The 117239-nt window shown below is 40.6% G+C and overlaps 4 protein-coding genes across 4 annotated transcripts; 2 read left to right on the top strand and 2 right to left on the bottom strand.

Annotated features, from left to right (window-relative positions):
• The first annotated feature begins 18521 nt into the window (after positions 1-18521).
• si:dkey-44g17.6 (guanine nucleotide-binding protein G(I)/G(S)/G(O) subunit gamma-12) lies at positions 18522-50408 on the top strand. Its single transcript, XM_034140712.1, has 4 exons — positions 18522-18597; positions 48069-48126; positions 48527-48647; positions 49269-50408. Exons 1-4 carry the CDS (start codon positions 18570-18572, stop codon positions 49392-49394), a joined length of 333 nt encoding a protein of 110 aa, XP_033996603.1. The 5' UTR covers positions 18522-18569; the 3' UTR covers positions 49395-50408.
• A 5845-nt stretch (positions 50409-56253) lies between these two features.
• gadd45ab (growth arrest and DNA-damage-inducible, alpha, b) lies at positions 56254-58571 on the bottom strand. Its single transcript, XM_034140807.1, has 4 exons — positions 58415-58571; positions 57534-57635; positions 57214-57421; positions 56254-57027 (listed from the first exon to the last, which is right to left on the bottom strand). Exons 1-4 carry the CDS (start codon positions 58543-58545, stop codon positions 56914-56916), a joined length of 555 nt encoding a protein of 184 aa, XP_033996698.1. The 5' UTR covers positions 58546-58571; the 3' UTR covers positions 56254-56913.
• A 1168-nt stretch (positions 58572-59739) lies between these two features.
• Positions 59740-90996, top strand: sec16b (SEC16 homolog B, endoplasmic reticulum export factor). Its single transcript, XM_034140806.1, has 25 exons — positions 59740-60002; positions 60839-61140; positions 66351-66445; positions 66527-66629; positions 69939-70159; positions 75128-75279; positions 75367-75428; positions 75744-75882; positions 75971-76204; positions 79221-79318; positions 81479-81560; positions 82490-82607; positions 82690-82801; positions 83627-83732; positions 84021-84158; positions 84238-84351; positions 85781-85847; positions 85940-86111; positions 86228-86388; positions 86468-86496; positions 87793-87894; positions 87984-88067; positions 88152-88205; positions 88532-88580; positions 89274-90996. The coding sequence occupies exons 2-24, from the start codon at positions 60872-60874 to the stop codon at positions 88571-88573; spliced, it is 2754 nt and encodes a 917-aa protein (XP_033996697.1). The 5' UTR covers positions 59740-60002; positions 60839-60871; the 3' UTR covers positions 88574-88580; positions 89274-90996.
• Positions 90997-92273: 1277 nt separating this feature from the next.
• On the bottom strand, positions 92274-93554 carry znf648 (zinc finger protein 648). The gene has a single exon (XM_034140732.1). It carries the CDS (start codon positions 93552-93554, stop codon positions 92274-92276), a length of 1281 nt encoding a protein of 426 aa, XP_033996623.1.
• Between the last annotated feature and the right edge of the window lie 23685 nt (positions 93555-117239).

Genomic DNA, 117239 nt, shown 5'->3' with positions numbered 1-117239 from the left:
AAAAACACTCATTTAAAAGCAACGATATAAAATGACATTTAAAAACACTAATTTAAAAGAAAAGATAAAAAGCAAAGATAATAAAAGTTACAGTGCAGTTTAAGATATGAATATATCAATTAAAAGCAGCGGCAAAAAGAAAAGTCTTCAGCCTGGATTTAAAAGTAGTAAGAGTTGCAGCGGACCTGCAGGTTTCTGGGAGTTTGTTCCAGATATTTGGAGCATAATAACTGAACGCTGCTTCTCCATGTTTAGTTCTGACTCCGGGGACAGAAAGCTGACCAGTCCCTGAAGACCTGAAAGTTCTGGATGGTTCATAATTTAGCAGGAGGTCAGACATGTATTTTGGGCCTAAACCATTCAAAGCTTTATAAACCAGCAACAATATTTTGAAATCAATTCTTTGACACACAGGAAGCCAGTGTAAAGACTTCAGAACAGGAGTGATGTGATCCACTTTCTTAGTGTCAGTGAGGAATGTTGGAGTAGAATACCTCTGCTACGCGCCGTTCGTTGGATGAGGCTGGATCTCTATTAAATTAAGAAAGGAATTGAAAACACCGGAATCAAAGTTATAACAAATTATCTGAGTTTACTTCTAGTAGGAAACCAAACACATATACAAGTTATACAGAGTACCCCGGGTACTCCGGGCTTTTAGATTTGTGATGCGATTCGGATAAATGCATCGGGATCAAACCAACTCATCAAACCAAAAAGAAATTGGACTTCAGGTCTGTGATGCGATTCGGACACAGATATCGGGATCAAACCAACTCACCAAACCCAAAAGCAATTTTACACACACAAACGTCAGTATTTCTATCTGTCTTTGGGGCGGAGATTTGTCGATTCTTCCTTCCCACTTTTCTCCCAAGCGAATCAGAGAAGCCCTGGGGAGGAGCTGTTTAAACTGACCACCTCCTCCAAGCGTCCTGACTGGCTGGATTCGCTTCTGGCCGGGTTCAATAGTTCTCTCCAGGACTTGAAATTCCAAAGTCCCCTAAGGTCAAAAGTCAATTCTTATCTCCGTCCCGATCTCCCCTCCCTACCTTTTCCAGGGGATCTTTTCCTATTTTACGATGTCTTTAACGACTTAGAAACAGCATCTGGCTCTTAGTGGTGATAAGGATCAATGTTGGTGTGTGAAACACAGAATCTCTAAGTCAGTGAATTTAAAAGTGAGAATAACATTCTTTTTCTAAGTGATTATCAAAACCCGTTCAAACAATATATGTTTACTTCAATACAGTGTAGAATCATATCTTCTTACTTCAATCCCTCTTTTGATCTCACCTCACGAGATCAACATATAGCATTTGAAACATTACCACTGTCAATTTTCTTCTTACTGTGTCTGTCCCAACATTTATATAAACCCATCAGAAGTTGGGATATAGAGCACTTTAAACCTTTAGGAACAGTCCACAACAACAACTTCTTATGACAGTGGAGGGAGAATAAAATATGTCTAAAAAGCAAAGTCCTTGTCAGCTGAGTCATCTTTACTCTTCCCTCAATGGTGGAACTGATGAGTCTAACACACAGTGAGCAGATACAAGGCACACAACAACAACCACATGTCACCAAAATGGCAATAAAAGTAGCCACAGAAATCAGAAAAGACATTATCATACTTTTCCCTCTTTTGGTAACACATAGTTCTGTAGAATAAAAAATACAAATCCCTTACATTATGGGATATAAAAATAAAGTTGAAAGTTCCTCAAAAAAAATGGATTGTTCAGACAAAGTTCCACACCGGCTATATCAACCTGTTTCAGCGGGAAATGGAGTTCCCTGTGCCGTCTTGGTTTGCCATGTCTTCGTCCCCCCAGCCCGCTGACGGCGGCTTCTGGGGTGCCTGCTAGAGAGATGTGGCCTGATTGTCCTCCCCCGGCCCGCTGATGGCGGCTTCCGGGTCGATGCTGGAGAGATGTCCTCCCGATCCTCCTCCTCCGGTCTGCTGATGGCGCCTCCTGGGTCGACTGTTGGAGAGATGTCCTGATCCTCCTCCTCCGGCCCGCTGATGGCGCCTCCTGGGTCGACTGCCTTGACGAGAGCCAGATCTGTTCTGATGTCGTCCAGGGTCCTCGCGACGAGGGCCAACTCTGTCCTGATGTCGTCCAGGGTCCTCGCGACGAGGGCCAACTCTGTCCTGATGTCGTCCAGGGTCCTCGCAGGTGTTTTTCCCGACCGCAGACTGGCTCCAGTGGTACCAGTTGTCTCCCTTTCCATCTAGGCGAACGGCATGAGAGGTCCCCTCCAACCAGACGTAATCTGCTGTGTTGGCCTTGTGTTTCTCGGGTCCCCCTTTTGACGTCAGCAGCCTGTGTGGAGAAGTCTCATACCAAGCCCTTAAGTTGCTGGAAATATGGTTTTGAAATCATCTCAAAAAATAAAAATCAAAAATCAAAATCAAAAATCAAAATAAAAATCAAAAATAGAACAAAAATAAAAATAAAACAAAAAAAGGAACAAACTAACAAAACAAAAAATAACCAAAGCTAGATTATTTTAAATGTATCAATTTCTCTTAAAAGCAACAAATAAAACAAAACAAAAAATACCATAACTAGTATTTTAAATTGATAAATTTCTCCTCAAAACGTAATAATCTCACATACATATTGTCTGATGTATATCCCATCCTTTTCCCCCTTTTACTGAAATAGAACGCCGTTAACGGTGTTCCTATTTTCAGAAATATCGAGCCTTATACATCAGTTATTTAATATCAGCTATATATTTATTATTACTATTACTTATATATCAGGCATTAAATGTCAGCCTTCTTCCATGATTGACCTCGTCTACATTATCTGACTTATATTGATACGTGTCTGTTTGTATTTATTTAATATACTGGGCAATTATTGATAACTTTTTGAATCTCCCTCTTTTCTTAACAACTTGAGGTATGGCTATTTTGAAATCTGACTTGGTTAAGAGATGATTTGTTTATTGGTGAAAGGAACACTCTTCCCCTCAATGGTGTGGGGGTGGATATTCAGGGAGAGTTCCTTACAATCTCCAGATCTTCCTCTCAGTGTAGAGGCCATAAAACCTTTTAATGGGCTCTGTGGTCTGTTCAGATTTAGATTTTCTTCCTCTCCAGAGGTCACGCCTGTCTTTGACCCTGTATGCTGCTTTGAGTCAGCAGCACCTCACGACAGAGAAAGGGAGATCTCTTCCCAAAAGTGTAAGTTCCCTTTTGAGCAACATAGCTCCACATTTAACACTCCCTGACTTGTTTGTAAAGCATTCTTTAAGGCCTGAATTGAGTCTTCCGTTATGTAACGGAAAATCCCATTTCCAAAAAGGGTCAGTTCAATAGCCCTTATCATATTACCGCTCTGTGCTTGCATGCTAGGACCTATTGTCTTTGCCAGAGCTGCTGCTAGTCTTTCTACATGTATTAGCTCCATATTAGCAGGGTTCACTAACATGGTTGGTTGATCCAGTTTAAGATTTTCAATATCTTCCATTACTATTTCCAACATTCCTTATCCCTGAATATCAGGTCTAACAATGTGTTTTCCTTTAGGAGTATTAGATGGGATACTCATAAGTGGCATTTGTGAGCCCTTATCTCCTTAGGGTGGAGGTAGGGTCTCAGACATTATACCACCTTCTCGTTGCTCTCTGTCTCTCAAGTATTACACAGATTTGACTTTAAAAAAATCACACAGAGCTTCTCATACCTTATCATATCACATTCAGGCAAATTTTTATTGTGCGATGTTTATTTCAACAGATAGCGTGACTTCCAGAAGTAGGCTTCTACAATCTCCTCACGGTGATTGCGACTTCAGGTCAAGAGTTAAAAACTCAGTCAACAAAATCTCTTTATCGTCACGTTTAATGAGCCTGATTATCCCCACAACAGTTTTGTGATGAGATACGGTCGTTCCAAATAATTAGTTGGAGGTCGCGTCTCTCTCCTCCTCTATCACCCACCATATAACAATTACAGACATTTTATACATTTAAAGCACCACGAAAGGTAACCGCATTAATCAATCTTATCATGATCTGCGGGGAATGCAACCCTTTTTTACACCTTTTGCAGTCTTTAATTGACGCACTGCAAGCTAACCGCATTAATCAATGTTATTTTGACTTGCGGGGAATTTACCCCATACATCTTTTACAGCGTTACAGCGTTCGTTGTTAGTGGGTCATAGGACGGGACTGAATACCCGCCTCTTATGAGCACTTTTGTGCCTTAGGTAAGGACTGAACTACCCGACTCTAAGCACTAATAATCTAATTTAACTAGAATATGTATTGTATTTCCCACCGTGACTAAAAACACTGAGAACGCTGCTGACAACTCTAAATGTTTTAGTATAATCAATCACAGATTTTTGATAATCAAAACAGGTGTCTGCTCACCTTTTGTATATGGCGCCTTGGTGTAGTTGTCAACAGTATCTCTGTGTCCTCCCCCCTGGACTGGATTCTGTCCCCTGGCTATCGGTGTTCCTTTCTAGAGATCAGCTCACAAACGTCGGGAGTCACCACTTGTTGGAGTAGAATACCTCTGCTACGCGCCGTTCGTTGGATGAGGCTGGATCTCTATTAAATTAAGAAAGGAATTGAAAACACCGGAATCAAAGTTATAACAAATTATCTGAGTTTACTTCTAGTAGGAAACCAAACACATATACAAGTTATACAGAGTACCCCGGGTACTCCGGGCTTTTAGATTTGTGATGCGATTCGGATAAATGCATCGGGATCAAACCAACTCATCAAACCAAAAAGAAATTGGACTTCAGGTCTGTGATGCGATTCGGACACAGATATCGGGATCAAACCAACTCACCAAACCCAAAAGCAATTTTACACACACAAACGTCAGTATTTCTATCTGTCTTTGGGGCGGAGATTTGTCGATTCTTCCTTCCCACTTTTCTCCCAAGCGAATCAGAGAAGCCCTGGGGAGGAGCTGTTTAAACTGACCACCTCCTCCAAGCGTCCTGACTGGCTGGATTCGCTTCTGGCCGGGTTCAATAGTTCTCTCCAGGACTTGAAATTCCAAAGTCCCCTAAGGTCAAAAGTCAATTCTTATCTCCGTCCCGATCTCCCCTCCCTACCTTTTCCAGGGGATCTTTTCCTATTTTACGATGTCTTTAACGACTTAGAAACAGCATCTGGCTCTTAGTGGTGATAAGGATCAATGTTGGTGTGTGAAACACAGAATCTCTAAGTCAGTGAATTTAAAAGTGAGAATAACATTCTTTTTCTAAGTGATTATCAAAACCCGTTCAAACAATATATGTTTACTTCAATACAGTGTAGAATCATATCTTCTTACTTCAGGAACCAGTGTAAAGACTTCAGAACAGGAGTGATGTGATCCACTTTCTTATACCCCTTTCACACCAACGGTGTTTCAGGGCCGGTTCGGTGCTGGTGCTTGAAAAGCACCGGGTTTTCCTGTTCACACCGCAGCGGAGCAGCGTCATAGCTCCGGAATCCGGTTCGTTTCGAGCACCAAAAAGTTGTCCGTCTAGAAGCAAGAACCGCATACGTCACGCTTACGTCGGAGGGGGGCGAGATTAACCTGAGCTAACACTTAAGGCGAGTACGGCAAATAAAAGTTGTAACAAGCAGTAGTGCTGAGCAAAGTGACTTGAACGCAACCACACACTTGTTAAAAAAAACACACTTTATAAAGTCAGGCAACACTAACCAGGCTTCGTGTGATTCTGTTTATTTGTACCTTACTTTGACCATCCGTTCGCTGTTATTGATCATTGTGGAGAGCAGGCAGACGTTTTGTTTGTTATTATAGCAGCTATCGGATGGAATCAATACATGGGCTGCACAGGTTGTCATGTCCGACTATCACGAGTAGAATCATAATGAAAAATACGTCGGTAAAAAGTGCCTGTAGAAAACTGCTTAGCAAGTAGTCAGTTTAGCTTCGGTTGCTATGCTAACATCACCCATGTTATACCAGAGAAACTTTCATAACAGCGTTGTGATGCCAAACAGCGTCAATTCAGACTGACACCCATTCACTTAAGGGGAACTGGGGATATGTATCAGCTGCTTGTGTGACAGTCAGACAGTGAATACTTTAGAGCCGTGTGAGCTAACCCGGAGCTAACGGGAGAATACACTCGTGGAAGAGCAGCCAGCACTGCAGCGGTCGGTAAATGCCGCTGAAACACATTAATAAACAATGAACCACGGCACTCTGGAGAAAAGTATAAGGTTGGAGAAGTCGTTATTTAATTTAATCTGGCTTCGTATGATTAAAAGCAACGCAGTCCCCGGCCCGTTGTTGTTGTGAGGTGAGCTCCGGCGTTGGGGAGAAACTCAGCGACGTAAACTGTAACGTCATGACGCAGCAGCGGCAGCACCAGTCGGGCTCTGAGCGGTGTGAAAAGAGCCGGCGCTAAACCGAAGAACCGGTTCTGAACCAGAAAAGCTCTAGCACGGAGCTTGAACAGGAGTTGCGTTGGTGTGAAAGGGGCATTAGTGTCAGTGAGGAACCAGTGTAAAGACTTCAGAACAGGAGTGATGTGATCCACTTTCTTAGTGTCAGTGAGGACTCGAGCAGCAGCGTTCTGAATCAGCTGCAGCTTTCTAATAGATTTTTTAGTGAGACCTGTAAAGACACCATTACAGTAGTCGAGTCTACTGAAGATAAAAGCATGGACAAGTTTTTCCAAATCCTGCTGTGACATTAGTCTTTTAATCCTAGATATGTTCTTTAGGTGATAGTAGGCTGCAGTGGCGGCCGGTGGTCTTTTTTTTTGGTGGGGCTCTTGACGTACCGTAAGTGACCTACCCGGGGGGTTTCCCCCCGGAATTTTTTTTCGAGAAATGACCCCTTAAATGATGACTTCTGGTGATGTTAGAGGGGGGGGGAAAGGAGAAATCGAGGCTTAAAAATATGAGAAGACTGATCAATACCTCCATAATCTTCAGTGTGGAAAATATTATTTATCAACCTGAACATCTACTACTTTACCAGGAATTTGTGTTCTCAGAACTGGTCTGTTTTTTTCTTTCTTAAAACTGTTCATGTTTTATGAACCAACACCTTCACCAAGTAGCTTTACAGTGAACTGCATGTGAGATATAAAATTAATAGCATCTTTTCAGTAGCATTAATTATAAATATTTAAGTGGTTCAATACAAGTCACTACAGCATTTCAAACTGAACTGTGAATAAATGCAATTTAAAAAAAATAACCACAGCACAAAATGTCATAAATTGTGTTTTTTCTTTGTTTCTCTGAGGATTATTTACAAACAGGCTTATTTACATATAGCAATAACTCAGAAATGAAAAAGCTACATCGTCTAACACGAACAACCAGTTAGCATAATGATAATATATGTGTTATGTACAATGTAACTGGCAAGGCTAGAGCAAGAAAGAACATAAAGTTTCAAAAGGTTTAAATAACTTCAAGTATCTGTCTTCAGATTACGTGGAGGTTTTAGTCCGATGGGAAGCAGATTTTAAGCGACACCGAAGATAAACCAAAAATGTGGTGGAGCTGCAAACCGTGTAGTGTTGCTGGGACAGAACAGGAGCTATAACCGTTGGAAAATACATCACAGACAATGCAACAAACGTGGAGACAGAACAATCACTTCTGTGATAAATGCCCACTTATTAATAAACTTCTAACAACCATGGGAAACCTCCTCTCTACATATAAAGTGATATCCAAGCATGGGAAACAAAAGACAGCATTTACCTGTTTGCATCCAGCTAGCCAAGCCTTTCTTGTGTACCAGCTACTTGTGAAGCCTCGTGTATAAATTTTGTCTTTTTCACGAGATTGCTGCGATATATTCAAATCGGGTTGGTCCGGTGCAAGGTCTTTAAGCAACAATTTATCTGCCAAACTTCTCCTTTCGAAAGGATTGGAGATTAGCTCTTGAACAGAATTAGGCCGGGACCGAGGTCCGGAGACTCCACCTGCACACGAAGCCATCCTCATCAACTACTGCGTCAACCGGATACGAGTCACTGTCCAAACTACTCACAGACTGCACTGGGCGCTGACATTGGCGCCCGGTGACCGTCATCTTTGACGACGCTGATTGGCTGAAATTATATTTTCGCGGCATAGTTTACACGTTACAGATAGCAACAGTCAGCTGCTGGTGGCTGCTGCTGCACTGGTTGAAGGCTCCTCTCTTAGCGCCCAGACGAGAGAAGGTGCATGGGCAAGGCCAGGCAGGAAACATGTGACTTATCAGTAACTTTAGACATCGTAACACAATTTTAAACGAGATTTTATTGTAGATTATACATTTTACTGATACCAATTATATAATATTTACCTTGTTCATTAAAAATAAAAATAAAAACATATATATTTTTTTAAACATATATTTTTTTTTTAATTTTAATTTTAATTATTATTTATTTTTTTTTTTTTCAATATGGGAAGAGGTGGGGCGGCGCCCCTAGCGCCCCTATGGACCGGCCGCCACTGGTAGGCTGATTTAGTAACTGTTTTAATGTGACTGTTGAAACTCAGGTCAGAGTCCATGACTACACCTAGATTTCTGGCTTTATCTGTTGTTTTGAACATTGCAGACTGAAGCTCAGCGCTAACTTTTATACGTTCTGCCTTGGCTCCAAAAACCATTACCTCAGGTTTATCTTTGTTTAATTGGAGAAAGTTCTGACACATCCAGTCATTGATTTGTTCAATGCACTTACTCAGTGTTTGAATTGGAGCATAGTCGTGTGGTGCAGTGGGTTGTGCGTTGACGTTCGGATCAGCGGGTCATAGATTCAAACCCCACTGCAGTCAGTAGGGATGGGTACCGAGCCCCGGTATTAAACGGGCCCCGGGGCTGAATTATTAAAGACCGTGGTACCGTTAAGCTCCGACGTTATCGGTCTTTTTATCGGTACTGGAGACATCTAAAAAATATGTCATGTGTATTATTGCTACACAAACATTATATTGCAGTTTTAGTGTCGCCAACTCCGTTTCTAATACGCAAAAAGACTGCAAAATGCGTCATTTTTTGTATTTTCGATCTCTCCAATCCAGATGAGAGATCTCTCTCCCCCGCCTGTGTGCGAGGGGGCGGGGCAGTTTACACACACGCAGCTGCTACATGCAGCAACACACACACACGGAGGAGATGGCGGAGAGAACGCGCTCCGAGGTGTGGTTAAACTTTACCCGTCTCGCTCGTTGCCTAAAGTGCAATAAGAGTTTAGCATGTCAGGGCGGTAACACGAGCAGTTTGTCTAAACATTTAGCAAAAGTGCACCACGTTCAGACGGAGAAATGCACCGGGTTCGACTGTCTCTCTAGTAGCTCTGTAGCCCCATCCACGAGTAACGTTTCCACGTCAGGTATATTATGTATGCTAGCAGCAACACACGGAGCTAACTCAATGATTCAAACATGGGTTAATGATTAGAGGTAACTGAGTTATTTAGTTTGTTAAAGTTTCAGCCATTCTGTTCACAGTTCTGTCATCAGATTATTTAATATGATTTGTTAAAACGTTGTTGTTTCTGTTGATGTGAAATATTATGTATTTCATTTAAATAAAAAGCAATGTTAGTTTTGTTCAGAATTTGTTAATTTTCATTTAATTGTTTATTTGAATAGGGACAATGCACATTAATGAACACTTTAGACAAATAATGCTTCAAGTGTAAATATGCCGGATTTTAGCTTTGAGCTAATTTCCATCCGTAGTCCCTGACATACAACATATAGTTAGTTTACCTAATTTTTCTCTCCAAAAGAACCGATAAGAGTACCGTTAAAAGACCGGACCGATAAGCGGTATCGATAAAAGTAGTAGTACCGTTAAAACCTTAACGATACCCATCCCTAGCAGTCAGCATGTCGTTGTGTCCCTGAGACACTTCACCCCAAATTGCTCCTGTGGGGATTGCCCACAGTATTGAGTATGTAAGTCGCTTTGGATAAAAGCGTCTAACAAGTAACATGTAATGTAATGTAGTCTCCTGGTGAAATGGTTATGCAAAAGAGGAATACCAAGAGTTGGCTTCTATCTATTTTCATGGTAGTGTATTTCTAAGAACTGAGAGAATATCAGGGAGGTTTACAAATATGTTGCTAGATAAATGAGGACATTAATTAAAACATTTAACCTAAGTTATAGGAAATTAAAGAATACAGTTTCACTTCAGGGCCACATTGGTTGGTCGGTCGACTTGGAACAATGGGAATGATTGACCTAGCCATGACCTCAGCTCAGGTTATAAGTTTGCACCAATTGTGTTGGATTGGGAAACATATGAAGCTGAATAAGTTAATTGATTTTCAGTTAATTGATTGCAACTGTTTATGATTACATTTTCTTTGTTTATGATTTCCTAAGCGCAAGGAATTATGGCTGAACCTACCAATGATTTAATTATCATTCAAAACATTCATCTTCTACTTAGTATTATATATCTACTATCTAATATATATCATTCCAATAACTTGTATATAGACTCGTACTGCACTATTCCACATACTCACTTTATTTTAGAACTATTTTTCTTTTTGTATTACTTTTAATATCTGTATTATTATGTTGCATTGTTGGAGAAGCCTGTGACATAAGATTTTCAACGACATAATTACTCTGTAGCTATGTTAGTTTGACAATAAAGAACCTTGAACCTTGAATTATCGATTCATGTCCTGATTGTATCTTTTTTTGTTCTTTAAAATGTCAGAAATGGTGAAAAGCATCCATGGTAGTTTTTCAAAATTGAAGGTGATGTCTTGTTTTGTCTGTCCAAATTCCAAATATATTTACTTCAACAGGATGAGCAGAAAAGAAGGGAACATTTGCCAGGATAAGATTTAAATAAATCATTATTTATTCGTTTTTCTCTAGATTAATAGAATATTTATTTAAACTGAAATCCATACTTTCTCACGTCCAAGGTGAGGTATTATAATTGATTATTTAGCTAATAACTTTAAAGGTCCCATGTCGTGGCCATTTCTACTGATCATAATTCCATTGTTGAGGTATACTAGAATAGATTTATATTGTGCAATTTTCCAAACTCACATTGGTTTCTCATACAGCATCTCTGTAAAGTATGTGTATTCACTCTCTGTCCTAAACGGCTTGTTGGAGCTCCAGCCCCCCCTCCCTGTGAGCCCAGTGTGCTCTGATTGGTCGGGACATTGCGAGGCTCGCTGCTCAGTGAGCTGGCTTACTGGTGTGGTTTCCGGGTCGGCGATACAGCGAGACAGCGCGAAACTCATCCTGAGCACACACAAACACTCACAGCCGAAGTAAAAACAATAAATGTGGCTTGATAATGAGTAAGAAAAAGGTTTATAAACGCTGTGAGAATGGGTCTGCGGAGAGCATTTCTCCGCGATCCCAACTCGTCTATTACCAGCGTTCAGGGAGCTCTATGCAAGTCAATGGGACTCCCTGTTAGTTGAAAATGTACGCTAAAGGTCCTGGTGTGTGAGGAACTCCGCGGATTGGTCCATTTTGGACTAATGGAAAAAGAGAAATCTCCAACGAGGCATTCTGGGGCAGCATAGACAGGTCTTTTCTGTGTTAGAGTTTTACTCGCTACAGGGTGTACTTTGAGGGTTTGTGACTTTGCAGTAGAGATGGGTGAATCCTGATTCATCCGGATCATTAACCCGGATCCTAGTAATGAGCTGGTCGTGACGAGTCTCCCCTCTCGATTAACCCGAGTCCTTTGAGTCCTACACCTGTTAACGTACAAATTAAAACTATAAATTGCGTCACTCGCTACTCTCCTTATAACATGTAAAATCACATTACAACGTACCCCAGTCCATCTGCCTAGCCTTTAGCAAGTAGGATAGCTGCCAGAAGTTATCGTTTGGCTCAGGGGACGCGGATCAGTGAAACTTCCTGCAGACTCGTGCGGACTCAGAGCCGTAACCGTATAGCAGATCCAGAGATCCAGACTCGTCATGCACGAGCATAGCCGCGGGAACTGGGAAGTCATTTTACTTAAGGGGTGCGGACAAAAGTGGGGAGAGATTTCAACGGTAACATGAAGTTTTTCAAATGTACACCATTCGCAGCCCCGCCTCCAGCACCCCTACTTCCCGCGGCTATTGTGCACAAGTCAACAGCAGACTCAGAGATTTGCAAATCCTGACTCACTGTGCAAAACATAGCAGACTTGTGCGGACTCAGAGCCGTATAGCAGCAGATCCAGAGATCCAGCAGACTCGTCGTCATGCAGGAGTCAACAGCAGACTCAGATTCGCCAAATCGCAAAATAACCCTTTTTTTTCGTGATCAACATTTTTTATTAAAGCAAAATACACTGTGTAGCGGAGGTTAATGTAACGTCAGTTTAATATGCTCGTGAAATGCAACAACTATTCGGTTTCACCGGTAGGATTTCTACGCTCTTGGTGATGCTGACTCATATGACTCAAAGGACTCGTATGATCCGGATCTCTTCAATGACTGACTCAGAAGACTCCGAGTCCGTAAAAGGATCCGGATTTGCCATCTCTACTTTGCAGACCGTTTACATGCAGAAAAACCTTCATAACACACAAGGGGACTGGTAATAACCAGAAAAGCATGACATGGGACCTTTAATATGATATTTCTGAGCCTGGAAAGAGTATTTTCTGACATATTTGCATGAAAATTAGTCAAACGTTTGGTAGATTATCAAATAGTCTTCTGACAGTAGTCGAATCATTGTAGCTCTATTGGATATTGTATCATATTCCTATTCAACACAATTAGTTAGTTACATATATATAATGTTACATAAATGAACTAATTATGATTTGACAAATGTATTCCTGGGCTCTATAGTAAGGAGCCCCCTGAATTTAAAAGCCTAACTGAAAACAACGACTGCTGATACTATACAACCAGACCTGCTTACATCTGATGCTGTTGTTGATGAAACCAAACAGGAAGTCTTCCTTTTTTGGCAATTACAGAAAGGAGTACAATATTTCTCTGACTAATCTTTAGTTTTGTTTGGGAGGTTTATCTTTTCAGTAATATGCCTTCTAGAGGTGAGACTCTACCTGAGCGTGTTTTGGTGCTGACGTGGGTTTGGCAGGGTTGCCTGGTTACGCCACATTCACTGGTGCAGACCTTAGTGTGGTATAATCTCGTATGAGAGTGCCCCCCTCCTTTTATCCCCGACTCAAATTCCACGCTCGGCCTCCGGAGAGCTGGTGTGCGTCACTGCTCAGTTCACAGCTTCAGAGAAGGATTCCAGCCTCCGTTAGTCTTCAGCTGGATGTGAAACATGTTCTTTCTCCTCACTGGAGCGTGGCACAGGGATGAAGGTGTAATGCAGTCCCAGAGAATACTAACCTGTGCATCAACAGTCGATGAAGACTTTCACTGTGGGACAGATGAGCTTTCTATCACAGATCCATTTGAATGCAGTTCGTTTGTTCACATGCACACTGGATGGATCAACAGGCTACATTGTTTTAGTTATACGATTCCACATCACAAACAATGTGTTGGAGCGCTATCAAATAGAAGAGCTAGTGTTACATAGTGATGCAGTGTGTGGGAGAGAAACTCCCTCTGGAGGGAACACAGGGATTTTATCCTTTGCAGACCATTTACATGCACACAAACCTATAGAACACACTACAGGAAAGGGAAAACCTCATCAATCATTGTAATCCTCCACTTATATTTAACTAAAGAAGGATTTTTAAATGTAACTAATTTATTGTGCAGAGCTACTGACAACAATTGGATTACAGCCTTTACAAATCAGGAATAGTTGTATATTTATATTAGAACAAGTATGGGATTTAGACTGATGGTCAAACTAAATTCACTATTGAATTCACTTTGGGCTGACAATTTTATGATTGCAAATCATTTGCATTTGAGTTTGTCCTCAGTTTAAGATTATATATTTCGTTTTTCACAGAGACGCTGATTCGATAATCATTGCTGTCTGAATAAGAGAGTGATGCAGGATTTGTTTTGGTTGTTAATAATTCTAACTATAGTAATTCTCAATTTGATGAATATATTTCATAGACCCTCTGGGGCAGTTTAAACATTTTGCTTCTATCCAATAGCGTGCGGAAAGTGCACAGCAGCAGCTGCTTCATCTCCAGGTCAAAGGTCACTGAGTGTCCTCCTGTGTATGATCCCATACTACTGCAGTGGGACATTTAAAGACATTCTCCTAAGCTCGACAGACACAATTAAATAAAGCAACTGCAGGTCTCTGTGGTGCATCTGTGCAGCATCAGGGGAATGAGTCTGCTAATGAAGACCCCCCCCCCCCAACTCAATTGCTTCCTGATCGGAGCTAGGCACTTAATGTAATTGGCTGGTTTCAGGTTTCACTATGTGTATGTCTCAGTGTCTTTTAATTAGCATAGACCTATTAAACATACAGGTAGATAAAAACTGTTCAACTTTAAACTGAACACAGAATATATAGGATACACACATTATTGTGATGCACTGTTGGAGAAGCCTGTGACATAAGATTTTCAACGACATAATTACTCTGTAGCTATGTTAGTTTGACAATAAAGAACCTTGAACCTTGAACCTTGAACCTTGTCCGTAAAAACGATTTTCATCAGATAGATTTAGTTTGTTGTTGATTTGTTGTTTTGCAATGATCAATAAAAACAACAACTCCAAAGATCCCACACTTCTTCATGAAGTCATCAACATCAGCCTTTATTCTTTTTTCTTCCAACTCCTTTTGGCTAACATTAAATCCTATGCCTGTAACTAGTTGACTGCATGTATGACATTAGGTAAGATGCTTACTGTAACTGGGTTTCAGTACTGATACTTGTTTTTCCCCTGATCTTGTATATTATGTCAAATTAAGTAATTAAATGCATGCATGAATAAACAATGACTATAGTGCTGTAATTAATAAGCTATTGAAGAAGTAGAACACTAATCGTGTGTGTTACCTAGGGGAGAGGTGTTATGGCCTTGGTGACATCACATGTTGTGACTTTAGAGAAGTATATTGTGTTATAAGTACCACCCTGCACTGGACAGTAATTATAAACTGACAAGGAAGTAAGAGGTTGCTTAGCAACTGAACACACAGGTAGGTAATAAAACATATTTGATTTTATTGTACAATAACAGACCTCTGAGTGTTGTTTTAACCGATAATCAGATACACTTTCTGTTCTAGTTATATTAGTGTATGTTAAATACCCCCAATATAACTGAGGTGGAAAAATAATATAATTTGAAAAACAAAAGGTCGATTGACTTCCCCTCCCGTTCTGTTCATATTCCCAGCTTTGCTTTAGATGGAAATCATTTAAAAGTGGCATATTTTTAGTTTAGAGTAATAATATAACTAGACTAGAGAATGCAATTCCTGAAGAAATTGCTAGTGGGAATGCTTTATGCTGAAAAGCTGACGCTGAATTGCTATGCTGAAATATAATGTGTAAGAAGAAAGTGAAGAATTTAGATTGAAATGATACATGAACACTGGGGGCTTGAATGTGTGATAAGAGAAGAAAAGAAAGTAAAAAGGCTTGGAAAAGCAGCAGAATATTTGAACTGCAAACTATTGAACTAACTTGATGGCGAATGATCTGTCGCCATGGCAACGGTATTTGATGACACCCCATAATACGCTTAGATATGTTGATGGCTGCATCGTTACCAAACCTGTTTAGTTTTGGGCTGAACACCATGTTTCATGGCGAGCATTGTGTTGCCATGGCAACGGCATTTGAAGAAATCTCAAAACTGTCCCGTAGATGTCTTCACGGCTGGACTGTTAGCACACATGTGAAGTTTTAGCACTTTTTGAAAATGTTCATAGGAATTATAGCAATATCATGTTTTATTGCAAGGGATGCGTTGCCATGGCAACAGCTTTTGAGGAAAACTCACTAATGGCACATAGACATGTTGAGGGCTGGAGCATTAAATGTCATCTGAAGTCTGGTGCTGTTTTAGACCATTTGCATATAGGTATCATGACAACATCGTGTTTTATGGCAAGGGATGTGTTTCCATGGCAACAGCCTATGGTGAGATCTCAGATTTGGCGTAGAGCTGTTGAGGCATGGACCGGTGATATACAAGCGAAGTTTGGGGGACGATCGGACCGTGTCCATTGGAGTTACAGCGACATCGTGTTTTATGGCGAGGGATGCGTTTCCATGGAAACGGTATATGATGACACCCCATAATTGACGTAGAGCTGTTGAGGGCAGGACCATTAACCATTATCTGAAGTCTGCTGCTCTGAGCATGTCATTTGGAGTTATGACATCATCGTGTTCCATGACACAGGTGTTTATATTTGAGCTAAGACGTGTCCAGAGATCAAAGGTTTCCATGGTGATGTGCAGTAATCAGTGAGAGGAGAGCATTTTCATTGTTCTGAATGAGAGATAAACCTCTTACATGTGAACGTTTTGTTGAAGAACCGTAACAGATATCGGTGAAATTTCAAAGCATCTGAAGTGTACTTTTTGTGTACTTTCGGGTTAATAATGTGGCCTTTTTGGCAGATTAACTAAAGGTGTGCGGCTGCTGTGGTGGGGAAAGATGAGGCTGAACTTACAATGGGGTTTTATGGAGACATGTTGAACGTTTTTGTCACTTCATGCCCTCAAGAGGCATTTTGTATAATTATTTTGCTTAATATTTTTTTTAATTTTTCAAGCTACGAGATGTTTTCCTACGTTTCTCATGAAAAATGATGTCTCAGGAATGTAGGGTTCGGGAATTATGGCAGGTTTAAAAGAAAATATGAAGGCAAAATTAAATCTGTCCTCCACTCTAGCTGTGACATCACACACTCTAAATCTGAAGAAGGCCTCTTTACCAAGGTCTGAACAATGTTTAATATCTCTAAAAGTAAGAATCAGATTTAAAGGTTGTGTTACACGAATAATGTCAGAAAGATGTGTAACATTTTAAAGTTGGAATGAGGTTTCTGAGTGAAAGTATGAAGGAGCAGTTAGCAGTTGAAGTTGCATGAAGATTGTTCAAGTCTGAAGAGTTTCTCCATTGACTTCCATGTTAAAAATGGGATGTGTTATGGGATGTATCTCTGGAATTATGAAAGTTATGAATGATAAAAGTAATAGCCATTGAGTTTCTGCGATGTTGAATGTGGGAGAAGAAGAGGTGCAAAAAATAACCCGGCGGAATAATAAAGAATTTCGTGCGTAGCATAACAGATAGTTGGAATGCTGTATCAGCATTCCCACTAAATAAGCTCTTCTCTGTCCCTGTCCAGTACATTTTTCTTCATAAATCACAAATCAGTTTGACATTATATGTTTTATCAGGTCATTCCCACGCTGTATGGTTCATATCTTAATTCAAATGTAAATAATGTAACCTGTTTTTCCATCATGCAAGAAAAATTAAGGTCGAAATGTAAAAGCAATTTAAATAAAGTTTGTAAATGAAAACAGCATTTTACATTTAATTGAATTCCTTACTCTATATACTATAGTATATTTAGCCTCTCAAAGCTCATTGTTTTGGTTTTACAGCCCATAACTGTCTCAACAATCTCATCATCTTAATTTCCATCCATAGACAGATATTCTTTAGTTAAAATTCTCATATAAACCTACTTTACTCTCACAACCAAGTGACCGTCTATCTAGGGGTGTAGCGTTTAGCTGCTTAAAGCACCCGTCTGCAACACATTTTGTTACTGCTATTGTAATAGAGCGGTGCAGTGATGATGTATTGTTGAAGTACTGAAAGTTAGCATCGCTAGGGCTCCCTCGACAAAAAGCCAATAGGATTTTTCGATTGGATTTTGGAATATTGCTGAAATCAGATCTTTGGCAAACACAACTTTAAGATACTTACACATTTTGTTCAGCAGGATAATTCCCACATAATAACCCCTAATTTCAGGCATCTAACAAAAAACACGTCAAAAAAAATCGGACTTCAAGGCGAGGGAACCGGACGTGGTAAAATGCTAACTAATTTCTGGGTTTCAAAGTTCATTGCTGCACCACTATTTAAATGTGAACATGTTCATTTATTTGACTGCATGTTGAATCAGGGCTTTAAATGATAGTATGCTGAAGGCAGGAACACCGTTGTTTGGCCTGTCTGCTCTCCAGTTCTCACCAAACCCGGCCTCCACTTGTTGTAACAGAAAGTGTATGGAGACAGAGAGTTCTCAGACCAAAGGGCTGCCCATGAACTGCTTCACTGGAATGTGGTAATGAATGTAAATGGAGCAGAGGCTGTAGTATCTTCAGCCACAGCAGATTTGGCATGCCAGTGCTCACCATTTCCACTGAATGACAAGGAAGCTGCTGTCAGGGGACTGTATTCATCTCACTGAGGGGCTCCTGCTCTCACGACTGGGTTTGCCCTCTGCTGAGAGGACTAAGAAATGATTAATATATTCACACAAATCTGTCAGTGTCTCTGATGAGGTTAATCACACACTTGCTGCATTTCGAAATCTGACTGCAAACTCAACACATTTGGCTGTTTGGTTTCTCTCATCAAAACATTTTCTTTGCTTCCCTCTCCAGGTTCATGCTGGCCAGTGGCCAGTGGCCACACAGCGGGGTCCTGATTCATGCTCCCGGAGATCTCTTCCCACACAGGTCAGTAGACTTGCTTCCATTTGAGTCAACAGTTGTCACCAGCCTCCTCATCCTTTTCTGTAATCGAGGGAAGGATCAGGTGACAAACATTGCTTCACAAGGCGATCCATTATTTACCAGCCCCAGTCCCCAACAAGTGTTTCATATCTCCTGACAGTCTAATAACTTCCAGTGAGGTGCTGCTGCCCTCTGGTGACAAACACAGGGTTTACAGTGCTGTTGCAAAGGACCACCAGCAGGCTTTAAATGTTGATATCACTGCTCAGAGCTCAGCTGCTCAACCAACACAGTCTCACTCCCTGATAGTCCAATAGCGACGCTTGGTCAGGGTCCTTTGGCGTGCAGTTGTGACGCACCGAGTCTCCTTCAGCTTCATAGACGGACGCAAAGAGCTTTCAACTGATTGCAATGTATTCCCATCGGCGGCGGTATTTGGCGCTCAGGGAAGCACCGCATCGGTCCATGTCAGCGGCAGTTAAAGGTAATGTGAGCGTCCATTCCCATTGGATAACAGAGGATTTTACACCCGGAAGTAAGTATTCTCCTTACTGTCGATTGATATTACAGTGATATCTGCATTACTCATCAACTCAAAAACACCAGATTATCCTTGTTAATTACACAACATTGATTGGTTTAAATTGTGTGCAATGCTTTTGTGTTTTTCCCCTTGGATTCGGAGAAACAAATATTTTTTCTGAGTTTAGGATGGCAGAATACACTACACTACCCATAATAAACAAGGCAAGGCAAGGCAAGGCAAGGCAAGGCAAGGCAAGGCAAGGCAAGGCAAGGCAAGGCAAGGCAAGGCAAGGCAAGGCAAGGCAAGGCAAGGCAAGGCAAGGCAAGGCAAGGCAAGGCAAGGCAAGGCAAGGCAAGGCAAGGCAAGGCAAGGCAAGGCAAGGCAAGGCAAGGCAATTCAAAGTGCTTTACAAAGCATACATCGTATAAGAGTATAATAAATATGTATAATATCGGTTAAAATAAGTGCTTCAACATAGTTAACATTGCAGGAAAGTTGATTGTCAAGTCCCAAAACAAACCATGCAATATATTAAACGTTAAGTACTTTGTCAGGCTTAATATAGACATGTATTTAAAAGAAGACCTTAACCTAAAATATTATTTAATGTTTAAATAAAGCCTAATTAGTTTGTCTGTTTTGCACATCCTCCTATTAATATCTTTGTACATCCGGCACTAAACTGTTTTATTCTAGATACCATTTACAGTATCTTCTTGATATTTTCTATTCTATATTTCTATCATTGACCTTCTACTTTCCTCCTATTTTGTATATACTCTTAATATTTAAATGTTTTCATAAAATATAACACATTCAAAAGTGCTTTACAAAAATGAAAGACATTAAGAAAAAGGCATTTTAAACAGTCATTAAAAGAGAAGGGTCTAGCTGCGGCCGCGGCCAGTACACGACACTACACGACACGCCCACTACAAGACACGCCCACCTGACACGACACTACGGTGGCTGAGAGACATTACCATACATGGCAGATTAAAAGCGAATTGACGACACTGACGCTGATGCAAGGATATTTAAAGAGACATGAGGTTCAGAGAACAGACAAACAATATGGCGCACCGAGTACAGGTAATTAACGTATTGTGGTTTTAGATATAATTACATACTATTTAGGTTCTCGTTTGTTTGTCGATGTGGCTGTTTAGCGCAGTGTAATTGTGTTTATTTAGCTAATTTGTATTTTAAATATTAAATGTAAAGGAATGGAATACATATAAATATATATATATCTTAGCTCTTAGCTTGACATGCTCGACGTTCAGTTAGCATATATGCTAACTGAACATGCTCGTTCAGTTAGCATGTCAAGCTAAGAGCTAAGATATATGTATATATTTTAGCTTGACAGATGGAACAATGCATGTACTCGCATTTTTACAAGAATCTGATTTTAAATATTCATTGAAGGTGTCTTTCACATTTGAATGTTTTAAAAAAAAAACATGTATTAGCTGCTATACTGACATGCACATATGTATAATTATATTATTATTTTAAGTGTGGTTTAAAGTTAAATGATATATAGTTATTGGGTAGAGCCAAGTAACCCAGGTGGATGCAATCAGGCCTCTGTTTTTAGATGGGGTTTGTGGCCATGCTGTAGGCCTGACATTTAAACCATAGACCGTATATATAAAGATTTAAACTAGCTGAAGGGCTTTCTGTTCGAACCACAGTGACATCTAGAGGTTGTTTTGTGCATAACATGTCAACCAAAAAGGTAGAGCTGGCTGAATCAGATGGAGTTAAACTTTTTTTTTTTTTCAACAAGATATCAAGACACAAAATGTGCTCTACCAAATGGTGGCGCTGGCAGTTAAAGGGTTACCTTCTGAAAGTGAGGAAGTATGACCAGCTTTGTCCCATAGGATTATACAGGCCAGTCCATTGCTGCTTATTTAAGGAGTTAACTATTTCCAATATTAAAGTCACTGAAATTGTATTCTATTTTATTCACCTATAGACAAACAACACAACACTCCGTGATGGAGCACGCCCAGAGCTCAACAAATTGGACTCGGACACCTTCCAGTGTCCATTTTGTGAAAGGACCGGGTCATACCCTGGTCTGATGGCTCATTTGCAGAGCCACCAGAGGGCACTTGTGAAATATGGAGGTAAGTACATCTATAATTCTATATGATCATTGTATACTTCATCACATTACATTACATGTTACTTGTTAGATGTGTTTAATGCCTCACACATTATGGATACATGTGTTATTTCTGTGCCCCAGGACATCCTTGGTGTAAATTCATTTTGAATTATAAATTGAACATTAAAAATTAGATTTATATTCAGGTTATGAAGTGTTAATAATGCTGGAAAAATATCCTTATTTGGGGTAGGCACAATATGAGCATAATCACACATTCAATCTGCAAAAAATCAGTTTATAGGCAAAAATATTATTGTTGGTGACATGATTATTTATTGCTCTCGCACAAACACCTTGTTTCAAATTGCATATTTACAAGAAATTCATGTTGGTTTGTTTCTAGAATCCTCTAAACCACTTTCTGTCTCTTTTTTTTAGGTTATAATGTTTATAAATGCCATCTCAAATGTGTGGCCAGCAGCCATTATCACTGTGGCTTTTGCCCAAGAATCATTGGGAGAAAGGAGATGTTTATTAGTCACTTTAAAAACTGCTGCACTGAACATCCAACTACGTTGGCGGCGGCCCCAGCAACCACAACGACTCCTCCAGTGATGGCCCCGACGGCCGCTCCAGTGATGGCCCCGACGGCCGCTCCAGTGATGGCCCCGACGGCCGCTCCAGTGATGGCCCAGACGGCCGCTCCAGTGATGGCTCCGACGGCCGCTCCAGTGATGGCTCCGGCTGCTGCAGCAACATGGCACAATATTTCCACAGCCCCCAACATTTTGATGTCAAAGCGCAAAACCACAACATGTTGTTTTTGTAGCCTACAACTAAAAAGGAACATTTTTCACATGATGTTCTGTTCAATAAATGTTCATTGAGGAAAACGGTATCAGTGTCTTATTGTATATTCATCACAGTGAATGCAGTGCATGCTGAACTTGCCGGACCATATACTGTAGTTGAAAGTACACAATGAAACACTGGCTTGCTTGTATCAAATCAATACAATTCCCACATGCCCTACCCCGGAACCTGCGGTCTTCAGACTCTGGCCCCCCGCACCAACCTGCGATCCTTCGGGGACAGAGCCTTCAGTATGGCAGCCCCCACTCTCTGGAACGCTCTCCCTGCGGAGATCTGCAACATCCCCACGCTTGACGCCTTCAAAAGGGCCCTCAAGTCTGCCAAGGTCTTTGGCCCCAAATCTATTTGTGTTGTCTGTCTAACTGTTCGTCTAACTGCCTTTTGTTATGTTTGTTTCTACTCCTGTTCTTTTTAAAGCGACCTTGGGTCTCATGAAAGGCGCTATATAAATCCAAGTTATTATTAATACATCATTGGAACGGTAAGAATCTCAGCTACAACACTGACTAAAGCCTTCCCATCTCCAGTATGCCTACATGACAAGCATTTTTATAATATACAGTAAACATATCTTTGACTTATTAGAGAAGAGACAATCATCAAGCCAGATACCAAGGTATTTACAACAGGCAACCACTTCAATTACTTTTCCTTTATGTTATTGTTATTTGGTTTTTATTAGTGCTTTTGTCGTTTTGAAGGAAATTAAAATACTGTATTGAGTTGGTTTCTTCTGTTTTGGAAGCCTTGTATATCTTTTTGGTCTTGTTAGAAATACCCTATGGTAAAACAGTGTTCTAGCAGCAGTTAAAGAAGCTTAGTTTGCTGTCTTAGACTGCCAGATGTATTAAGATGGTTTGTTCACAATTTACACATAAAACCTAAATGTTCATCTGTTTATTGTTCTTCTTCCTTTATATTCAAAGCATGTTGATTGTCTATTGGCTATATCTTGACATTATGTTAATTTGATCATACTTGCCATACATTTATTTTAATTGATGCGATTCCTTCAAAGGTTTTGTAATAGACCCCTAGTACTTTTAATTTATAAAGTAATAATAATACATGTGAATGATTGAGCTCATTAGTGGCCTGACTGGCCCTCCTAATTTGTTCCTTAATGACCCCATGATGTGATAATGTATATCTTAAAACCTTTAACAACTATATTTAGATGTTCACAAATATCTACATTTATGTATAAAATACATGTGTAGCAGTTAGACAAACATAATCAATAGATCATCTCATTAATACCTATTTTATATATTAAAAAAAAGTTGACTAAACCACCGTTTGTTGACAAAATGATTTGGGTTGAAAGTTATACTGTTGTGTCTCAAACGGATAGACTAGGTTATTAATTGATTTGCCTAATAGTTGCTTAAAATGCTACAATAACATTTGCAATTCGTTTTTAATCTGCCATGTACGATCTCAATAATAATAAGTGTCGTCAATTCGCTTTTAATCTGCCATGTACGGTAATGTCTCTCAGCCACCGTAGTGTCGTGTCAGGTGGGCGTGTCGTGTAGTGTCGTGTACTGTCCGTGGCCGCAGCTAGACCATATTGCATTAAAAAGCAACACAATCTACCTGCATTGCAATTACTCTAAACGTGTAATAACGTGCTTTAACCAGTAGGAGGTGCGGGTTAAAAAGCTGTCAAGTTTACAGTGTTAACAAAATAAAATATACTGCTGTTTTTGGTTTAGTTTACGACGGATATATTCTGTTATTGTTTTGATATTTGTAACACAAAAGCGATGTAAAAAACCCACAGCAACACAGAAAAGATGGTCTTAACATGACCCAGCGGTCTAGTAGTTAATAAAAAACAATTATATCAAAACAAAATATTACTACTAACTTTATTGTGAAATTAAAACAGAACGGTAAAAGAATAGTTTCCGGTCTATTCTGAGGCCCGATCTCTGTAGATAAATAAAGAACTACGACAGATGTGTAATGTTTAATGCAGCCAAACCATTCATTACAATGCATTCATGTGATGACTTTCAAAGAGTAAAGCAAGCACTGCTGAATAAAGTATGATTTGATCTTTTACGAAACGTTTTTTTTTTATATGGAATGCAGTTGGAGGTCAACCAATCACAGAGCTTGAGAACTAATCACGGGGTTTGTCAAACAAAGCACATGGTGTAGTCCTAAACGATAGCTAAAAATATTTGTTTCTCCGAATCGAAGGGGAAAAATACAAAAGCATTGCACTCAATTTAAACCAATCAATGTTGTGTAATTAACAAGGATAATCTGGTGTTTTTGAGTTGATGAGTAGTGCAGATGTATAGCCTAACTGGATGGTCCACACTTACTATGCGTAGGATGCAGCACTGGTTTTTATTAATGTATAAAGCCATTTTAGGTAAGCTTCCACTCTACATATGTGTCAGATTTGCCCCAGTTTGTGACTCTTACAACCTCAGATCCAGTGCCTGGATACGGTTCCAGGTACCTGCTGTGCGGACTGAGGCTGGAAAAAGGAGTCTTTCTTATTATGGTCATTGGTCTTGGAATGACCTTCAATCACGCCTTAAACTGAGGGCACTTGTCTCTATATCATGTTTTAAATTGAAGTTGTCTGAAGTCCTCACCACCAGCTGCTCTTGCAGTAACAGGTAGTGTACCTTTCTTACTGTCCTAATGTGCACAATGTAGTGACTGCTTTTTCGTCTTTTGTTTTCTTAGTTATGTTCTCTGTATTTTATATGTTTGTGTTATGTGTAACGTTGCTGCCTTCTTGGCCAGGTCAGCATTGAAAATGAGATTTTATCTCAATGTTTTTATCTGGTTAAATAAAGGTTAAATAAAAAAAGATATCACTGTAAAATCAATCGACAGTAAGGAGAATAGTTACTTCCGGGTGGAAAATCCTCCGTTATCCAATGGGAATGGACGCTCACATTGCCTTTAAACAGCCGCCGACATAAACGGATGCGGTGCTTCCATGAGCGTCAAATACCGCCGCCGATGGGAATACATTGCAATCAGTTGAAAGCTCTTTGCGTCCGTTTATGAAGCTGAAGGAGCCTCGGCGCGTCACAACTGCATGCTAAAGGACCCTGACCAAGCGTCGCTCCTGGACGTTTAGGAAGTGAGAGTGTGTTGCCTAAATATATGGAAGTACAATATTAATATGCTGCAGTACCCTTTTCATATGAATTTATTATAAGCACTGTGCTTGGAACATTTTTGTATTGCTAAAATTGTTGTTTTATTTGGATTCAGTGCAAGAGTTATAGTATAGAAGTTTCTGTGGTGACATGTACAATACAACCTTTTAGCACATGGCCAAGCCCTGCTCATACTACACACATAATGCTTTCAAATGCACTACATAAACAGTCAATAAACATTATTGATGTGAGTTATAGAGAATTATAAATGTCAAAGTTATAATCAAGACGGGGTCTGAAAGGGCTCATAATACATTATGACTACCTATATTCACAAATACATACTTAAATTGCAGTGAGGAGGATATTTTTAGTAAGTATTTGCTTGATAATATCAATTTAGACAACATGCTTGTGTATCGCCATATGATTTCTTATTCAGATACATACATTGTTGCTAAGACCTAGGAACAACTGATCATAGCCAAAGTTTAAGTATGGAAGTTCCATTAAGTGTCTCTTAACTATCTCTAAAGTGTTTTTATGATCTACCTCAGACCTAACTCCTACAGCGTGTGTTCATTATGAATGAAACAGATGCCATCTGTGTAACACCGTCCAGCTCAGAGAGAATGATTCGCTCTCCTCTGTCACACATTTCCTCCAGCAGATGGCAGTGTCAGGCAGACTGTATTCTCTGTATCTCCCAGGTTGAAGATCCCCTCTCATCATGGTGCTACTATACTTCATGATCTGTCAAACCAACCAAAAACCTCTTTCTTTGTCTGTATTTGGTCACAGCATAACAGAAACAAGTACACAAATAAGTAAACCCAAGCAAACAATGTTCAGGATGCAAATCTGCTTTTTCGTCTTTTGGTCTTTAACAACCGCACATGTGTTAATTAATAACATTAACAACGTGATATTCTGCACATATTGTTTATTACAATAACACCTCATTCCATATTTGGGAAATATGGACACATTGGTAGTTGTAGTAGATAAATAAGAACAGGAAGAATCCTATCAATACAAGTTGAATAGCAAAAGATGTGTCCTTAGTGGAAGGTAAGTCCTTTAATAACATGGTAGGAACCCCTCAAACAAATTAATCAAATCAATTTGAGGTCATTTTATAATAAAAAGTACCTTCCCAGATAAAGATTTTGGAGAGAATAAGGTTACGTAAACATCATTCATCACAAAAATTAAAGTGAGAGTAAAAGAGTGACCCAGATGATATGCAGGTGTTAAACAAAGGCTCTTTCTGTGTGCAGGTGTGTGGCTGCTCATTAGCTGCAGGACATCAGTTCTGCACAGCTGGCAGAAACACAAACCTGCTCTGTGTGGAGCTGAGACACTACAGGGAATACGGGGACAGATTGTAACTATTAAATATCACCATGCTTTCTGAAAAGTTAGCGTGAAATTGCACTTTGAGTATTTTATAGTGAGTGCAAAATTGGTCGTCGGAAAGCTCAGTGGTTAGATAATATGCGCTGTTCACAGCCAGTAAGCAGGTTCAACTCCCCGAGCCAGGTTCAACTCCCCGAGCCAGTTGAACCTTTCTGGCAATGTCATTCCTTCTATCTCCCCCTTTCAACTCTGCAGCTCTGAGAAAGGCACTGTCTGGCTCCAAAAGAATCTAAACAAAAATAGAATTGTGCAAAATTGCATGCATTTTAGCAACAGAAATCTGAAGATTGGACAAAGCCAGGCCCAAAACGTGTTCTTTAATGTTCTATATACGGGGCTATAAATGATATATGAAGAAACCCCTCCCTAAATACATCTGGAATATACATAGGAATTAGTGTATCTAAGACTAAGTGCAGGTGCAAATAAACAAAGTTAGTAAAAATAAGCACCTTAACTTTAACTAGTATGAAAGAAGACTTGTTATCAAGCCAAAATAGCACAAAATCTCAAAATTGACCAGTGCATGAAAAACAAAATGTGTGTTTATGCCACCAGTCAGTTGCTTGTATTTGATGGCAAATGTAGAATTGTCCCAACACCCTATGCTATGACCATCATGTACCGGCTTCAGGTAGAATGAAAGTTTTGGGCTTGGTGCAACTTTAGCTTTTCGAGTGCCAGGGTGTGTGTTTCTACGTGTAGGAGGTTAACATATTTACTGCATTATTGTCTCACCTAAGGGAGAACCCAGGCCTCTTTAGGCATGCAGCATTTCACAAGTACTTGCTCATATATGGGCATCTTCCTTCCTTTTGCTCGGTTGTACTATGTCCGCTTCCTGAACAACCCCCCCCCCCCCCCCCATCTCACACATATACACACTCCTACTCATGTTGGTTAGCTTCGGGCAGAGGCGGGAGTGGCTCTTCTCTGTGCAGGAAGTACTGTGGTTAATACTCATTTGATCACTGGTTCTGATGACTTGCATCTACGGGCAGCAGTCCAGCTGGACGTGTACTGACTGACGGAAATAACTGATGAGTTTGCACATAGAACTGTTTCCCTTCATGCCACACATGTTAATGGGAGCGGAAGAATGAAACCTGTTTGATCTGTAAGAAACTAAACCGAGCACATGTGTGATATCCTCGGCAGCTTTCTTCTGTTCTCGGGAACTGTGAAGTAGTCTGATGCTTGTAAAAATAAATCTTGCAGGCCTTTATGTTCTTAATGTTATTTATATACATTCTCTAAATCTGGGATTTAATTTCAGGATGGGTGTTCACTGGGTGGCCTCCTTTTACCCTGGATGTATGCAAATACCACTTGAGATGATCTGCTCTATCTGCACAGCAGTAATATAGACACATGTTGGCTTTGAAGTAGGACAAACAACCTCATCAAGATTCTGCCACAGGGGAGGGCACAAAGTATCACTGTGTAGCTGGGGGTGCATCAGCGCCCAAATTCTACTTTTTCCCTTGGTCACCTGGGAAAATATTTCCAATGTAAACCATATGCTTTGGATTATTCATAAAAGTCTTGTTTTGTGTATCTTATGGGCACAGGAACATTTCCCGTGTGAAGAAAACAGAATGTCCACCCCAAGCCTACACTAAACACAGACATGATGAATTATTCCTGCAGTTTCACATGTGTTATTCCCATGCCTTCCTCCTGGTTGCCTCCTCGTGACATATTATCAGCCCACTCTACAACTAGGTCACTGCAGATCCTGTTTCCATGGAAAGGATTCTCACACAAGTGAACTGCCTGGTTACATGTATGTATTGTTTTTAGCTATGCTAGTGTCATGTCTCTAGGGAAAGCAAAGGCATCTGTTGCTCCAGGCTGGAATAACTCAACAGCTATTGGATGGATTGGGTTAGTGGTCCCCAGAGAATGAACCCTACTGACTTTGATGAAGTGATGACTTAAGACATTCCTATTAGCATCAGCTTGTGTAAATTGCTAATTAGCAATTGTTAGCATGCTAATGCACTAAATTAGAGATGGTGAAGATACTGTTACACCTGCTAAACGTCAGCTTGTTAGCATTGTCATTGTTAGCATGATGACTAGAGTTTGGCAATTGGCTGAGTTCATATCCAGTTCATCTTTCTTTTTTTTTTGGGGGGAAATGGGACTTTTTCTGTAACAGTTGAGGGGGATGTTGCTCTCTGTATTAGCTTTCCATGCTCAGCAGGATGGTGTTTTCACAAATGCTTGCACTAATTGGTTGTGGTTTTGTCGACACTACACCTTTGCAAAAACTGATAATTGCTTCATTAAGGTCCTTTGGCCTGCTCGATACTTTCCAATCTCAAATACGAGATTATGTTTTCTTTCTGTAATTAGCGTTTTCATAAATGCAGGGAAGCCCAAGTTGGGCTAAAAAATGGTAACATATCACCCGACCCTAATGCTGAAATGACCCATTAACGTAAGGCCAATCCTTGCAGCAATAATGACTGTAAACTTCAACACCCCACATTGTCATTTTACATGCTACTGCATAAGGGTCCTTCAGAGAGAAGTGCTTCTTTTAAGAAATAGTAAGTCTGCTGCTCTCTGCTCATGGCCGCAGGGTCTCGACTATAAACACAGCTTGCTCTATCTGCCACTGTGTCCACTTTGAGACGCTCCTGTGCCACGTGTCTGCCAGACAAGAATTCCAGTCACCCTGATCTCTGCTGCAGGAGCCGTCCAGGGAATGTCGGCTTCCAGTTAACAAACATAAGGGTCTGGCAGTTAAGAGAGGAGAGACCATGCAGCAGTGGGGATGTCACCCTGCCCAGAAAGTCTGCACACCCACATGCCTGGGATTCTTCTCCACATGCACGCTGCGCTCTCCTGCTTTGACTTTTTCTCTAAAACATTTTCAGCAGTGGCAAAGGAAATATTTCCAAATCCAGAAATAACTTGCTTTTAATTGCATTTCCCAGCAAGTATACACTTGGTGGTCTGTGCCGCTGTAAGAATGTGCCTTTGATTAATGTTCAATAGGGGCAAAAAAGGGCGGTTTGCTGCTCGGTATTGCAGCCGCGTTCCATTGGAGTTACACTGTTCTGAAAACAAACCGCTGCAACCGGCCCGCACATACTTTCCCTGTGAGATCCCGGCTGCTGCTTTGAATGAATACGGCATTATAATGCTCCAAAATGCACACCTGAAAAAGCCTCAGTCATCATTTGAACACTCTGCACCAGACTTGGATATCATATGTAGGTCATTGTTGACTTGGGAAACGCAGCTTTGGTTTGAAAAGATGAGGTCCTAATTTTGGACAATCATTTGGTTAACACTAGATGTTTTCTCTTTTAGGGAGCGGACTGTCTAGGTCTTTGTGACCCCATGAGGCATGGGTGTTCTTGCTTTTTTACACATCATAACCATTACAAAGCTTCTTTCTAAAACCCTGTTCATGAGAAAAGCTGTTGAGTTTTGACCCAGCAGGTCAGAAATGTGACTTTTTGAGAAACAGATGATTTTAAAGTCCTGCAAGAATTCCTGTGACTGGATTTCATGGATTGTGGTAGTTGGTGTGCATGTAGGCCTCAAAAAGTGCTTTCAAATGTGTACTTTATGCATGATGCCATAACACGTGTTAGCACTCACACCAATAAGCATCCTGCATATAGAGCCTAACTTTCCTATATGCATTTAAAAACAAATTAGCTTTTGTACCACAGTGTTATTGGTGGAATTAGTTGATTATTCACAAACACAAGTACCTCAAGAAAGTCAGATTCTCCGTGTTGTCCTTAATTTCGTGGAGCTTCACCACAATGCATTGTGTCACTTTTGACATCTTGTTTACCCAGTGACCCAATAATTGTGATTGCCATATAATTGCCATTGCAGGTTTAAATTAAAGTGATATACTCCAATCCAAATTAAAGAACTACTTCAAGTGTATCCTTCAATAAAAGTACATATGAGCAATACCCATGTATAGCAGTAGTACTGTTATACATATAGTACATAGATAATAATAACTGTTATAATAACTTTTTGCTTAAAATGTTGAATCATTCCAGGGTAGAAAGGAATACAACTGTGATTCACATCAGATGACATCAGTGCATTTCCAGCAAAACGCAACAAGACTAAACCCACAGGCTCCTACAACAGTTGAGGATGAAATGCATGCATTCCCCAAATATCATCCTGAAACAAATCATTGCATTCAGCAGGAGAGAACTTGATTTCTTCCCCATGTGCACCTTCTAAAAATGTAAACTTTGTCAGCAGTGACCGCTGTGCAGAGCGAGGCGAGGTGGATGCTTGGGATTCCTCCTCAGTTAGTAATACCTGCTACATTGCCCTGAATCTCGCTGTGTGTGCAAACGCTCTGGCAATTACGTGTCGGTCCAAAGGACGATGACTAATGTGTCAAGACTGCACGTTTTCTTACAATCAGGTGGTCCAGACGGGGGTGGGGAGATGTGATGAGACAAAAGCTGCAGCTTTGGATACAGGCTCTTACGTCAAAATTGTCTCCTGGACCTCCCCCACGGCTGCTCATTATGTGCAGTTTACTGCTCACTCAGCTCTGGGTTGCTCCAAAGTTCACAGGAAGGAGAAGAGGGGGGTGGGGAGGAGTCATTCCTGTTACTGAAGTCAGAGGGCTGTGTTTCTTTTCCCAGCCCTCCCCTTATTCTCTCTCTGTCTTCTGTCCGTCATGATAAGCGGTGCAGGTGGCAGCAGAGAAGAAGCCTCTTATCACCAGAGAAGATGCCTCCTATCACCCAGCACCACCTTCCCTCGTGCTGCTGGCCATGATTAGCGTTATAGAAACCACCAGAACACTTTCACTTGTCCCTTTTCATTTCACCTTCCAATGCAGAATTTGCATGCTTCATTTTATCTGCCATACCTGTTACAGCTGTACATGCTTTCTTATTCATGTACATTACGATACTTTAAAGCCTTGCATGCATCCATCTTATCTAACATTTAACAACAATATAAATAACAAACAACCGACTGTAGTGGTCTAAAACTGGATGTATTTCCCCTTTGTGGTTTGTCGGATTGTGTCATTCATTCTTTTATCCACTAGTCAAATATATGACAATTTATATTTTTCCAATTAATGTATAGTATGTAACTTTTTCACATTAAAATGTCTTAAAACATCTATATTATAATTGTTGCCAAACTGCAAACTTATATTTGAGAAATGTTGTCATCTCAGTCAAGCAAACAGTCCCCTGCATTTAGTCACATGTAATGTTTCCTTTGTACACATGCGTCAGCTTTGTGGTTGTCTGCTAGCCATAATTTTACTTTTTATATAGTTTTAAGTCACATTTTTACTTTACGCTTTTTAGATCTTGATAGTTTTTACCTAATTATTTTCCCAGATTGAGGATTTTAGTCATCAATGTATGGATCTTGAGTTATCAGAAAAACAAGCAAAGCAAAAACAGCATCCCAAAAACTTTTTTTTGAACTTTTGTTCAGTGTTTATTATCTGTTGGCTTGTTTGTTTTGGAAGAATAAAACATTTTAGTGCAACAAAACCCCCCTAAATTACAAACTATGAAGAAACCCAAAACAGGTGAAACCCAACTGAAATGTTACAATGTTGGCAAGACAACTCCCATGATCCTGTGCAATGACCCCACCACACTCTGTCCTTTGTTTGGACTGAGACCCAGTGGGGCAGAAAATAAAATATTGTGCATAAGCAGTCTTCTAGCAACAATGGTAGAGAAGGCAATGATTTATGCAAAATACCAAGTAAAGTCACTTTTTACTTCACTGTTTGTTTGTAGGATTGAAGTTACATTTTTAACAACTAGTTAAAAGTGTTATATTACTCTACAGAAGTTAGCTTACTTAGAGCATGCCTGCCACATATATAAAATATTTGATTGAAATTTGTCCCGTGCCAATGTATATTAAAGTCCTTCCGATATTATTACAGAACTGCTGTAAGCTAGCTAGCTAACGCAGCTAACCTAGTCATTTCAAATATAATGACAAAACACTTCTCTGCGAGAGTGACAGTTGGCCACCTTTATGATCCCTGAACAACAAAAAGTGCTCCGGCCCCAGCTGTGTGCACAACTTTTTAGTGTCTCCGTTTCCGTTGTGTTTGGAGCTTTTTGCAGCATTTTGTATTTGTAGGGTTTTGTTTATGCAGCTCTCCAAGTAGATGAATGCTTTCTAGATTCTGTGCATGTGTGGTTAAGTTGGTGAAGATGTTTCTTCATCTGCATGTGTTTTTACACATTTGTGTTTTTATATCTATCGTTTTTGAAAGTGCAGCGTGTTTGTAATTGTTTTGGGCCGTTGCAGCGCGTTTGCACCTTTCGGCCACCGTACATTACAGCCCTGCAGGAAAACAATATTTGTTACTGTTATTTTTTAAATGGTTGTTGCTACTGAATGTTCTAATGGACAGCATTGTTGTAGGAGTAGGATATAATCAATTAAATATTGGACAAAAACAAACCTTAGCCTGCATGTAAAATGACAACTGTGTGTGTGTGTGGGTGTGTTTGTTAGTGAGGCATGTGAGTGTGGGGAAGTGGGGAAAAGGTGAGAGGACTTTGTGTTGTTAACCTTGGTGGAATGGCCTGCCAACGTCAGCTCAGTGTGTAACTGTAGAGCTGGGAGGAAGAGTTGCTGCTGTTTATGCTTGAGCAATGGACCGTGTCAAAAAAGTGTGCTGGCCTCTTGGATTGACATGTCATTCAGTCCTCCACGCCCTTCACACAACACTGTTTGCATCCCATTTTGCTTTTAGAACCAGCGAAATATGATGGGTGTGTTACAGTTGAAGCCATTATTTATATTTCAAGTTAGAAATAAAAAAGAGGGAACTTTCTTTTGCAAAATGCACCAACTTCTGCTATTTTCATGAATGACGTGGTGGTGCATTTAGCTGGAGTGTAAATGCGGGATTATTGTAACAATGAGCGCTGTGACTGCGTTGCTTGGTGCCATGTGAGAGCGGTAGGCTAAAGGTGGTGTGAGAATGAGGGGCTGTGGGTTCACTGAATTCCTATCCAGTGAGTGGAGCGTTGGTTTCTGTCTAGACAAAGCTCAGTTGTCAGGGAGACCTGTTCGGATCCAGGACTGCCCCGGGCTCCAGGAAGTTTTGGTAGGAGAGAGTGGGCCCTTTTTTTTTTTTTTCCCGCTCTGTTTTCCCTCCTCGGGGGATTTCAGCGAATGCAGTTCACTGCTGAGAGTGTGTTTTTTTGTTGGTGGTGGGAGTTTTTCTCCCATGATAGGGTGGAGACAGCTCGCTTCATTTGTGCAGAGATAAACGGCATTATTCTCTCCCTCCCACTCAGCAGGAAATAGCAGCCTGGCCCACCTTGCACACCAAGCAGTCACATATGCACACATGGCATCACACACTCTCTCATTTAGGCCAGGATACAATGGATCCATTACATTTGCGACTTTTTACCTGACAGTAAACCACAGAAGCAGTTCCCGAGCTCTGCGCTCATGAAGCTGCTCTGCGTGACTCTATTGTCTTTTAATGACTGTGTACAGCGAGATAAGGCAACGACCTGACTGCTCACACAGCGTCGGATCAGTGAACAGACAGGCTGACTGAGGCCTCACTAACTGTTACACTCAGCTGCACCCTGAAGGCTCTTCCTGGAGCCCAGACAGCTTCTTGTTGTCAGTAGATTTGTGGTGCTGACAGCAGAGTTATTAGTTGTTTCCAATATCTAAGTGTAGATAATACTGTCTGGAACAGAAATAACACAGCAGACCCCCCTGCTCTGCGCTCTAGGTGCCATATTTTAAACAAGGGTCTCGAAATTGCAAAAAAACTTTAACCATATACAATAATATGCAGGACCTTGTGTGTGCATTTGAAGTGAGCTAAAGTTCAGTGTGGACCCATTATGAACTGTGCCAAGATGTTGGGTTGGTTTTTAAGTTTTTGTTGTCTTTTAGTGTGCAAGATAAAGGAAAAACTATTTGTCTGATATTCATGAAATTTGGTGGGAGGTTTACGCTTTGACCAAAGAACAATTGGGTGGTACGTGCATTATTTTTCACGTAGAGAAGCGGCTTTGAGGGAGGTGGACGCCTTCTAAATGCTCTCCTATGATATGGCAGATGGTGTACCAGGAAGCTAAAATGGACAATTTATTAGTAGAAAGGTTGTGTGATAAGATATTGTAAGTCAACATTGGTAAGTGTATTTGCTTAATGATAGCACCAATTTAAATCTCTACTTATCACAAAATCTTACATGAGTACGACTTGATATACTGTGATAGGCACACTATAGTCTTTTGGCTGCTCACAAGGTTAACCTGTTAAGCCCGAGAGACCCCGGTACCGGGGCGCTGCCGCAACATCTTGCAGGAAACAGTGTCTGAGGGCATGTTCATTTAATAAACTATGAATGTTTTATATCCATGTAATGGGAAGAAATCCATCTAACTGATCATTTTTTTTTTTTTTTCAAAAGAAAACCCACAATGCTAACACTGAGCCTCTGAATTAGCAACGAGCGAAAAATGCTAACACCTTACTGCACGGAAAATCACTCACAAAACCTTATTATTTATCTCTTCTCTACATCCATGACATCGTTTCACATCGTCAGGTGACACAGAATCGATGGACACCCACATTATCACTGAATTATACGAAATGGCGACGTTATAAGCAAAAACGGACATCAAAACAGGTGACGCTAGGTAGCTAAAAATGCTAACATTTTTACCTTGGCTCTGTAGTCTCTCCAAAGTGGTCTTCAATGGCATTAAAACGATAAAAACGCTGCTGAAGTTAATCCATAGGTTAATCTAATGTGTCTGTGTCCCTTTGAAATGATTTCTGATAATCCATAAGCATTAAAACTGCTTTTTCTTTTCCAGATGTCAAAGCTAGAGATAGGTTCACTCTGATTGAAAATTACATGCGCGAAGCCCTCACCTTTTCGTTTCACAATGAGTGTGTGTGGGGGACTCCCCCTTCAATTCTAACGGTCAGAAAGAGGTGTCAACCATCAAAATCGACCAAGGGGGGCCAGAGATATGGAAAATCCACCCAAATGACCCCAGAAGTGGTTTCTTTTTGCTAAATCTCTCTAAAAAGGTCAAATGTCACTTGTTTTGCATCAATCTTGATACAGGGTACTTATTATATGTTGCACTTTGGATTCCTAAAGCTTTTAGTCTACCTTACCATCATCCAAGGGTAGTTTTCACTATAAGTACAAAATAATTTTTGGACGGACACTATAATTTACAGTTTTTTACTATGTAAAATCTGAATTTTCTTTAAAATAAAAAATATCTATATTGATTCTGACTTTTCTACATCCAACTCACAGGTTTTCTCATTACTTTGAGAAAAAAGATTATTAATTTAACCCTTTTAGAAGGGAAGATATGGTCATTTGTTCTGGGAATGTCGTTTTCGAGCCTGAGACCTGAAAAACAGGCTCAGGGCTTAACAGGTTGTATTTACATTGAATGGTTCAATCTCTTTTTGGTGTGCTTTTAGCAATTGTAAGTCCCTGGTACATTTTTTGAATTGCCTCAATCAGCTTACATGTGAGCTGTAGCTCTAGTTTAATCTCTACAATTGTCACTAGGTCGACGAGTGACATCCAAACATGCCGTTTTAAAAAGCCAAGCTACCTTCAACAGTGAGGACATTCATTCATTCCACACAGATGCCAAAAGAAAAACCTACCGTTGTCAATTCAAAGTTAAGCCACAGTATTTGTGTGTTTTTGTCAAGCTGAAAATAAAGTCCCAGCAGTTTTCCATCAGAATCTGCCTGGACTTACACTGCAATTAGCCTTGTTTTTTAAATATCATATCACGTATCACCCTTTAAAATACATTCAGGTTGAATTTTTTTATTTTAAAACAGCATGTGTTCATCATTTCTGATAATGGATGGCAATGCATCTAGTAGTTGTTGTGACATTTCAGAGTTGGCATGCAACAGGTTTGCATGATAAGCCCCGCCCACATTCATCTGCATGACCGCGGCTGCTCCGTCAGTAATTACAGCAGCTGGTGGCACATCGCTGCATCTGTCCCTCCAGATTTAGCTCCAGACATGGTGGAGCGTTTTCTTTGTGTCAGCTTTTCATGTCTCATCTCTGTGTGTTACATGTAAATCAAAGCAATATCTAGCTTCTTGAAAAACAATCAAAGCACAGCATGGAAGAACACATCATGATGCTGAGTAGTGAAGAGCACCTGGGTCAGGGTTTCAGTCTTACATCCACTCCCAGGCACATTAAAGAAAAACTTCAAAGAGAGCCATAATCCATGTTATTCAGCCACCTCTCTGCAGGGTGTGTGTGAACATGGATATTTTTGGGGAGAATCAGACGCACATTACTCAAAGCTTTGAACTTTTTAAACGGCTGCGACTCTGCAGGTTGCACGACCAGATACACACACACACACACACACACACACACACACACACACACACACACACACACACACACACACACACACGCGCACACACACACACACACACACACACACACACACACACACACACACACACACACACACACACACACACACACACACACACACTCAAAGGAACCTGTTTTTCTGCACATGGGGCCCAGGTGGGAAGAAAGACACATGCATTTCCAAACATTTGGTCTACCTACGCTGTAAAATGTATTATCTCTTCGATTTACAAACAGCATCTATTGCACGTCTGTCCGTCCTGGGAGAGGGATCCCTCCTCTGTTGCTCTCCCTGAGGTTTCTCCCATTTCCCCCTTTAAACTGTGGGTTTTTCTCTGGAAGTTTTTCCTTGTACGATGTGAGGGTCTAAGGACAGAGGGTGTCATATTGTCATACTGATATTCTGTACAAACTGTGAAGTCCACTGAGACAAATGTAACATTTGTGATATTGGGCTATATAAATAAACATTGATTGATTGATTGTAAGGACATGACAGACTGAGAATCTGTTGTCCTGCAGCTGACCTCACCCAAAGGTGCTGCATGCTGCTGCAGAGCCCAGGGGAAGAAAGGTACAGCGGAGTGTGTGGAGCCAAGAAAGACACAGCCGGTGACTCAGCGACTCAGAACCCTCATCTCATGTTTTAGTCTGCCGCGCAAACACCAACTCCTCCTGGGTTTCTTTTCATGTCGGCTAACTTCACACAGTACAGGTGTTCAAAGCTTTTCACTCACATCAACTGTAGCAAAAGTTGCTTAATGATTTACAGATGTGGGAGAAGTACTCAGATCTTGTACTTCAGTAAAAGTAGAAGTACCAGAGTGTAGGAATACTCTGTTATAAGTAAAAGTCCTGCATTCAAAATGTTACTCAAGTACAAGTACAAAAGTATTTGCATCAACATATACTTGAAGTACCAAAAGTAAAACTAGACATTGTGCAGATTGGTCAATTTCAGAATAATATATATATGAGATGTCTGAATCTGTAAAGTAACTAAAGGTATTCAATGAATTGTAGTGGAGTAGAAGTACAAAGGAGCAACACTTGAAATACTTAAGTACAGTACTTGAGTGTATGTACTTAGTTACTTTACACCACTGATAATTTAACATATATCATAGTAGTCATTGTGCAGAAAGAGACATGCAGCCGGTGACTCAGAACCCTCACCTCTTGTTTTAATCTGCCAACACCAACTCCTCCTGGTTTATTTTCATGTCGGCTAACTTCACACAGTACAGGTGTTCAAAGCGTTTTTGGACAGTATTTGTGACGCCTTTAAAGAGCTGAAATGGATGATGTTCCTGCAGATCGGAGTGACGTCATTCACGTGACCCTGTGTTTGTTTCTCTTTGCGGGCCTCTGTCTCTCTCCTCTGAACGCCTGACTGGCCGTCTGGCTCCCAGATAGCATCAGGCTGTCTGAGATTAGCACTCATGAGGGCGCAGTTAAACTTGTGAAAGCCCTGGTCTCCTGTCCCGGTGCCTCTGTTCTACACAAAGCCAAACACTAATCATGAGTGTGGCACGACGCTGATAGCCTGTCTGCATTGTCACCGTGCCTCTGAAATGAGGTAAAGCCTGAGAGCTTATTGCAGAGCAGCCACAGATCCCAGACCAGGAGCCTGTTGTTGCCAGGCAGTTGAGCAGCGAAGAGGACAGATAATGGAGCTGCTCGACAAAATGTTTGGAAGTGGACAGCTGATAAGTAATCGTTTAGGCTGCAGCGCTTTGCCTGCCTTCTGTTTTTCACACATTAAATAACACCTGTAGTCATAATGGACTCTGGTTTGTTTATCTTGTCTTTCAATTCATTAAAATATAATAATATAATTCATGCAAGTAGTTATTGGAGTTTACACATTTAAATGCATTAAAAGTTGAAGTCTATCCTCAAACAACAATGGAACATAATGGACATTGTAGGTAAAAAAAGACGAGGAGTTTGGTATTATTCCGAGAATGCACAACACATTTCCAAAAAATATGAAGCAGTACATTTAAGATAAACAAAACAATCTTGGATATTGTCTGAATTGAAAGTGGCAAATGTATAATCTAAAACTTGAATATTCTCTGTGAATATGAAGTCATTTTTTGCAAGAGAATTCGCAGAATTTCTCTGAGATTTTAGTTACAAATTTTGAAGGAAAAAACGTTACATTGCCAGCTTGGATCTACCATCCCAACACAGATGCCAACAGCTATCTGTCCGTTGCATTAGTTCATGATGTCCAAAATCTATCAAAGATGATTATGATAGTATGTTGTTTCTGGGTCTTAAATTGTCCATCCATCTGCTCCCGCTTATCCGTGGTCGGGTCGCGGAGGTAGCAGTTCCAGCAGAGAGCCCCAAACTTTCCTTTCCCTGGCCACATCAACCAGCTCTGACTGGGGGATCCCAAGGCGCTCCCAGGCCAGCGAAGAGATATAATCCCTCCACCTGGTCCTAGGTCTACCCCTCGGTCTCCTCCCAGCTGGACGTGCCTGGAACACCTCCCTAGGGAGGCGCCCAGGTGGCATCCTTACTAGGTGCCCAAACCACCTCAACTGGCTCCTTTCCACGCGAAGGAGGAGCGGTTCAACTCCGAGTCCCTCCCGGATGACTGAACTTCTCACCTTATCCCTAAGGGAGACGCCAGCCACCCTGCGGAGAAAACCCATCTCGGCCGCTTGTATCTGTAGGAACGAAAATGGCCCGGAAGACAGAGAGCTTTGCCTTCTGGCTCAGCTCTCTTTTCGTCACAACGGTGCTGTAAAGCGACTGCAGTACCGCTCCGATTCTCCGGCCCATCTCACGCTCCATTGTTCCCTCACTCGAGAACAAGACCCTGAGATACTTGAACTCCTTCACTTGGGGTAAGGCCTCATTCCCTACTTGGAGTGGACAGACCATCGGTTTCCTGCTGAGAACCATGGCCTCAGATTTGGAGGTGCTGATCCTCATCCCAACCGCTTCACACTCGGTTGCGAACCGATCCAGTGAGTGCTGAAGGTCGCAGACCGATGAAGCCATTAGAACCACATCATCTGCAAAAAGCAGTGGTGCAATCCTTAGTCCACCGAACTGCAGACCCCTCCCCCACGACTACGCCTCGAAATCCTATCCATGTATATTACAAACAGGATTGGTGACAAAGCGCAGCCCTGGCGGAGGCCAACCCTCACCGGAAATGGGTCCGACTTACTGCCGAGGACCCGGACACAGATCTTGCTTTGGGAGTACAGAGATTGGATGGCCCTGAGTAGAGACCCCCTCACCCCATACTCCTGCAGCACCTCCCACAGTAACTCCCTGGGAACCCGGCCATACGCCTTCTCCAAATCTACAAAACACATGTAGACCGGATAAGCCTACTCCCAGGCCCCCTCCAGGATCCTTGCGAGAGTAAAAAGCTGATCCGTCGTTCCACGACCAGGACGGAATCCGCATTGTTCCTCCTCAATCTGAGGTTCGACAAACGGCCTGACCCTCCTTTCGAGTGCCTTCGAGTAAACTTTCCCGGGGAGGCTGAGTAGTGTGATGCCTCTATAATTGGCACACACCCTTTGATCCCCCTTTTTGAAAAGGGGAACCACCACCCCGGTCTGCCACTCCTTCGGTACTGTTTCCGACTTCCACGCAATGTTGACCTCCCCCCGGGAGATTGGTGTTGATCCCCCGTCATACTCCAGCTCTGCTTCTACCATAGAGGGCGGAGTTGTCGGGTTCAGGAGTTCCTCAAAGTGTTCCTTCCAACGCCCTAACACTCCATCAGTTGAGGTCAACAGCGTCCCATCCTTACTGTACACAGCTTGGATGGTTCCCTGCTTCCCCCTCCTGAGGTGTCGGACAGTTTTCCAGAACAACTTTGGTGCCGCCCGAAAGTCCTTTTCCATGTCTTCTCCAAACTTCTCCCACACCGGCTGCTTTGCCTCGGCCACGGCTGAGGCTGCTGCCCTTCGGGCCTGTCGGTACCTTGCAACTGCCTCGGGAGTCCCCCGGGATAACAAACCCCTGAAGGCCTCCTTCTTCAGTCGGACGGCTTCCCTGACCAAGTGTCCACCAAGAGGTTCGAGGGTTACCGCCCCTTGAGGCATCTAAGACCTTGAGACCACAGCTCCCCGTCGCGGCTTCAGCAATAGAGGCTTTGAACACCGCCCACTCTGGTTCAATGTCCCCAGCCTCCACAGGGATGCCCGAAAAGCTCCGCCGGAGGTGTGAGTTGAAGGCCTCCTGAACTTGAGCCTCCTCCAGACGTTCCCAGTTCACCCGCACTACACGTTTGGGCTTACCAGGTCTGTCCAGAGGCTTCCCCCGCCACTCGACCCAACTCACCACCAGATGGTGATCAGTTGACAGCTCCGCCCCTCTCTTTACCCGAGTGTCGAAAACATACGGCCTCAGGTCCGATGATACGATAACGAAAACTCCAACAAAGAAGCACCCAACCGGGGGCTTGTGAGTATCCCCACACCCGCCCGGCGCCTCACACCTTGGGAAACTCCGGAGAAGAATAGAGTCCAACCACTATCCAGAAGTAAGGTTCCAGAGCCGTCGCTGTGCGTAGAGGTGAACCCAACCAGATCCAACTGGTAACGCTCCACCTCCCGCACAAGCTCCGGCTCCTTCCCCCCCAGAGAGGTGGGGAAGGAGTCCTTATCTGACTGCAAAGTATAGTTTCTCCACTGCAGTCATAACACACGGAGAGATAGCATCTGTGACCTGATTAAATTGATCCCACCTTGCAAAGTAAAGCGGTCTGGTCAATAGGGAAAACTAAAGAAAATGAAATGATTTGCCATATATTCATATGCTGTGCACATATCTTAGAGAAGTTTGGTCTCTCAAATGTACCACTTTAATCTCAGGAAATATATCAACAATCCATCTCTCCTAAATGTAAGGCATTTATCTCGGCAATACCTTTTTTTATTCTTTGAGGAATATTAACCCCAGTATGGACAGGAGACATGATTACAGCGACCAAAGACTGCATCAATATAGGCATTTTGGATAGTTTTAAGGCAAACTTCAAAACATGTAAACCTAATGACTTTTACTGACGTTCATGCATTGATAGAATTTGATGTAGAAAATGTTGTTCAACTAACAGTACACATAAAGAAATATTTGAAATTGCAATAAATATAGAAAAATGGGTGAGTTTTTGAGAACCTTGAAGCAGGGGCATTGGCAATTTTCTTGATATCTGACAAATATGACTGTAGATGCATGTAATGTTGGATATGGCTTGACCTACACTTGCCATGATGTATACATATTGATATTACAGTTTGTTTGTCATTCAAAAGGCACGGTTTGTCCTGCTTTGCTGTTGATTTGAATCCGCTGTGAGTAGGTTATTAGTGTATCTGTTGGGTCAGCAGATCAGACACTCTGCAGACTTTGAGGTCAACCTGTGTAAAGCCCCTCAGCCACATCACAGAACTCCCTCTGCTGTACGACTTCAGATGTATTTCTATCAATGCTTTCACTGTGCCACATGTTTACATTCACCACACATGAATACTCATGGTGGATGCAGGCCAGCACACCACAGCTGAAGGTATTGCAGACATTCTTTTGAAAAGAGGGATTTGAAAGGCTCAGTTCACATACAACGTTTTATACACCCTGCAGTGACACATTCCCCTGATTGTTTATATTTGTTTGACTAGAATCTTTTTCCACTCATGCATCTGTTTTAGATCTCCAAAATAATATGAAATGGCATTGAGGCAAAAGCTTAATGTACATTCTTTTTAAGTAGCGTCATAATCTGTATGTAATTGATGCTCTGCTGGGCTAGAACTAAAGTGTTTAAGAAAGAGTTGTCACAGAGTCACATGTATTGTGGTTTCAGCTATAGATCAAAATCTTAGAGAGAACACATACTGTATTTGCTTACTTGCCGAGAGTTCAATTCACTTCTTGCAAATTAATTTAGGCTTCAAAAATGATATTCAGGAAGTAGCACAAACGTTTGTTTGCCATGGATCCCATTTTCTGCAGTATTCCAAAGTCCAATGGAAAAATCCCATTGGCTTTTTGACAAGGGAGCTGGCATGATGCTAACTGGGGTTGTTAAAATACCTCATCCCTGCAGGATTCTTTAGATCGAGATATAGTCTGTGGGAATGTTTTAATCCGTCCGAAGCAGCAGAGTTACAGTAAAGCTGCCCAGCACACTGCCCAGAAACAGGATTATTTGAAATTCAGCACATTTGAGGTTTAGGGCCCCACTTGATCACACCGCTCCTTCAGAAGAGCTGCACAGCAGAGTCTGTGTGTGGCACAACAGGAGGCTGAACTAATGCTGATGCAAGTGTGTGTTCTAGCCACATGCCACATCTGGCCCCTCAGGCACCAAGAAATAAATCTCCAACGTGAGTCCCTGAATCTGTGACTACTGGTGGAATATGCTGTGACAGGTTTATTTCTATGGATCAAATCAAATGTTGTTGTTATCTTTCTTACCCATTTTCTCACATTATCTTAAGCCAAAGTTGCAACATGATATAATATCATACTGAAATTATATCAGTATTACTCATCTTCAGGTTCAATCCTGTTGTGTGTGTTTCTACTGTTTACATGCTTTGATTTAAACATAATTTTGCTCATATCGTGTCAATATTGCCGTATCTGAAAAAACTCCAGTCTCCTCTGATTGGTCAGTGTTTCTGGTTCTTCTGCATTTGTGCTTTCTGCATTTCTGTAGCGTCATGCAACACATTTCAAGTAAAATGATGACATCACAGGAAGTTAAAATTATGGAAGTTTTGGCGGCTTGTCTAAAGGAACAGTTTCTGGGCTTTGTGCATTTTTCCGTGGGTTCAGCATTTTCATACTCAACCAGTAGCCAGTGATGGAAGGAGTGCTCAAATTCTTTACTAAGTTAAAGTAGTAATACCACAGTTTAAATATACCCTATTGCAAAGTTATACGTTTAAAATGTTACTTTAATGAAAGTACAGAGGTATTATCAGCACGTAAGTATAAAAAGTAAAAGTACTTATTGTGCAGAGGGGCTGTTTTAAAAGTTTGTATTATTAGAGAGTATTATTATTAGTTTTTTGGTTGTAATAAATACATTTTTGATATTTTAATTAACTTTTGGACACTTGGTGTACTACTGAGTAGATTAGTAGTATTTATATTTATCATTTAAACACTTAATGCTATTTATGTTCAAAGTAAGTAACTATGAATTTGAAATGAATGTTATGGAGTCAAAAGTACAATATGTAGTGGAGTAGAAATATAAAGTGGCAGAAAACTGAAATACTCAAGTAAATAATACTACTTCTAAATTATACTTGAGAACAGTACTTGAGTAAATGTACTTTCCAACACTGCCGGTAGCACATAGACCTGCTCCATTATTAAATAAGACATAGAAATCTCACTTTTTACAGTACAATGCAGCTTTTATGATCCAGTTACAAAAGGACATTGTTCACATTGCATGGTGATGAAAATCATTTAGAGCCAGATAAAAAGCATAGATAGTGTTTAGGCAAGCAGTGTGACAAGATGTTGAAGAGAGTTCAGAAGAAGGACACATAAATGAAAGACAGTGATTTCATGTGTATCTATGAAATGTATCTTTCCACTATTCAAACATAAAAGAGGAGTGTGTAACAGCTCGGATCAAGTGCTGTCCTGTTCTACTGTGCGTTAGTGCCGCCTTTAAATCACTTAGCCGTGTTGACGTCTTTTACAGCTAGTTACGCAATGTATGGAGCTCTATAGAAGCCTCTGGCGTCACACACCGTCCCTGCAGACGCTGTGACGCAGCCCTCCCTTCTGTGTCCACTCATGCCTTGCGGGTGCAGCTGAGGACTTAAATACTACAGCTGTGTTGACAAGAGAGCCACGACATGGAGTGTTCTGGAACAATGAGAGGACGGGTCAAGAGACCAGAGCAGTTTCTGTCGAGCAGTCTGCAGAAAGTGCAGCTGAGGTCTCAATGTCATGCTCTCTCTCTGCAGCTATGCATTGTGTGTGTACAGGGTTGGGGGGGTTACTTAAAAAAGGTAAGCCGTTACCTAATGTACTTTCTGTTACTTTCCATTACAACAATATCAAATGCAATGTGAATGAATACAAGACAAAATTAAAATGAATACAATGACCCTAGAAAAAGAAGAGACCAAGATATCTAGGATCAAAAATGATTTTGTTTATGAATGAAGCATATTCAGGCAGCAGCCTACACACCAACACTGAATCACATGAGCACATACTACAGTTTAAAAAAGCAGAAATAAAATCTGAACTGACATAAAATGCTCCGTTTTAGTTTAATACACACAGTTCAGCTCACACACACTATTTTATGAACATAGGTTCACCTGCTGAATTAAAAACAGAACAAAAGAAGCAAAGAAAGTGAAAACCATAAAGCAGATTCAGATCTTTTTAGGTTTTAGTAACACTGTAATCCTGATAGTGATCCCATTTTTTTTCAGAAATGTAACAGTAATCAGATTTTTGATGTAACTGGAAGGGATTACAGTTACCTTTTTTTGCATCGTGATTACGTTATCCCATTACTTGTAATCCGTTACTCCCATAGCATGTGTGTGTACATGAAGCTTCCTTTTGTGAAGACCCCACCCCATATTTAATCATGTATACTGTAGAGGGGAACTGGCTATACTGCTTCCTGTGTAGGAAGCGGAAGGGAGTGGGTGGGGGAGGGGGGCGTGGGGGGATTAGAGGGGTGCACGGCCTCGTCTCCCCTCTGTATCTGGTTCTGTTGTCCATATTTCATCTGCCTTCCATTTCAGCGTGTCCCCCTCCTCTGTAATATCCTGCACAGAGCAAACAGGCCACATGTCAAATATTATGTCCGTCAGTCCCACAGAGCCATTTACTGCCGTGTGTTCTTTATTCATTCCAGGAACAAGGGCTGCAAGTTATCAGGGCTGAACAATTGTTGAGTACACAGAGAACATCTCCTTTATTGCTAAACTGCACACAATGTGTTCTCAAAATTGGACACACAATGTTCTTCTTTTCTTCAAATAATTAACGTTTTTGCAGTAAACAGTAAAGACACATTTTGTTTCGCCTGCTTCCCCTTTGCTCTGCACTGCAGTTGGCTGGACTGGAAGGTAGAACGTTACAACAGTGCAGACACTCAAAGTAACTCAGGGAGTGATGTAATGAGCCAGTAAAAGCAAACCATTGTATCCTGGAAGTGGGAATTGTGAAACAGGATTCGGTTAGGTTGGGCCACAGCGTTTACGCACATTGACTCAATTCTAGATTAAATCAACTGTCACTCCTGGGAAGTTGCACAGCCGTGGATGTGTGCAGTAACATCTTAGTAACCTCATTTATCATCATTTCTGCAACATTGTGCAAAGCTCGTCCTTGAAATCAAGCTTTGATTTGTGTAATTGTTCCAGGGATGGTGATATCAGTCCATCAGTCTTTCCCCCATTTTTAAGAAATGAAATGTCTAACAAATATAACATGGATTTCCTTGAAGCTTTGTAAAGACATTCGAGGTGCCCAGAGGATAAATGGTATAATAGCAGGAGCTGAAGTTTTCTGTAGCATCACCAGCTTGCACAACATTTAGTACGGACATCGATGTCCCACACAGGGACAACTCTTCCGTTCCAGTCCGGGTTGCAGGGCCGAATTCACCATATACATTGGGGGGGGGGGACATCCCCCCCAATATTCAGATATGCTCAAAATGTCCCCCCCAATATATAGCCTAACTGATATAAAAAAAAAAAATGACTATGACTTTTTTATTTTGGCTGTTTGTATACTTGAAAATCTTTATTTTCTGTTATTATGAACTTCTCCAAAATGATTTTTTTTTTTTCACATGTAAATTGGTTCCGCCTTTGTTTGTTATGCATACCTTTATTTTGTACCCGGGGGGTGTATTTCGCTGTCGCACGTCCGAGTCCAGCTTCAGTTAGCGTTGATGCTCCAAGCAGGTCAGTTTTAATTTGCCCTCCATCAGTTCTGGTATCTTTTTCTAGTTAGCCCTAAACTAATCTATATTATTTTATTTCGTAATGGTAATGTTAATGAACCCTCCGGTTTAGCTTCTTTGTGTAAATAACTTGTAGTTCTGATGTTAAAACCGAACTTTTCAGGAATAGTAGCGAGGGGAGTGATTTGTAAAATATCCATAAAAAAAAAGTAAATCTGTTTACAGTTCTGTTTCATATGGGTGTTGAGAGTTGTATCCATAGATCTCTTCATGTTGCTCTCAAAGTGCACCAGATTGATGCTTTTAACTTCAACATTTAAAAATGGGAGCATGCCCCCAGACCCCCCCAGAGGAGGTTAGGTCCTCCACCTGCCCACACCCCCCGTCAAATTGTCCCACCCACATTGTGGATGCTTCCTACGCCCATGCCTGAGACACAGTTTCGTGAATATTGTTGTTTTTTGCCCCAAGGTTTTAAAGTATCCCATGTGTTAGTGAATTTTTATATATTTTCCTTTAGAATGGCAGGAAATTAGTATTCAAATGTTGATTGAATTTGTGGTCCCCCCCAATGTAGTTACGGCCTTGCCGGGTTGCATTTGGGTCCAAAAATACTTTTTACATTGGGAATGGGGCGTCTGTAAATCAGCTTATCATTTTTGAAGTTGCAAAATAAACTACCCAATATGAACTTCTATAGCCCTTATTTGAATCATTAGGGTCTAAAAGTTGTAAAATCAGCCAAATGCAGAGTTATTTTCCAATCTATTAATTTGACTGAGCCTGGAGGTGAAGCTTACGGAAAACCTTAAGTGACCATGCCCATGCCCTGTGTCCAGTTATTTTTAAACAGCCATGGCTACACCTGATTGGCTATTTTTGATAAATAGCTAATGTTAGTATACAAACATACTTAACTACATGGTTAGGTTTAGAAATAAAACATCGGTTTGTCTTTAAAAAGGTATGTGACATGAATTTTTGGTTTCACACAGGACACAAACCGTGCCTTTGTCCCATCCATCCACTTCAACCTCCACCCTTTGCAGACTGGTGAGAAATAATAAATATATGATATTTCAGAAACCAATGTAATCTGTGAGAAAAAGTATTATTCTAGATCCGGCTTAATAAATAGTATGGTGCAATCATTTGCACTTTTAAAATGGGACGGATAACAAACAGCTTTTAAGATAAAGCGATCTAAGTATCTTGTCTTTTGTTAGTAAGTGAACTTAGTTGCTGATAGGTTCAAATGATGTTGGTGACTTGTATAAAGGCAGTGATAGTCTCAGCAGCATGACCTGTGTGCTTCTTTAATCCCACAGGAACTTGTTGCCAGGAATCTTTGGAATAGATTTATAACACTGGATTTGTCACTTTCACTTTTCACAGCATCTCCAAACCAATAAATGTAACACAGTAAATGTATTTTGTTTTTGTTCTGAACCAGGTTTGAGCACGGCTGTCCAAAGGCTGCGATGTCTTCAGGAATGCAGAGCTCCAGCAGCATGGCTCAGGCCAGGCGGGTGGTGCAGCAGCTGAGGATGGAGGCCAGCTTCGAGAGGATAAAGGTGCCTTTCTATTCTTTCACACCACTCTGCTTCTACTCCTATACCGATGTGACCGATCCACGCAAATGCTCTACAACGGCCCAACACCCTTAGATTAGGAGAAACGTGCTGCACTTTCATAAACTATGTAAACATACAAACACAAATGTGCAAAAACTAAAAAGAAATGTTAGCTATCTATCTGCAAGATCTGCAATAACATTGGAGGAATCATGCAATACCATTGTTAAAATAAGCCAATAAACCTAACATTTTAAATATGTTTCCAATGACAGAGACAGTCGGCCAACTTTATAACCTTCCTGTTCCAGTTGTGTGCATCACTTTGTACTGTCCCCTGGTTTCGGATGTGTTTTGAGCTTCTTGCAGCATTTTGTATTTGCAGCGTTTTGTTTATGCAGCGCTTTTAGTAAATGAGGCGCATGCTTCGTCAAGTCGGTGAAGATGTTTCTTCATGTACATGTGTTTTGGCACATTTGTTTATTTTTGTATTTGTATCTTTACTGAAATGCAACGTGTTTCTACAAACAGAAGTGTGTTGGGCTGTTGTAACGCGTTTGCACCTGTTGGCCACCGTACCTCTGTCAATGTAAATCAGTGTGTCGATTGATTTCTTCACAGGTGTCCAAGGCTTCATCTGACCTGATGCGTTACTGTGGAGAACATGCCAAGAACGACCCGCTGCTTATGGGCATCCCCACCTCAGAAAACCCTTTCAAGGACAAGAAGCCTTGCACTGTTTTGTAGAACAACTTTCTCTGCCTTCCTTTTGATTCTTATGTGGTAAAACATATGTTAGATTCACAACTTAATCTAAGGCCAGTGTCCCCCCCCCCTCTTCCCATTCCTAGTTTAAAGGATGTGTTCCTGTTTGCCTTGCAGTCACATGACAGTTTCAGCAAAGAGCAGGCAGCAGTCCGAAGCTGTGGCATTGGATGACAGAGTTTCTGCCTCTCTAATTATCACAGCGTGCAGAAACAAGCCCCCTCAATCATTGGACCAATCAGATTTAGCCGTTCAGCTTTCACCTCTGACTCTGGTCAGGCTCTCTTCAGGAAACAGTTGTGTAGGTTGTGTTCTGCTGATAATAGCAGCCCAGATAATGATATCCTGTCACCGGACCAGCAATCTGTGCTGTCCATCACATGAGAGCAAATAGTAACAGTGGAGGTCCAGTGCCCCTAATGTACATTTCTTTTTTCATCTTGTCACATTCAGAATAATAATAGGGTTTAAAATGAGATTGTTCTCTGTTCTCTTTAAGCACAGACAGAGCAATCAAATTGTTGACATGTATAATTTAACAGTTCACTTAAAATGTTTATTTTATTACTTCATTTTAGGTATACATAAGAGCAACCTATCCGGGTACTTTCCGTCTTTATCATGGCCCCGCCCCTTTTTGGGTAAAAATCTGTTTTATCAATTGACTGGCGGTAAATACAAATTCTGAGGTCTTCGCCATTCAGATAAAAAAAATGTAACAATAATATGCAATTCAGATCTACAAGGTGCCCAATTATGATGGTCAGTCATACACAATGTAATTGGAGGTCTGTGATTGGCGCTCTACATGTAATACATTGACTTTTAGCATTACAAATGTTCACCTTGATGATTGACGTTAACCTTACACAGACAAACTGACCGACTGGCTCCCATTGGTTGGGATTTTATTCCTCTCTCTGGATGGCCTGAACACACAGATCTCTTAATTCTCTCCATTTTCTCTACGTAAAAGTAAAGAAAATCGGAAATGTTTGTCTTTTTTGTTGTTTGACTTGCAATACACAACACAGCTTTTAGGCATGATAAAACAATTTGATCCCCTTGGCGCTGATTCTTTATTTTCACCGAAAAGCGGGCGGGCCATCATTTTGCCAGGCAGTAACATGGTGCTGCTCGCATCTATTAAGAATTGTTTTCGCCAGATCTAGGATAAAGTAGCTTCTATAGTCCTTTCTGCCTGCATTTACATTATACTGTAGACTTTCAATAACTACTTCAATTAAATGTAATACGAATGTGATGTCCAAATTGTCTAAGTCTAAGTGTTTCTTTTTTTTTTATTGGCCTTAAAAATGAATACAAAACTCAGTCCAACTATCTGTAATGTTCAAATCTGTAAAGCTAAAATAATGGGATGAACTTTTGAGATCATTGTACATTGTGCATGACCCTTTTTAAGAGGTACTCCTTGAATTATATATTTGATTATGATTGCTGGAAAAAGGACCAATCTGTGCCATCTTACCAGATATAAATATATAAACTTTTCTAAGGTCACTATGTTCTATCTGCAGGCTTATTGCTTTATTACTCAGGCACTTAGAGACCTGCTGACTGTTATACTCTTGAGTTTAAAAACATTCCATTTACACACGTGCTTTACTTTTGACTTGTATTAGGTTTTATTGTATGAGAGGACAGTGTGTAGCTGTGACTGTGATGTCTGTTTTGGTGCTAAAGCACAATATAAGCAGCTAATTAAACTACCATTTTTCCAGCATGGGACTTGATAATGAAACTACCTTTTAGTCACATAAGTGCAGTTTTCTAATACTGTGAATAAGGAGAAGGGAGTATATGTTTCCATAGGCTGTGTATGAAATGTAATTTTAGAATGACTCATGTTCAATAATGAATGGCCTTGAGATATACAGTATATCCCATACATCCATAACTATTGTGGCGCAGTGTGTATGTATGAGCCACAGTATGTGCCTTGTAAAGTTGTTAATGTACTGATTTGACAGATTCAGTCAACCTTTTTGAATGAACACTTATGTGTTGTTTTGTTGTTAATGGTGTATTTGGTTGATTTTTACTATAGAATAGGAATGTGTGTTTTAAGTAGAGCAACAATATTTGTGGTTTCTCACAGTGTGTGCATCATGTTCTGCCTTTACCTGTTTGTGGTAAAAAAATAAACCTATGGAAAACAAGTCATTCCTATTAGCGTTAATTTTTTCAACTAATTAAATAAATTACATTGTAAATTAAAACTGTTCTAGTTACGTTCTGAGTTCCAAAGATAATTAGTTATACATTTGTTTTGTGTGTAGATCGGAAGCATTTAACAGTTTGTATGTGACATACCCATTTGTATAAACCAATTGACAGTTATCAAAATGTTGAAGGTACAGAAGATTATAAGGATCAGAGACAAATGTTGAAGAAGCCCTATTCTGCTTTTTGGGGGTTTCCCTTCCCTGTAGTGTGTTCTATACTGTAGGTTTCTGTGCATGTAAATGGTCTACGAAGGATACCTGTGTTCCCTCCAGAGGGAGTTTCTCTCCCACACACTCCCCCCCTGGAACATCTCCAGGACTCCTTTGATTACTGCCGTAACATAGTGACATCACTATGTCACACTCACACTTCTATTGGCTAGCGCTCCATCACATTGTACTGGACATCTCTAAGCAGTTGACCAATCACAACAGAGCCGGCCAGCTAACCAATCAGAGCAGACTGGGCTCTGGTTTCAGACAGAGGGTGAAAAGAGGTGCTATGAGAACAATAAAGAGCTTTTTGAACATTAAAGCATGGAGACATGTCCCAGTAGAGACACTACATACTGATATACACCTGAACATCAGCAGGAGAGGACTCTTTAAAGTAGAGACACTACATACTGATATACACCTGAACATCAGCAGGAGAGGACTCTTTAAAGTAGAGACACTACATACTGATATACACCTGAACATCAGCAGGAGAGGACTCTTTAAAGTAGAGACACTACATACTGATATACACCTGAACATCAGCAGGAGAGGACTCTTTAAAGTAGAGACACTACATACTGATATGATGCTTTTATAATATGCTGATTGAAAGTCAAGTCAAAGTCAACTTTAATGTCAATCTTACTCAGTTTGTGTTTACAGACAGAGAGATTGAAATGACGTTTCCAACAATCCCGAATATAAAATTATACAATATACAGATATGTATACAAATATGTATAAAATATGTATATCCTATATACACAATCAACAGACACATTTACACATATGCACACATTAAGAAAAATAAACAATCAATATATACAAAATAACAGTCACTTCAATAAAATGAAACTCATTGGCATTTTGTTTTGTTTGACTGTTAGTACAGGGCCTTCTTGTTGTTCTCGTTACATTAATCTTCACTAATGAGTACAGAGTCCCTTTGGCTTGACTTCCTGTCCGTGTTCTCACAGGAAAAACTAGATATTCACAGTATGAATGCTGCTGGTGTTTATGACATAGTTAGTTGAGGGAAGAAACACGTACCCTGAGATACCTATTGATCCAAACTTGATGCAAACAGGTCAAGACAAGAGGAGGAGTGTTTATTATTCGATCAGGATCCTGTAAACATTCTTGTTTGCTCTTATTTCTGTACACACAGGTTTGTCTCTGTGCCCCTGGGCAGCCTGTTCTCTCAGGTGTGATGTTTCATCCACAATCAGGTCAGGCCATATTGTTTGGCCCACATTGATGCAATCCTCACTCGAGACAGATGATGAATAGCAAGGCTTTGTAGCAGTGATTGTATTACCTGTCAGAGCAGAGGAGAAGCTCAGGGATAAGCCCAGTATCTCTGATATCTCACTTACTTACTGCCCCCCCCCCTCCCTGTGTGACCTTAAGGCTGTGATCATGAAAGAAATGTGGTTAAATTGGCCCCAGGTTTCATTTCACTCTCATCCCACTCACCCCTTACCTAAGATAACCAAATGTCAGACTTTACTTTGGCTTTATTTCCTGTCTCATCAGTGTGCTCTTGTTTCAGATGTGCAGATTTTAAAATGTTCCAAAGAACAGTAATGGAAGAAAAGGTATTACACCACACAGGGAAAATACTGCACTGCAAGTTAAAGGCCAGCATTTTAAACCTTACTTAAAGGTGGGGTATGTAATTTATTTCAGAAACACTTTTTGTTATATTCCATGGAATGCTCTTAACATCCCGATAGCAATGAATACATTAAATGCATTGACAATAAATACATAAAAAAATATCATCTGTGGAAGCCGTAATACTGTAAAAAGCACGACCAATCATCTGAGCCGGCCCGGCTAAAATAACTGGATGGCCTACCTGCCTGTCAGCCTTCCATCTGTGCACAAACTTATCTCGTGCCCTCATTGGTCATGTGCGCGTTCGTGTGTGTTGGAGGAGGGGCTCTGTAAGGAAGTCTGAAGGAAGGGGCAGATTTATTTCGGCTGCGTACTTTCAAATTCTAGCGCACTCAAGCTGGTTTCTCCATTCTTACATACCCTACCTTTAAGTAAAATATGTAATTATTTCCTCCAGCACAGCTATTATATATGATGGATTAATATTACTGCTGCTTTAATGTGCTGCATGAGCATGACACTGCTGTAAGACGGCAGTAGGCTACTCAGAGAAAACTTTACCCATCAGTTAATCAGCAACATTTAAATACAAATCCTTACCATGTATGGAGATGTGGGGTTTACACTGGACAGGAAAGGTATGAAGGATTGTTATCTGAAAAGTCTTTAAAGCTGTCGGACTAATGAAAAGAACATGTTGTCCTCTGATACGGGGTAAAGTTGCAAAAGTGGAAATATTCAAATAAATTACAAGAAGCTAAGTAAAGTATTTGAGTAAATGTACTTGTATTCTAGAAGAGGCAACATCAGTTCAGTGGAGTGTAGATCTGCATGTTTCTGCTCTGTGAACATTCTATTACATTTGACTGCTCCCTTTAACTTCAGATCATTTAACGCATCTCTGCAGCCACTCTGTCAAACCCCCCCGCTCTCCTCCAGTCTCCCAGTCACTCCTGCACCCCCCTCCCCATCTGCCCCAGGACCCTCAGAGAGGTTAGTCAGTGGTAGAATTAAAAAAAGTATATTTGATACTACAATATTGAGGTACTTTACCTAAGTATCTTTTAATCTTACTTTTAACGGACAGATTTACTTACTTTGCAGATTCTGATTCAAGATTCAAAGTTTCATTGTCATGTGCTCAGCAGCTACAGTAGCTATGACAATGAAAAACTGAAGTCAGGCGCCTCCAACAATGCGCCAGCTTATACAAAATATAAATCAATAATAAATAGTAAATAAACATTGACATATAATTAAAGGTTAAGATATCCAGCAGCAGTATATAAAGTAATTACAATTAGCTCCACCTTTAACCGTTGTGATAAACACATTAGTGATCATAATCCAGATATTTCATATGATTCTGAAATGGGCCATTATGCTAACAAGTACTTTTGGTACCCTATGTATCATTTACTTCTAATACTTTTGTACTTTTATACTTACCTAACATTTTGAATGCGTGTAACACAGTATTTGTACAAGTTATTGTTGCTACTTTTACTCAAGTATGAAATCAGAGCACTTCTTCACCTCTGGTGTCAGTGCCCCCCCCCCCCCTGCACTCTGCCTCTCTGCAGCACTGTGCACGCTGCCTGTTAATTACAAGTGTTACTATTGTCTGTGTGTGAGTGGTCAGGGGAACGCCTCTATTCACAGAGCTATTTTCTGCCATGAAGCTAAAGCACTGTACAGCTCTAGCAATGGACACCTGAATAGCCCTGACTCATGCCCCCATTGTGCTGGGACCCTCTGTGTGCAGAGGCTTTGTCCCTCCCCATTACGCAAGCACCAATTATTTCTGGTTGTCTCTTTTTGCAGTCTGAAATGAGTCTTTAACGTGATTTATTTTTTTCGGTCTTTCCTCTCTGCTATTTTTAGCCCACTCAGCAGTAAATGTAGCTCTGATGCGTAGCTGCAGGAGGTTGGAAAGAAGGAGCCGTCACGATAAGTCCCATTCTCTATATGAGCAGAAGGTCACATTTGACTGGAGTTCCCATGTAGGAGCAAAGTCCGTTTCCTGGCTGTAAAGTTATTAAGTTTGCTCAAGTACCATTTTGTTTCACTTTTTGTTCATTTATACTTCTACATTTCCGAGAACAATAGTTCTTTTTTTACCTCTTTACATAAGTTATTTTGCAAATTTAGATCAATACAAATATAATCAATAAATAAAATATGATGTAATATTACAGGCGAGCTGTAACACTCAAGTGACTAACATAACACATGAAACACTGAAATGGGTCATACTGTTGAAATGTTACTTTTGTTACTTAAAGTTCAGTATATCTTTAATCTAAGACTAATGTACTTTAGCAACATTTTGAATGTAGTATTTACTACCAACAGAGTATGTTCCTGTACTCTGGTATTGCAACCTTTTAGTAAAAAATAAGATTTAAGTACTTCTTCCACCACTGTCTGTAGCAGATTACGACCAGAAAAGATTACTATGTTAACTTGTTAATAAAATATTTGACAACATACAAAAATAAAAAAGTTGAGTTTCATTTTGAAGGACTATCCCAAAAACCCCAGATCTTTATGTTGTTTTCACTGGTGCTGCTGCAGGAAGCGTGAGGTATGTGTTGAGTTTCTACTCTAACCTGCACAGTGACATGCCGGGGCGAAATCCAAACCCTGTGGTGCAACATGCTGAGCTCAATGTGTTCCAGAGGCGTTCACTGCTCCTCAGGACACTGTGCAACTTCCTACAAGTACCTGGAAATCATGGAGGCAGAACCACCCTGTCAACTGTTGCTTGTTTGTTTATTTCATTCAAAGTAACAAGGCAGAATTCCATGAACAATAAATATAACTCATTAAATTAATAACACGTAAAAACATCAGTTAGTGGACAAGTGGGAACATTGCATTGCCCTTAAAATAATAATATTAATAATAAAGTGTGAAAACTTTCCCTTTAGAGTGATCAAAGTGACACGTCTTAAATACTATTAAATAAATGTGCTGTTAAACAAATGCGTGGATTTGGTCAAATTTTCATGAGGAATTCCTGGTTCCGAGCGCTCTGACTGCTCCAGTTCTTGGAGTCTTGTCAACTGAGGCTCTGTGTCTGCCCCCCCCCCCAGTCCTGCGTTTGTGCTCCCCACCACGTGTGCCTGTCAGCTCACACGGCTCAGCTTCCTGTAAAGGCTTCTTTCTCGGCAGAGAAAGGCGCAGTCATACGTTGGAAATCCTGGAACGCAGACTGCTGAGTCACTCCTCCTTGGCCCACGAGTTCACCATGACCCGAGAAATTAGTTGGAAAGTTTGGCTGACGCAAGTTCTTTTTTTTCCTGCCCCTCCCGCCTCTCTCTGGTTCTCTTTCCAACACAGACATCAACACAGGCCCTGTGCAGTTACTTTTCCCCCAATGCACACAATACATTCATATTCCACAGCGGGTTTCATCGGTCCGGCAGGTTGATAACAGGCACCCACTGGTCCAAACAGCGGCTCTCTCTGCAGAATCTGGTCACTTTGCTCAGCGCAGGATCCTTCCACAGGGACGACTGGGGATTCTGCAGGAGAAAGCACATGAAATTAAATGTTAAAACAGACTGCACAACTACTGCTAGCAACAGTTCCTTACAAGTATTAGCAATGATCTTAAAACTGGCTCAGGGCAAAACAACCCTGTTTCCAGTCTGAAGGGAAGTGAGCAACATGTAGTACTACAGTAAACAGATGTGAGTAATGACACTTACAGTAACTAGGACACAGTGCAGGTCCATGGGCTCCCCTCCAGGCTTCACTCCTCCCAGGATTTCTGCCAGGCGCCTCATGTTGCTCACCCGCAGGATGTTGATGTCATTCTCGCAGCAGAATGCCTGGATCAAGGTGAAGTGAATCTGGAGCGCCACATCCTCCTCGTCGTCTGTGGCCAGCAGACACAAGACCACATTGTCTGGATCTCTGCACGAGACAAAGGCAAGGCAGAGTTGTCAGGAAAAGGATATACAGCTCAGGTTTAAAGAAGAACAGTTAGCAGAGGGGAAGCTGCAGCATTTCTTTTTTGTTAACTTACGCATTTAGTGACTTTGCTGCCTCATAGACTCCAGCAGTGATGCAACCCTGAGGCAATGCAGAGCTCAGGACCTCCTCTAATGCTATAGCCACCGTTTCCATCCTGAGGAAATAGACATTACATGTATTTATTAAAAGATATCAGCCAGCAAACACATAAAACACAGTCAACGCAACAGCAGGGTTTCCCTTCCATTCAAGAGAGCCGTTAAGGGCACCACCTATGCAAAGTAAATGTAAAATGAATGTGTGGAGCAACGCTTTTCTGCAAGCTTTTAGTACACAGATATGTTAATAAAAGTTAGCGAAAAACATGTAAAATTGCATATTTTAATTAAAAAAAATGTTCTAGGGGGAAGACCCTGGACACCTTCACCAAATACCTGCAGCTGAGGTCTTACACATTAAAAAAGAAAGGAATAATAAGACTTTACTTTAAGGTTTGTCCAAGTTATCCATGTGTACATACTGAAAGGTGTTAAGACTTTACAATGTGAACATATCTGCGTCATACAAGTTTGACTCTGAATTACTGAGCATGTAGTGTTGACGCAAGCTAAAACAACATAAGTGAACGTGCGCTAACGTTAGCATAATTACTTAGGTTAACGCCAAAGATGCTATAGCTTAATTTAGCACGTTTAGTGACCGTTGCTCTTGTATTACCAGCAACCAATACTGAATATGAGACAACATGTGGATAAATGTCAGCCACAACTGACTGCATGAGGGTAAACTCAGTCAGTTAAATAAAACGGGTCCAGGTTATTGGTTAAGGTATTTGCATAGTGTTAAAAACGGAAGTTCACATCAAAGACAAGTTAGTACCAAGTCAAAAAACGAAGAGAAATGCAAAAAAGGTGCAAAGCAACACGAGCTTACCTATCTGAAGAATTATCTCCACCGGTTTCTTCAAAAGTCATATTGCACATCCGAGCGGTTTGGTGTGGTAAAATATCCAGAGCGGAGATAGAGTGCTTCTGTGTGCGGAGAGTCTCACCGTGTACATACATATGTGTGCCGGGCAGAGCGACGCTTCCAGCACTCACAGCGCTGCCCGGTGCTCATTTGCATAACGCCGTCCCATCGGTCACGTGCAACTCAGATTTCATTTTCACCTCCGTGTTAGGGAATATAGCGACATCCTGTGGCTGTGTTCAGGAATCACACCCAGATGTAGGAACCACATTCCAGTTAATCACAAAATAACTGTCATTTCAATTTGTATTCTGCCTTTGCGTATGCGATAAAGGCAATATAGCAGTTATAGTGCCTTCATTGGACCAACAAATACTAAGATAAGTCATAAAAAAAGGGGAAATTAGAAATCATTTTAAAAATGATTTAAAAAAAGTAGAACATATTGCAGTTTTTCAGGTAATTTGCTGATTGTTTACCAAACTGTTTATTAAATATAGCCTATATATTTATTTATTTTTCATTATGCATACACATTTTCTGTGTTCCTGTTTACAGGCCGTTAATACATTTGTAATATTGTCTAACACAAATAGTCTATCACTTCATTTTACATTTGATTTATGTTCATATTTTAGCCCTGTATTTGAAATTACACAAGTTTATATTTTTCTTATTTTTTATTAACTTGCGTGATCTTGTTTTTGAAATGCATATAAGCATTGTTGGATTGTCTTAAATCTAAGATTTTCAAAGCACTGGGAGAGGAGGAGCAAGAGGAAGAGCGCACATTTTAGTGGACTTATATTTAAATCTGCAAAGTAACTAGTAACTAAAGGTTATTGTTTTAGCTTATCCAGGTGTGGTATTTTTATTTTGCGAATGGACATTTGATATATTACTTCACATATTAGCTTTAGAATGTATCCCTTGGGACAACAACATCTTATTGCTAAAATATATAATACATGTTTTATTTATCTCTGTCTGTCCTACAGTTACACTGGTCAACATACACATTATGTATGTATTTATTTAGAGACATAACTGAAAGTATATTCTGTTGGTAACAAAGAAGTTGTGTCGAAACTACAGTGAGTTTCCATCCCTCTGTCCATGATTATGAGGAACAGCGCCTCTGGTGGATATGTAGGTCACAACACGTCGACCTCCAAGTTGTCCCCGCTGACTTGGAATCAGTTTCATCTTGCTCCACTGACGGAAAACCCCCTAAAACTGACCGGAGAGCAGCTCCATCTAACACCGACTCACCGCTGCATCTTCTACCGGCAACGTGGCAGCACTCAGCTCTGCAAAGTTTCCCTTTCCCACATGACACCTAGTACCTACTATCCGAGGATCCGTTAGTCACGTGGAAATAAAGCAGAAACAAGTATCTGTTTTCTGTCTCAGTGATCCTGAACATGGACGTGATCTCCTCTCCAGCAGCCGTCAGCTGTCAGCCTGCTCAGGGCGGGATCCTGTGTTTACTGTGCGGACATGAAGCGTTCTGCACACCCTTTCTCTGAGTGCTGTGCTTGTGTTTTGAAAGGTACGTTTTTTATTCATATGGTTGGGATACTTTATACTTTTTCGCACTGGCTCCTGTGTAGTAACAGTGTTGATGGCTCACGGCAGAGGTGACAGAAGTATTCAGATGCTTTACTTGAGTAAAAGTTCCAATACATTATGTCAAAAATATTTCATTACAAGCATTCAAAATGTCATCATGACAAGCATGCAAAATATTACTTAAAAGTACAACAGCCAGCAAAATGTACTTAAAGTATAATAAATAAAATAAATCATTGTGCAGAAAATTTGCCTTTATGTGTCTACATAGTGATATTTATATATGTGAGATTTCTAGATGATATTGTTCCATCAAGTAGCATTTTACTGTTGTAAACAAACAAAGTTCTGATTGACTTTTTGTAAAATATTTGAATAATTTGACTCTTTTGTGACTTAAAGAGCTAGTCCACTTGTTACATTTTTAGAGATGCATTTTGTTAAAAGTAGCTGAAGCTGTTAAATAAATGTAGTGGAGTAAAATTACATTATTTCCCTTTTAAATGTAGTGGAGTAGAAGTACTGTATAAAGTAGCATAACATGGAAGAACTCAAGTAAAGTACAAGTAGCTCAAAATTGTACTTGAGTAAATGCACTTAGTTACTTCCCACCTCTGGCTCACGGTAATGTGTGACCTTTATCCTCTTGTTATCATGCTCACATGTTATCAGCTCATGTTGTGAGTTTCAGTCAAATGATGTGGCAGTAGCTTCTGTACTTTGACTGCATCTGGCATGTGTGAGCTGAAAACATAACCTTTTGTGGATTCAACTTTCAAATTCAGGATTTCCTCCACCTCCCATTATTTCCCTCAGTTGTTAGGCTGATCCTGTGAGGAGGGGGTCATCATGGATCACAGAGGTCCCCCCCGGAATGACTCTGGCCGTCACTCCCAAAGATCCAAAGACAGAGAGGACTACAGGTACCCTCAGCAGGACAGGGAGCAGAGCTACACCCCAGCCCCCCTCCCCAGAGAGAGGGACCGACACTGGGCTCAGGACCCCCGCTACAGGGCTCAGTTCAGCAGCCCTCCTGCCAGAGCGGAGCCGTATCCTCACAACACCCAGCAGTATCCTCATGGCTACATTCTTCCGGAACACCAGAGACCCCAGTCCAGGTGAGTACAGTACAGAGAGACTTGGTCTTTATAATTTGGAATTGAAAAACGCACGACAGTCTTTCTTCTCTGACATCATTACCAAAAACAAAAACAACGCACGTGCCTTGTTTGCTACCGTCGACAGACTAACAAACCCCCCAGTGTCAGTAGCCTATGAATTTCTATCCACCAGGGCGTCCAATGACTTTGCTTCCTTCTTCACTGACAACATTCAGAAAATCAGACAGTCAGTGCCTCTGCATCAGGTACAGCAAATGTTTTGTCTCAGTGTCCACTTAAAATCAATTCAAACTCCATAACACAATTCCATCAGATTAATGATAAAAACCTAGAGGACATTATTCAACTTCTGAAATCCTCCTCCTGCTGCCTTGATATTATTCCAACAGACAAAAATGTTTTTCATTGCATGGCCTCAGATCTACTTCATATAGTAAACAAGTCTCTTCACTCAGGTGTTTTTCCACAGGCCCTGAAAACTGCAGTCATTAAACCGCTCTTAAAAAATAATAATCTAGATGCTTCAGTAATGAACAACTACAGGCCCATATCAAACCTGCCATTTCTAGGTAAAATCATTGAAAAAGTTGTTTTTCAACAGTTGAGTAATTTCTTGCATTTAAATAACTGTTTGGATGTGTTCCAGTCAGGCTTTCGTCCAAACCACAGCACTGAGACTGCTCTTGTAAAGGTCTTCAATGACATCCACTTAAACACAGACAGTGGCAGAACTTCAGTGTTAGTATTATTAGATCTCAGTGCTGTGTTTGACACTGTTGACCACAACATATTACTAGACCGACTAGAAAACCAGGTGGGACTTTCATCAACAGTTCTAAATTGGTTTGAATCCTACTTTAAGGACAGAAACAACTTTGTTTCTATAGGTAAATACTAGGGCTGTCAGTCGATTAAAATATTTAATCGCGATTAATCGCATGATTGTCCATAGTTAATCGCGATTAATCGCAAATTAATCGCACATTTTTTATCTGTTCTAAATGTACCTTAGAGGGATATTTTTCAAGCTAGCTAGCACCAGATAACAACAACAACACGTAAGGTGTGCCTCGCTCGCGAGTCGCGCCACACATACACACACCCTCCCGGTCCTCCCGATGGCCAGTCCGGGCCTGCCGGTGAGCGTGGAAGTGTGGTCTGCCACAAGCGGGCGGCAGGAGCGGGGCTGTCAGCATCAGCTTGTATGTGGTATTTTAAACTTGATGCGCTCTGAAACTACGGGGCGGCCGAGGACAAAAAATACACATGCGTTAATCGCGTTAAAATAATTAGTGGCGTTAATTTGTTGGCGTTGTTAACGCGTTAACTTGACAGCCCTAGTAAATTCACATCGGAGTTGACAAATATGACATGTGGGGTTCCTCAAGGCTCCATCTTGGGGCCTCTTCTCTTTAACATCTACATGTTACCACTGGCTCAGATAATGAAAAACAACTAAATAAGTTACCATAGCTATGCGGATGACACCCACATTTACATAACCATTTCACCAGGAGACTATGCTCCAATTCAAACACTGAGTAAGTGCAATGAACAAATCAATGACTGGATGTGTCAGAACTTTCTCCAATTAAACAAAGATAAAACTGAGGTAATGGTTTTTGGAGCCAAGGCAGAACGTATAAAAGTTAGCGGTGAGCTTCAGTCTGCAATGTTCAAAACAACAGATAAAGCCAGAAATCTAGGTGTAGTCATGGACTCTGACCTGAGTTTCAACAGTCACATTAAAACAGTTACTAAATCAGCCTACTATCACCTAAAGAACATATCTAGGATTAAAAGACTAATGTCACAGCAGGATTTGGAAAAAGTTGTCCATGCTTTTATCTTCAGTAGACTGGACTACTGTAATGGTGTCTTCACAGGTCTCACTAAAAAATATATTAGAAAGCTGCAGCTGATTCAGAACGCTGCTGCTCGAGTCCTCACTGACACTAAGAAAGTGGATCACATCACTCCTGTTCTGAAGTCTTTACACTGGTTCCTCACTGACACTAAGAAAGTGGATCACATCACTCCAGTTCTGAAGTCTTTACACTGGCTTCCTGTGTGTCAAAGAATAGATTTCAAAATATTGCTGCTGGTTTATAAAGCTTTGAATGGTTTAGGCCCAAAATACATGTCTGACCTACTGCTAAATTATGAACCATCCAGAACTCTCAGGTCTTCAGGGACTGGTCAGCTTTCTGTCCCCAGAGTCAGAACTAAACATGGAGAAGCAGCGTTCAGTTATTATGCTCCAAATATCTGGAACAAACTACCAGAAACCTGCAGGTCCGCTGCAACTCTTACTACTTTTAAATCCAGGCTGAAGACTTTTCTTTTTGCCGCTGCTTTTAATTTAACTATTCACATCTTAAACTGCACTGTAACTTTTATCCATGTATTTTTTCTTTTAATGTTTATTTTATTATCTTTGCTTTTTAATGACTGATTTTAAATGCCATTTTCTTAATGTCTTTCATTTTTTGTAAAGCACTTTGAATTACCTTGTGTGTAATAGGTGTGTATAGGTGCTATATAAACAGGGGTGCACATAACTTTTTTAGTGAGTTACTCAGATGAGTACCAAGAGACAGCGTTTGGTACTCACCCCACACGAAGCGTGGTCCTCCTCAGTGTCTCCTTCACTGTCCTCAATTTACACTTCTTGCATGCTAGATGATGAAGATGATGAAGATGCACCTCCCTGTCTCTTTTTAAGCCTCCGATTTGCTTTCTCCAAAACTTGTTGCCAAAACTGTGAAGTCCTTGCATTTCCTGAGGCCAAGTTGAAGGATCAAATACTAAGAAATGATCACATGACTTGAAGTCATATCTGATTTCAAATGTGGGAAGTAACAAAGCACACTTATTTACTCAAGTACAATTTTGAGATACTTGTAGTTGACTTGAGTATTTCTATTTTATGCTACTTTGTACTTCTACTTTTACTCCACTACATGTATTTAATCCCTTTAGTTACTTTACAGATGTGGATGAATGATGTGAAATATACTCAAGTGTTAAATCAGACTTTAGTTCCACCTGGAGTAAATTCACAAGCTACCCTGCAGTATACAAAGTCATTCAAACTAGCTGCTCCTTTACCAGCTTTGAGAACACTTTCATGATCAATCATTATAAAACATATCATATATATTATTCTGAAATGGACCAATCTGCACAATGAATACTTTTACTGTCGCTACTTTCACTATATTTTGATAATACTTTTCTAATTTTACTTGAGTAACATTTTGAATGCAGGACTTTTACTGTAACAGAGTATTCCTACACAAGATCTGAGTACTTCTTCCACCTCTGTCTGATTTCAAACTCTTCCATAACACCCTGAGTAAGTTTGCAGCTGTGTGTTTCACTCCACTTTGGTGTAAATAAAACTGCAGCAGCTTGACCACAGAGCGTGAACGTTGTGATCAGATGATTTTGCGCAGTTCTCCAGTGTGTGCGCGGGGCACAGAATGTGCACAGGGGAGTCTCCCACCGCAGCCAGTTGGCGGACTTTTGGCACAATTCTGTTGTTTATACCGACGTTAACCCTGTCTGTGCACACGGCGACCAACTCTGTCGTCCAGTGATCTAAGCCTCTGCCTCCTGGAAAGCTTCACAGGTCCGTCGGTTATGTCCTGCGCGGCTCACCCAGCTCCAGTTCAATCAGTCATAGAAAGATTTTTTGCAGGGAGCGAAACGGCAACGTAGCTGCTTAATGTCTTTGGGTTTTTTGACATGCCTAGTAGTTTACTCCATTGAGTGTTGACAAGAAACACGTGTAGACGAAATATGTGTTTTGTTTTGATGTTTTGAGGTACGCAAAGGCGCGTAGTGACACAAGTGACGTTACGCAATTCAGATTTGTGCCGCGCATGCGTACCTGCGTACCAGTTATGTGCACCCCTGTATATAAACTTGCCTTGCCTTGCCTTACAGTGACAGTGGACCTCTCTGAAACTGGGGGAAAAGTTTTGATTGATATAGACTTTCCCTTATTAAAGATTGTGCAAAAGTGACTGCTACTAGGAAGACGTTAAATAAATAGTTTGGATTGTTGGAAGTGGGGTTGTATGAGGTAGCCTTCTTATCAATAGTCAGTTTATTACTACAGTAGATAGCTGTCGGCATGTCCAAGGATGTATAAAGAGAACTGCCTGTTCATTCCTATGAAAGTGGCGCATTTTACAACTTTTATGACCTACAGTAATGATTTAAATAAGGCTTATTCAAGTGTTAGTACAGGGAAGTTAATGCAGCTACAAAAATCAATATCCACTGATTTACAGACATCTCTTTCCCAATGTAAGTCAATAGTAAAAAGTATTTTTGGGCCCAATGACATCACAACCTGACACTGAAGTTGTAGTACATTGTTTTGCCACTACATACATTGGCTTAACAGCCCAGTGCAATTCCTGGGGGCTTGTGCACACCCCCGGTTTGGAGAAACAGACAGAAGTATTTTACTGCTACTTATTTTTGACAACCTAAAAGAATCAACATCAGTCAAAGCGTACGCTATATGTAGAACATTGCCAGCACTCTACCAGATTGTCAGTCAGCCATTTCAGAACTGAAGCTGCTTACTGGGCTTTCTTTTGGGGTTAAATGGGTTTAAGATACCTAGCTTACTTTGGATTCAACCAAGTCACACAATAAAACAAATAAATTGACTGACCAACATTTGTGTTCTGGAAGTCAATGAAGTCTGGTATCTTTGAAGAGAGCCGCATATCAATTTCAGCTGTCTGTAAACTTAAACAGATATTGATTTTTTTTGTGTCTGAAGTATGTCCTTTGCTGCCCCTGTCCACAGCTGTACATTGCTTAGCTTCTGTGCTGCTGTTTGTTTCTCCAAACCGACAGCTACTGTAGGTCATACACTAAATCAGAATAACTACCTCATACAACTTGAACTACCTCAGACAATCTGAACTATCCCTTTAATAATCAATTCATTGTATGCATGCATGCAATATAAGACAAACACAAACTATAAGTAAGTACATGGTTCTGGTGATAAAGGCATTGGGGTTTGTGCTCAGTGCATGCTGGGATACGCCTGTCACCCCAAGAATGGTTCAATGAAGAAGGATGAAGCTCTAAATATAATAATGTTTTCAGCACCAGATTCTTTACATGAAGAAAGTTAATAAATGCACTGACTGAACTAGAGTTCATTTTATTTTCAGGCATGGGTATGACTACCCCCCCCACGGCCACTGGGACTACAGAGATCACTATGGTTACTATGAGCAGGACTACAGAGGACAGCAGGGACCACAAGGTACAGAAGACGACAAACTTTTATCTGCTACACTCTGTGCCCTGGTGAAACTTAAGATGATACATGTGTCTTCTCATTTAGATGCTGGACAGTGGGGGCCCCAAGACTCCTGGAGAACGGGCCCTTCTCAGGACAGAACATACAAGCAGGAACCCTCAGGGAGCGCCTACAGCGAGGAGCACAGGTGAGTCTCAGATCTGAAGTCAACCCTTTATTGATTTATGACTGTCAGTAGAAACATGATCCATTCTCAGTTTGGAAACAGTGCAGATGTGTTGCAGCCTTTGCTGGATTGTTTTCGCACCACAAAGAAAATTATATTCAGATGATGCAATTTGTGCATTTTGTTTTCGCATGCCTTGAAGAGTCCAACAACTGAAAAATATCTTAATGGATTAAAGTAAATGAAGGCTGTCTAACAATAGCAACTCATATACAAATCTGTTAAAAACCATTATCGAATGCTCATTATACAGTACTTACCAAACACCTGGCTTTTCACTTAAGAGTTGTGTGAGATGTGTGGTATAGTTTTGCTGTTGTTAAATGTTCACTTCAATTCATCATAAATATTCCCAGTTTTGGGATTCTTTGTTGCCACCGTGGAGGCATGTTTCTTTTCTCAAAGAATTCAAGGTTTCAAAGAATCAGATATTTATAAACACATAATCATTTTGTGGGTGAAGTATTCCTTAGAGAAGAGTTAGGAATCATAACCTGCAGAGGGGCACACATGCATACAAGAAGTCAACAAATCAGCAACATGTTGGAGAGAGCAAAGGATTAAAATCAATGTGAACCCAACAGGGTAAGATAGCTCTAATGCGGGTATTGTGTTTTATTTTGACAGCGAGATCTGACAGATACCAGAGTTAAGGATGTTACAGTTACAGTTGTTCCTTTTAACATATGCTTGTTCGTGTAATGTAATCTGTAATCTTAAAGGGGACCTATCATGCAAAATGCACTTTTGTACGTCTTTTATACATGAATATGTGTCCCCGGTGTGTCAGGGAACTCACCAAGTGTCAGAAAACACAACCCTCTCTCTTTTCCTCCATACCCAAATCTCTAAAAACGGGGCTGCAACGGATCTGATACAAACTGATCCAGATTTGAAAATTCTTTGACGTCAGGAACGAGGAGCTCCGCCTATATGGCCAACTCTCCACCTATCAGGGGAATGAGAGGTTGCCGTGGCATGGTAACAGCATGGTAACAGCATGGTAACATGACGCTCGTGCCTCGCCCCCCTCCTTTGCAGGGGGGCGTGGTCAGCTGCAGCTCATGCAAAGACAGGCTGGAGGAGAGCAAAATAGAGCAAAACTAGAAAATGCATTTCCTGCAGAAAATGCGTGCGAATGCTGTAAACTGTGAACATTTGTGGCTGAATTTAGCTGAAAATGCAGAAAAAGCTGAATGTTATTAGCTGAATGGTAGCTTTTTGCTACAAAAATGAAGAAAAAGCTTAATATTTAAAAGAAAAGGTTTAAACAAACATGTATAGCCTTGATGTCCTGAAATAGCTGAATAATGTAATAGTTGAATGGTTTCTGCAGCTGAAAATAGGCTGAAGGAGTTAAATATCAGATGTAAGTAGTAGTGAATGAATTTGTATTAAGATGAGAAAAGAAAGTAAAAAGGCTTGGGAAAGCAGCAGAATATTTGAACTACAAAGAGAGAGGAGAGAGAGAGAGAGAGAGGAGAGAGAGAGAGAGAGAGAGAGAGAGAGAGAGAGAGAGAGAGAGAGAGAGAGAGAGAGAGAGAGAGAGAGAGAGAGAGAGAGAGAGAGAGAGAGAGAGAGACTGACTGACTGACTGACTGACTGACTGACTGACTGACTGACTGACTGACTGACTGACTGACTGACTGACTGACTGACTGACTGACTGACTGACTGACTGACTGACTGACTGTCTGACTGTCTGTCTGTCTGTCTGTCTGTCTGTCTGAGAGAGTGTGAATTGTTATAGCTCAAATGCATTGCAATGACTTCCATGTTAAAAAAAGACTTTAAAAAGCTGAATATTTTAAAAAGTATAACATATTTTGAAAAAGTTGAAAGTTTCCCATCATGTGCTGAAAATGCTGAATTGTTTGATATTTGAATGGTTCCTGCAGCTGAAATTAGGCTGAAGGAGTTAAATAAAGACATTAAATGTAAGTAGTAGTGAATGAATGTTTACAAACACCTGTGTGTGTAAACCCAGAGATGAAAGGTTACCATGGTGACGACTTATGACAATTTACCCACTGCAGCACTGAGTCCCATTAAGACTGCATTGAGGTTTGTATCTCACAATTTTGCCACCTGTTCAAAAACCATGGCTCCTATCAAAAAATGACCAGACCGTGAGCATCAGGGAACCCCAATGAACTGATATATGTTGTTTTTTTTGGTTTTGTGTGTAAAATGTGGAGATGGGAGCAGTTTGTCTAAAGTGTACTTCTCTCTGTTCTGAAGAAAGTTCCGGAAAGATTTAACATGGGAATCAATTGGGAGCTTGGTGGACTTTTTGTCTCTTCATGCCCTCAAGAGGCATTTTGTTTAATATTTTTTCTTCATATTTTTTTATTTTCCAACCTAGGAGAGGTTTTCCTACGTTTTTCATGAAAAAATATGTCTGAGGAGTGTAGGGTTTGGGAATTATGGCAAGTTTAAAACATTTTTTGAGGAGAATTTGAAGCACCCCTCCACTCTGTTTTGAGATCAAAGCACTCTAGACTTAACGAGCTGCTCCATCCACACTAATGTTAAAATCTGAAGAAAGCCTCTTTACCAAGCTCCAAACAAAGTTAATTATCTCAAGAAGTGTAAAAGATATCAAAAATAAAAGTCAAGTTTGAATAGCTGAAGGTGTTGTGATCATTTGAAAGTTGGAATGAAGTGTCTAGCTGAAAGTATGTGGAAGGAGTAGCATTTGGCGCAAGGTGTAGGAAAAGAGGATTTGAAGGCATCTCCCATTGACTTCCATGTTAAAAAAAGAGTTTAAAAAGCTGAATATTTCAAAAAGTATAAAATATTTTTAAAAAGTTGAAGGTTTCCCATCGATTCCTGAACAGGCTGAATAGTTTAATATTTGAATGGTTTCTGTAGCTGAAAATAAGCTGAAGTTATGGAGTGCCAAAGTATTGGCTGAAATAATAAGGGGAAGAATAAAGATTTGAAGTACTATAGTGGAATGCTGTGGCACAGCATTCGCACTAATTAGGCATGGCTAAAATGCATGATCTGTTTGGTATTTTGAAAAAAAAACTTCACAGACATGTTTTATATAGGTATGGCCCTACAATATATTATTCAAATATAGCATGATAGGTCCACTTTAATGTATCTGTGTGCATAAGAGGTTGTATCCTGGGAAGACAGAGCTAAAGTTTAGTAAACGCGCATATCTCATGACTTGAGGCTGAATAATGATGTGTTGTAGCATCAGTAGCAAGCTGAATATTTCTATATAAATCAAATACATTGTTGCATGTATTCTCTCAGGTATGACCACGGCAGAGACAACCCCCAGCATTACCTCAATGACTACGAGGATAACAATCCCTCCAGAGACAACGAAGAGCTTTCCTCCTATTACCAGGGGACGTTAGAGAGCTCCAAACACTCCGGCCTATCCTCCAGCAGCTACGAGCTGAGTCAGTACATCAACGGAGTGGACCCCAGGGAGGCGGCCCCTCAGTCCCTCCTCACAGCTGGTCACTCAGGTGAGCATCAACCACAGCTGCTCCGTTACTTCACTCTGTCTGTCAGGTACGGAAGCATACTGCTGCCACAGCAAATTCAAAAAGTGAATCAATATCAAGTTAAAACATCATGAGTTTATTGTTATATCATTAAACATGTTTTGTTTTGGTGTAAGAAATAATTGCTACACACAAACATATCACATTATAACTTTCATTGATATTAAAGTATATTTTTATTTTGTTGTCAAGATCAATATGGACCTTTATTGATCCCTGTAGGTCAATTAAGATGTTAAAGCAGCAACAGAGTAAGAGTGAGATACAGGGCAGTACAGATAGTAGTTCACATAAGGATAATAACATTACAAATTAAATGATATAAGTAACTGTTAGAAACAATATATCACAACAACAAGGTAAAACGTTGGTCAGTTGAATGAACATACAGTATATACATATTTGAGTTTACTAGTAAGTGTGCAGATGTGAGTGCAGGTCAGAGTCATTTGTACCAACAGTGCAGTTCTTATGTACTGTACATACAGTACGGGTCACTTTGAATGGGGACATGGTTAACCCATGATTGTGCAGCCCGATGGCTACAGGCACAAAGGAGTGTCCGAGGCGCTTAGTGGTGTGCCTAAGAGGGATGACTCTGTGGCTGAACTATATAACTATAACATGTACTATAATCACTTACATTTCACGTAACAAGATCTTTTTCAAAGGTATAACATGCTTACTTATTACATTATAGCAAGAAACAATTATTTTTATAAAATGTAAAAAAATAAGAAGTTGTGAACCCTTATAATGTCCTATAACAAGATGTTTTTCATGTAATAACAATATGTGTTTTATTACAACATACAGTACACACATATCACAATGTAACACACTACATTTCTTGTTTTAATGATATACTAACTGTATTTTGTTATAATTTGGTAAATTATTCTGTCATATTGTATGAAAAATGTATAGTTATGACAAGATGTTTTTCATAAAATAACAAGGTATTTAACTTTATAACACATACCTATCATGTTATATGTAAAACAAGAAACATTTATTCTTACAGCAATATTTTATTTATCTGAATGTAACGTTAATGTTTGACTAAATTCATTATTGATTACTCAGCATGTTGTTATAACGTGAGGGGGAAAATGTCAGAACAATTTGATTTAATTCTACTTCATGTCTGGAAAAATCCCCTCTTCCGAGTATTCTTCTGGCTAAGGTTCAATCGATTGAAAATAAGCTAGATGAACTCAGAAGTCGGATTGCTTTTCAACGGGACATTAAGAACTGTAACGTGTTCATTCTCACTGAGACTTGGCTCAACCCCGCTATCCCGGACTCCGCCATTGTTCCTGACGGATTCACTATTTTTCGACAGGACCGGACAGTTAACTCGGGGAAAAGTAAGGGAGGCGGTGTGTGTCTCTTGATAAATAAGAACTGGTGTACAGATGTGAGGATTATTTCTTCGGACTGTTCCGCTCATTTAGAGCACCTCATGATCACATGCCGGGCTTTTCACCTGCCGAGAGAATTTACATCTGTTGTGATAACAGCAGTGTATATTCCGCCGCTCGCCGACAACAACACGGCACTCGATCAGCTGTTTGGGATTATCGACAGTACGGAGACTTCACGGCCAGAGGCGGCGTTCGTTGTGGCCGGGGACTTTAATACCGCCAACATGAAGAAAGTTCTGCCGAGATACTTTCAACACATCAGATCATGCCCGGCGTGCGGGCGAAACATACTGGACCATGTTTATTCCCCTTTTCGACATGGATATAAGGCTCTCCCTCGCCCTCCCTTTGGTAAATCAGACCACATCTCACTGCTGCTGCTGCCTGCTTACAAGCAGAAACTTAAACGGGACAGACCGGTAACAAGGACAGTACAGCGATGAAGTGAGAAATCAGATTCAGCACTGCAGGATTGCTTTGCATCTACGGATTGGAGTGTGTTTGAGGACAACAACATCAACACACGGTCATCTGCTACATTGGGAAATGCATCGATGACGTGGTACCGAAGGTTTCAGTACGTACATTCCCTAATCAAAAGCCCTGGATAAACGGCGAGGTGCGTGGCAAACTGAAAGCGTGCACTATCGCGCACAGAGCTGGAGATTTGGACGATTACAGGAATTCTAGGTATGAACTCCGGAGAGCTATCAGCAGTGCAAAGAGACAATACAAAGACAAGGTGGAATCTGACTTCAAAGGCTGTAACACCTGGAACATGTGGGCGGGACTAAGAACAATGACAGACTACAAAGGAGCAACGAGGGGTGCTGCGGGAGTGTCTGCGTGCGTATCTCTCCCAGATGAGCTGAACAGTTTTTTTGCACGATTTGAGAGCAGCCAGGCTGGGGGTGCAGAGAAGGATCAGGAGCTACACTGCCCTTTTGTTTTAAACAGGGCAGATGTGTGTAAATCCTTTAAAAGGGTCAACCCACACAAGGCTCCTGGACCTGATGGCATCCCTGGCTGTGTTCTCAGGGTGTGTGCAGTTCAGCTGGCAGAGGTGTTCACAGACATCTTCAACAGGTCCCTGCTGCAGTCTGTAGTCCCCACATGCTTCAAACACTCCACCATCGTTCCTGTCCCCAAAAAGTCAAAGATCACCAGCCTCAACGACTACCGCCCAGTAGCACTCACCTCCATCATAATGAAGTGCTTTGAGCGGTTAGTCAAATTATTCATCACCTCCTCCCTCCCTGAATCTCTGGACCCCCTGCAGTTTGCCTACAGAGCAAACAGGTCCACAGACGACGCCATAGCACTCACCATCCACACTGCCCTCTCACACCTGGACCCGAAGAACAGGAACACATATGTGAGAATGCTGTTCATTGATTATAGTTCAGCTTTCAACACCATTGTGCCCTCCAAGCTGGTCATCAAGCTCAGAGACCTCGGGCTCAACAACATCGCCCTCTGTGACTGGATCCTGAACTTCCTGACGGGCAGACCCCAGGCAGTGCGGGTGGGAAACATCACATCCTCCAACCTGATCCTCAACACCGGAGCCCCTCAAGGCTGCATGCTCAGCCCTCTCCTCTACTCCCTGTTCACCCACGACTGTGTGGCCACACACAGCTCCAACACCATCGTGAAGTTTGCTGACGACACGACCGTCATCGGCCAGATCTCCGACGGCGACGAGACGGCGAACAGAGAGGAGGTCGCAAACCTGACATCTTGGTGTCAGGATAACAACCTCCATCTCAACGTCAGCAAAACAAAGGAGCTGATTGTGGATTACTGGAAGCAGCAGGGAGAGGGACACGCCCCCATCGCCATCAATGGGACTACGTGGAGAGAGTCAGCAGCTTCAGGTTCCTCAGTGTCCACATCACTGAGGACCTGACATGGACTCTTCACACCACCACCATCACCAAAAAGCTCGACAGCGGCTCTTCTTCCTCCGCAGGCTGAGGAGGTTCAACATGGACTCCAGGATGCTCTGCAACTTCTACAGGTGCACCATAGAGACGATCCTGACTGGCTGCATCACGGCCTGGTACGGCAGTTGCAACACCCTCAATCGTAAGGCTTTACAGAGGGTAGTGAAAACTGCACAGCACATCACCAGGACGGAGCTGCCATCCATGGAGGATCTTTACTCCCAGCGGCTCAGGAAGAAATCCCTCAGGATTATAAAAGACCCCCATCACCCCAGCCACAAACTGTTCTGTCTGCTGCCGTCTGGCAGGCGTTACCGCAGCATCCGGACTAATACCACCAGACTCAGGGACAGTTTCATACCACAGGCAATAAGACTGTTAAACACCTGAACTGTTGAAGCAAAATCTGTTAAACACCTGAACAGTTGAAACAACATCCCTAATATTCATCTGGCTGCTACTTAAAAATTATTTATCTATTTACCTATATATCCTATTTCAATATAGACTCTTATTGCACTATTTCACTTTTTTAAAACAATTTTTCTTTTTGTATTACTATTTAATATTTACTTGCACTATATTTTTTCTGTTTATCTGTGTTTTGTGTTGCTCTCTTGGAGAAGTCTGTGACACAAGATTTTCATCAGCATAACTACACTGTAGCTATGTTCGTTTGACAAATAAAGAACCTTGAACCTTGAGTCAAAAGTTTGGACACACCTTCAAATTCGATCAAAACTATGAAAGAACAAATATGGAATTATCTAGTTAACCAAAAAGTGTTAAAAAATCCAGAATATGATTTATATTTTAGATTCTTCAACACTTGAACACGTGTGCCTTGTCAAGAGTCAATTTGTGGAATGACTTGCCTTCTGAATGTGTTTGAGAGCATCAGTTGTGTTGTGCAGAGGTAGGGTTAGTGCACAGTGGAAAGCCCTATTTGACTGCTGTTGTAATCCATATTATGGCAAGAACCATTCAACTCAGTAAAGAGAAACGACCATCCATCATCACTTTAAGAAATGAAGGCCAGTCGATCCGGAAAATGTCAGGAACTTTTAATGTATCCTCAAGTGCAGTCGCAAAAACCATCGAACGCTACAATTAAACTGGCTCTCATGAGGACCCCCCCGGGAAAGGAAGAGCAGGAGTTACCTCTGCTGCAGAGGAATACATGAGAGTTACCAGACTCAGAAACCGCAAATTAAAGCACCTCAGATAAATAAAAAACTTTGAATTTGAAGGTGTGTCCAAACTTTTGACTGGTACTGTATATATATAACTAACAAAGATTTTTTTAATTGCTTGAGCAATGATTTCACATTATGATAAAAAATAAAGAGTTCATTGTTAAAACAAGAAAAGCTTATTTAAAATGTGAGTTTTTTGTAGTTTATTGTGTTGCATAAATGTAAAATATCTTGTTATCATCGGAAAATCCTCTTGTTATAACAATACACTTTTAGTCTTTTAACTTGATACTGATTCATACAGTATTTCTATAAACTGTTGTCATCCTGACACATGCTCTGTGTCTCACATCTCCTCAGACCATGTTCCGGGACCCCAGGTTTCGGCTCCTCTGAAGTTCTCCCTCCCTCATGTGGTGGTCAGCTTTGGGCCGGCGGGTCAGCTGATCCGGGTCACTCCGGGCCTCTCCACCCAGGAGAACGTCAGCCAGCTGGAGATCCACAGTCTGGAGGTACGCTCAGCCTGTGCTGATAACATCTTCTTCTTAACATTGTACTGTAGACTGAAAGAGATTATTTTTGTGTGTATGTCTGCATAGGTCATTCTGGGTGAGACCGAGGAACAGCAGGACATGAGGAACTTCCCAGGGCCTTTATCCAGGTATTGCAATTTATATGGAGATTTGCACAAAATACAACAACAGTAGTACAGTTTTTTTATTTCACTGCCCATTTTCAACAGATACAAATTAGTAAATAAAGCATACAATTCACCTTAAAAGAGAAAATTGAACCATTTTATTGTTTTTTTTATTTTGGTGTGCAAATCTGAATCTAACAATTCTCACCATTAAATGTAACACACCCCTTCAGAATACATTGAATGACAAACCGAAAAGCGTTATTAGTCCTGTGAGATGATGTTTAAATTCAAAATACGATGTTGTATGTACGTGTTTTATTCATGTTTTTGAAGGGAAGACCTGCACAAAGTGGATGCGATGGAGTTTGCCCAGCAGAGGGCGGCTGCCTGTCTGAGTGGGGGGGGGCTGCAGGACCGGAGCTCTGCTGCCCTCCTGTGGAACCTGCTCATCCTGCTCTGCAGACAGAATGGAGTAGGTTGACCATGCCTTGTTATAGACATATTACACACAGAATCATGTTTATTCTGATGCAATCATCACTCAATGTGCATTGTTTCAGCAAATAGTTGGCTCAGACATTGCCGAGCTGCTGGTGCAGGGCTCAAATTCAGACGGAACCTGCAAGACTGACACCCCCACCCTCATCGACTTCAGTGAGGGCGCGGGTCCAGCTGAAGCCCCCTCCCTCTCCGGAGACGACCTGCTCACCGGAGGCAGCAGCAGCCGGAGCTCTGAGGGCTGTGGGGGGGCTCTGCAGGGCTACACCCAGCTGCTGCTGGCCGGGAGGAAGAAGGTGTTCTTATAGCTCTCCATTCATCCCAGGGTTATCCTGCATTGTGTTACTTTACTATAGTTAAAATACCAATGTCACAATGTAAAAATATTCCATTCAAATAAAGGTCCTGCATTTCAAATCCTATTCGTAAATGTACTTAAAGTATCAAAAGTAAAAGTACTTATTCAGCAAAAAATGTAATTCAAATTGCAGCTGTTTAAGCAGCATGCTAATGTTGTACCCTGTCAGGGTAGAATTAGTTTAAAGTGGACCTATCATGCTATATTTGAATAATATATTGTAGGGCCATACCTATATAAGGTATATTTATACGTTTTCTTTTTCAAAATACCAAACAGATCATGCATTTTAGCCATGCCTCATTTCGCTCTATTTTGCTGTCCTCCACCCTGTCTTTGCATGCGCTGCAGCTGACCACGCCCCCCTGCAAAGGAGGGGGCCGAGTTATGAGCGTCGTGTTACCATGCTGTTACCATGCCACGGCAACCTCTCATTCCCGTGATAGGTCAGCTCCGCCGTCCTGACGTCAGAGGAATGTTCAAATCTGGATCAGTCTGTATCAGATCCGTTGCAGCCCCGTTTTTAGAGATTTGGGTATGGAGGAAAAGAGAGAGGGTTGTGTTTTCTGACACTTGGTGAGTTCCCTGACACACCGGGGACACATATGTAAGGGATAATGTGCAGCGACGCAGTCATTATGGGGAAAAGAACACCGACAGGCTGATCAGGAGCCCGACGCGAAGCGGAGGGATCTAGATCTGCATGAAGGTGTTCTTTTCCCCATAATGACCAAGTCGCTGCACATTATCCCGCTTATTACATGGCCACATTCTCAACAAAGTAACGATATGACTCCCAATATTAATTGAAATGCTTTTATGGATTTAGAAAAAGATTTTATTGATTTTAAAAATAGTTGTATGTATTGATTTAAATTGACATGGATCCGCTAAGAAAAATAGTCCGTTGTTACTGTTTGAACTAACGTAGCAACGGCAGGAACTGCTTCGATAGCGTTTTTGAGGAGCTTTTTGATTACAGATTTGAAAACATCGTTGCTTGCTTTAAAAGTAGCACAATTCATTATGTCAAACCGTGGAAAGTATCTAGATATCCCTGCCCTAATGCCAAAGGAACTGGCAACTGAATATGTGTCGCCGTTTGATGTCTATGTCTGGACTGCTGCGTAAAAAGGAGGGTTTCTGCCCCGTTACTTCTCCGCTGTTTTCTTGTCGCTTTTGTCTTGTCAGTTAGAAAAGCAAACTGCATGCAGTTTGCTTATCCGCCAAACTGTATACAGTTAAATCGAACGGACTTGTTTGTGCAGATGTGAGCGTCCTTAACAACGGTCAATAAGTCCTTGACAGCGGTCTGTCTGTTCTGGATTAACAACGTGTCACGTGTTCCGAATTGACCAATCAGAATCGAGTATTCAACTAAGCCATGTAATAATCATGTATAAAAGACGTACAAAAGTGCATTTTGCATGATTGGTCCCCTTTAACATATTTTATATACACTTAGGAAGCAGGGCTGAGTGATTTGGCAAAAATTACAAATAACATTTGCAATTATTCGTAACTGATATTACATTTCTGATATGAGTATATAATATTCTCACTTTCATTGAAACATTTAATAAAATACACAGCTTAACCTGTTAAGCCCCAAGCCTGTTTTTCAGGCCTCAGGTTCGAAAATGACATTCCCAGAATAAATTACCATAACTTCCCTTCTAAAAGGGGTAAATTAATAATCTTTTTTCTCAAAGTAATGATAAACCTGTGAGTTGGATGTAGAAAAGTCAGAATCAATATAGAATTGTTTCATTTTAAAGTAAATTCAGATTGAACATAGTAAAAAAATGTAAATTAAAAAAACATTACTTAGTGAAAACCGCCCTTGAATGATGGGATAGTAGACTAAAACTTTAGGAATCCAAACTATAACATACAATAAGTACCCTGTATCAAGATTGATGCAAAACAAGTGACATTTGATTTGACCTTTTTAGAGAGGTTTAGCAAACCTTGGGGTCATTTGGGTGTATTTGCCGTTTCTCTGGAACCCATTGGCCGATTTTGGTGATTGACACCTCTTTTGAACCGTTTGAGCCAATAGAATCGAAGGGGAAGTTCCACATACACACACACGTTACCATTGAGGAGTGAGAGTTACGCGCATCAAGACGAAAGCTATGCTATGCTCTGAAAACTGAAACCTAGGCTCAAACTAGTAAATATGAAGATGGATTATCAGTAATCATTTCAAAGTGACACAGACACATTGGATTAACCATTGGATTAACCTTCAGCAGCGTTTTTCATCGTTTTAATGCCATTGAACACAACTTTTGATCAGAACAACAGCTAAGGTAAGAATATCTCCGTGTTTCCTCCCCTGTCGCGAGTTCGGATCACTCAGTGGTGATACTAATATTTCTGGAATCTGTGGATTCTCATCTTGCTAATCGATATCTTGTTTTTGCAGATACGATAAGTAATAAGGGTATTTAAGCCGTGAGTTCGGTGCTAAGTGCGATAGCATTTTTCCGCTCAGGGCTCATTTAGACGCTTCTTGTGAGACTTGTGTTTTGTTTCGGTAAAAATGGTTAGTGTCAGTTAACTGAGTTTCTTCCCGTTAAGTGAGTATGGAACATTAATAGTTTCATAAATGTTAAGAAGCCCTGAGACACAGTTTCGTGAAAAAAAAGCCCCGGGGCATGGGACTTAACGGGTTCTTCAGGCAGCCCGACAATACTACATTCAGAATGTCATGTAACATATGTTGCCAATAACAAGTATGGTGCCTTCTGTGATTTGGATGTTGCATTAGTTCATACTGCGATGATGACTCCTAACCTCCTCACATTGAGATAAAACCTCAGGAGGAGTAGTCACTCCACTTAGTGGATCTGATAACTCATCTGAAAAGTGAAAAGGAACATAACCCACACTAGACACTGCTTTTGTTTAAGGTTCAAGTATCTAATTATTGTCCCATGTGTTTCCAGGAGGCCCTGGAGTCAGCTATGGGCACCGGCCTGTGGGGACACGCTCTGTTTCTGGCCAGCAAAATGGACAGCAGGGCCTACACCATGGTGCTGAACAGGTGAGGAGAGTCATCTGAGACATGACAGCTGAAGAAAACTGTCCACCTCCTCACACGAGCGTCAATTAGTGAAGAAATACTCCCTCTCACTACATTTAGATCTGCTTTACACTCAGTCACAGCTACACTATTTCTGTCACTTGTTTATCCTCAGCTTCCTGTGTCTGTGTTAGCAAAGCTGAATAAATCACTTTAGCAGAAAACAGATACTGTAATAATGCGTGTCAATCTGGTTCATTGTTGCATAGATTACATAAAAAAACGTTTCAATTGGTATCACACAATATATTTTTTATAATAAATATGGTAATGGTCTGCTGTCTGCCAATCAATACCTGTAACAACTTTGGTGATCCCCTGACTTTGCATAAAGTCTCACCATTTTGTAAAAATAAAAGAATCTTGGTTTATGACCAAATTCTGAAAATGGTAAACATTACACTTGCTAGCATGTTAGCATTTTGACGATAGCAATAACCCCAAAGTTCCAAATTCCTTTGTGCAACATAACATCTAAAAAATATATATTTTATGGGAGCTCGCCTCCATTGGACTCCTTTGTTTACTTCCAGAACATAGTGACATCACTATGTAATAATTGCGCTTCTATTGGCTAGCGCTCCAAGACATTGTACTTGATAGGCTAAGGGGCGGGACATCTATTAGTGGTTGACCAATCACAAAAGAGCCGGCCAGCTAACCAATCAGAGCAGACTGGGCTCTGGTTTCAGACAGAGGGTGAAAAGAGGTGCTGCAGCACAGGCAGTATGAGAACATTAAAGAGCTTTTTGAACATTAAAGCTGTCCCTTTAATAGAAACTCTACCAATGAAGCAATAATAATGTATTATTTCTGTGGGATCACAATATTTATTTCTGCCTTGTTTTTCAGAGTTCATCTCTGCCTGTTATTTATACTTTACAGAGGGTTAGGGCAGTACATAACACCCATAAACACCTTCCTGCAGAGTGTAAATCCTCTTGCTTGACGGCCAATAAGATCATAGGAACTCCTGGGGGGGGGGGGGCTGACTGTATGTTCACTACTGTCCCTATAAACTCTCTCTCATGTAACACAATCCATTTTACAGACTATTTTGGCAGCAGCCGTTTCTCTCTCAGCAGCACATGTCACTAGAGTAATGTTGGGGGGGGGGCAGGGTGATTTAATAATAATCAGCATGGTGTATCCCTTTATGTATGCTCTTTATCTGTGATGGCTATTGTTTCAGTATGGAAGGGTGAAGAAACTGAAGTTAAAATGTTTTTTTCTTTTCTTCTCTGAGGCCAAAAGAAAACGTTGTGAATGTGCTGGACTGTAGCTATGTTATTGACATGCATGCATCCTCAAAATACCTACACACAATGGACACTGTTTATGGGGCCAATTGAGATTTATCACAAATCTCATCCGTTACTGAGCATGTGTCTCTGTATGAACATGTTGGATGGTCTGTCTTCTGACCTGAGTGTTTATATTCTTATTTACTGTATAAGGCTGTTCTTGGAGTGATTCCTTCTTACCTAGGGAACCCCACCTTACCAAAAGGGACAGGAGGTTATTGTCCTCCCTCCCAGGACTCATTCCTACTAAAACAACATCTGCACTGGGAAAAGGCATTTGAGTACGCAGCTCACACAGCCTAGAATCAGTTTAATCTCTAGGAGGTGGATGCAATTAAAGTGATTCTAATCTAATAAGAAGCAGGCACATCAGAATCAGAAGTCCTTAATTCATCCCACGCCGGGAAAATTAACAATATTACAGCAAAGGGACAGTTTAAAAGGCAAAAAGGAAATAATTCAATAGAGAGGCAAGCACACGCTAATAAAGAAAATCAAATAAGAACACATCCATGGTACAGAAATAAGTAGCAGCATTCTAAAAAGTAAGTGAACAAACATATAAAGTACAGCAGGTGATAACTTTAATAGTGTAACAAAAATAGTGTACATTTGACTGTAATGTTGAAAAATGTGTTATAATTCTGTCATTTGTTTCTGTAAAGTGCTATATTTTAGTCATTAAATATGAAATGGTGTCATTGCTGCTGCTGCTGCTCTTGGAAACAACACTTTTGAAAAGTTTGAAATGTTACATTTCAATGTTTTTTTCCTGTATAAATAAAGGTGAAATAAAGTATCTCTGCTCTTCCGGCAGGTTCACAGGCCAGCTGACGGCCAGCGACCCCCTGCAGACCCTCTTCCACCTGCTGACTGGGAGGGTCCCGGCCGCTGCCCTGGTAACACACACAGCATGAACTCTACCCCCATCCCAACGTTCACTTCTGTTATTATATGACTTAGAAACGTCGGTCTGTAACTATTGTGTCTTCTTGGCAAGATACATTTATAAATTGATTAAAGATTTGGTTAACTTTGAGAAAGAGACAAAAACTTCTGAGATCAATGTGTTTTACTTTTGAGATATAACCAACATTAGCCCTTTCCTTAAACTTATAAAGGCACCGATCTTACATGCATTTGTATTTCCTGTTATTTACTGCTTAGTCAGTGTATCACTTAATTTCTCAGATATTAAATAAAGGTTATTTACCTGTGCTCTTTCACTATCTGCAGCTGGTATTTTATCAGGTTCTTGAATTTCTTAGAATTTAAAGTGGACCTATCATGCTATATTTGAATAATATAGTATAGGACCATACCTATATAAGGCATATTTATACTTTTTTTTTTTTCAAAATACCAAACAGATCATGCATTTTAGCCATGCCTCATTTTGCTCAATTTGACAATTTCTAGCTCTGTTTTTGCAAGGGTTGATTCAGTGAGAACAGCACCATCTACAGGCCTGGCATATGTACTACAACGTCTCCAGCGCTTTCGAACGGCAACGGCCGTGGCTGTCTCCTCCTGATTGGTGGAGTTGGCCCAATAGCCGTAGCGCCACCGTCCTGACGTCAGGACAGTGTTCAAATCTGGATCAGTTTTTATCAGATCCGTTGCAGCCCCTTTTTTAGAGATTTGGGTATGGAGGAAAATAGAGAGGGTTGTGTTTTCTGACACTTGGTGAGTTCCCTGGAACACCGGGGACACATATTCATGTATAAAAGACGTGAAAAAGTGCATTTTGCATGATAGGTCCCCTTTAAGCCAATAAGACAGATATTATCAGCCGATAAGAGTGGTGATACTGATGCTCTGTGTGCAGTGCTGTGGAAATGAGAAATGGGGGGACTGGAGGCCCCACCTGGCTGTCCTGCTGTCCAATGAGACGGGAGATCCTGCCGTCCAGCAGAAGGCCATCGTCACTATGGGAGACACCCTTGGTACGTACAGATACGCTGACTGATATCAACGTTTCTGCTCAGGTATATGAGCTGGCTGTTCTGTGTTTCACTCCCCCTGCAGCCTCCAAAGGCCTGACACATGCGGCTCATGTGTGCTACCTGACTGCCGGGGTCTCCTTCGGGGCCTTCCCTCAGAAGGCGGAGAGGCTGGTGTTGCTAGGCAGCAGCCACAGGTGAGAGGGCCTTCATGCTATTCATCAGTCTGTCAACCAGGTAGTCATATTGCAATTTCTATAAAATGAAGGCAATACCAACGAAGCAAGACAGGTAGATGTCATATAATCTTCTTAATTTAGTTTTAGAGTCTTTGTGGATACTACATTATGACTTTTAGTGTGACATACTAAACTATATCATTTTTTATTATATTTTGATGCCAAAGAATACGATACAAATGTTAATGCATAATGCCTATTTTGTTAGACTTTCTTTAGTATTACTTTTTAATACACTGCGCCATCATTCTTTTTAATTTATATTTAATTGCATACAATACTATGATTGTTTTACGGATAACTATATTATGACTTATTGTAACATCCTATTCTACGATTTTCTTAGAATTTTACATTGCATAATATACAATGACATATTATACAGCTTTTTATTGCATAATATAGGTTGATCTTTTCAACTGATTACTGTTTTATGACATTTTATGAATATGGCAAATATATCACTTTTTTTTCTTTGCATAATAAACTGAAATGTTGTCAATGGAATCATATACGATGACATCCTTTATTTAAAATATAAGATACTATTCTGTAATGTTTTTGATGATATTTTTTTCTGCTGAATAATATGCTACGGCATTTTTTATGGAATACTATACAACGACATGTTTTGGGATATATGTTTATGGCTCACTATGTTATGACATTCTTAAGGATTAGTTTACTATGACATTTTATAGGACATTTTGAATGGCTTACTGTTAGTGTCTCCTGATATGATCTTACTTATATTTGTGTCCTGTCTCCTCTGCTCTCCTTCAGGCAGTCCTTTGAACACTTTGCCACCGATCTGGCCATCCAGTGCACTGAACTGTACGAGTACTGCCAGACCCTGGGGGGCAAAGGCCTCTCAATACCATCCTTTCAGGTAGCTCCTACTCACAACACACTGAGAAAAATGAAACGTTATTGTATTTTGTCAACAGATAAAACATGCAGTAATTGTATAAGGTTAGTTGAAAGCAATAATATTACGTTTAAATAAATTAGGTTCAACTTATATTATTGCTTTCAGCTAACCTAATAGTTATGTGAAATGTGTTGACATAATACATTTAATAAAGGGGTCCCTGTTTCAGTTTGTTCAGTGCACATCTCACTGCTTTCTATAGAAAGTACCTATAAATAGTATATTCTCTCTTATCATTGTGTTCAGGTGTATAAGTTCCTGTATGCGGCCCGCCTGCTGGACTGCGGGCTCTCCTCTCAGGCCTTCCATTACTGTGAGGTGGTGGGCCGGGCCCTGCTCAGGCAGCGGGAGTCTTACTCTGTGCTGACTGGGGAAGTTATTAAGGTATTCACACATCCTCCTATAAACAAACCTATTACATTCTAAATAGATGTACTATCAGTATGTGTCATCTGTCCTGCAGCTGTCCGACAGGCTGAGGCACTCTGAGGGAGACTTCAACGACACAGGGGTCAGTGGGGCGGGGCAGGAACCTGATTGGCTCAAACTGCTCCGTGCTCGCCACCACAGTTTACAGGTGAGCCTCTTCAAAGCTTTCATTTCAGAAAATCATGTATTCGTAAGGAATAGGAATCAGTTTTGGCTGTGAGGAATTAGGGGAATGTTAAGCGGCTGGCCAATATGAGTTGGACTGCCCTCACATTATTTGTATTTTTTTTATTCTGAATATATTAAATGTAGCCGTACATTTATGGCAAACTTGCACATGGTTCCTGCTAGGGCTGCACGATTTGGGGAAATAATCTAAGTGCGATTTTTCTGACAGATATTGCGATTGCGATTCGATTTGCGATATTTGTTTTTAAGCGACCCAACAGAAGTTTATTGTAAAATGCGGCCATATCTCCGGCTAGGAAGGTCGTATCAACGTGCTCCCGTCTTTAGCACCCGAGCTACGAGTGAAAGAACTAAACTTACATGAAACTTCCGTTGGGTTGCTTTAAAGTCAAGTTGCAGTTTAAGATCCACCCTGTAATAGAAACATGTGATGGAGCATTACTAACCTGACTCAGATGCTTTGTTTCACCAAACCATCTAAGAAAGCTCCATTGGAAGCCATTTGGAAAAGTATTTCAAAAATACTTGGCAGGTGATTGGATCAATCTGTCTATCACCTTCTATCATGGGCCACTTCTGATTAGTTAACAATGACTGGTACATGTGGAGCACAGCACTTCTGATTGGTGTGGATGACTGACACACAAGAAGAACAAAATAATTTTTTTTTTTAAAACAAAAAATAATCGCAGGCTTTGCGATCTGATAATTGCATCATTTAAAATCGCGATTTCGATTTAAAATCGATTAATCGTTCAGCCCTAGTTCCTGCCATAAAAGCTACATGTGAATGCTATGTTAGCTGCTGGGTTAGAGTGTGCTTTCAAACCTAATGAAAAGTTCCCATATAGCCCTGTCAAACAGGCCTACCTGTTCCAAATGTGGCAATTTAAATGTATCATCAACTGGATGCTATTAAGCACGATTCCCATTTTTATTTCTTACATTTGTTACAATATTTATTCATACTGTTAAACTGTCAATGATTGGGTTGGTTAGCAAAAGCAAGATGTTAATATATTAAAAGAAATATATAATATTAATATATTTCAGTTAGCTATATATTATAACTATATTTTACTTTTTTTTAAGCTTACTGTAAACTAACTTTAAGGTACTTCATGTTACAGCTGACTTCATTTATCTATTGTTTTTTTCCTAATAAAAAGTTTTGTTTTTTTCAAATGAGTTATAATAAGAAGGTTAAAATGTGGTTAGGTTTCTGTTGGAAAATGGATTTTGCTTCAAATGCCTTTCTTCTATATATTATTTTAGCATTTTGTTCAAAGCACTGCTGCTTCTCATGACATCCTCACAAAGTAGCTATCGTGTGTCATGTTTACAATAAATCTTAAATGTGATTGTCTTAATTTTCTTATTTTACTCAGACGGGGAATTTGGACTGCACTGAAACCCACCATCCACCTCCTGATGGCAGTGCTACGGCCTACACTGGTAAAAAAAATGATTCGATCATCTCATTAAAATAATGCACTGTGTAGCCTGTTATCCCTGAATACTCTAAAGATTCTTCCGGATGTTTACAGATCCATACTTGGAGGACCTAAACCGTGACATCCAGAGTCCGGAGCCTGAGCTGCTTTACTACGGACGAGATCCAGATCCAGATGTGGGTCAGGAACACCTCCAGCATCAGATTGAAGCAGTCACTGAGGACATGAAGGAGTTGTCGTGGGACGGCAGCGGCGCTCAGGAATGGTACGATGAAATGTGCTGACTCATGCCTCACTCATGTCTGTCAGCCACGCAGATACAACTGTGACTGCTCGTGTGATATCCTAACAGACCATAATGTCCCTCCCTGTTCCTTGTAGGCAGCAGGCCAATTCTCCGATGACAGTAACCCCAGTTTGTGCTCCCCCAGCTTCCACAGTGGCTGCCAGCCAGGCCTTCACTTATCATAACACAGATAGTGCTGAAGTCACATCAGCCTGGCCACATTGTGCTCTGAGTGACCAGCCATCAGCAGAACAGGGTGAGAGTCACTGCTCTGCCCAGATGTTTAATAAGGACTGCGGGGAAAGTGTAATATGTTGATTTCATATCTTCTACAGGGGCTTGGTCATACTCTGGAGCGACCACAGTGAGTCATATTTTATACTAATTAAAAGAAAAGCAAAAAGATGTTCATGTTCTTGGTTTGAACACACTTTTGCCATCTTTTTCTGGATTCAAACTTTTTCAGTGAAAGTATTTGCTAGAAGTGTCGATATTTACCAATGTTCTTAGCAGGGTAGTTCTGATAAAGAGAGGCTGTTTGAGGAACTTATCCATAGTCAGTGTTTTACCTACATTAGATCATTTGGTGAAATAGACATGAGTTACAGCAGGAAGCTAAGCAATGTACGGCTGTGGATGGGGGAAACTCATATTAGCCACCTTAAAGAATCCATATCTGTTTAACTGCACGCTTTGTTTATAATAGTTTTACAGCTTTAAAAAGTATATTTCTATGAGCCCCGGAATCTTCTTTCAGTTGTTTCCAGTGAGACAACCGCCGTTGCAGCCTTGAGAGAAGGTGCTGCACCCTCCCTCTTTTTCTGATCATTCAGCTGTTTTTGTGGGTTCCCTCTGAGCTATTGGAGTTGAAAACATTTACACTTTTCAAAGAGCTCTGGTGACATTGCTAAAGAAAATGGAGATGTTTGTATTTGGCCGTATCCGTCTATCCTGATCGTAATTTCGGACCGAAACTATCAAAATGACAAAGACAAAAAACATAATTTGTCGGATCTGATTGGCTTGGCCGACATTAAATGTTGCTGTCAGTGAGTGTTGTACTTTATGCCAAACGCAGAACTTCCTCCTTGCTTTACAGCTGTCAGACTGAGCAGTGAATTTCATTCATAAAAGTTGTGCGCAAGAATCCTCCAGTTGGTGCTCATCGTGAACAAAACCATTTCAAATCAATATATAGTCCCACAAATAGATAATTAAAATAATGTTTGTCTCTCAACAGCGGCGATACGGTGTCAAGATATCGTTGTCATACAAAACATTCAATTAAACTTTCATAAAACACTGGGATGAGGCTCTTTTCTGAAAACTGATACGTGGACACAAGGCCTTGTCTGACGGGAAACTGAATCTGCTATAAAACCACCATTCTCCTTTGACAAAAACAGTCCCTTTGAGCTTGTAGAGCATGACTTGTTAAATGTTGCTGGTCAGCCGTAGCCTTGACCTGCTATTTTCTTTGTCTTCTTGCGCACTGGTAGAGGTTTCAGATTCACTAAAGTCACACAATACTGACTAATATGGAGAATTCACTCTTACATTTCCACATGAAACACTACAAACTACCTCTTGAAGCAATGCATTGGGAAATGTTTCATACAAGTCACAGACAGTGTGTTGTCTGTCCATACTTTCCTTTAAGATGGGGGTTCAGATGCAGGAAGTCCACTTCAGTCAGCAGGGGCAGCAGAGCACCCCCCAGAGTTCAGAGGCCTACGAGCAGAACAGCGAACCCCCTAAACAGGTACCTGTTACACCACAGGGGACCACAGTGCCGTTTGTTTGGCTGGGGTCTCATTATCTCTCTTTCCTCGTTTCATTCTGAACACCAAGGCCGGATGGTTCAGTGGTTGGTTCAAATCCAAACCTAAAGACGTTCCAGAGGAGAGAACAGAGCAGAGAAGCACAGCTCAGACGGTAAGAATCAAGTCAATTATAAACATTATTCTATTCATTTTCACTTTTCTAATGTCAGATATATATTGTTGTATCTCTTTTAAGGATTTCCCCATGTTTCCATCCCAGCTGGGATCAACCCCTTTTCAAGGAAAGCAGGTGAATAGGAACTGATTTGAACTGCTCACTGTTTTAAACTATGCTTTTAATTTAGATTTCTTCCAACCATTCCAAAAATTGCTGTTATTAACTTTGCAAAGGAGCTGTGTTTCTTCTGTCTCGCTGCCATAAACACAGTCGTTGACCAGCGTGTCCGATTTCACATTTGGCTAAAACACAGCTGTGAAATGCAGCTTACATTTCTATTGTAATTGACAACAACGCAGTGGCTTGGCAGGCACTGGTGACATTTGACCTACATTACGTTATGCAAATGACACAGTTCTTTATAATGAAGTCCTCTAACATCTGTGTCTTCTTCACAGGCCAGCAGCTGGGATAGAGCCCTGTCAGGACCACTAGACTGAATCACAGGTAAATAAAGTTACTGAAAGGGACATTTCACCGAATATCCAAGATGTTTTTTATCTCTAAACAGTAGTGATATTTATTCATTTAAATTATTTTGTGTCAGTTGCAATACTGGAGATATCAGCAGTAGAGATGTCTGCCTTCTCTACAATGTGACTAAATCAAAACAAGCTTGTGGTGCTCAATGTGCAAAAGCATTTTATTAACTCAACAGCAATGTGTTTTTTACAGAAATGACGACCAGGTTACTCAAGATAATCCACAGACCTTGTTGAGAATCATTTTATGTAGTAACTCATTCCTTTCCACTGAACCACACCCACCAACCGTATCACCTCACAGACGAAGCATGCACCTACTCATCAAGCTAACGATACATTTCTCGCTGTCTCGAACCATTGCCAATTCCTTCTGCGCAATATGTGTAGTCAATATCTGTAGTTCCTACGTTAAACTTCTCATAAGAAGGTCTGTGTATTACTTTAGTAAGCAGGTCATGATTTCTGGTAAAAGTCCTTGTTGTTGAGTATACCAAATATATTGTTTGCTACTTTGAGCACCACAAGTCGAGTGCCAAATTGATATCTCAAACACTGCAACTCGCACAAAAACAATCTTCATGGATTAAAAGCACTAAACATAATAGGAAACATGGAAACATATTAATAACACCACTTTTTGTCTTTGTATTTGTAGGACCACTGACTCGACGAGAACCAAAGTGTGAATATCACACCAGCTACCACTACCATAATGAGAGTTTCAACTGAATTTGGGTAAACATCATAATATCAATCTTGCCCCCCCCCCCCACATTTCTTTTTAAGCATGCCCTTTAAACCCCCACAGCCTGCTAGCCATCTTGTTTAGGATACAGAAATACTCTGGATGAAATGTCATAGTAACTCAGATTACAGCGAGCGAAACATCTGAGGAGTGTAAAAGCTGACAGCAGGGAAAACTCCAGAGGACCGGGACATATTTAAGGGAAGGGATATCTTAAATGACCCGGATAACCATTTATGTATCTGCGCATCCAATGACTCTCATTACTTAATGATATCTGTGCAATATGTAGAGAATCAGCTAAATGTAAATTATATATAGAAGTATAAATCCATCTGTCCATCATCTTTATACAGTTATGAAAGGAGTATAAGATTGCTTATTGAGGAAAAGTAAACATACCTGACTACAAATAAAAGTCCTGCATTTAAAACATTATTTAACTATCAGTATTATAAGCACAATACAAATAAAGTATAGAGTAAAATGTTGTGCTAATTTTAACTTTTTATATACTGTTGGCTAGAATCATTCTACAGCATATCTATAGATCACCATATTTTGTAGCTTTGTTTCTGTCCTGTGAGAACCACGTATCTTAAACTCAACTTTTCATGAGTTTCTCAGAACAACAGCCCTGTTTAGTGGCGATGCATTTACCAGCTGATTCAAGATGATTATTAAACAGTTTATTAAGAATGTTTAAAGCCCATTAAGGAACACTATTTCCTTCAGTTCATCGTGAACATTCACCCAAAATGTAGATACGTTGTTGAATGTAACCGCAACTAAAGCTTTCAGAAAGTTGTAGTGCAGTCAAAGACACAATATCTTACTCTAAGATGTAGTGGAGTAAAAGTATAAAGTTGCATAAAATGGAAATACTTAAGGTAGAACTACCTCAAATTAGTATTTAAGTAGAGTATTTGAGTAAATCTACATTCCACCACTCCTTTATTTTTACTATCGATTGTCGATAACCTTAAACAAAATTACCCCTTGACTAAAAATGCATTAAAATATAGCTAAAATAATGCCGTGGTCATTCATTAGCCTCACAGAAGCAATGTTTAATCTTACACGCTGACTAAGCAGAATTTGTAAGGCTGCTCAATTATTGCACATGTATGTATGAACATTATTAGATCATGTTAAGGATCTGTAAAGCAGAATAGCTTGAATTATATATGACATATACAGTACAGAACAAAAATAGAGTTGTCATGCTGCCAAGATGGATGATACCACATGTTGGAGGAGGGGGTGTAAACAGCTCAATCCTATAATTGTCACCAGCCAAGAGACAATTATAGGATTGAGCTGATATTTCCTCTGAGAACAAGCTTTATTTTTAGCCGTTATTAACGTTTTTCAGAAGACAAAGCTTGTGTCCTTAAAATGTATATAAATCAAACAGTAATATATGCTTTGGAATATTTTAGAACAAACTTTTTATTATTGACACCATGTAAACATATCTGGATGTAATTGATTTTTTTACTTCGAGTCCTTTGGCTCTGTGTTTTATGTATTACTGAATGTCAATGCTTTTGTACAGGCCATGGATTATTTACCTGTTTATCAGTGCACTTCTGCCTGTCACATATTTAATAAAAACATCACTGCAATCCTGTTGTGATTCCAGACGTGTCCTCAAACTTAATGCAGAGCAAGTGACAACACAGCAGGTGCCGTCTCCTTTTACTATTAGTCGTTGGAGTCAAGTGTAAGTGGGCCACAGAGGCCGGGAATCCAGGGCAGCCAGGATGTGAGGCCATTCTTACCGCCTGCCAATAATGTGTCAGCTTATAAACACATGTATAATGGATATCTTTGAATTGATAGACCTCCTACAAACAAAGCATGCCTGTTGTGTCTGGCATTGTGATTAAAAAGAGCCACAGATTTACACCTGGCATTACCTGCATACTGAAACTAAGACAACCCATTTAACAATTATCCTTTATGGAGATAGTGCCAAAGACAAAAAAGGAACACGAGTACCAGATAATTCACATAGCAGCCTGGTCTATTTATGTGGTCAGTAATGTGTCTCAGGAGTTACGACTGGTCTATATCCATGCCATAGCCCTTTATTCAGATATTGCTGCTTGTTTCAGCATTCAGCCCTCACCAGTCAATAAAACAGACTGCATCTGAGAATAAGTGTTGATGTAGCTGTTATTTTTTATTCATGGTGGCCTGAGAACATCAAGCTGTCCCTCCAGTTGTCAGGACAACATAATGTACCGGCTACCATCATCAATACTGGTGATCAAAGCTGTCATCTAATCTGGCTAATGTCAATGATACTTTAGTTACTGATGTAAATCTTGTGAATCACTCTTTGATTGATATTCAGTAATGCAATGCTCAGAACCATTCTTACTGTTATAGATTCACCACCAGATTCAGAAAGACCAAGGCATCATACTACAGCACAGGTCATGATAAACCGCCCGCATTTCCTACACGCAAAGTTGTGGTTTTGTGCATATTTTTAACTATTAGCCTTACATTTAATTCTCACTTTTATAAAGTCTGGAACTCTAGTACTTATGGTCACATCACACTATTAGGCCATCAGCTCCAGTGTCAATGTTCGTGAGAAATTGCTAGGTTCATCTCATGGGAACCCAGCACCGTGGGGAAAGAGGGCGTGTGAGTAAAAACTCTTAAGGCCCCCCGGTCCAATACATTGCTTAGCTCCTGTGCTGGAACTCCCGAGTGTTTCTCAGAACTTGGGGCATGCCAACCGTCATCTACTTTATGTAAAACACTGACTAGTACCTCATCTAACCTCACTTCAAACAATCCAAACTAGCCCCCTGACATAAAAATGGGTGCTCGGTGACAGTCAATAGTATTGGCACGGTGGTGGAGGTGTCCAAAACCTGTCTTTAAACTCATTCAGACATTCTGCTCCCTGTGGTGCAGCATATGCTGTGAGAGCTTTGCTGCACACTGGAAAGACTTGTCGCACTCCACACAGACAAAGATCCTGCCGGCACAGGTTTGCTCCTGGTGAAGCTTCAGTGAGGCTAGGTGGCTAAAGTTCTTGCTACAGCCTGTGCAGTTGTGGGATTCCTCTTTGCTGTGGACGTACTGGTGACGGACGAGGCGAGAAGCCATGGCAAACGCCACGCCGCACTCTGGGCACTTGTGGGGCCGCGCTCCGCTGTGAATGGCCTCGTGCTCGCTCAGGTTGGAAGACTTGGTGAAGCACTTGGAGCACACGGAGCAGATGTAAGGACGAATGCCCGCGTGGATCTTCTGGTGCTCTGCCATACGGCTGGCCAGAGCGAAGGCCTTCCCACAGTCGGGGCAGGAGAAGGGCCTTTCTCCCAGGTGCTTGCGCTCATGGCGCTTCAGGGAGAGGGGTTTATTGAAGGTCTTGCCACAGTGCGTGCAGGGGAAAGGCTTGTCATTGGTATGCATGTTCCGCTCATGCTTTCTCAGGTCAGAGGATCGAATGAAATCCTTCCCACAAGTGTCACAGACGTAGGGCTTTTCACCTGTGTGTGTGCGGATATGCTTGCGGTAATCTGAGGACCAGATGTAGGTCTTGACACAGAAGGGGCAGTGGTATGGTCTTTCCCCCGTGTGCAGACGCTTGTGCTGCTGCAGAGTGCCCTGGTGGGAGTAAGCCTTGCCACATATATCGCACACGTGTGGCTTGAGGCCACTGTGAGTTTGCAGGTGACTTTGTAGGTTGCAGAGCTTTTTAAAAGCCCAGTCACAGTGTGGGCACTTGAAGGGACGGTGCTCTTTGTCAACCTCACCGCGTTTCTTCATCGCCACCAAAAGTCGAGGGATCTTGTCTCCGTCACACTTTTTGAGTAATTTCTTATTTACATTCTTCTTGTTAATCTCATTTCCAACAACATTTAGCTCTTTGAGTTTAGATGTCTTTTGTTCCTCTGCAGCACTACTTATCCTATGGCTCCTGAGGTATTTAGAGCTTTCCTTCTTTTGGACAGGATCCAGGAGCGTTTCATTAGATCCATAAATCACATTTTTCTCAATTTGTTTAGTGCGTTGTAACAATCCTCGAGTTTGGTGGTCTGGAGCATCTTTAAATGATTCATCTCCCTTTGAAAGCTCTGCAAACTTCTCCACCAAGGACCACTTTGGTGTTTGAGGGTTCAGATAAAGAATTCCAGTGTCACTGCTCTCCGAGAGGGAATTCATAGCCCAAATGCCGCCAAATGAAGAGTCAGGCTTCACATGGTGAGTGTTAACTAAGACCTGTCCCTCTGGGAGAGAGACACAGTGCTTTTCTTGGTGCTCCCTGTTACTCCTCTTTTCTACAACTGCCATGCCAGACAGTCGTGGGGAGATTTCATCAGCCGTGGTCACTTGTGGAGTGGAACACAAATTAATCTGCATGTGTTTTAAGCTGACTTCTAAACACTATGCCTCCTGAAAAATAAAATGTACAAAGCAAGTTATTACCATCTCATTCAGGCTGAATATAATAGTTCCTTCTTCTTAATGAATATAAATGATCATATACAAATGTTCACATATATTTTATACATAAATCCCCAAACAAGCCTGTTTACAACAATTGTTTTGCTACATTCACAAGGACCTTGGGTTTATCCTTCACATAACCTTGCATCTGACAGCTAAATGACTTTCCAAGCATCCACATACAGTATTTTACTCAACAGGTTTTCTTAATCTCAGACATACAAATCAAAGTTAACTTCATGAATATAAAACATTTCACTGAGCTACTCACGCACTGTCCTTCCGAGCAGCAGGTCAGGTCCAGGGGATGCCTCAGAGTTACACTGGCTCCGGGTCTAGAGTAACATGGAGATGTACCGGGGTGTTAACGGGCGGAGTCCTGGCTACAGCCGTCTCTGGGTCAGCATGGTCGGCATCTATCCTACCAGTCAGCATTACAACAGCAAAGATATTCCGACAGCCTGGCTCAGCTTACCTTTCAGTAGTTTACCGCCCGTTGAGGGAAGGACTTCATATTGCCGTCAGCATGTCGCGACACAAAACAAGTGCTAGCCAAAATAAGATAGCATATTCGAGGAACATGTATGCTACATTTTAGGTTACTTTAAGAACTATAGGGTGTGTAGTGGGGTTCTTGTATTCCTGACAACTCTTACACTTTAAAAAGTATACTTACATATGAGAGTCGTTATAAAAACAATGTTTAAAACATCCACGTTGTTCCAGGTGGGCCGCGCATTTATATTTTGATGAACTATCAGGTGACAAGGCCAGACGTGGGGTAATGAATTCAGCCTATTAAACAAATATCAGAAATATCTTATATGTAAGTTACATTGCTAAACAAATGTGTCAGAAAAGTTAGTAGTTATACAAATCAAAAGGTACCATTTAAAGGTGAACATTGCTATTAACAGTGATGAAGAAACTCAGTATTCACTAATGATGCCTGTCAGCTTTCATTTCTATTTTCAGTCAATGTGTACTTTCCTAATTCGGCCACACCATGTCGCTGTTTGCATGTTTTTAATGTTTCGCGAACAGACTGTGGAAAATAACCGGCTCTGTTCAAAACACCTCTGAGGAAATTTTTTCTTAGAATACATCTCATTGTAAACATGAGTGTTGTATTATAACAACAGAATGTTCTCAATTTAATATTTGAAATGGAAATAAGTGTATCAGCTAACATGCTAACATAACGTGTCTATTCGGGGAAACAGAGTGTTTTTGTTTTAAACTAGATATTGTAATTTTTTTAAAGGCTATTGTATGAGTCCAGAGATAGGGATTCAAAACCCAAAATGGGGAATGGTTTTAATTTGGTGTGACTGGTTTTGAGAACAAAACATGCAGCTCTTTGGATGATAAATAAGTTGCATTTGGGCTTCTTGTCAGTAGGTGGCGTCCCATCCCTTTCCTATTGGTGATATGGGACCAGTCAGACACATGTTGCATTCAGGATGCACTTACTGACCATGAACTGGTATTATAATAAAGTAGTTAAAGAATTTGACTATTTTAATATTTTACTAAAGTAAAAATAGTAAAAACCATTGTAGAAATATTGTGTTAAAATGAGTCCAAATAAAAATAGACTCAGACTAACAAAAGTAAAAGTACTTATAATGCATAATGGCCTGTTAGAAATAGTGCATATTGTATTAGAATTAGTGATGTATTTAAGTGTTCTTCACTTTATTGCAGCTAAATGCGTGGCTCATTTTAATTCCTAATATTCTGCTGTAGCTTGTGAATGTCTCCCCATGAATTAATACATTTGGTCTGTAATAGTACATTATGATCTATTTGTTAGTGATATGTTGTACTACTGTATTAATCTGAATCTGCAAGTCATTTCAGTTGTCAAATTAATGTAGTGGGGTAAAAAGTGTGGAGAAGAAGTATAAAATAGCAGAAAAGCATAAAAGTATCCATGTAAATTACAAATACCTCAACATTTTAGTTACCTACAGTACTTTAGTAATTGTACTTACTATCTACTACAGGGTATAATCAGTACTATTTTGTTTTCTCATAACAGGCCATGTTTTCTTAAACTGTTCATCACAAATTGGAGCAAATCCAGTCAAGTCTTTTTTACAGTCTTGTTTAGTCTCTTTTACAGACAGACAGTGCATGTGTAAAGTAATTGAGAGGTTCTCGTGAGACTCATGGCGTAATTAAATGGACCGTGCTCCCTGTGCATTTTCCCAGGAGAGCAGATTGAAACAGGACACTTACTAAATCACAACACAAAGCCGTGTTTTAAAAGCAGATGTAACTCATATCAGGGTTTCCCACACAGCAAATCACACACATACAAGTAAATATCATTATGTTACTCTAGAAATATGGAAAAAGTGTGCCATGCAAATAATTTAATGAATATTACCACCAAAAATACAGTTGTAGGTAAGTGAAATTGTAGCTGAATACTAGAATGCAGATAAAATATAAAATAATTGTTGTCCAACATTATAAGCAATGCCATTCTCTCTGATTGTATCTGTTACAGTTAACTGTGCTATTGTGCACATGTTTGTTGTAGGACACAGTTCTGAAGGAGTTTCATCTCCAGTTCAAATCATGAAAAAAAAGTTGTTTCCAAAGGACTACTTCAAAGGTTTTTTAATCCAATTTGTTTGCATGACCAAAAAGTAAAAAAATAAAAACATGGTGATAGAAAGCTGGTAGGTGGGAGTTAAAATGATCATGACTTTGTGTCTTTGTGTCTGTCACCTGGAATCTGTCACAACAGAGCGGCGGTGGCTGTTACGCAAGTGTGTTTGGTAGTGACGCAATAAATTAACCCGGATGCTGAAGCTGTACCAACAAAGAGTTTAGGGAGCATTACCACGGATCTCCCTGTGGAGATTAAAAGTTTGTGGTCTGTTGGTTCACTGGGTGTTTGTGTGTCTTCCCTACACCCCGGCAGGAAAGGACTTTTTCTCTCATGATCGCAATAAACAAGAAGACATAAACATGCTCTATTTGAGAAGTCTGAGTTCAAACAAATGGTGTCCTTTCCTTTTAAATAGCACTTCACATCATTACAGTATTTCTATTGGGCCTGACTGAACTCTTGAATGAACAGGATACTTGTCAGCATGCAGGCCCATCAGTCGCATTAGATTTAACAATATGGATATGTTTTGCTAGAAAGTTGGACATGAATGAATATCTCATTGAGATATATATGTAACCCACTGGCACACCACACAGAAAAAGAAAAAGTGCTGAGTCATTTTGGGGGTGGTTCCACAATTTCATGTGAAGTAGACCGCCTTAATCAAGAACATACCCGATCTTGGAATTTTCCACGGAACACTAAGTCCTCCCTCTGTGGGGATGGTTGGATTTGCTTCGCTAAGCATCCAGTTGCATAAGTTGTTACCTTCAGGCCTACATCGTACCTCTTAATGCAGACTTGATGTAGATATAAACGTTATAGTAGTTATTTCTATAGATATGGCTTTTGGGCTTTTTTTGTGTTGCCATAGTCTAATTTAAATAAAACACATTTAGTTGTTTTTTTGTCATTGCACAAGTTATATTGCTTGTGAAATGAGTTGTCTTTGTCTTAAGAATAACACATTGTGGCCCTTTAGAGTAGAATGCTTTATTGGTTTTGTTCTGCTAAATGTCACTCAAAGAAGAGAGACTCCACATGAGCAAAGACAGACATAAGGAAGGGAGAACAGACTACTAATGCACAGCCTAAATATAGTACAAGGCACTTTTGTACCAAAACAACGTACTAGAACCCGGCAGTAAAGAAAAGTATGACATAAAAGTGAGTATCAGCGTGCTGGGAGGGGTTCAGTGTGGTGGGAAGTGTTGGATCTTTAACTACAGGATCCTGAAGGGCAGTCTCCTTCCTTAACCCTTAGATGCACGAGTGACTGGACCCTACACTCTTCCATAAGTGGGTCTAAAAGGACCCGTATTAGAATAATATGTGTTTTTATGCAATTTTTGTCATTTTGGTTAAGAAAAATCTCTTGTATAATATTTAGTATTATATTTTGGTTCACACTAGAAATATTTTATATTTAATTTTTCACTATTTATCATTTTAGAAATTTCTTTTACATTTTGAAAAAAAAACGTTTTCCCATAGGATTCCATAGAAAATGCATGCGGGTCAGTTTTGACCCACTTATGGAAGCTTGGGGTAGTAATACAAAAACTACAATTTCTTAAAATGTAAATTATAATTGTGAATGGCATGATATCCAAAACATGTTTTTTGAGGAATAGCTGGAATATGAAATGATAAAAAAATGTAATTACAAAGATACTTCAAGAAAACCACCTCACCGGGTCCAAAAAGACCCACTTATGCATCTAAGGGTTAAAGTGCCACCTTGCTGCTGTTAGTGTCACAAATTATACCAATTTTCAATGTGCCGCATTAAGAGATTTAAAAGTCACCCTATCACCAGCATATAGCTGCCAGTATAAATCATGCCTTCTTTCTTATTGAAAGCAGTTGGTCTGGTTTTGACTACAGGTACTTTCACACCTCATTATTTGCCGTGCCAACCTTTTTATTTGCCGGATTAATTTTGGGGCCTATTAAAGGCAAGACTGAACATGTCTGAGTCTAATTCGTCTTTGTGTGTTATTCCAATCTGCCATTGTTGATTGAAATGTCTTAAGTTATAGGTGATCCATCTAGAGCAGGGGTGTCCAAACCTTTTTCACCGAGGGCCACAAACTGAAAAATATTCGAAGAGCTGGGCCGCTCACTAGAGGTCAGGTTTATTGCCTCATAAGTGAAGTTATAAGTTAGCTAAATCGATCAAATGTAAGTGATACAACAGCCTACATGACAGCTTTCCATAGGGTTTCATTTATTTTGTTAGCAGCTCATTCCTTAAAACAGAGGCCTTAGATTGCTTATCATAAGAGGAAATATGAAGGGTATAATTCAAGGTTGTTATTGGGCTTTTTTCTTATCAACTTAGATTTGTTAGAACATATTTTCAACTTTAATTGACTGAAAGTGGGCTTATTAACACATATATGTTTACAGATATATTTAAGAAGTACAAGACAAGCTCAAGTTTCATTTGTGGCCCGCATCCATTATACTTTTTGAATTTGTTGAGAGCCGATTCAAAATGTCCAGCGGGCCGCATTTGGCCCCCGGGCCGTAGTTTGGACACCCCTGATCTAGAGGGACATATATGAATACATTTAGTTCCCAATGTTTTAAAACTCAATTCAGTAAGTAGCTGAGTTTGGGAGGAAAAGAAGATTTTGAGGGGGGCTGTTGAGCGCCAAAACACGGAACTGGAACTGCTCAAATGAAGGAGTAAAGGTAGATTTTAACATGTACTTTTCTTGTCGGTTTAGACGTTAACATGATGTTAACATGACGTTAACATGACGTTAACATGAGAACCAATATGAGAACCTGTGAGGGGCTGGAAGAGGGATTTTGTTTCCACACTTCTACACTATTTTCTAAGCATGTTTGAAAGTTTGCCTTTATGAAATATGCTTTTTTGCCAAGTTTAGGAGAATTGTATCTATCTTGTCATTGGACTCTTATTAAGAAAGTCATTTCCCAAAATGCTTAACTTTAGATTTGATATACAAATGGGCTGTCTCGAAGAGGATTTGTAATCTTTTAACTATGGAACTTAAATTTGAATGACTGAATCTGCTGTTTATAAATCACACTGCCCGTGTTTACACTTGGTTTTATGCATACTGGGCATCACAAGTGGACAATGTCAAATACAAGTGTAAATGATCGTCAAGACACATCATTGGAACACATTGTCTGTCCTGCTTTCGCTGCCTCCCCCAACAATGCATTCGGAAATGATGTACGTTTTTATTTGAATGTAGAGCAAAGGGGGATCTCTGGAGACGCATTTTAAAACAAGGTGTGAACTGACACTGACTGTGCCCATTCAATCCCAGTTAAACAGAGCCTTTATCTTTTTTTGTTACATTTTTAGCACTTGTGTTTTATTCTGATACTTATTCTGATAATGCATGTTAAGCACTCTTGTTTTTGCAAAGTAAAAAATATGCGGGGTTAAGAAGGAATACATATTTGCAAGACATTTAACAGGATTACTTTAAAACATGCAAAGTTTGCAAAACCAACGGAAGCGATGTAGATTGAGCACTGAATTCTACAAACTTATGTTGTGTTCTTTTTTGTTATTCCTACACAAAAACCCTCAAAAGGTAAGGCTGAGACTGTTTTCTGTTTTCCTTCTTACGTCAGCGCCATGTGCTCTTTCCAGTTTCTGCTCACCGTGAGCTCTCTTGTGTGACCTTTGTAAAATTCCACTATCTGTGTGCCTGGAGGATGGGGATGGTGTTGGCAGCATGATGGGATTTGAACAGCGGGGGAGGAGAACACTCATCAAGAGCAGCGGTGAAACACACAAAGAGTCAAGAAAACAAATCAGTTATGACTCACTTTTAGGTTGCTTCAAATGTGTCAATCCAAGTGATAGCAGTGACTCACTGATGGCGTTTCATTACATTTAGATAAACTGTGAAAAATCAATAATAAGTAAAGAGGGGTTTAATGCTGATTAGTTTATTTTGCAGGACAACATTTTTGTTTAGTGACGTCATTACAAAAGGATCTTCTTTGCAAAGTATTTTTAGACTATTTTTTGCAACACCTCCAAAAAGAACAGGATGCACTCGAGTTTTCAGACATTGAAAAAAAGAGAGAACTTTATGTCCAAGCTGTGTTCTGGCAACCCGACACCAGGAAGTTTAGCAAAACAGGATAAGAAAAAATAAAACCTCTCTGAGAGTGTCTGGCTGGTGTTGTCGTGCAGAAACAGAGGACAGGAGAAGCTTCGACGCATGTTTACAACTTCTAACGTTGCAATGATATTTACTTCAGGTCGACTCTCATGTTTATTCTCCCCGGGTCAGCTGTGGTGCACGGGTTGCTGTAATAAGACACGCACAAACACACAAGGAAGCTTTTTGTGCTTTATTTGGATGCAACCTAAATTGAACCTTGCTGTGTCCCATTATACAGTATGTGGAGACAGTATTTGATATGAAGTGTACTACTTGCAATCATTGATAAAATCAGAGCTTTGAGGTCAGATTTCATTACGACAGTTGGGACATTTTTAATCATACAAATGCTGTCATGTGTTTGTTTGACATGCAGTGGTGGACAGTAACTGTGTGTAGAATGAGATTTTTAACTTTTGGTACTTGAGACGAGTTTTCATGCTAATACTTTCTGTTTTGTTGCTGAAGGTGTAAAGTACGGTGGCCGAGAGGTGGAAACGCGTCACAACGGCCCCACACACTTCCGATAGAAGAAACACGCTGCATTTTCAAAAACACAAATGTGCCAAAGCACATGCGAATGAAGAAAAATGTTCTCCAACTTGACAACACATGCATAAACATAACGCTGCAAATACAAAATGCTGCAAGAAGCTCAAAACACAACGTAAACGGAGGCACTAAAAAGTGACACACACATCTGAGACCGGAGTGATTGTTGGCGTTCGGGGATTACAAAGTTGGCCAACTGTCACTGTTGTTGTAAATGTACCTAAAATGTACGTTTTATCATCTTATTTTAACAATGTGATCACATATTATTGAAGATCTGCTGTTAACTAGCTAGCTAACATAGCTAACCTAGCCATTTCAAATATACTGCCAAAACACCAACAGTTATGAAACATGCTAACCCTGCAACAGTTGACAGTTGATTATATGCAGTATCTTAGCTGTGCTCTTCAGAGATCTTGTTCCTAAGATTTGCTGGAACAACAAACTTGCAAACTTATATCACAGCAAACAAACAAACATATATATATATGTCCTCCTCTGTTGATGTTGGTGATGTTTGTCAGTTGTCACAATCGCTGGTGGTCTGATCTCTGTGTTCTAACCCCTCTGCCTCAGTGTGTGGCTCTGCTTTCACAGCTGCTCCAGTTTCCAACCAACAGGCCAGCAACGTGCGACAGTTTTCACGGAATAACCCCAAACCACAGCCGCCTGTAGGGGAGGACAGGGGAGGGGTGGGACAGAAAACACTGCATATCTGTTCTCAGCTGTGATAGTGGTGCTGGGTCTGGGTCTGAGGGCCTCAGAAGAGAAGAGGCTGCTCATGTGATCAGATTAAAGCTAACGCAGTCAAGGATGGTGCTTCATTTGCTGTTTGGACTCACCATATCTGATTAAGTCAAGAGCCTCTGATTGAATTAATACGCCTCTTTATTGACGATGAATAGTCTGTGTTGTGATGGAAAGGGCCAAGTGCGATTATGTGTTGATATGTGATATACTAGTTTTTCAGCGCATTATAACAAAACAAAAAAAGGCCCAGTTGCATTTTGTAAACTACCTTATTTGTTCTGACCTGCCTGTTGTTTTGTAATAGCCTCGCATGGAGCCCCACCCCCGCTTCTCTTCCACACACCAGATTGTCCAAGGGTTTAGACTCTGGCTGCCATGGAAACGAGGATCAAGGCATTATGGTTTTCCTCATGAGGCTTCCTCTTTGTTCACTTTATCTGCCTGGGTTATCTGATCATAATTATCAGCATTTATCCTCCTAGTGTTGCAAAAGTGTTGTACTCACACTTTCACATCCTCTGTACAGACTGTACAAAGGGCTCAGATAACATGGGAGGGGATCCACTTGTAATGCATAGTGAACATTTCACTAGGTTATGCAACACGAAATATTCAGAACAAAATGTACACATGAAAAGGCCTTCTATTATACTGTAGGTGACTTTGTTTGCAGAAAAGTGACATTTCTTTCTTAGTTTGTCTCATTTGACTTCTGTTCCGTAACAGAAAATATGTTGTACTCTTTACAGCTTTAGTTAGTTATAATAGATAAGTGTTGGTTGATGCTGCGTGTTAATAAACTGAAGGAAAAGGTGTTCATTTTAATTATCCTTCTTCTTAAGCTAAATAAACCCTTTAAAAAGCATTTGGGATCAGCTGTAAAATGCATTGTCACAAAGCTGAAAACAGGACCGTTTTGTCTGAGAAACTTGTGACTTAGAGATACATGCTTCTCAAAGGATGGCGACAAAGCTACAAACATATGTTGATCTTATCAAATATGTGGCATTGCTGTAGATTAAACTAGCCAACTGTATATAAAGGAGTTTATATAAGCACCCCCATAAACATCTACAACAGAATGTGATGCACTGCTGTAGATGAATTTACACAAAAGTATATTTTGACTTAAACACCTACATCTTCAGCAGTAAAATGCAGCATATACGTTAATGCCGCAGTAATATTTATCTAAAAACAGGTAGGCTAAGCATAAAACTGACATGGATACATTTTATTGCATGTTAGTACTTTTACTTTAAGTGCATTTCCCTCTTATTGCTTACATGCTTTTACTTAATTGAGTTTTGAATGAATGATTGTTATTGTAGTGGAGTATTTTAACTGTATGTCACCAACTGGGTTGCAAACGCTCCGGAGGGACGTTTATTCACAAATAACCCTCTCTGGAAAATCCTAAATTGTGGAATAGTTTGGCCATTAAAATGCTTTTTGATTCGATTTCTGGCGAGAAGTGTATATTGTACTCTTAGAATCCACGTCCAGTCGATGTGTAGGATCTATAGTTTGATAGATATTACGAAGATGATTTGAGGTCTCGCCAGGATAACGTGTATATGCGGCAGCTTCCATGTAAAGTTAGCGTCAACCCTCACGGGGTGAAAACAGTTTTTCCGGTCTCGAAGTTTTCATAATAAAACCGGATATATTCCCCTCACTGTCAAATGATTACACAGTGATATCTGCATTACTCATCCACTAAAACACATCCGTTTATCCTTGTTAATTACACAATATTGATTGGTTTAAATTGTGTACAATGCTTTTGTGTTTTTAACCTTCGATTCAGAGAAACAAATAGTTTTTTTGGAGTTTAGACGCTACAGTTTCCGAAGACACTACACTACCCAGAATCCCCAGCTATCGTTTGGGACTACAACACCCGTCTTGCTTTACAAACCCCGTGATTAGTCATCAAGCCCTGTGATTGGATGTTGGAGTGGCAATGCGACAAGGTTACGCTGAGCGTCAAACAGCTCTATGAAATGGAATGGAACCACGGCAGACTTTCTAAAACTGGAATTTGACGGGTCCAGCCCCCGGGTCCAGCCCCCTAACCCCCCCCCGCCCCCCCAAAAAAAACTACACATGCTGTCTATTGTGTGTTTCGCAACATGTTCTATGGCACGTCTCTTTATAAGACGTTTTCGTATTTCCCACAATTAGAAGTTGCCAGCATTAAACTGTGTACACCCTGGAGGTTTAGGGGATACGAAACACAGTGGTGTTATCAAATGTAAAACATATAATTAATAAATGGGTGAATTAATATACCCACATGACACCTAAGGTCAGAAGACCTAACAGCTGGTCTTATGTCTGTGACCCAGTGGCAGCGCCAGGGTATGGCTGGGGTAGGCTACAGCCATACCAAGAAATGGCTTAGCCCCACCTTAGCCCCACCATGAAAAGTGATGCAAATTCAATTAAATAATAAGCGAAATGCTAAATGTTGAGAACACGGATTGCGAAAATATACGGGTCGTGTCCACAGCACACAAACTGATCCTGCTGTAACAACAAGTGCACGTTACTGATGCAATATGGTTGAGACCATTCGGGCTTATGCTATAAGAGGGGTGCAAGGAATAGTCTAAGTAGTGGGGGAGTTTTATACACTAAAGGTGTGGAAATTCTCTGGCGTTATAATATCAGCGCTGCTGCGGTCAGATCAAAATGCCTCCGAATGCAATTTGAATAGACCTACAGCCAATCAGAGCAACGAAACGTTGGGTCTGCGTCATGCCTTACTGATTGAGATCAGTCGGAACCGCCGTTCAGTATCCCCATTGGATCTTCAACGTGTACTATCATACGTCACGTTCACAGTGATCCCTTTTTATTTACTACAAGACAAATGTGCCGTTTTATTTCATACAGTTCCATTTTGATTGAGACAGGGAAATAATCTAAACCTCACGCGTGGCGTTTCACTGTCAAGGGGGGCGATATAGCGTGTATGTAGTTACATTGCAAATACTGACTTGAGCACCACCACTGTATGGGTTAGCCCTACCATAGATTACCCAACAAAAATGCTCTGGCGCCGCCACTGCTGTGACCCCTCCTGTTGTTCATTGATAAGCCTGAAACATGCACTTGTCAAGGTTCAGAGGCACATTTTGCAAATATGGCAGTAGCCATCGATCATCTTAAAGGTCCCATGTCATGGCCATTTCCACTGATCATAATTCCATTGTTGAGGTATAGTAACATTTATTTATATTGTGCAATTTTCCAAACTCACATTGGTTTCGCATACAGCATCTCTGTAAAGTATGTGTATTCAGCAGTATTCACTCTGTCCTAAATGGTTCGTTGGAGCTCTTGCCCCCCCCCTCCCTGTGAGCCCAGTGTGCTCCGATTAGTCAGCTCGGCCACTCTGTTCTGATTAGTCAACCACCAGAGAGGCTCCGCCCATGTCTAACAGTGCTTTTTTCGACTCGCTCTTAGCGGAACATCAGTCTTATAATGGCGTCGGTACAGCAGTATATTTTATACGCTAACTAACCGAACTGTACCTACAACTGTTGTTATAGAAGAGTAAGTTATTTTTACCTGTAATAAACTACTACTGTTTGATGAGAAATCAAATCATGGTTTGCTATATGAATGATATGTTATAGGAGCAGCAAATAATTCAGGGAAGAAAGGATACTAAGTATTTCCATCAAACTTTATTTTTAGAAATGTACAAAATGAACATGTGTAAAATAAAATATACATATATACACTGTATATCATCCATTCCTCCCCTTATAGGCGTTTTCGGCATCTTGCAGCTTTGCAAGCTGCTGCCGGGGCTTTTTAGGACGAGGCATCAGAGTGGTCATCCCGTGTGTGTGTTGTCCGCCAGATACACCAGGAGTTTCCTGATCTGGCTGGACGAAATCAAATGCAAATCACAAAATATTAGAGAAACGTAGTTGTTTTAGATTCGTGAGTAGTAGTTGTGGTAGGAGTGAGTATCTATCTAATCTATCTATCTAATCAACACAGTTAGCTTGCCAGCTAATATGCTAACCTACGTTTGCTAGTTGTTCAGTGTAATATGCCAATCTACTATGAACAACAGCTAGTCTAGGCTAGCAAGAACATGTTTACAATTGCAATCTTATACGGGTAGTCTGCTACGTTCGGTCATTCATTGTAGCTGGCATGAAAACAATGTTTTCCCTAGCATGTCTAGCTGTAGGTAGCCTTCATGTTTAGCTATGTAGCATACACGCTATGAACGGTAGCATACATGCCAGGAACGCCAACTATAATGTACTGACCGTACGGTAAATCACCCGGAGTATACTGTCCATGAGTATTTCGTGTGTGATTGCAGACATTCTCCAGCTATGAGATACATGTAAGGCCATCTGCTAACATTGTAGTTGATATATGGAAACGCTAGCAACTTAGTTAGCACTGCTCGCACACACACAGACACACACACTGCTGGAGGAGCAGACAGGCTTGGCGATACAGCTAGAACAAGCGAAACTCATCCTGAGCACACACAAACACTCACAGCCGAAGTAAAAACAATAAGTGTGGCTTGATATTGAGTAAGAAAAAGGTTTATAACGCTGTGAGCATGGGTCTGCGGAGAGCATTTCAACGTAGAAAAACGTTTACCCATTTAAACAGTCGTGGTAGACCTTGTTTGTTTTAAACATCATAAATACACAAACAACAATGAATACTTACAGGTTGTGTAACTGAATCTCCCGCTGGTCCAAACAAAGTAGGAACAGCATCGTTCTTCAGTGCCCTACGCTCTACATATCCGGTATGAATCGCTGAAAGGTTTTGGGAAACTTTGTTACGTGAAAGGCTGGCAGAGGGTGCGACCATAGCTCTGGGTGTGGCTACTGGGTATCCCTACGTAGCGATGCCCAGGAAGTAAACAATGGAAAATGAGAAATCTCCAACGAGGCGTTTTGGGGAGGTCTTTTCTGTGTTAGAGTTTTACTCGCTACAGGGTGTATTTTGAGGGTTTTTGACTCTGCAGACCGTTTAGATGCATAAAAACCTTCATAACACACAAGGGGACGGGTAATAACCGGAAAAGCATGACATGGGACCTTTAAGATAAGATAAGAAAATATATAATTTATTGATCCCAAGTTGGGAAATGTTTTTGTTACAGCAGCATACTACTTTGTTCTACTCCACTACAATTCAGAGGTTAACTTGGTATTTTTACTCCACTACATTTATTTTAGTTACTTTGCAGATTCTGATTAATGATGTGAAATATAAACAACCCTTAAATCAGACTTTAGTTACACCTGAGTCAAATTCAGGGAAGGTGATTGTCAAGTGCCAAAATAAACTATGCAATATATTGGACGTTAAGTACTTTGTCAGACTTCATATTTATCTGTGGATAACCCCAACGTTTTTTTCTTATTCAAAAGTAGACCTTAACTTAAAGTATTCTTTAATGTTTAAATAAAGCCTTATTAGTTTGTCTGTTTTGCACATCCTCCTATTAATATCTTTGGACGTCCTCCACTAGCTGTTTTATTGTAGAGATCACTACAGTATCTTCTTGATATTTTCTATTCTATATTTCTATCATGCCTTCTACTTTCCCCCAATTTTGTATGTAGGCTACTCTTAATATTTAAATGTTTTCATCAAATAAAACGTACTCAACAACAAAATTCAATAACGTGCTTTAACCACTAGGCGGTGCGGGTTAAAAAACCAGTGGTGTAGTTAATAAAACATAATAATTAGGGCTGTCAGTCGATTAAAATATTTAATCGCGATTAATCGCATGATTGTCCATAGTTAATCGCGATTAATCGCAAATTAATCGCACATTTTTTATCCGTTCTAAATGTACCTTAGAGGGATATTTCTCAAGTTTTGAATACTCTTATCAACATATGAGTGGACAAATATGCTTTATATGTTTGTTTATTATCATATGAACAATGACAAATATTCTCATGAATATTAAACACAACAACCTCTGAACATTACAAATATTTGCCTCAATTCAACCTGGAACCTCTCTCATACAATAATACAATACAAAGTGTGTGTGTGTGTGTGTGTGTGTGTGTGTGTGTGTGTGTGTGTGTGTGTGTGTGTGTGTGTGTGTGTGTGTGTGTGTGTGTGTGTGTGTGTGTGTGTGTGTGTGTGTGTGTGTGTGTGTGTGTGTGTGTGTGGAGACACTGTGATGGATCGTTGGAGCTATGTGCAGCTCAAGGCATATATGCAGGGGTGCACATAACTGGTACGCAGGTACGCATGCGCGGCAACAATCTGAAATGCGTAACGTCACTTGTGTCACAACGCGCCTTTGCGTACCTGATAGGTCATCAAAACAAAACACATATTTCGCCTACACATGTTTCTTGTCAATACTCAGTGGAGTAAATTATTAGACATGTCCAAAAAAAACAAAGACATTAAGCAGCCACTTTGCCGTTTCGCTCCCTGCTAAAATCTTCAGACTTTCTATGACTGATTGAACTGGGTGCTGGCCGTGCCGCGCAGGACATAACCGACGGACCTGTGAAGCTTCACAGGAGAAAGAGGCTTAGATCACTGGACGACAGAGTTGGTCGCCGTGTGCACAGACGGAGCTGCTGTTAACGTCGGTGTGTACAACAGAATTGTACCAAAACTACGTCAACTGGCTGCGGTGGGAGACTCCCCTGTGCACATTCTGTGCCCCGCGCACACACTGGAGAACTGCGCAAAATCAGCTGATCACAACGTTCACGCTCTGTGGTCAAGCTGCTGCAGTTTTATTTACAACAAAGTGGAGTAAAACACACAGCTGCAAACTTACTCAGGGTGTTATGGAAGAGTTTGAAATCAGACAGAGGTGGAAGAAGTGTTACTCAAGTAAAATTAGAAAAGTATTATCATCAAAATCTAGTTAAAGTAGCGACAGTAAAAGTAGTCATTTTGCAGATTGGTCCATTTCATAATAATGTATATGATATGTTTTATAATTATTGATCATTAAAGTGTTTAAAAATTAGTTTGAATGACTTTGTATACTGCAGGGTAGCTTGTGGATTTACTCCAGGTGGAACTAAAGTCTGATTTAACACTTGATTATATTTTCACATCATTCATCCACATCTGTAAAGTAACTAAAGGTATTAAATAAATGTAGTGGAAGAAAAGTACATGATTTACCTCTGAACTGTAGTGGAGTAGAAGTACAAAGTAGCATAAAATAGAAATACTCAAGTAAACTACAAGTATCTTAAATTGTACCTAAGTACAGTACTTGAATAAGTGTACTTTGTTACTTCCCACCTCTGAAATCAGATATGACTTCAAGTCATGTGATAATTTCTTAGTATTTGATCCTTCAACTTGGCCTCAGGAAATGCAAGGACTTCACAGTTTTGGCAACAAGTTTTGGAGAAAGCAAATTGGAGGCTTACAAAGAGACAGGGAGGTGCATCTTCATCATCTTCATCATCTAGCATGCAAGAAGTGTAAATAGAGGACAGTGAAGGAGACACTGAGGAGGACAGTGAGGAAGACTGCACTTATTAACACCACGCTTCATGTGGGGTGAGTACCAAACGCTGTCTCCTGGTACTCATCTGAGTAACTCACTCAAAAAGTTATGTGCACACCTGCATATATGCTCGAACGGGAGCTGCCTGGACGCTGCAATCATGTTGTGCGCACTATCCGTGCTGAGTGTGCAGATTTTTCGTACAATGTCCCACTGTCTGGCTACCTGCATAAAGTCAAGTGCTCGGCGCAGTTGTCGGCGAAATGTCGCTCCTCTGTTTTCATTGAAACAGCTCCTTATATCCGTTAGCGCAGCTAGCTAGCACCAGATGCTAACAACAACAACAACACGTAAGGTGTGCCTCGCTCGCGCCACACATACACACACCCTCCCGGTCCTCCCGATGGCCAGTCCGGGCCTGCCGGTGAGCGTGGAAGTGTGGTCTGCCACAAGCGGGCGGCAGGAGCGGGGCTGTCAGTATCAGCTTGTAGATGGTATTTTAAACTCGATGCGCTCTGAAACTACGGGGCGGCCGAGGACAAAAAATACACATGCGTTAATGTACATGTACACTAAAATAATTAGTGGTGTTAATTTTTTTTTGCGTTAACGCGTTATTAACGCGTTAACTTGACAGCCCTAATAATAATATCAAACATAATATGACTATTAACTTTATTGTGAAATTAAAACAGAACGGTAAAGGAAAATACAGTTTCAGTCTCTCGATTTGAAGCTTATGCATTGTACCATGAACCTGTATAGACCTGTAACAGTCAACTGCATGAGGAGTTGGAAAGGTAGTTCAGTAAATAATATCTTTAAAAACTACAAAAAAATCCCTTTCTATCAGCTGTGCACCGTTATGGTGTAAATATAATCTATCTACCAATTGGATCAAATATAAAAGTCAGCCGAATTAGTGTTGATACTGCAAGGAGGCGTACAGTATTGTGTGAAAAGAAATGGAAGATGTTGTTTAATTGCTAATACATTTATGATCCACGTCACGTATTCAGTTTTGGCGGCATTTCTTACAGTTTGTCAAAAGGTCTTCTGATCAGGGCTCTATAAATAAATATCTACGGCAGATATGTAATATTTAATGCAGCCGAACCGTGTATAACAATGCCGTTATGTGATGACTTCCAAAGAGAAAAGCAAGAACACTCGGAATAATGTATTATTTTATTTAAAAAAAATGTTTTTCCGATTTCATATCGCATAAACACCATATCCCGACATGCAATCGATGTTTTAGCCTATCAAAACCTCTGAAAAAAGAAAGGTGTCTCTCAGAATCGAAAGAGAAAAACCTATGGGAAAAACACAAAAGCATTGTACACAACTTAAACCAATAAATGTCGTATAATTAACAAGGATAAACTGATGTTTTTTAGTGGATGAGTACTGCAGATATCACTGTTAAATCATTTGATCATTGGTTTCATTATGAAAACGTAGAGACCGGAAATACTGTTTTCAACCCGTAACTTTACATGGAGGCTGCCGCATACCTCAAATCATCTTCGTAATATCTATCAAACTATAGATCCTACATATCGACTGGACGTGGATTCTAAAAGTACAATATACACTTCTCGCTAGAAATCTAATCAAAAAGCGTTTTAATGGCCAAACTATCCTACAATTTAGGATTTTACAGAGAGGGTTATTTGTGAATAAACGACCATCTGTAACGTTTGCATTCAACGGGAGCACTAGAGGGCGAAAACTTTAAAACGTAATTATAGGACGTATTAAGCGCTTGAACAAACGACATATTTGGTCTTAATAAGGGCCTGAACAATCGGCCCATTTGGTCGTATGAGTTGGAGGACTTGTTGCCAGTCCGCCACATGGTCACCATGTACTTTCACTTAAAGTGGACCTATCATGCTATATTTAAATGATATATTGTAGGGCCATACCTATATAAGGTATATTTATACGTTTCTGTTTTCAAAATATCATACAGATCATGCATTTTAGCCATGCCTCATTTCGCTCTATGTGCTGTTTGCTGTCTACGGGTCTGATTCTGCTGACCACGCCCCCCTGCAGGGGAGGGTAGACGTGCTCTGATCAGCTGCTGGGCTGTCAGAAGAGGGGGAGAAAAAGAGATCTCCGTCCTCCGTGTTTTATTATATAGAGTCGTTATTCATTTGTTTTAAAGCTCAATAAATAACAAAGAAGACCTTTGACCGGCACTTTTCTAATTTTGTCCGGAAGATTTAAACTTTAACGGACATCTTGACCGGCGAAAGTAACTGAAACTGAAACTCTGCCGCACGGTCCCCTCGTTCCTTGAAAGAGGCGGAGAGGTGGGTGTTTGTCATCTGCTGGTGGACTAACCGGAGAGAATTACAGTGCTTGCCTCGACGGGGAGGGATTGCATTGAGCAATCCCTCCCCGCAAGCGTTTGCAGCGGGAGCAAACGCTTGCCTCGGGGAGGGAGAAAAAAAGCCACAGCGGAGAATAAACAGAAGGGTAACCATGGTAACTATGGGCGGGAAGTCTTCTTCGCTGCTTTTGTGGCCACTTACAGGCCTGGCATATGTACTACAGCGTCTCCAGCGCTTTCGAGCGGCAATGGCCGGCCGTGGCGCAACCCCACATTCCCCTGATAGGGGGAGAGTTGGCCCAATAGCCGTAGCGCCACCGTCCTGACGTCAGGACAGTGTTCAAATCTGGATCAGTTTTTATCAGACCCGTTGCAGCCCCTTTTTTAGAGATTTGGGTATGGAGGAAAATAGAGAGGGTTGTGTTTTCTGACACTTGGTGAGTTCCCTGGAACACCGGGGACACATATTCATGTATAAAAGACGTACAAAAGTGCATTTTGCATGATAGGTCCCCTTTAACTAAAGGATATAAATACATTTTCAAGTATTCAAATATATGCCCCTGAACTGTCTCTTTGCAAGTTGTATTTAAATGCAGGGACATTTTCAGAGTGAGCATGTGGACATGATTTAAAGAGGCCCATGCAATTTGATTTGGACATCCTTCTGAATGAATTCCGAGGCAAATTGAATTTGGTGTGTTCTCAGACTGCAGTCAAATACGTCGCTGCGAGCAAATGCCACTACACGTGCTGCGATACAGGGTTATAGATCAGCTTAGAAGAGAAATTAAATCTTGTAGTATATTCTTTTAAATAAACTGAAATAAGTGTGGCTGTCCACACCAAAAAAGCCACATACCATGTTTCTTTCTTGCAGTTTTAGCTATAGTATCAGAATATTGCTGAGTAAGTCTTCACATACAAGGAATTAGCTCCTTAACATGGTAGAAGTTAAAAAACAAAAACATGAATGCGAAAGCAAAGAAATGTAGAATAGCAGAAAGAGAAGTACTTTATCCACACATATTACTGCTCTCTCTACCACTCTAACCCTAACCTGATCAGAGTCCAGACAGATTTGAGTTCAATCTGAATTGCTCCATGTGAAGCTGAACAGGGGACATTCATTTCATTGTCTTGAACACCAGAGACCCCTACACCTGATTCACTCACTGAATGAAGGGGAAAGGTAAGCTAAGCTTGACAGCACCTGTTCTGCCCCAGGTTTGTTTTACACTTTAATAGGGTATAGCACAGTATGATCTTGGTAATGGAATCATTTGTACAGTTAAAGTAAATCAGGCATGAAATTAACTCTGGGGCAAAAAAGATTTGATTGTTTACCTTAATACCTTTTATATGAATCCCCTTTGTTATCACATGTTTTAGCTTTTATTACATGATATTTATGAGACGAGAAAATCATTATGTATGTGTCTGAACCCTGAGGCCTTAATTACAATGCATGCATTGCAGTCTGTGTGAGTCCTGCTGTACATCACACTTCAGGCTTTATAATGTAGATTTACTGTAATGAAAGGTTCTTTTTGTGGAAAAAAATGAACATGATTTTCTAAAAGTTGGGGTAGTGAGAAGAGGTGCAAGGTTTCACTCAAGGACACCAGAAACAACATGGCTGTGGAGGACCGAGCGTGAGACACGACTTTGACTACAGAGCCCCTCACCACACTGTGTCCTCACTGACACCCAGTTCATGGCCTCACACTGAAATAAACTCTCCAACACTCACGCTGATTCATGTTAAATTTAGGCTCAAAGCCTAAATGATAAGAATAGATCACTCAGACACACATTTATTAAGTGAAAATGTATATATTTGTTCACTTTGGTGCATTATAAACTTTGCTCTTGCACCTACTTTCATAGAAACAATGCAGCATTATAAGTATTTAAGTATTTAAAGCAAGAACAACTTTACTGTGACGATTTACTAAACTCAAACAGGTTTGGAATCTTTGCAAATGGATTGTCATGCTAGCATGAACTAAATGGAAACCATTAGTGCCTGGAGGGAAGGAACATTTGCGAAATGAGAAGCAGAAGAAAAAAAGTTTACAATCCAGAAGCTTTTAGTTTCTTAATGGAAAGAACCCTGTGCTGCATGTCCTCCCTTTTGTCTTTCTTTCTGATTGAAGCAGAAAAGCCACAGAAAAAAATTCTAACAATCAATTTCTCAAAGTTCATCCCATTATGATTTTGGCAATAAGAACCCTTGGCGTGATGACTCACCACACTGAGTTGTGCCTTCGCTGTAATCAACGTGTTTTGAAATCCACTTTGATATTGTCACATATGCATACAATGCATACAGAGTTAAGGCTGTTACGACAGTGTTGCGACATGCTTTACGGCATGCGAAGGACTGCTTTACTTCAGAGTAAGCCCGCGAGTTGTCATGTTGCTGCCTACTGTAATGTCTTGACTTACTGTATAATAAACCTGAGTCGTGAAAGATACTCGACCCTCGATCATTCTACATGGTGTCAGAAGTGACCGGTGAGTCACAGGAAATAAACAAGACAAAGTAAAGGAATATAGACGGCGGAATGGCCAAGTTTAATCCCCCAGCGAACTTTTCTTTTGATAAGCCGACTGAATGGCCAGAATGGAGGCAACGCTTTGAGCGGTACAGACTCGCTACTAAACTCGACAAAGATGACGGGAGAGTGCAGGTGAGCTGCCTGATTTATGCCATGGGCAACGAGGCAGAAAACATATTCAAGTCGTTCACTTTTGCCGAAGAAGATGACGGCGATGACTTTGCCGTTGTGGTGGGAAAGTTCAACGAGTACTTTTTCCCGAGGAGGAACGTTATCCACGAGAGGGCATGTTTCCACCAGCGTGTCCAGCGGCCAGGGGAGAAGGCAGAGGGTTTCATCCGATCCCTGTATGATCTATCAGAACACTGTGAGTTTGGCGCAAGCCGAGATGAGAATATCCGTGACCGAATTGTCGTCGGGATACGAGACAGAGAGCTCTCGCGCAGGCTGCAGCTAACGGCGGACCTAACACTAGCACTGACGATACGGACCGTCAGGCAGTCAGAGGATGTCGCAGCACAAGTTAGTCTGCAGGAAGACACAGTGGGATCAGTACAGGAGGTGAGATTCAAAGAAAAAAATTACAAATGGAAACCTCAACAACATCAAGGCAAGTCAAAAGACAGAAAATGGGGGGGAAGTGAAAGGAAATGTGGTAAATGTGGGAAATCACAGCATAGCAAGGAAGAAGGGTGTCCTGCAGCTAAAGCTACATGCAAGTGCAATAAAATAGGACATTGGGCCAGAGTGTGCCGAAACAGCAATAGATCAGTGAATGAGGTCACAGGGACTGTACAGGCTGAGCAGACCCATTATTTCTTAGGCTCAGTGTGCAGTGCAGAGGAGAAAGAGCAGTGGACAGTACAGCTCCAGGTGGATTCTACTCCAATGGAATTTAAAATTGACACAGGAGCTGATGTCAGCGTCTTATGTGAGGATGCATTTCACACACTCACTCCACCAAAAACACTGAAACCAGCTGACATCCCATTAGCCTGTTAAGGCTACAAATTAAAAAAAAAAAAAAAAGTTTTTTAATTTAATTTTTTTTTCTTTGGATGGAATGAATACCTATGGTGATAATTCAATGTAATACATCATTTTTATAGTCTGGTACCTGAAAAAGGTCAAATGGCACTGATGGAACCAGATGTACCCAAATGTGCCGAAAGCTTATTCCGCCTGGAACTTATTTTTGCTAAACCTCTCTAAAAAGGTCAAATTTAACTTGTTTTGCCTCAATCTTGATACAGGGTACTTATTATATGTTATAGTTTGGATTCCTAAAGCTTTTAGTCTACCATCCCATCATTCAAGGGTGGTTTTCACTATAAGTAATGTTTTTTCTTTAGGCGGAGGTAAGAATTTACCTTTTTTTACTATGTTCCATCTGAATTTACTCTGACTGAGACAAATCTATATTGATTCTGACACTTCTACATCCAACTGACAGATGTAACCTTGCTTTGATAAAAGAAATTATTCATATAACCCTTTTAGAAGTGAAGTTGTAGTCATTTGTTTTGGGCATGTCATTTTCGAGCCTGAAACCTGAAAAACAGGCTCGGGGCTTAACAGGTTAGACAGCCCAGGAGGTGAACTGTTGTGTCTGGGACGCTTTAATGCTACAGTTAGTTACAAGGGAAATAACTACCTATTTGAATCATATGTAGTCCGTGGCCAGAGTGTCAATAACCTACTCAGCCGGGATCGGTCAGTGGTGATGAACCTGGTGAGGCGTGTTGATGAAGTGAAATTCACTACCAGTGAACACCTTCAAGCCTATGGTGAGCACGGCACACTAAAAACTGAACCTGTTAAAATCCAATTAAAGGATGGGGCTCAACCATATGCAGTGCATACAGCACGTCGTGTGCCCTTCCCAATGTTACAGATGGTAAAAGAGGAACTGCAGAGGATGGAGAAGAACGGTGTCATCGAGAAGGTAACACAGCCAACTGAATGGTGTGCTCCTATGGTGCCAGTTCTAAAGAAAACCACAGGCAAAGCCAGGATCTGTGTGGACCTGAAAAGACTAAACGAGTCAGTAAAAAGAGAGCGCTACATCTTACCTACCTCTGATGAAATAACTGCAAAGCTAAGTGGTGCAACTGTGTTTTCCTCTCTCGACGCTGCAAGTGGGTTCGGGCAAATCCCACTGCACCCAGTCAGCTGTAAATTAACAACCTTTATAACACCGTTTGGCAGGTACTGTTTCAAAAGGTTACCTTTCGGGATTTCCAGTGCGCCTGAGATCTTCCAGCGGAAAATGCTAGAGACTCTGCAGGGGCTGGAAGGCGTTGAAGTCTTCATGGACGATATCCTGGTCTATGGGACATCGACAGAACAGCACGACGCCAGACTCGAGAAGGTACTACAGCGTGTTGAGTCAGCAGGCTTAAAACTCAATAAAGATAAATGCTCCCTCAGACAAAGCCAGCTACGCTTTCTGGGACATCTCATCGACCAGTCAGGAGTCAGGCCCGACCCTGATAAATCAAATCAAACTCAAATCAAGTTTTATTTATAAAGCACATTTAAAAGCGATTTTTGGTCGAGCCAAAGTGCTGTACATGTAATAAAAACACATTACTACAATCACAATAAAAGACAATAAATTACAACAGATATATATAAAAAAACAAAACACAAGGAAAAGTCAGGAGTCGTGCTCCGCTCTAACTAGAAGGCCAGAGAGAAGAAGTGTGTTTTTAGTGTAGATTTAAAAACCCCTAGGGTCTGGGCCGACCTCACATGGAGGGGCAGAATGTTCCAGAGCCTAGGGCCAGCTGCTGCGAAGGCTCGGTGCCCTCAGGTTTTAAGCCTGGTCTTGGGCACTATCAGCAACAGCTGGTCAGCAGACCTTAAAGCTCTGGCTG

This window comes from Trematomus bernacchii, unplaced genomic scaffold, assembly GCF_902827165.1.
Source record: "Trematomus bernacchii unplaced genomic scaffold, fTreBer1.1, whole genome shotgun sequence".
Classification (NCBI taxonomy): domain Eukaryota; kingdom Metazoa; phylum Chordata; class Actinopteri; order Perciformes; family Nototheniidae; genus Trematomus; species Trematomus bernacchii.
This window is presented reverse-complemented; position numbering and strand designations above follow the sequence as displayed.

What these genes read in the sequence shown, in the direction of transcription:
- sec16b (XM_034140806.1), top strand. Translation starts at nt 60,872, where the DNA reads ATGGATCACAGAGGTCCCCCCCGGAATGACTCTGGCCGTCACTCCCAA. An exon ending in TGGAGATCCACAGTCTGGAG is followed by an intron (nt 75,280 to 75,366) that starts GTACGCTCAGCC and finishes ATGTCTGCATAG; the next exon opens with GTCATTCTGGGTGAGACCGA. An exon ending in AGAGAAGCACAGCTCAGACG is followed by an intron (nt 88,068 to 88,151) that starts GTAAGAATCAAG and finishes ATCTCTTTTAAG; the next exon opens with GATTTCCCCATGTTTCCATC.
- si:dkey-44g17.6 (XM_034140712.1), top strand. Translation starts at nt 18,570, where the DNA reads ATGCTCCCGGAGATCTCTTCCCACACAG. An exon ending in CCTCCACCCTTTGCAGACTG is followed by an intron (nt 48,127 to 48,526) that starts GTGAGAAATAAT and finishes GTTCTGAACCAG; the next exon opens with GTTTGAGCACGGCTGTCCAA. An exon ending in CCAGCTTCGAGAGGATAAAG is followed by an intron (nt 48,648 to 49,268) that starts GTGCCTTTCTAT and finishes ATTTCTTCACAG; the next exon opens with GTGTCCAAGGCTTCATCTGA.
- znf648 (XM_034140732.1), bottom strand. Translation starts at nt 93,554, where the DNA reads ATGAATTCCCTCTCGGAGAGCAGTGACACTGGAATTCTTTATCTGAAC.
- gadd45ab (XM_034140807.1), bottom strand. Translation starts at nt 58,545, where the DNA reads ATGTATGTACACGGTGAGACTCTCCGCACACAGAAGCACTCTATCTCC. An exon ending in GGAGATAATTCTTCAGATAG is followed by an intron (nt 57,636 to 58,414) that starts GTAAGCTCGTGT and finishes CTATTTCCTCAG; the next exon opens with GATGGAAACGGTGGCTATAG. An exon ending in GCAGCAAAGTCACTAAATGC is followed by an intron (nt 57,422 to 57,533) that starts GTAAGTTAACAA and finishes TGTCTCGTGCAG; the next exon opens with AGATCCAGACAATGTGGTCT.